The following is a 121,896-nucleotide window of genomic DNA, read 5'->3' on the forward strand; positions in this document are numbered from 1 at the left end:
TATTTCTCCTTCAAGTCTAAGTACATCTTGGTACTGCCCGGGTGAATGGAATAAGGACTTTCGTGAGCTTCCTGAAGTATCAGCTGTTTAAGTTCTCTGCTATCTGGAACGCATACCCGCTTTCCGTTCCATAAGGTTCCGTGTTCATCCTCTGTGAAACCTGCGGCTTTACCCTGTTTCATATTCTTGAGGAGTCCATGCATGTCCGGATCATTCTTCTGAGCCTCGCGGATTTGATCGAGCAAGGTAGGCTTGGCTTCTAGCGCAGCCAAAAATCCGCGACCAACTATGTTTAGGTTCAGGGCTTCCATCTGCTGATTAAGCTCGGGTGGAATGCCTCGGACGTTAAGAGTATTGCAATGGCTCTTCCGACTTAGAGCGTCGGCAACCACGTTAGCCTTACCAGGATGATAGTGAATTCCCACATCATAGTCCTTGATGAGTTCTAACCATCTCCTTTGCCGAAGATTCAGATCCGACTGGGTGAAGATGTATTTCAAGCTCTTGTGATCAGTATATATTTCACAGCGGTTCCCAATGAGATAGTGCCGCCAGATTTTTAGAGCATGAACCACCGCTGCTAACTCCAAGTCATGTGTAGGGTAGTTGCCTTCATGAGGTCGTAGCTGGCGTGAGGCATAGGCTACCACATGACCGTCCTGCATGAGCACGCACCCCAATCCTTGGCGCGAAGCATCACAATACACCATGAAGTCCTTGCGAGTATCCGGCAAGATTAACACTGGCGAGGAAACCAGCTTTTCCTTGAGAGTTTGGAACGCCTTCTCGCATTGCGGGCTCCACACAAACTTCTCTTCTTTCTTCAACAACTGTGTCATGGGTCGAGCGATTTTGGAGAAGTTCTCGATGAACCTCCGGTAGTATCCTGCCAAACCTAAGAAACTGCGAATCTGAGTGACTGTCTTAGGTTGCTTCCAATCGGTGACGGCGGTCACTGTTTCGGGGTCCACAGCAACTCCTTTAGCAGATATCACGTGCCCCAAGAATTTGACTTCGGACAACCAGAACTCACACTTGCTAAGCTTGGCATACAATTGATGTTCCCGCAACTTTCCCAACACCAGACGGAGATGGTGCTGATGGTCTTCCTCTGATTGTGAGTATATCAGAATGTCATCGATGAAAACCACAACGAACTTATCCAAGTATTCCATGAACACTTTGTTCATCAAGTTCATGAAGAAGGCAGGAGCATTGGTTAAGCCGAACGACATCACCGTGAATTCATACAGTCCATATCGCGTAGTGAATGCGGTCTTCGGAATATCTTCTTCACGAATACGTAATTGGTGATATCCGGAACGAAGATCAATCTTGGAGAATACAGTGGCACCTTTAAGCTGATCGAACAGATCATCGATCCGGGGAAGAGGGTACTTGTTTTTGATGGTGACTTCATTGAGAGCTCTGTAGTCAACGCACATCCTCTTCGTTTTGTCTTTCTTCTCCACAAAAATCACAGGAGCACCCCAAGGGGAAGTACTCGGACGTATGTACCCCTTTTCTTTCAACTCTTCCAACTGTTTCTTTACTTCGGCTAGTTCATTTGCTGCCATACGGTAGGGTCGCTTGTACAGAGGAGTGGTTCCTGGAGCAAGATCTATCCGGAACTCAATCTCTCGCTTGGGCGGCATACCAGGTAGTTCTTCCGGAAACACGTCTCCGAACTCTCTGACTATGGGGATTTCTGACAGTTCTATCTGATGAAGTTCTGAACTTCTGACAGAGGTTGGGGGTGCAAAGAAAACAACCGGTTGTTCTGGTCCTCGGTACAGAGTGACAGTGCGCCTCGCGCAATCCACTACCCCTTGGAATTGGGCCAACCAATTCATCCCAAGGATCACATCCAAGTTCTTTGTGTCTAACAGAATCAGATCCGAGGGAAAAGGAATTCCCTGAATTTCTATAGGAACGGCAGGGCTATAATACTGTGCTGTCATAACCCCTCCAGGGGTGGTGATGAGCAGAGGGTTTCTAAGCCTTTCTACCCCCAACTGATTTTTCCCCACGAATGGCACAGATATAAACGAGTGGGAAGCTCCAGAGTCGAACAAAATTGTAGCAGGGATGGAATGGACGAGGAACGTACCAACGATGACGTCTGGAGTTGTCAGCACGTCCTCGGCCGTCACGTGATTCACGCGACCCCGAATGACATCCTTGCCACCGTTGTTGGAGCGGGGAGGCGCTTGGCCTTGCTGACGCCTTGGCTTTGGGCATTTATCCGCAAAGTGCCCGGGCTCGAAGCAGTTGAAGCACAGCCGCTGCGGACCTGAAGCGTCCCTGCGGCTTTGAACGGGCTGCACAGTTGGCGTAGGAGGACGGGGCGCACGAGTCCCTTGTTGATTCTGCTGCTGCTGCGGCTGTGGGACGCGCACCACGAATTGAGGTCGGGGCGCTGGGCGAGGTGGCTGCTGCTGTTGTTGCTGCTGCGAGGAGGATCCCCCTGGATAGGGATTGGTGTAGCGGACCCTCTGGTTAGCACCCTGCTGATTGCGGAAGTTCGCCAAGCGGCGCTTGTGCGACTCCAGCTCCTTGTGCTTGGCTTCCAAGCGGATGCTCTTGTCCACCAGTCGTTGGAAGTCCGGGTAGTCCCCAGAGACTAGACGAACGGACAGCTCGGGGTCCATTCCTGCCAGGAACTTCTCTTGTTTCTCCTCATCTTCCCGCACATCCTCCGGAGCGTAACGGGCTAGATTGTTGAACTCATGCAAATACTCCATCACGGAGCGGTTGCCTTGCTTCAACTCCCGGAATTCCCTTTTCTTAAGAGCCACGACTCCAGCGGGCACATGGGTTCTCCGGAAAGCGGCGGTGAAGCGGGCCCAAGTAATCGGCTGCCCCTCTGGCTGCGCAGCCTGGAAATGGTCCCACCATAGAGATGCGGGTCCCTGCAACTGATGGGCGGCGAAGACGACTTTCTCCTCGTCACTGCACTGCACCGTGTCTAGCTTCTTCCCCACGGCATGCAACCAATCCAACGCATCTACGGGATTGTTGGAGCTAGAGAAGGTGGGTGGGCGGATGCGGAGAAACTCGGCGAGTTTGGAGTGTTGGGGAGGTGGTGGTGGAGCATTCTGTTGTGGTGGATTTTGGAGGTGGTGGAGGAAAGCATTCATCATGTTGGCTTGCTGGGCGAGGATCTGGGTGAGAATGGCGTTGGTGTCTGGTGGTGGTGGTGGAGGTGGGTTGCCTTGGGGGTTGGGGTTGCTGCCTTCGGGTTGGTTGCCTTCACCGGTGTTAACATTTCTCCTGGTCGTCACCATCTGAAAACTCCACACGGAACCAGCAAACAGAGAGAGCTGACAATTAAAACTAACCACCCACGACTACCATTATTTCTTAAATTTATCACTGCTATTAAATTGGTTCATTAAGGTTCAAGTTGCTTAGGCAAATAAAATAAGACAGGCTCCGACACAGTTATGCCACACACCGACATAACCATGCCCCACACAACTCAAGAAGACAAACGAGGAAAAACTGTCACGACCGGAAATAACCCAACGGGCTTTCCTGACGTGCGTGCATTAATCCTTGTCCCAGGAGGCAAGGTACACCAAAAGTTGATACAAATCAGAGTTTAACAAGCGGAAGCGTATATAAAATTATTACATGGGCAACGAAGGCCCAGCACACTCAAAGACAACGAAAAACAGCGGAAGACTAGGGCGAAGACCACAGGCGCTTGACGGCAGGCACGAGCTAGACACCGAAGCCTTCATCTTCAAGGAGCTCCTCTTCTGGGCTTGGGAAAATTAAGCAAGACTGAGTACAACCACCGTACTCAACAAGACACACCCACAAATGCAGAATAAATGCAAGGGAGTACAAGGGAATTATAATATAAAGGGTTAGAGTTGCAGTAAACAGCATTTAAAGACATTTAGTTGCTCAGGGCTATTTTGTAAACACGATCTTAGTACTATACAATGTTATTAATCAAGGCCGTGAACCCTCACGAACCTGCCTTAACCCAAGGCCTACGATGATTCAGACCGAACTGGCAACCCGACCTGGGTCCCAGCTCGTCCCAAGCCAACCCAGGCCAACCATTCCACATTTTAGTTGTTGAGCAAATTTTAAGAATTATAACACTGACTTGGGTACATTGCTAGGCTTGCCCATATCCGAGGGCTCGGCTATTCGAATAGATTTACTCTGATCAGAGGTGTACATCTTTACCCACAAGACACATCTTCCTCACGTGTTGCCACGTGCCACATACCACCACGGTATACGGACGGAAGACGTGACATAGTTTCCAACCCATCCTAGCCTTAGACAAGAGTACCGACCCAATCCTACCTACGGCCGGGATACCCGGGACAGGCAGGCAGAACTGAGCCCCTAGCATTGGGCACCAACCCTCCGCCGTATGACATCTCGACTACCGGGCCGCAGCTCGTGTAGCCTTCATTTGCCCTGGAGAATGTCCATCGACGCCCGACTTCATCCATCTCCAATCCGTGTACTTTTGTTTATGACTAGACTGAGCCACAAACTAAGCCTTACCCATTAGACATGTGGAAGTACGGTAGTGCTTTGCAACAGAGGCCCGAGCTTTAGTCCTTATAGTGGCCGGGGTGCTACTTCCCACAACTGGCATGCACCCAAACCCCACCGAAAACAGGTTTTAGGGGTTTTGAAAGAGGAAGAGAGGTGTGTGTCCAATTCCAACATAAGCCAACCATTCCATAGTGTCCAAATGATATGAGAATTCCCAAAGTCTAAAGTTATAAAACCACCTAATGTTGCCTAATTAATCAGCGAAGCATCTACCTAAATTCATACTAGTGGAACCATGAATAGAGTGTCCACTAGTTGAGATTTTGTTTGTCTAGGGTGAACAAGGTAATAATAATAACAATAACAATAATAATATGGTCATAACAAAGGTAAATAGGCATGGCTAAATAAAACAGTGATAACGCGGGAATTTAAATAAAGCGATAATGCAATAATTTAAATCAACATAATTTTATAAACTGGGATTCAATATGATCAAGATGATGTGTCTTGCCTTGCTCGTTTTCCCACTCGACGGCTTCGACTTCCACGAAGAGCGGATCTTCCGAAGCTGCAGCGTCTACACGACCAACGGAAAAGAAAAAGGCTTTAACACTAAATAACTCCACATAACAGCAGAAACAAAGCACAAAAATGGGTTCTTTACATCTTAAGGAAAAATTAGAGACTTGAACGGTCCAATTCCGAGTTCAAATGGCCAAGATATGGCCATTTGAAGTTTATATGCTCTTTAAATGGATATTTGCGAATTTCTTCATTTAATTTTTAATTAAAAAATCCCAATTATTGCGTCAGCCGAGGGGCGGGCGCGCGGACCGGGTCCACGGGAAGTGGGGCCCACGCGTCAGCCGCTCGGTCCACGGTGGACCGGGCGCACGCGGCTGGCGGCGGTCGGCGCCGTGGGTCCCGCGCGTCAGCCGCACCCGCGGGCGCGGGCGGCTGACGGCCGGGCCCACTTGGCAGCCGCGAGAGCGCGCCCGAGGGCGGCCTCGCCGGCGCGGCCGACGGGAGCGGCGCGCACCCGCGCCCCGATGGTCGCCGCCGGCGACCAACGGCGCGGCGGAGTGGCACCCGAGAGAGAGGAGGGAAGGGGGAAAGCGAACGGCGGTCTTCGGCTCACCCCGGGACAACGACGACGACGAGAACGGCGGCCGGAGCGGAGGAAGACGGCGGCGCGGTTCGGGATGACGATGACGACGGTGCTCCGGCGGTCGGCGGGCGAAGCGGAGGCGCGGACGGAGTCGGCAACCACTCGGCGAAGCGGACGGAGGGGTCGCCGAGTCGGAAGGAGGACCGGAGCGACGTCGGCGGCGAACCGAAGGTCGACGGCGACGGCGGAGAGAGAGGAGCACGGCGCGAGCACGAATCCGACGGCGAGAGCGAGCGGCGAGCGGCGGAAACGGAAGAGCGGAGCTCGGGGAGCAATTATATAGCAACGGGAGGGAGAGAGTGTGGCCGGAGAGAGAGGAAACGGGCGCGGAGATCTCGGCTCCATTGAATACGCCGGCGAGGTTTGCGGGATTGATTCCGAGCGAATCCAAGGGAGAGAGAGAGGGGAAAGAGGGGGAATCGGGAGAGGGGATTGCGGGGAATGATTCCCCTCTCTTTAATGCGCGCGGGGACGGCGGGATGCGGCGCAATCCGCGGCGGCGGCGGCGCTAGGGCACGGACGCGGCGGCGGGCGCGGCGGGAGGAGGGAGATGACAGGTGGGCCCCACCCGTCAGCGAGAGTGGCGGGCGGGCCCGCCTGTCAGCGGCGCGCGCGCGCGCGGGGAGCCGATGGGCCGGGGGGAGAGAGAGAGAGAGAGGGAGGGAATGGGCCGAGCCGGCCCAAGAAGGGAGGAGGAGGGGGAAAAGACTTCTTTTAGGGTTTTCTTTTTATAAAACCTTTTTAACTTTGTTTATTTCTTTTCACTTATTATTTGTGCTCTGAAATTCCTCTAAAATTTGTTTAAGCATTTTAGGCTTTTAGGAAATATACAAAAATCCTCCAAGCCTCATTTGACTTTTATCTTTGCACATTTTAATTGTTGGAGGCTTTCACATTGAATTTTACTTATTCTTTTGCACAATTTCGAGGATAGATTTTAGGGTCGATTTGGGACGCGACAAACCTACCCCCCTTAAACGGAATCTCGACCCCGAGATTCGGAAGAACTGGCGAAGAGATCGGGATGGGCTGCCTTCAGCTCGTCTTCGCGCTCCCAAGTAGCTTCTTCTTCGGCGTGGTTGCTCCACTGGACCTTGCAAAAACGGATTACTCGGTTCCTGGTCCTGCGCTCCATGGTGTCCAGGATTTTCACTGGCCTCTCCACATAGGTCAAGTCTTCGCGAACTTCAATTTGCTCTGAGTCGGCCTGCTCGGATGGCACTCGAAGACATTTCTTGAGTTGCGACACATGGAACACATCATGCACGTTACCCAAGGAGGCGGGCAACTCCAGCTGGTAAGCAACTTCTCCGCGTCGAGCAACGATACGGAAAGGACCCACATACCGAGGTGCGAGCTTCCCTTTTGTCTGAAACCTGTGCACACCTCGCAATGGCGTGACCCGAAGATACACAAAGTCATCCACTGCGAATTCCAGATCACGGCGACGGTTATCTGCATAACTTTTCTGCCGGGACTGTGCCACCTTTAAATTATCCCGAATGATTCTAACCTTAGCTTCAGCTTCTCTCAGGATATCCGTCCCGAACACTTGGCTTTCTCCAACTTGGTCCCACAATAGCGGTGTCCGGCATTTGCGCCCGTACAACGCTTCATAAGGTGCCATTTGTATGCTGGCTTGATAGCTGTTATTGTAGGAGAACTCGGCATAGGGGAGACTCTTATCCCAAGTCTTCCCGAAGTCTAGGACACATGCGCGGAGCATATCTTCTAGAATCTGATTTAGACGCTCGGTCTGTCCATCTGTCTGCGGGTGATAGGCGGTGCTGAAATTCAATCGAGTACCTAGCTCTTCTTGGAGCTTCTTCCAAAAGTGAGAGGTGAATTGGCTTCCCCTATCAGATACGATTTTCTTGGGAATACCATGGAGACTCACGATCCTAGCGAAGTAGAGCTCCGCTAGTTTATTCCCTCCATAGGTGGTCTTCACAGGAATGAATCGAGCTACCTTGGTTAATCGATCCACTATTACCCATATAGAATCATACCCACCTTGGGTTTTTGGAAGTCCGGTGATGAAATCCATCCCAATTTCATCCCATTTCCACACCGGCACTTGGAGAGGTTGGAGAAGTCCGGCCGGTCGTTGGTGTTCTGCCTTGACACGCTGGCACACATCACATAGAGCCACAAACTCTGCAATTTCCCGCTTCATGCTGACCCACCAGTATTTCTCCTTCAAGTCTAAGTACATCTTGGTACTGCCCGGGTGAATGGAATAAGGACTTTCGTGAGCTTCCTGAAGTATCAGCTGTTTAAGTTCTCTGCTATCTGGAACGCATACCCGCTTTCCGTTCCATAAGGTTCCGTGTTCATCCTCTGTGAAACCTGCGGCTTTACCCTGTTTCATATTCTTGAGGAGTCCATGCATGTCCGGATCATTCTTCTGAGCCTCGCGGATTTGATCGAGCAAGGTAGGCTTGGCTTCCAACGCAGCCAAGAATCCGCGACCAACTATGCTTAGGTTCAGGGCTTCCATCTGTTGATTAAGCTCGGGCGGAATGCTACGGACGTTAAGAGTATTGCAATGGCTCTTCCGACTTAGAGCGTCGGCAACCACGTTAGCCTTACCAGGATGATAGTGAATTCCCACATCATAATCCTTGATGAGTTCTAACCATCTCCTTTGCCGAAGGTTCAGATCTGACTGAGTGAAGATGTATTTCAAACTCTTATGATCAGTATATATTTCACAGCGGTTCCCAATGAGATAGTGCCGCCAGATTTTTAGAGCATGAACCACCGCTGCTAACTCCAAGTCATGTGTAGGGTAGTTGCCTTCATGAGGTCGTAGCTGGCGTGAGGCATAGGCTACCACATGACCGTCCTGCATGAGTACGCACCCCAATCCTTGGCGCGAAGCATCACAGTACACCATGAAATCCTTGCGAGTATCCGGCAAGATTAACACTGGCGAGGAAACCAGCTTCTCCTTGAGAGTTTGAAACGCCTTCTCGCATTGTGGGCTCCACACAAATTTCTCTTCTTTCTTCAACAACTGTGTCATGGGTCGAGCGATCTTGGAGAAGTTCTCGATAAACCTCCGGTAGTATCCTGCCAAACCCAAGAAACTGCGAATCTGAGTGACTGTCTTGGGTTGCTTCCATTCGGTGACGGCAGTCACTGTTTCGGGATCCACAGCAACTCCTTTAGCAGATATCACGTGCCCTAAGAATTTGACTTCGGACAACCAGAACTCGCACTTGCTAAGCTTGGCATACAATTGATGTTCCCGCAACTTTCCCAACACCAGACGGAGATGGTGCTGATGGTCTTCCTCTGATTGTGAGTATATCAGAATGTCATCGATGAAAACCACAACGAACTTATCCAAGTATTCCATGAACACTTTGTTCATCAAGTTCATGAAGAAGGCAGGAGCATTGGTTAAGCCGAACGACATCACCGTGAATTCATACAGTCCATATCGCGTAGTGAATGCGGTCTTCGGAATATCTTCTTCACGAATACGTAATTGGTGATATCCGGAACGAAGATCAATCTTGGAGAATACAGTGGCACCTTTAAGCTGATCGAACAGATCATCGATCCGGGGAAGAGGGTACTTGTTTTTGATGGTGACTTCATTGAGAGCTCTGTAGTCGACGCACATCCTCTTCGTTTTGTCTTTCTTCTCCACAAAAATCACAGGAGCACCCCATGGGGAAGTACTCGGACGTATGTACCCCTTTTCTTTCAACTCTTCCAACTGTTTCTTTACTTCGGCCAGTTCATTTGCTGCCATACGGTAGGGTCGCTTGTGCAGAGGAGTGGTTCCTGGAACAAGATCTATCCGGAACTCAATCTCTCGCTTGGGCGGCATACCAGGTAGTTCTTCCGGAAACACGTCTCCGAACTCTCTGACGATGGGGATTTCTGACAGTTCTATCTGATGCAGTTCTGAACTTCTGACAGAGGTTGGAGGTGCAAAGAAAACAACCGGCTGTTCCGGTCCTCGGTACAGAGTGACAGTGCGTCTCGCGCAATCCACTACTCCTTGGAATTGAGCCAACCAATTCATCCCAAGGATCACATCCAAGTTCTTTGTGTCTAGAAGAATCAGGTCCGAGGGAAAAGGAATCCCCTGAATTTCTATAGGGACGGCAGGGCTATAGTATTTTGCTGTCATAACCCCTCCAGGGGTGGTGATGAGCAGAGGGTTTCTAAGCCTTTCTACCCCCAACTGATTTTTCCCCACGAATGGCACAGATATAAACGAGTGGGAAGCTCCAGAGTCGAACAAAATAGTAGCAGGGATGGAATGAACGAGGAACGTACCAACGATGACGTCGGGAGTTGTCAGCACGTCCTCGGCCGTCACGTGATTCACACGACCACGGATGACGTCCTTGCCACCGTTGTTGGAGCGGGGAGGCGCTTGGCCTTGCTGACGCCTTGGCTTTGGGCATTTATCCGCAAAGTGCCCGGGCTCGAAACAGTTGAAGCACAGACGCTGCTGACCTTGAGCGTCCCTGCGGCCTTGAACAGGCGGCACAGCTGGCGTAGGAGGACGGGGCGCACGAGTCCCTTGCTGATTCTGCTGCTGCTGCGGCTGTGGGACGCGCACCACGAACTGAGGTCGGGGCGCTGGGCGAGGTTGCTGCTGCTGTTGTTGCTGCTGCGAGGAGGATCCCCCTGGGTAGGGATTGGTGTAGCGAACCCTCTGGTTAGCACCCTGTTGATTGCGGAAATTCGCCAAGCGGCGCTTGTGCGATTCCAGCTCCTTGTGCTTGGCTTCCAAGCGGATGCTCTTGTCCACCAGTCGTTGAAAATCCGGATAGTCCCCAGAGACTAGACGGACGGACAGCTCAGGGTCCATTCCCGCCAAGAACTTCTCCTGCTTCTCCTCATCTTCCCGCACATCCTCCGGAGCGTACCGGGCCAGATTGTTGAACTCATGCAAATACTCCATCACGGAGCGGTTGCCTTGCTTCAACTCCCGAAATTCCCTTTTCTTAAGAGCCACGACTCCAGCGGGCACATGGGTTCTCCGGAAAGCGGCGGTGAAGCGAGTCCAAGTAATCGGCTGTCCCTCTGGCTGCGTAGCCTGGAAGTGGTCCCACCATATAGATGCGGGCCCCTGCAGCTGATGGGCGGCGAAGATGACTTTCTCTTCATCACTGCACTGCACAGTGTCCAGCTTCTTCCCCACGGCATGCAACCAATCCAACGCATCCACAGGGTTGTTGGAGCTAGAGAAGGTAGGTGGGCGGATGCGGAGGAACTCGGCGAGTTTGGAGTGTTGGGGAGGTGGTGGTGGAGCATTCTGTTGTGGAGGATTTTGGAGGTGGTGGAGGAAAGCATTCATCATGTTGGCTTGTTGGGCGAGGATCTGGGTGAGAATGGCATTGGTGTCTGGTGGTGGTGGTGGAGGTGGATTGCCTTGGGGGTTGGGGTTGCTGCCTTCGGGTTGGTTGCCTTCACCGGTGTTAACATTTCTCCTGGTCGTCACCATCTGAAAACCCCACACAGAACCAGCAAACAGAGAAGGAGAGCTGACGATTAAAACTAACCACCCACGACTACTATAATTCTTGAATTTATCACTGCTATTAAATTGGTTCATTAAGGTTCAAGTTGCTTAGGCAAATAAAATAAGACAGGCTCCGACATAGTTACACCACACCCCGGCGTAACCATGCCCCACACAACTCAAAAAGACAAACGAGGAAAAACACACGCGCAAGCCTAGTAACTGCTCGTCTACCGCTGCGACGGGCCAGGACGGAAGGTGAGCAACAGCGCACCCTCCAAGCTACCAACGCCGGAGGCTTCCCCCTCCTGGGGAACCACGGGCGCAGGCTCGGCGCGAGGGGTCTCGACGAAGCAAGTCCACGCCAGGGACTGACGGACAAGCTCAGGCCTGGAGGTGCTCTTACGGGCGGTGATCTTCTGGCTGCGGCAGACGCGGCGACGCTTGGGACGGCTGTCCTCTCCCTGGGCGATCTTGAGCTGATGCAGCTGCGCCTCCAACGCGTCGAGGTCCTTCTTGAGCTGCAGATTCTCCTGTCGCAGCTCCAGGATCTTCAGGTTGTTCTCCACCATGCCACGGCGCACCATCTGATGGAAGTCGATACGAGCCGCGTCGTACGCCTCCACCATGCGTGCCAGATGCACGACGGTAGCGTCATCCTCCGAGCTGGCGTCTCGGAAGGTGGCGTAGTCGCAAGCTCCTCCGCGACGAGGGTGGTAGCGGTAGGGCGAGTGCTGCAACTCGTCCGGGTAGCGCTGGTGAAGGGTGCCGATGGCGAGGAGAGCGGCGTTCTGGCAAGCGGCGGGGAAGGAATCCCCACCCGCGGTGACTGCCAGCGAAGTCCGCTCGGGAGAGCCGGAGAGGATCACTGCAGTGACCTCCCAACCAGCGTGAGGCTCTGCATCCTCACCCTCCTGCTCCGGGAGCGGCCTGGCCTGGTAATCCACTCCATGTGGATACCCCAAGACCACGCACATGCCTCGCAGCTCCAAGACGAAGCCAGTCATGTGCAAACCACGACGGGTGACGCTGCCGGCCATCTAAAAACAAAGAAAAGAAAAGCAACATTTTCAAAGATCAGATTTTGACGATAAATGAAGCAGCAAGACAAAGAGAGAATAGCGGGTTTTCACAAATAATAAAGGATTTTTATTTTTGAAAATATAGCTAAGGCTTGGGATCTACGGCTTGTCCTAGGGTCAAGGGAGGCTCTGATACCAACTTGTCACGACCGGAAATAACCCAACGGGCTTTCCTGACGTGCGTGCATTAATCCTTGTCCCAGGAGGCAAGGTACACCAAAAGTTGATACAAATCAGAGTTTAACAAGCGGAAGCGTATATAAAATTATTACATGGGCAACGAAGGCCCAGCACACTCAAAGACAACGAAAAACAGCGGAAGACTAGGGCGAAGACCACAGGCGCTTGACGGCAGGCACGAGCTAGACACCGAAGCCTTCATCTTCAAGGAGCTCCTCTTCTGGGCTTGGGAAAATTAAGCAAGACTGAGTACAACCACCGTACTCAACAAGACACACCCACAAATGCAGAATAAATGCAAGGGAGTACAAGGGAATTATAATATAAAGGGTTAGAGTTGCAGTAAACAGCATTTAAAGACATTTAGTTGCTCAGGGCTATTTTGTAAACACGATCTTAGTACTATACAATGTTATTAATCAAGGCCGTGAACCCTCACGAACCTGCCTTAACCCAAGGCCTACGATGATTCAGACCGAACTGGCAACCCGACCTGGGTCCCAGCTCGTCCCAAGCCAACCCAGGCCAACCATTCCACATTTTAGTTGTTGAGCAAATTTTAAGAATTATAACACTGACTTGGGTACATTGCTAGGCTTGCCCATATCCGAGGGCTCGGCTATTCGAATAGATTTACTCTGATCAGAGGTGTACATCTTTACCCACAAGACACATCTTCCTCACGTGTTGCCACGTGCCACATACCACCACGGTATACGGACGGAAGACGTGACATAGTTTCCAACCCATCCTAGCCTTAGACAAGAGTACCGACCCAATCCTACCTACGGCCGGGATACCCGGGACAGGCAGGCAGAACTGAGCCCCTAGCATTGGGCACCAACCCTCCGCCGTATGACATCTCGACTACCGGGCCGCAGCTCGTGTAGCCTTCATTTGCCCTGGAGAATGTCCATCGACGCCCGACTTCATCCATCTCCAATCCGTGTACTTTTGTTTATGACTAGACTGAGCCACAAACTAAGCCTTACCCATTAGACATGTGGAAGTACGGTAGTGCTTTGCAACAGAGGCCCGAGCTTTAGTCCTTATAGTGGCCGGGGTGCTACTTCCCACAACTGGCATGCACCCAAACCCCACCGAAAACAGGTTTTAGGGGTTTTGAAAGAGGAAGAGAGGTGTGTGTCCAATTCCAACATAAGCCAACCATTCCATAGTGTCCAAATGATATGAGAATTCCCAAAGTCTAAAGTTATAAAACCACCTAATGTTGCCTAATTAATCAGCGAAGCATCTACCTAAATTCATACTAGTGGAACCATGAATAGAGTGTCCACTAGTTGAGATTTTGTTTGTCTAGGGTGAACAAGGTAATAATAATAACAATAACAATAATAATATGGTCATAACAAAGGTAAATAGGCATGGCTAAATAAAACAGTGATAACGCGGGAATTTAAATAAAGCGATAATGCAATAATTTAAATCAACATAATTTTATAAACTGGGATTCAATATGATCAAGATGATGTGTCTTGCCTTGCTCGTTTTCCCACTCGACGGCTTCGACTTCCACGAAGAGCGGATCTTCCGAAGCTGCAGCGTCTACACGACCAACGGAAAAGAAAAAGGCTTTAACACTAAATAACTCCACATAACAGCAGAAACAAAGCACAAAAATGGGTTCTTTACATCTTAAGGAAAAATTAGAGACTTGAACGGTCCAATTCCGAGTTCAAATGGCCAAGATATGGCCATTTGAAGTTTATATGCTCTTTAAATGGATATTTGCGAATTTCTTCATTTAATTTTTAATTAAAAAATCCCAATTATTGCGTCAGCCGAGGGGCGGGCGCGCGGACCGGGTCCACGGGAAGTGGGGCCCACGCGTCAGCCGCTCGGTCCACGGTGGACCGGGCGCACGCGGCTGGCGGCGGTCGGCGCCGTGGGTCCCGCGCGTCAGCCGCACCCGCGGGCGCGGGCGGCTGACGGCCGGGCCCACTTGGCAGCCGCGAGAGCGCGCCCGAGGGCGGCCTCGCCGGCGCGGCCGACGGGAGCGGCGCGCACCCGCGCCCCGATGGTCGCCGCCGGCGACCAACGGCGCGGCGGAGTGGCACCCGAGAGAGAGGAGGGAAGGGGGAAAGCGAACGGCGGTCTTCGGCTCACCCCGGGACAACGACGACGACGAGAACGGCGGCCGGAGCGGAGGAAGACGGCGGCGCGGTTCGGGATGACGATGACGACGGTGCTCCGGCGGTCGGCGGGCGAAGCGGAGGCGCGGACGGAGTCGGCAACCACTCGGCGAAGCGGACGGAGGGGTCGCCGAGTCGGAAGGAGGACCGGAGCGACGTCGGCGGCGAACCGAAGGTCGACGGCGACGGCGGAGAGAGAGGAGCACGGCGCGAGCACGAATCCGACGGCGAGAGCGAGCGGCGAGCGGCGGAAACGGAAGAGCGGAGCTCGGGGAGCAATTATATAGCAACGGGAGGGAGAGAGTGCGGCCGGAGAGAGAGGAAACGGGCGCGGAGATCTCGGCTCCATTGAATACGCCGGCGAGGTTTGCGGGATTGATTCCGAGCGAATCCAAGGGAGAGAGAGAGGGGAAAGAGGGGGAATCGGGAGAGGGGATTGCGGGGAATGATTCCCCTCTCTTTAATGCGCGCGGGGACGGCGGGATGCGGCGCAATCCGCGGCGGCGGCGGCGCTTGGGCACGGACGCGGCGGCGGGCGCGGCGGGAGGAGGGAGATGACAGGTGGGCCCCACCCGTCAGCGAGAGTGGCGGGCGGGCCCGCCTGTCAGCGGCGCGCGCGCGCGCGGGGAGCCGATGGGCCGGGGGGAGAGAGAGAGAGAGAGGGAGGGAATGGGCCGAGCCGGCCCAAGAAGGGAGGATGAGGGGGAAAAGACTTCTTTTAGGGTTTTCTTTTTATAAAACCTTTTTAACTTTGTTTATTTGTTTTCACTTATTATTTGTGCTCTGAAAATTCCTCTAAAATTTGTTTAAGCATTTTAGGCTTTTAGGAAATATACAAAAATCCTCCAAGCCTCATTTGACTTTTATCTTTGCACATTTTAATTGTTGGAGGCTTTCACATTGAATTTTACTTATTCTTTTGCACAATTTCGAGGATAGATTTTAGGGTCGATTTGGGACGCGACAAAAACACACGCGCAAGCCTACTAACTGCTCGTCTACCGCTGCGACGGGCCAGGGCGGAAGGTGAGCAACAGCGCACCCTCCGAGCTACCAACGCCGGAGGCTTCCCCCTCCTGGGGAACCACGGGCGCAGGCTCGGCACGAGGGGTCTCGACGAAGCAGGTCCACGCCAGGGACTGACGAACAAGCTCGGGCCTGGAGGTGCTCTTGCGGGCGGTGATCTTCTGGCTGCGGCAGACGCGGCGACGCTTGGGGCGGCAGATCTCTCCCTGGGCGACCTTGAGCTGATGCAGCTGCGCCTCCAACGCGTCGAGGTCCTTCTTGAGCTGCAGGTTCTCCTGACGCAGCTCCAGGATCTTCAGGTTGTTCTCCACCATGCCACGACGCACCATCTGGTGGAAGTCGATACGAGCCGCGTCGTACGCCTCCACCATGCGTGCCAGATGCACGACGATGGCGTCGTCCTCCGAGCTGGCATCCCGGAAGGTGGCGTGGTCGCTGGCCCCTCCGCGACGAGGGTGGTAGCGGTAGGGCGAGTGCTGCAACTCGTCCGGGTAGCGCTGGTGAAGGGTGCCGATGGCGAGGAGAGCGGCGTTCTGGCAAGCGGCGGGGAAGGAATCCCCACCCGCGGTGACTGCCAGCGAAGTCCGCTCGGGAGAGCCGGAGAGGATCACTGCAGTGACCTCCCAACCAGCGTGAGGCTCTGCATCCTCACCCTCCTGCTCCGGGAGCGGCCTGGCCTGGTAATCCACTCCATGTGGATACCCCAAGACCACGCACATGCCTCGCAGCTCCAAGACGAAGCCAGTCATGTCCAAACCACGACGGGTAACGCTGCCGGCCATCTACAAACAAAAACAAAAGAAAAGCAACATTTTAAAAGATCAGATTTTTGACGATAAATGAAGCAGCAAGACAAAGAGAGAATAGCGGGTTTTCACAAATAATAAAGGATTTTTATTTTTGAAAATATAGCTAAGGCTTGGGATCTACGGCTCGTCCTAGGGTCAAGGGAGGCTCTGATACCAACTTGTCACGACCGGAAATCACCCAACAGGCGTTCCTGACGTGCGTGTATTATTCCTTGTCCCAGGAGGCAAGGTACACCAAAAGTTGATACAATACAGAGTTTAACAAGCGGAAGCGTATATAAAATTATTACACGGGCAACGAAGGCCCAGCACACTCAGAGACAACGAAAAACAGCGGAAGACTAGGGCGACGACCACAGGCGCTTGACGGCAGGCACGAGCTAGACACCAAAGCCTTCATCTTCAGGGAACTCCTCATCTGGGCTTGGGAAAATTAAGCAAGACTGAGTACAACCACCGTACTCAACAAGACACACCCGCAAATGCAGAATAAATGCAAGGGAGTACAAGGGAATTATAATATAAAGGGTTAGGGTTGCAGTAAACAGCATTTAAAGACATTTAGTTGCTCAAGGCCATTTTGCAAACACGAATCTAGAACAAAGTTATTAATCAAGGCCGTGAACCCACACGAACCTGCCTTAACCCAAGGCCTATGATGATTCAGACCGAACTGGCAACCCGACCCTGGGTCCCAGCTCGTCCCAAGCCAACCCAGGCCAACCATTCCATATTTTAGTTGTTAAGCAAGTTTTAAGAATTAAAACACTAACTTGGGTACATTGCTCGGCTTGCCCATAACCGAGGGCTCGGCTATTCGAATAGATTATACTCTGATCAGAGGTGTACATCTTTACCCACAAGACACATCTTTCTCACGTGTAACCACGTGCCACATACCACCACGGTATACAGACGAAAGACGTGACATAGTTTCCAACCCATCCTAGCCTTAGACAAGAGTACCGACCCAATCCCGCCTACGGCCGGAACCCCCGGGACAGGCAGACGGAACTGAGCCCCTCGCAGCAGGGCACCAACCCTGTGCTTTTTGACATCTCGACTACCGGGCCGCAGCTCGTGTAGCCTTCATTTGCCCTGGAGAATGTCCATCGACCCCCGACTTCATCCATCTCCAATCCGTGTACTTTTGTTTATGACTAGACTGAGCCACAAACTAAGCCTTACCCACTAGACATGTGGAAGTACGGTAGTGCTTTGCAACAGAGGCCCGAAGACCGGTCCTTATACGGCCGAGGTGCTACCATCAAAACCATGCACCCCGAGCCCAGCCTAAAACCATTTTAGGGGATTTTGAATAGAGGGGGCGGTGTGAAGCCAATTCCACAATAATCCAACAATTCCATAGTGTCCAGGTGATATGAATATTTCCCAAGTCTAAAGTTATAAAACCACCTAATGTTACCTAATTAAATTGCGAAGCATCTACCTAAATTTAAACTAGGGATACCACGAGTAGAGTGTCCACTAGTCGAGGTTTTGTTTGTCTAGGGTGAACAAGGTAATAATAATAACAATAACGATAATAGTATGGTCATAACAAAGGTAAATAGGCATGGCTAAATAAAATAGTGATAACGCGGGAATTTAAATAAAGCGATAATGCAATAATTTAAATCAACATAATTTTATAAACTGGGATTCAATATGATCAAGATGATGTGTCTTGCCTTGCTCGTTTTCCCAATCGACGGCTTCGACTTCCACGAAGAGCGGATCTTCCGAAGCTGCAGCGTCTACACGACCAACGGAAAAGAAAAAGGCTTTAACACTAAATAACTCCACATAACAGCAGAAACAAAGCACAAAAATGGGTTCTTTACATCTTAAGGAAAAATTAGAGACTTGAACGGTCCAATTCCGAGTTCAAATGGCCAAGATATGGCCATTTGAAGTTTATATGCTCTTTAAATGGATATTTGCGAATTTCTTCATTTAATTTTCAATTAAAAATCCTATTTATTGCGTCAGCCGAGGGAGCGGGCGCGCGGACCGGGTCCACGGGAAGTGGGGCCCACGCGTCAGCCCCACGGTCCACGGTGGACCGGGCGCACGCGGCTGGCGGCGGTCGGCGCCGTGGGTCCCGCGCGTCAGCCGCACCCGCGGGCGCGGGCGGCTGACGGCCGGGCCCACTTGGCAGCCGCGAGGGCGCGCCCAAGGGCGGCCTCGCCGGCGCGGCCGACGGGAGTGGCGCGCCCGCGCCCCGATGGTCACCGCCGGCGACCACCGGCGCGGCGGAGCGGCGCCCGAGAGAGAGGAGGGAAGGGGGAAGGCGAACGGCGGTACTCGGCTCACCCCGGGACAACGACGACGACGAGAACGGCGGCCGGAGCGGAGGAAGGCGGCGGCGCGGGTCGGGATGACGAGGGCGACGGTGCTCCGGCAGTCGGCGGACGAAGCGGAGCGGCGGACGGGGTCGGCGGCAACACGGCGAAGCGGACGGAGGTGTCGCCGAGTCGGGAGGAGGTCCGGAGCGGCGGCGGCGGCGGAACGGAGCTCGGCGGCGACGGCGGAGAGAGAGGAGCACGGCGCGAGCACGATTCCGACGGCGAGAGCGAGCGGTGAGCGGCGGAAACGGAAGAGCGGAGCTCGGGCAACGTTTTTATAGCGTCGGGAGGGAGAGAGGGCGGCCGAGGAGGAAGGAAACCGGCCGCGGAGATCTCGGCCGCCATTGATGCGCCGGCGACGATTGCGGGCACGATTCGAACGAATCCGAGGGGGAGAGAGAGGGGAAAACGGGGGAAACGGGAGAGGGAATCACGGGGAGTGATTCCCCTCTATTTAATGCGCGCGGGGACGGCGGGATGCGGCGCAATCCGCGGCGGCGGCGGCGCTAGGGCACGGGCGCGGCGGCGGGCGCGGCGGGAGGAAGGCGATGACAGGTGGGCCCCACCCGTCAGCGAGAGTGGCGGGCGGGCCCGCCTGTCAGCGGTGCGCGCGCGCGGGGAGGCCGATGGGCCGCGGGGGAGGAGAGAGAGAGAGGGAGGGAGAAGTGGGCCGAGCCGGCCCAAGAGGGAAGGGGGGGGGAAAAAGAACTTCTTTTAGGATTTTCTTTTTTTATAAACCTTTTCCACTTTGTTTATTTCTTTTCAATTATTATTTGTGCTCTGAAAATTCCACTAAAATTTATTTACGCATTTTAGGCTTTTAGGAAATATACAAAAATCCTCCAAGCCTCATTTGACTTTTATCTTTGCACATTTTAATTGTTGGAGGCTTTCACATTGAATTTTAATTATTCTTTGCACAATTTCGAGGATAGATTTTAGAGTCGTTTTGGGACGCGACACTCCTTGAAGATGAAGGCTTTGGTGTCTAGCTCGTGCCTGCCGTCAAGCGCCTGTGGTCGTCGCCCTAGTCTTCCGCTGTTTTTCGTTGTCTTTGTGTGCTGGGCCTTCGCTGCCCGTGTAATGATTATATTTACACTTCCGCTTGTTAAACTCTGAATTGTATCAACTTTTGGTGTACCTTGCCTCCTGGGACAAGGAATAATACACGCACGTCAGGAACGCCTGTTGGGTGATTTCCGGTCGTGACAAGTTGGTATCAGAGCCTCCCTTGACCCTAGGACGAGCCGTAGATCCCAAGCCTTAGCAATATTTTCAAAAATAAAAATCTTTGATTATTTGTGAAAATTGTCTAGTCTCTCTCTGTCTTGCTGCTTCATTTATCATCAAAACCTGACCTTCAAAATGTTGCTTTTCTCTTTGTTTTTGTTTGTAGATGGCCGGCAGCGTCACCCGTCGTGGTTTGGACATGACTGGCTTCGTTTTGGAGCTGCGGGGCATGTGCGTGGTCTTGGGATATCCACATGGAGTGGACTACCAGGCCAGGCCGCTCCCGGAGCAGGAGGGTGAGGATGCAGAGCCTCACGCTGGTTGGGAGGTCACCGCAGTGATCCTCTCCGGCTCTCCCGAGCGGACTTCGCTGGCAGTCACCGCGGGTGGAGATTCCTTTCCCGCCGCTTGCCAGAACGCCGCTCTCCTCGCCATCGGCACCCTTCACCAGCGCTACCCGGACGAGTTGCAGCACTCGCCCTATCGCTACCACCCTCGTCGCGGAGAAGCCCGTGACTTCGCCACCTTCCGAGATGCTAGCTCGGAGGATGACGCTACCGTCGTGCATCTGGCACGCATGGTGGAGGCATACGACGCGGCTCGTATCGACTTCCATCAGATGGTGCGTCGTGGCATGGTGGAGAACAACATGAAGATTCTGGAGCTGCGGCAGGAGAACCTGCAGCTCAAGAAGGACCTCGACGCGTTGGAGGCGCAGCTGCACCAGCTCAAGATCGCCCAAGGAGAGGACAGCCGCCCCAAGCGCCGCCGCGTCTGCCGCAGCCAGAAGATCACCGCCCGCAAGAGCACCTCCAGACCCGAGCTTGTTCGTCAGTCCCTGGCGTGGACTTGCTTCGTCGAGACCCCTCGTGCCGAGCCCGCGCCCGTGGTTCCCCAGGAGGGGGAAGCCTCCGGCGTTGGTAGCACGGAGGATGCGCTGTTGCTCGCCTTCCGTCCTGGCCCGTCGCAGCGGTAGACGAGCAGTTAGTAGGCTTGCGCGTGTGTTTTTCCTCGTTTGTCTTTTTGAGTTGTGTGGGGCATGGTTATGCCGGTGTGTGGCATAACTATGTCGGAGCCTGTCTTATTTTATTTGCCTAAGCAACTTGAACTCTAATGAACCAATTTAATGTCAGTAATAAATTCAAGATTTATAGTAGTCGTGGGTGGTTAGTTTTAATCGTTAGCTCTCCCTGTCTGCTGGTTCTGTGTGGGGTTTTCAGATGGTGACGACCAGGAGAAATGTTAGCACCGGTGAAGGCAACCAACCCGAAGGCAGCAACCCCAACCCCCAAGGCAATCCACCTCCACCACCACCACCAGACACCAACGCCATTCTCACCCAAATCCTCGCCCAGCAGGCCAACATGATGACTGCTTTCCTCCACCACCTCCAAAATCCGCCACAGCAGAATGCTCCACCACCACCTCCACAACACTCTAAACTCGCCGAGTTCCTCCGTATCCGCCCACCTACCTTCTCTAGCTCCAACAACCCTGTGGATGCGTTGGATTGGTTGCATGCCGTGGGGAAGAAGCTGGACACTGTGCAGTGCAGTGATGAAGAGAAAGTCATCTTCGCCGCCCACCAGCTGCAAGGGCCAGCATCTCTCTGGTGGGACCACTTCCAGGCTACGCAGCCAGAGGGGCAACCTATCACTTGGGCTCGCTTTACCGCCGCTTTCCGGAGAACCCATGTGCCCGCCGGAGTCGTGGCTCTTAAGAAGAGGGAGTTCCGGGAGTTGAAGCAAGGCAACCGCTCCGTGATGGAGTATTTGCATGAGTTCAACAATCTGGCCCGTTACGCCCCGGAGGATGTGCGGGAAGATGAGGAGAAGCAGGAGAAGTTTCTGGCGGGAATGGACCCTGAGCTGTCTGTTCGTCTAGTCTCTGGGGACTACCAGGACTTCCAACGTCTGGTGGACAAGAGCATCCGCTTGGAGGCCAAGCACAAGGAGCTGGAGTCGCACAAGCGCCGCTTGGCGAACTTCCGCAATCAGCAGGGTGCTAATCAAAGGGTCCGCTACACCAATCCCTATCCAGGGGGATCCTCCTCACAGCAGCAACAACAGCAGCAGCAATCTCGCTCCGCGCCTCGACCTCAATTCGTGGTGCGCGTCCCACAGCCGCAGCAGCAGCAGAATCAACAAGGGACTCGTGCACCCCGTCCTCCTACGCCAACTGTGCAGCCCGTTCAAGGCCGCAGGGACGCTCAAGGTCAGCAGCGTCTGTGCTTCAACTGCTTCGAGCCCGGGCACTTTGCGGATAAATGCCCGAAGCCAAGGCGTCAGCAAGGCCAAGCGCCTCCCCGCTCCAACAACGGTGGGAAGGACGTCATTCGGGGTCGTGTGAACCACGTGACGGCCGAGGACGTGCTGACAACTCCGGACGTCATCGTTGGTACGTTCCTCATCCATTCCATCCCTGCTACAATTTTGTTCGACTCTGGAGCTTCCCACTCGTTTATATCTGTGCCATTCGTGGGGAAAAGTCAGTTGGGGGTAGAAAGGCTTAGAAACCCTCTGCTCATCACCACCCCTGGAGGGGTTATGACAGCAAAGTATTATAGCCCTGCCGTCCCTATAGAAATTCAGGGGATTCCTTTTTCCTCGGATCTGATTCTGCTAGATACCAAGAACTTGGATGTGATTCTTGGGATGAATTGGTTGGCTCAATTCCAAGGAGTAGTGGATTGCGCGAGACGCACTGTCACTCTGTACCGAGGGCCGGAACAACCGGTTGTTTTCTTTGCACCCCCAACCTCTGTCAGAAGTTCAGAACTGCATCAGATAGGGCTGTCAGAAATCCCCATAGTCAGAGAGTTCGGAGACGTGTTTCCGGAAGAACTACCTGGTATGCCGCCCAAGCGAGAGATTGAGTTCCGAATAGATCTTGCTCCAGGAACCACTCCTCTGCACAAGCGACCCTACCGTATGGCAGCAAATGAACTGGCCGAAGTTAAGAAACAGTTGGAAGAGTTGAAAGAAAAGGGATACATACGTCCGAGTACTTCCCCTTGGGGTGCTCCTGTGAATTTTGTGGAGAAGAAAGACAAGACGAAGAGGATGTGCGTTGACTACAGAGCTCTCAATGAGGTCACCATCAAAAACAAGTACCCTCTTCCCCGGATCGATGATTTGTTCGATCAGCTTAAAGGTGCCACTGTATTCTCCAAGATTGATCTTCGTTCCGGATATCACCAATTACGTATCCGTGAGGAAGATATTCCGAAGACCGCACTCACCACGCGATACGGGCTGTATGAATTCACGGTGATGTCGTTCGGCTTGACCAATGCTCCTGCCTTCTTCATGAACTTAATGAACAAAGTGTTCATGGAATACTTGGATAAGTTTGTTGTGGTTTTCATTGATGACATTCTGATATACTCACAGTCAGAAGAAGACCATCAGCACCATCTCCGTCTGGTGTTGGGAAAGTTGCGGGAACATCAATTGTATGCCAAGCTTAGCAAGTGTGATTTCTGGTTGTCCGAAGTCAAATTCTTGGGGCACGTGATATCTGCTAAAGGAGTTGCTGTGGACCCCGAAACAGTGACCGCCGTCACTGAATGGAAGCAACCCAAGACAGTCACTCAAATTCGCAGTTTCTTAGGTTTGGCGGGATACTACCGGAGATTTATCGAGAACTTCTCCAAAATCGCTCGACCCATGACACAGTTGTTGAAGAAAGAGGAGAAATTCGTGTGGAGCCCGCAATGCGAGAAGGCGTTCCAAACTCTCAAGGAAAAGCTGGTTTCCTCGCCAGTGTTAATCTTGCCGGATACTCGCAAGGATTTCATGGTGTATTGTGATGCTTCGCGCCAAGGATTGGGGTGCGTGCTCATGCAGGACGGTCATGTGGTAGCCTATGCCTCACGCCAACTACGACCTCATGAAGGCAACTACCCTACACATGACTTGGAGTTAGCCGCAGTGGTTCATGCTCTAAAAATCTGGCGGCACTATCTCATTGGGAATCGCTGTGAAATATATACTGATCATAAGAGTTTGAAATACATCTTCACCCAGTCAGATCTGAATCTTCGGCAAAGGAGATGGTTAGAACTCATCAAGGATTATGATGTGGGAATTCACTATCATCCCGGTAAGGCCAACGTGGTTGCCGACGCTCTAAGTCGGAAGAGCTATTGCAATACTCTTAACGTCCGTGGCATTCCACCCGAACTTAATCAACAGATGGAAGCCCTGAACCTAAGCATAGTTGGTCGTGGATTCTTGGCTGCGTTAGAAGCCAAGCCTACCTTGCTCGACCAAATCCGCGAGGCTCAGAAGAATGATCCGGACATGCATGGACTCCTCAAGAATATGAAACAGGGTAAAGCCGCTGGTTTCACAGAGGATGAACACGGAACTCTATGGAACGGAAAGCGGGTGTGCGTTCCCGATAACAGAGAACTTAAACAGCTGATACTTCAGGAAGCTCACGAAAGTCCTTATTCAATCTTCCCCGGCAGTACAAAGCTGTACTTAGATTTGAAGGAGAAATACTGGTGGGTCAGCATGAAGCGGGAAATTGCAGAGTTTGTGGCCCTATGTGATGTGTGCCAGCGTGTCAAGGCAGAACACCAGCGACCGGCCGGACTTCTCCAACCTCTCCAAGTGCCAGAATGGAAATGGGATGAAATTGGGATGGATTTCATCACTGGACTTCCAAAAACCCAAGGTGGATATGATTCTATATGGGTAATTGTGGATCGACTAACAAAGGTAGCTCGATTTATTCCTGTGAAGACCACCTATGGAGGGAACAAACTAGCGGAACTCTATTTCGCTAGGATCGTGAGTCTCCATGGCATTCCCAAGAAAATCGTATCTGATAGGGGAAGCCAATTCACCTCTCACTTCTGGAAGAAGCTCCAAGAAGAGCTGGGCACTCGATTGAATTTCAGCACCGCGTATCACCCGCAGACAGATGGACAGACCGAGCGTCTAAACCAGATCCTAGAAGATATGCTCCGCGCATGTGTACTAGATTTCGGGAAGACCTGGGATAAGAGCCTCCCCTATGCCGAGTTTTCCTACAACAACAGCTATCAAGCCAGCATACAAATGGCACCGTATGAAGCGTTGTACGGGCGCAAATGCCGGACACCGCTATTGTGGGACCAAGTTGGAGAAAGCCAAGTGTTCGGGACTGACATCCTGAGAGAAGCTGAAGCTAAAGTCAGAATCATTCGGGATAATTTAAAGGTGGCACAGTCCCGGCAGAAAAGTTATGCAGATAACCGTCGCCGTGACCTGGAATTCGCAGTGGGTGATTTTGTATATCTTCGGGTCACGCCATTGCGAGGTGTACACAGGTTTCAGACAAAAGGGAAGCTCGCACCTCGGTATGTGGGTCCTTTCCGTATCATTGCTCGACGCGGAGAAGTCGCCTACCAGCTGGAGTTGCCCGCCTCCTTGGGTAACGTGCATGATGTGTTCCATGTGTCGCAACTCAAGAAATGTCTTCGAGTGCCATCCGAGCAGGCCGACTCAGAGCAAATTGAAGTTCGCGAAGACTTGACTTACGTGGAGAGGCCAGTGAAAATCCTGGACACCATGGAGCGCAGGACCAGGAACCGAGTGATCCGTTTTTGCAAGGTCCAGTGGAGCAACCACGCCGAAGAAGAAGCTACTTGGGAGCGTGAAGACGAGCTGAAGGCAGCCCATCCCGATCTCTTCGCCAGTTCCTCCGAATCTCGGGGTCGAGATTCCGTTTAAGGGGGGTAGGTTTGTCGCGTCCCAAAACGACTCTAAAATTCATCCTCGAAATTGTGCAAAGAATAATTAAAATTCAATGTGAAAGCCTCCAACAATTAAAATGTGCAAAGATAAAAGTCAAATGAGGCTTGGAGGATTTTTGTATATTTCCTAAAAGCCTAAAATGTGTAAATAAATTTTAGTGGAATTTTCAGAGCACAAATAATAATTGAAAAGAAATAAACAAAGTTGAAATGGTTTGTAAAAAGAAAAAAACCCTAAAAGAAGTTCTTTCCCCCCCCTTTTCCTTCTTGGGCCGGCTCGGCCCAGTCTCTCCCTCTCTCTCTCTTCCCCCCCCCCTCGGCCCATCGGCCTGCCCCGCGCGCGCGCGCCGCTGACAGGCGGGCCCGCCCGCCACTCTCGCTGACGGGTGGGACCCACCTGTCATCTCCCTCCTCGCGCCACGCCCGCCGCCGCCCGTGCCCTAGCGCCGCCGCCGCCGCCGAATCCGCCGCATCCCGCCCTCTCCGCGCGCATTAAAGAGGGGGAAATCACTCCCCGTGATTCCCTCTCCCGTTTCCCCCGCTTTCCCCTCTCTCTCTCCCTCGGATTCGTTCGAATCGCGCCCGCAATCCTCGCCGGCGTCATCAATGGCGGCCGAGATCTCCGCGGCCGGTTTCCTTCTTCCCCGGCCACCCTCTCTCCCTTCCGGCGCTATAAAATCGTCCCCCGAGCTCCGCTCCTCCGTTTCCGCCGCTCGCCGCTCGCTCTCGCCGTCGGATTTGTGCTCGCGCCGTGCCCCTCTCTCTCCGCCGTCGCCGCCGAACTCCGTTCCGCCGCCGTCGCCGCTCCGGACCTCCACCTTACTCGGCGTCATCTCCATCCGCTTCGCCGTGTTGCCGCCGACTCCGTCCGCCGCTCCGCTTCGTCCGCCGACCGCCGGAGCACCGTCGTCCTCGTCGTCCCGAGCCGCGCCGCCGCCTTCCTCCGTTCCGGCCGCCGTTCTCGTCGTCGTCGTTGTCCCGGGGTGAGCCGTGGACCGCCGTTCGCTTCCCCCTTCCCTCCTCTCTCTCGTGTGCCGCTCCGCCGCGCCGGTGGTCGCCGGCGGTGACCATCGGGGCGCGGGCGCACCGCTCCCGTCGGCCGCGCCGGCGAGGCCGCCTTCGGGCGCGCCCTCGCGGCTGCCAAGTGGGCCCGGCTGTCAGCCGCCCGCGCCCGCGGGTGCGGCTGACGCGTGGGACCCACGGCGCCGACCGCCGCCAGCCGCGCGCTCCCGGTCCACCGTGGACCGAGAGGCTGACGCGTGGGCCCCACTTCCCGTGGACCCGGTCCGCGCGCCCGCCCCCTCGGCTGACGCAATAAATGGAATTTTTAATTAAAATTTAAATGAAGAAATTCGCAAATATCCATTTAAAGAGCATATAAACTTCAAATGGCCATATCTTGGCCATTTGAACTCGGAATTGGACCGTTCAAGTCTCTAATTTTTCCTTAAGAAGTCAAGAACCCATTTTTGTGCTTTGTTTCTGCTGTTATGTGGAGTTATTTAGTGTTTAAGCCTTTTCTTTTCCGTTGGTCGTGTAGACGCTGCAGCTTCGGAAGATCCGCTCTTCGTCGAAGTCGAAGCCGACGTTTGGGAAGACGAGCAAGGCAAGACACATCATCTTGATCATATTGGATCCCAGTTTATAAAATTATGTTGATTTAAATTATTGCATTATCGCTTTGTTTAAATTCCCGCGTTATCACTGTTTTATTTAGCCATGCCTATTTACCTTTGTTATGACCATATTATTATTGTTATTGTTATTATTACTACCTTGTTCACCCTAGACAAACAAAACCTCAACTAGTGGGCACTCTACTCATGACACCACTAGTTTAACTTTAGGTAGATGCTTCGCAATTTAACTAGGTAACATTAGGTGGTTTTACAACTTTAGACTTGGGAAATATTCATATCACCTGGACACTCTGGAATTGTTGGTTAATTGTGGAATTGGCTTCACACCGCTCCTTCTATTCAAAATTCCCCAAAATGGTTTTAGGCTGGGCTCGGGGTGCATGGTTTTGATGGTAGCACCTCGGCCATATAAGGACCGGTCTTCGGGCCTCTGTTGCAAAGCACTACCGTACTTCCACATGTCTAGTGGGTAAGGCTTAGTTTGTGGCTCAGTCTAGTCATAAACAAAAGTACACGGATTGGAGATGGATGAAGTCGGGGGTCGATGGACATTCTCCAGGGCAAATGAAGGCTACACGAGCTGCGGCCCGGTAGTCGAGATGTCAAATGGCAGAGGGTTGGTGCCCTGCTGCTAGGGGCTCAGTCCTGCCTGCCTGTCCCGGGGGTTCCGGCCGTAGGCGGGATTGGGTCGGTACTCTTGTCTATGGCTAGGATGGGTTGGAAACTATGTCACGTCTTTCGTCTGTATACCGTGGTGGTATGTGGCACGTGGTTGCACGTGAGGAAGATGTGTCTTGTGGGTAAAGATGTACACCTCTGATCAGAGTATAATCTATTCGAATAGCCGCGCCCTCGGTTATGGGCAAGCCGAGCAATGTACCCAAGTTAGTGTTTTAATTCTTAAAACTTGCTTAAACAACTAAAATGTGGAATGGTTGGCCTGGGTTGGCTTGGGACGAGCTGGGACCCAGGGTCGGGTTGCCAGTTCGGTCCGGATCATCGTAGGCCTTGGGTTAAGGCAGGTTCGTGTGGGTTCACGGCCTTGATTAATAACGTTGTATAGTTCTAGATTCGTGTTTACCAAATAGCTTTGAGCAACTAAATGTCTTTAAATGCTGTTTACTGCAACCCTAACCCCTTATATTATAATTCCCTTTGTACTCCCTTGCATTTATTCTGCATTTGTGGGTGTGTCTTGTTGAGTACGGTGGTTGTACTCAGTCTTGCTCAATTTTTCCCAAGCACAGAAGAGGAGCTCCTTGAAGATGAAGGCTTTGGTGTCTAGCTCGTGCCTGCCGTCAAGCGCCTGTGGTCGTCGCCCTAGTCTTCCGCTGTTTTTCGTTGTCTTTGTGTGCTGGGCCTTCGCTGCCCGTGTAATGATTATATTTACGCTTCCGCTTGTTAAACTCTGAATTGTATCAACTTTTGGTGTACCTTGCCTCCTGGGACAAGGAATAATACACGCACGTCAGGAACGCCTGTTGGGTGATTTCCGGTCGTGACATCAATCCTGCCTACCTGTCCCGGGGGTTCCGGCCGTAGGCGGGGTTAGGTCGGTACTCTTGTCTATGGCTATGATGGGTTGGAAACTATGTCACGTCTTCCGTCCGTATACCGTGGTGGTATGTGGCACGTGGTTACACGTGAGAAAGATGTGTCTTGTGGGTAAAGATGTACACCTCTGATCAGAGTATAACCTATTCGAATAGCCGTGCCCTCGGTTATGGGCAAGCCTAGCAATGTACCCAAGTTAGTGTTTTAATTCTTAAAACCTGCTTAACAACTAAAATGTGGAATGGTTGGCTTGGGACGAGCTGGGACTCAGGGTCGGGTTGCCAGTTCGGTCTAAATCATCGTCGGCCTTGGGTTAAGGCAGGTTCGTGTGGGTTCACGGCCTTGATTAATAATATTGTATAGCTCTAGGACCGTGTTTACAAAGTAGCTTTGCGCAACTAAGTGACTTTTAATGCTGTTTACTGCAAACCCTAACCCCCTATATTATGGCTCCCTTGTACTCCCTTGCATTTATTCTGCACTTGTGGGTGTGTCGTGTTGAGTACGGTGGTTGTACTCAGTCTTGCTCAATTTTTCTCAAACCCAGAAGAGGAGTTCCTAGAAGATGAAGGCTTTGGTGTCTAGCTCGTGCCTGCCGTCAAGCGCCTGTGGTCGTCGCCCTAGTCTTCCGCTGTTTCCCGTTTGTCTTTGTGTGTGCTGGGCCTTTGCCGCCCATGTAATAAATTAATTATTTACGCTTCCGCTTGATAAACTCTGAAATGTATCAACTTTTGGTGTACCTTGCCTCCTGGGACAAGGAATAATACACGCACTAAGGAACGCCCGTTGGGGTATTTCCGGTCGTGACATTCACCCTTATCTTTTTCTAGCTCGGTGATCTTGGCAGCTTATACTGCAATACATCCCAGCGGTTGGTCGAACACGGATGACAGTTTGGAATAAGTTATTCAGGAATAGGGGTTACCTTTAGATGAACCACTCAGCTCGAAATTGGAATCTTGAAGCTCGGCAATCCAGTCCCTGAGATCATGTTCAGTCTTCCTGGCAAGCTCCCTGGTTTCGTGGAGTTGGGCTCTGGTCCCTGCTTCCAGGGTTCCAAGATGTGGGACCAGTTTTTCAAGGGTTGCAGTCTTTGCTTCATTCCTAAGATGAATTCTCAGCATTACAAGTTTATTCAGTTCACAGGACTGACCAACAGGATGAGTCAAGCTATAAGCAGAAGACGTACATTTACAAGACGAGTGGCTTGATTAAGTGTCTTTGTGAGTAGAGACACTTCTTCGTCTTCTTTCTGCTTATTTATTACAATTTCTTGCGGCTGCATTTCGTCATCTCACCATTTGACTAAGATGGGTGGGCAAGAGTCTTCAGCTGATCGTATCCGAAGAATTTCTTCTTCGTCGCCAATTATTGGGCCTATGCATTTACGAAAAGAGTGATAAAGCGATTGAAGAGAACTTTTTCAATATAAATGGATTCAGAGGCTCAGTTACCTGTTATAACCTTCGGAGGAGGGCGAGCTGTCCCTTGTATTTTGTCAAAAGTACTGACCTTTGGACCAGCATTGGTGTTGTTAAAGGGAGGGATGCTCGTTTGTTCCTCTGTTTCCGGGATGTCTTTATTTGGTTCAACCTCCAGCTGGTCTCCAATCGGGGGCTTTTGGTGAGCGTCAGTTTCAGCTTCTGCCGACTGATTTCCAGTCAGGGGCTTGTTCCCAGCTTCTACATTAACGGTCGCCGACTGACTGCCAGTTGAGCGGTTTTCTTCAGTCGGCTCGGATTCCCTGGCAGCCGCAGAACCAGTCTCCTTGTCGGTCGACTCAGGGTCTTTTCCAGCTGGATCGATGTCTGATGGTTTCCTGAGGATTCGAGATGTGTTATATTGATGATGCATGTCAAGACAACACAGGAGAAATGACAAGCTGATTCATACCTGGTCGATTTTCTGATTTTTGGTATTGGACGACTGGATGTTTTCTTCTTCGGGTTAGCCTGTCTTGGCTGTTTTCCAATCACCTCTTTGCTGCCAGCTTTCCCAACATTGTCACCTTTGTCACGCCCGGAAATTCACTAGTAATTTCCGAACTTATTTGTGCATAAAATTCTCGTCCAGGAATCAGCCAAGGTACACAAACTGACAATTTAATATACAGATTCATCAAATTAACTAAAACGATAAATACTTACTTAAGAGGCACTTAGTCCTCACCATGAAGAAAACTGCAGCGGAAAATAAAATCTAGCGAAGCTCCGGCTCCACTCCCACAGGCAGCTCAACTGGGGTATAAGCCAAACGTCTTCTCCTTCTGGATCCTTTTTCTTCAACTGAGGTTGATTGATTATTGCAAGAATGAGCATATGACATACTCAACAAGCCACACAGCAAATATGCAAGTGCACAAGGATACCAAATGATGGCATAATATAGGCTCATTTGCAAAAGCAGCATTTAGCAAAGAGTTAAGAGTAGTAAAACAGTAGAGTAATTAATCAGAAATTTTAATCAACACTGAACAGCACACCCATGCTGCACAGGCCCAACCATCCTGAACAACCATACCCGGCTGTACAGATCTAACTCCAAACCAGGAGCTAAACAAATTATTACCAGTTATAGCATCAATAATTATTGTGAGAGGTGTGAGACTAATCACGAAAAATATTGCTCAACCCGCCCATAACCGCGGGCACGGCTATTCGAATAGTTTTACTGTGGCCAGAGGTGTACCACTGTACCCACAAGACACAGCCTCAACATCATGTCTACCATGCGTCGCGATACTGGAAAGTACCCGAATAGAGGCTGTGACAATACCCTCCGCACAACACAACTCACCACAGTGCACCATTCCTGGATCATAATCACCCCCTTATAAAACAAGGCATGGACTCCCCAGCGACCCCCGTGGGCTTATCTCCGCCACTTCTCAGTCTGGTGCTCTGCAATGAACCATGCTATACAAAAGGTAAAGCCGTTGCCCACGCTGGCTTGTGGTTGGCACGGTTAATGTTTCACAACAGTAGCTCGCGAACCGGTCCTTAATTGCCATGAGCACGACTCTCAAAACCATGTGCTCACAACCCACCATTAATCATATTTTAATTACCAATTAATTATCATAACACGATTAACCATCGTGAGCTACCATTAAATATAACCATAAATAATAATGTAGTACATATGATTCATCCCATTAGTGAGCTAATGTTTCTAAGCATGGCTAAGCAATTATATCTAACATCTAGTTGAACTAATATATATAAAGCTCAACTAGTCAAATTATAATATCCCAAGGTATCAAGGAATAGAGTAATCAATGCAAACAGGCCATAACAAAGGAATAGGTTCACACCACCCGGTGACATTCGAAAATAAATGCACAGTTGAAATAAATAGAGAATTTAAATATAGGATCAACATGCTCAAAGGATTGTGTTTAAGATCTGTGTGACTTGCCTTGCAATAATCGGTCTTCAATTAATCTTCTTGATTACTTCCGACGCACTCACGAACCTTCGCAACGACGGAAACGACAAGCTAACACGCCAAAACAAGGAAAAAGACTAATAAAAACTAAATAAACAGTACATATAAAGTAAACAAACATGTAGATCATGATTTTAGATGAATTTAGAGACTTGAACGGCCTCATTCCGATTTCATATGAATTTATTATGAATTTTACAAGATTAAATCTAATTAAAGCCCATTTAAAAAGAATTAAATAAATTTAATTCAATTTATGGATAATTTTAATATGTAGATATTTATTTTATATAATTTTTGTAACTTGAACCACATTAAACTGAGTTACAATGAATTAGTTATGAATTTTTAAAGATTAAATCGGATTAAAATACTTATATGGATTTTAATTGAATTATGACGCAATAATGAATTATTTTTGAAAAGGAAAAGAGGTTTATTGCGTCAGCGGCTAGGGTTTGCGGTGAACCGGGTGCACGGCGACGGCTCACGGAAATGAACGGCCGAGATCGATCCATCCAAAACGGACGGCCGAGATCGATCGGTTCACGACGGGTCTACGGGGACAGCGACGATGACGTCAGCGACGACGTCAGCGATGACGTCAGCACCGGCGGCGGCTCGGCAACGCATGCTCGCCGGCGAACAACGGCTCGACGACGCGAACGGAGGGCACCAACGGGTAGAGGGCGACGCGGCGAACTCACCGGTGACCAAAACAACGGCGGAAAAGCAACGGACGGCGCCGGCGACGAGGAAGAAACGGCGACGGTCTTCGGGTCGACGACGACGGCGGTGCTCCGGCGGTCTTCGGCGGCGGCGAAGCGGTGGACGGGGACGGCGACGACCTCGCGAACCCGATGGTGGCGACGGCGACCGACGACGGCTGCTGCAACGGCGGCGCGGCGCGGCTGAACCGACGGCAACAACGGCGACGGCTAGGGCTACGCGGAGGCGGCGCTAGACGCGACGGCGGGCTAAGGCAAAGGTGGCGGCAGATAGAGGAGAGCTCGGGGGTCCTTTTAAAGGGGCAAGGAGGCGGCGGCGAAGGCCCACGGCGACCAGCGACGCGAAGGAAAGGTTAGGGTTAGAGGAGAGAGATGAATCCGAATCCAACTCAAATCCACCGGTTTCCAAAGAAAATTAGCCGATGTTTCCAAAAGAGAAAAAGAAGAGGAGATCTCAAGGATCATTTGCCCTCAATCAATTTGACCGGAAATAGAGAGGGGCGACGGAATTTGGAAGGGCAGCGGCGGTGGCTCGGGCGCGACTCGGCTAGGGTTCGGCCGGGCGACGGCGCGAGGTTGTCGACGGGTCCGACAGGTGGGCCCCACCTGTCAGCGGCACCGAGAGAGAGAAGGAAGCGACGGCGGGTTGGGCCGACTGGGCCGGGGAGGGAGAGAGAAAGAGAGAGGTTTTGGGCCGACTTTCGGCCCAAAGCCAAAAGAGACTTTTAAAAACCTTTTTCAATTTAAATTATTCATGAAATGCAATTCCATTTATTAAAAATACTTCCTTAGCTCAAATAAATCCCAGAAAAATCTAGGAATTATAGAATTAAGCAAAGTATTTAACAAAATTTTATCTAGCCCAATTTAATATTGAGATTTAGCAAATTAAAATTAGATCTTCTCTTTTAAGCTTTTAAGATCATTTCTAATTATTCCTTTTAAACAACAATTTATAATTTAAGGATTTTTTAAACAAGGAAAAGCTCTTAACAATTATAATTAGATCATTATTGATCAAATAATTACTGAACTGTTCTTTGTATCATTTAGGAATTGAGCTCTGAAAAATCCGAGAAAATTTCAGAGAGTTGACTTAATCATGGAGAATTTAATAAAAATTAAATCCATCCATGCTTTATATTTAGGAAATTTTATTTCCCACATTTAACTTCACTTGTAAATTAAAGATCATTTAATATAAATTCTATTATTAATTTATTAAATAATTTATAAATCCTGAAACAAAAATCAGGATGTGACAGCTGCCAGCTTTCCCAACATTGTCACCTTTGTCGTCACTCAGAACTAATTTCCTTTTCCAAGAGCCCGATTGGTTAGTTGGCTTTGAGATGCTTGGCTGAGCAGCAGACTGGATTTTTGGCCCGCCACTGGCCTGACCAGCTTGTCGGCGGGGCGAGCGGCGTTGAGCGCTTGGAGGATCAGATTTCATCAAAGAAAATTCCTATGCATTATTATTGAAGTTTTTGACCAACATTACAAAAGACAAAATGATGTCATAAGGAAGGCCGAAATATTTGATACATACCGGTGGAGGAGGGTTGAAAGCGTTATATGGCACCACTGGCAGTAGTTGTGAATAGCTAACCACAATACCGTTTGAGAAGATTTTGTACATCCTCTCCTTCATAATCTTGAACTCAAGAGACTCTGGATCTTCACGGTTGGGGTCATTCTTACCATCGAACTCGAAGGCAGTGCGGGATCTCTCTTTAATAGGTGTCACGACCGGAAATAACCCAACGGGCATTCCTTACGTGCGTGCATTAATCCTTGTCCCAGGAGGCAAGGTACACCAAAAGTTGATACAATTCAGAGTTTAACAAGCGGAAGCGTAAATAGATTTATTACACGGTGTCACGACCGGAAATCACCCAACAGGCGTTCCTGACGTGCGTGTATTATTCCTTGTCCCAGGAGGCAAGGTACACCAAAAGTTGATACAATTCAGAGTTTAACAAGCGGAAGCGTAAATAAAATTATTACATGGGCGACGAAGGCCCAGCACACTCAGAGACAACGAAAAACAGCGGAAGACTAGGGCGACGACCACAGGCGCTTGACGGCAGGCACGAGCTAGACACCAAAGCCTTCATCTTCAAGGAACTCCCCATCTGGGCTTGGGAAAATTAAGCAAGACTGAGTACAACCACCGTACTCAACAAGACACACCCACGAATGCAGAATAAATGCAAGGGAGTACAAGGGAATTATAACATAAGGGGTTAGAGTTGCAGTAAACAGCATTTAAAGACTTTTAGTTGCCCAAAGCTATTTTGTAAACACGATCTTAGAACTACACAATATTATTAATCAAGGCCGTGAACCCACACGAACCTGCCTTAACCCAAGGCCTACGATGATTCGGACCGAACTGGCAACCCGACCCTGGGTTCCAGCTCGTCCCAAGCCAACCCAGGCCAACCATTCCATATTTTAGTTGTTGAGCAAATTTTAAGAATTATAACACTGACTTGGGTACATTGCTAGGCTTGCCCATATCCGAGGGCTCGGCTATTCGAATAGATTTACTCTGATCAGAGGTGTACATCTTTACCCACAAGACACATCTTCCTCACGTGTAACCACGTGCCACATACCACCACGGTATACGGACGGAAGACGTGACATAGTTTCCAACCCATCCTAGCCTTAGACAAGAGTACCGACCCAATTCCGCCTACGGCCGGAACCCCCGGGACAGGCAGACGGAACTGAGCCCCTCGCAGCAGGGCACCAACCCTGTGCTTTATGACATCTCGACTACCGGGCCGCAGCTCGTGTAGCCTTCATTTGCCCTGGAGCATGTCCATCGACCCCCGACTTCATCCATCTCCAATCCGTGTACTTTTGTTTATGACTAGACTGAGCCACAAACTAAGCCTTACCCATTAGACATGTGGAAGTACGGTAGTGCTTTGCAACAGAGGCCCGAGCTTTAGTCCTTATAGTGGCCGGGGTGCTACTTCCCACAACTGGCATGCACCCAAACCCCACCGAAAACAGGTTTTAGGGGTTTTGAAAGAGGAAGAGAGGTGTGTGTCCAATTCCAACATAAGCCAACCATTCCATAGTGTCCAAATGACATGAGAATTCCCAAAGTCTAAAGTTGTAAAACCTCCTAATGTTACCTAATTAAATTGCGAAGCATCTACCTAGAATTAAACTAGTGGTGTCATGAGTAGAGTGTCCACTAGTTGGGGTTTTGTTTGATCTAGGGTGAACAAGGTAATAATAATAACAATAACAATAATAATATGGTCATAACCAAAGGTAAATAGGCATGGCTAAATAAAACAATGATAACGCGGGAATTTAAATAAAGCGATAATGCAATAATTTAAATCAACATAATTTTATAAACTGGGATTCAATATGATCAAGATGATGTGTCTTGCCTTGCTCGTTTTCCCAATCGACGGCTTCGACTTCCACGAAGAGCGGATCTTCCGAAGCTGCGGCGTCTACACGACCAACGGAAAAGAAAAAGGCATTAACACTAAATAACTCCACATAACAGCAGAAACAAAGCACAAAAATGGGTTCTTTGCATCTTAAGGGAAAATTAGAGACTTGAACGGTCCAATTCCGAGTTCAAATGGCCAAGATATGGCCATTTGAAGTTTATATGCTCTTTAAATGGATATTTGCGAATTTCTTCATTTAATTTTCAATTAAAAATCCTATTTATTGCGTCAGCCGAGGGGCGGGCGCGCGGACCGGGTCCACGGGGTGGGGGGCCCACGCGTCAGCCGCTCGGTCCAAGGTGGACCGGGCGCACGCGGCTGGCGGCGGTCGGCGCCGTGGGTCCCGCGCGTCAGCCGCACCCGCGGGCGCGGGCGGCTGACGGCCGGGCCCACTTGGCAGCCGCGAGGGCGCGCCCGAAGGCGGCCTCGCCGGCGCGGCCGACGGGAGCGGCGCGCACCCGCGCCCCGATGGTCGCCGCCGGCGACCAACGGCGCGGCGGAGTGGCACCCGAGAGAGAGGAGGGAAGGGGGAAGGCGAACGGCGGTCTTCGGCTCACCCCGGGACAACGACGACGACGGGAACGGCGGCCGAAGTGGAAGAAGACGGCGGCGCGGTTCGGGAAGACGATGACGACGGTGCTCCGGCGGTCGGCGGGCGAAGTGGAGGCGCGGACGGAGTCGGCAACCACTCGGCGAAGCCGAAGGAGGGGTCGCCGAGTCGGAAGGAGGACCGGAGCGGCGGCGGCGGCGGAACGGAGCTCGGCGGCGACGGCGGAGAGAAGGTGCTACGGCGCGAGCACGAAATCGACGGCGAGAGCGAGCGGCGAGCGGCGGAAACGAAAGAGCGGAGCTCGGGGAGGGTTTAAATAGCGCCGGGGGAAGGAAAGAGCGGCCGGAGAGAGAGGAATTGCGCGCGGAAGATTCGGCTCCATTGATTGCGCCGGCGACGATTACGGGCTTGATTCGAACGAATCCGAGGGAGAGAGAGAGGGGAAAGAGGGGGGAACGGGGGAGGGGAACGCGGGGATTAATTTCCCCCTCTTGATTGCACGCGGGGCGGACGGGAGCGGCGGGATTCGCGGCGGCGGCGGCGCTATGGCACGGGCGCTGGCGGCGGGCGCGGCGAGAGGAGGGAGATGACAGGTGGGTCCCACCCGTCAGCGAGAGTGGCGGGCGGGCCCGCCTGTCAGCGGCGCGCGCGCGCGCGGGGAGCCGATGGGCCGCGGGAGAAGAGAGAGAGAGAGGGAGGGAATGGGCCGAGCCGGCCCAAGAGGGAAAGGGGGGGGGGAAAAGAACTTCTTTTAGGATTTTTCTTTTTATAAAACCTTTTCAACTTTGTTTATTTCTTTTCAATTATTATTTGTGCTCTGAAAATTCCACTAAAATTTATTTAAGCATTTTAGGCTTTTAGGAAATATACAAAAATCCTCCAAGCCTCATTTGACTTTTATCTTTGCACATTTTAATTGTTGGAGGCTTTCACAATAAATTTTTAATTATTCTTTTGCACAATTTTGAGGATGAATTTTAGAGTCGATTTGGGACGCGACACACGGGCAGCGAAGGCCCAGCACACAAAGACAAACAGGAAACAGCGGAAGACTAGGGCGACGACCACAGGCGCTTGACGGCAGGCACGAGCTAGACACCAAAGCCTTCATCTTCAAGGAACTCCTCTTCTGGGGTTGGGAAAAATTGAGCAAGACTGAGTACAACCACCGTACTCAACAAGACACACCCGCAAGTGCAGAATAAATGCAAGGGAGTACAAAGGGATTATAATATAGAGGGTTAGGGTTGCAGTAAACAGCATTTAAAGACATTTAGTTGCTCAAAGCCATTTTATAAACACGATTCTAGAACTATACAATTTTATTAATCAAGGCCGTGAACCCACACGAACCTGCCTTAACCCAAGGCCTATGATGATTCAGACCGCAGCTCGTGTAGCCTTCATTTGCCCTGGAGAATGTCCATCGACCCCCGACTTCATCCATCTCCAATCCGTGTACTTTTGTTTATGACTAGACTGAGCCACAAACTAAGCCTTACCCACTAGACATGTGGAAGTACGGTAGTGCTTTGCAACAGAGGCCCGAAGACCGGTCCTTATACGGCCGAGGTGCTACCATCAAAACCATGCACCCCTAGCCCAGCCCAAAACCATTTTGGGGACTTTTGAATAGAGGGAGCGGTGTGAAGCCAATTCCACAATAACCAAACCATTCCAGAGTATCCAGGTGATATGAATATTTCCCAAAGTCTATAGTTGTAAAACCACCTAATGTTACCTAATTAAATTGCGAAGCATCTACCTACAATTATACTAGTGGTACTATGAGTAGAGTGTCCACTAGTTGAGGTTTTGTTTGTCTAGGGTGAACAAGGTAATAATAATAACAATAACAATAATGATACGGTCATAACAAAGGTAAATAGGCATGGCTAAATAAAACAGTGATAACGCGGGAATTTAAATAAAGCGATAATGCAATAATTTAAATCAACATAATTTTATAAACTGGGATTCAATATGATCAAGATGATGTGTCTTGCCTTGCTCGCTTTCCCAAACGTCGGCTTCAACTTCCACGAAGAGCGGATCCTCCGAAGCTGCAGCGTCTACACGACCAACGGAAAAGAAAAGGCTATTACTCTAATAAACTCCACATAACAGCAGAAACAAAGCACAAAAATGGGTTCTTTACTTCTTAAGGAAAAATTAGAGACTTGAACGGTCCAATTCCGAGTTCAAATGGCCAAGATATGGCCATTTGAAGTTTATATGCTCTTTAAATGGATATTTACGAATTTCTTCATTTAAATTTTTATTAAAAAATCGGATTATTGCGTCAGCCTAGGGAGGGAGCGCGCGGACCGGGTCCACGGGAGTGGGGCCCACGCGTCAGCCTCTCGGTCCTTGGTGGACCGGGAGCACGCGGCTGGAGGCGGCCGGCGCCGTGGGTCCCGCGCGTCAGCCGCACCCGCGGGCGCGGGCGGCTGACGGCCGGGCCCACCTGGCAGCCGCGGGGCGCGCCCGAAGGCGGCCTCGCCGGCACGGCCGACGGGAGCGGCGCGCCCGCGCCCCGATGGTCACCGCCGGCGACCACCGGCGCGGCGGAGCGGCGCCCGAGAGAGCGGAGAGGAGAGGGAAGCGAAAGGGCGGTCCTCGGCTCACCCCGGGACTACAACGACGACGGAAACGGCGGCCGAAGCGGAGGAAGGCGGCGGCGCGGTTCGGGACGGCGAGGACGACGGCGTTCCGGCGGTCGGCGGGCGAAGCGGAGGAGCGGACGGGGTCGGCGACGACGCGGCGAAGCCGATGGAGGTGGCGCCGAGTCGGGAGGAAGTCCGGGGCGACGACGGCGGCGAAACGGAGCTCGGCGGCGACGGCGGAGAGAAGGTGCGACGGCGCGGGCTCGATTCCGACGGGGAGGAGAGGCGGCGAGCGGTGGAAACGGAGGGGCGGAGCTCGGGGAGGGATTAAATAGCGCCGAGAGGGGGAGAGCGCGGCCGGAGAGGGAGGAATCGGCCGCGGAGATCTCGGCCGCCATTGATGACGCCGGCGAGGATTGCGGGCGCGATTTCGGACGAATCCGAGGGAGAGAGAGAGGGAAAAACGGGGGAAACGGGAGAGGGAATCACGGGGAGTGATTTCCCCCTCTTTATTGCGCGCGGGGACGGCGGGATGCGGCGGATTCGGCGGCGGCGGCGGCGCTAGGGCACGGGCGCGGCGGCGGGCGCGGCGCGAGGAGGGAGATGACAGGTGGGTCCCACCCGTCAGCGAGAGTGGCGGGCGGGCCCGCCTGTCAGCGGCGCGCGCGCGCGGGGGAGGCCGATGGGCCGCGGGGAGAGGAGAGAGGGGGAGGGAATTGGGCCGAGCCGGCCCAAGAAGGAAAAGGGGGGAAAGAAGACTTCTTTTAGGGTTTTTTCTTTTTATAAAACCATTTCAACTTTGTTTATTTCTTTTCCATTATTATTTGTGCTCTGAAAATTCCACTAAAATTTATTTACACATTTTAGGCTTTTAGGAAATATACAAAAATCCTCCAAGCCTCATTTGACTTTTATCTTTGCACATTTTAATTGTTGGAGGCTTTCACATGAATTTTAATTATTCTTTGCACAATTTCGAGGATGAATTTTAGAGTCGTTTTGGGACGCGACAATAGGTGCCAGCCGGCTCTTGATAAAGTGTCGAGTGATTTGTTCCCCTTGTAGACCTTGCTCTTTGAGTTTCAACATGCGTTCCAACAAGATAAGCGCTTGAGAAGCCTCGTCTCCCATTGGAAGCGAATTCTAGGTGTCTTGATATGCTGGAGGAAGGCAGGAGTACTCGGGAAGTGATGGTTCAGGATTCTGTACATAGAACCAGTTTGCATGCCAGCCCTTGTTTGATGTTTTGAAAGGCATGTAGAAATATTTTTGGCTCAGGGTTCCCCTTAAGTGAAAATCGGCTCCCCCAACAACGCACGGCTTGCTCTTGTTTGGTTGAGGCTTCACGAAGAAAATGCGGCGGAATAAAGCAAAATGCGGCCTAATTCCCAGAAAAGCCTCGCAGGCATGGATAAAGTTGGCAATATGAACTATGGAATTGGGATTTAGATGATGCAAGCTGATTCCATAGAATTCCAGAATCCCCCTAAAGAACTTCGAAGTTGGAAGAGAAAAACCACCATAGAAGAAGTGGGAGAATACAATGACCTCGTGTGTGTCAGGGGTCGGGAATGCTTCGCCGATGATCTCTTTCGCCGGAAGAACGCCGTGCGCCACCATTTCCTTCAAGTTTTCTTCCGTGACATCGGAAGGAGCCCATTGACTCTCAAAGCATTCTCTCTCCTCCGCCATGGATGCAAGATGGATGATGAAATCTAGCGTGAGTGTGGTAGTGATTGGAGAGGGATCGATGCGGTAGTTGTGTGGAAGATCTTCGCAAAAACACTAGGCTTTGGGAAGGTGGATTGGTGCGGATTTGCAAACCCTAGTTTTCGCCGGTGCAGTTCTTGTACTGTAGCACAGAATGGGGAAAGTGGCGGAGGTCTCGGCAGGGAAGACGAAGCGACGCTCGTTCCGTGTTTTTTGTTAGGGTATCGGGAGGTACTAATGGGCCTAGGCCTGCACAGTGCTTTCAGCCCAACTTCACTATTAGCATGGCTGGTTATGTTCCCTAGGGATTTAAGCATATATTTTTGCCCTTGGTAAAAATTGCTCACAACAGGACAGCCCAATGCTGTTAAAATCCTTTTTGATGCAGCTAGATAATTCTTTGGAATTACTACAATGCGAAATAAAAAGGTGCCCGGCAGAAAAGTGTAATGCTAATTTTGTTGACCTTTTTAGGTTGCAAAGCTGCTTGGGTTTTATAGAGATGGTTAATTTCAGATGGCTATTCTCTCAACATGTTATATGCTTATTTTGATATTGACATAAGTCACAGTTTAGGCTATTTTGACTTGTCATTTGTCATTCTTTATAAAACAGTTGATGAATCTTTTAAGAGTTTTTTGCTCGGATTCTTGTCATATATGTTGATTTATAGATCTTTGGAGTGCTTTTCATTTGGATCTCTTTATGCCTTTTTGGGCGTATTATGGCTAAAGCAGTCGGTTGGATATTTTATCAAGTGCTGCATGAGCTTAAGTATATAATCCCTAAAGTGATCCGGTTATAAAATCTCTCGGATGGATGTTTAATGTACCTTGACTATATGTTTAGTTTTTATTCAACTAATCACATAGTCGGAGGGCTACACCTAATTAGGTGCATCTAGTCGATGCACCTGATTTTTTATTTTTAGCCCTTCACAGTCTTTGATTTTAGTACTCGGGAGACCAAGGCAGGAGAAGTTGAAGCACTCGGATTATCGTTTTGGATTACGAGAAAAGACTATTTCGTCGACTGTAAAGGTCTCAGGGGCTACTGTGGAGATTATGGATACCCCATACACACGGCATGTATATCCGACTGGGTATGGGGGTACCATGTATAGATAGAATATCTTTAAAGGGTTTCGGGTTAAATTCCTAAACTTGTATATCAAGTAAGCACCCGGGATTTTAGTCGGTTATGATTCTATCTTATCTATAACTGCATATTCCGTTAGGAATATGGGCTGTACTTTGTAATACGGACTCCTTCCCCTATATAAGGAGAGGTCCGGGTGCCTCTTGGGGCACGATTTTTTCTCTTAGATCATACGATCAATAATATACTCCGCAGATCAATCCCCGGACAAGAAGGGTATTACTTCTTATTAAGAAGGCCTGAACCTGTATAAAATTTCTTGTCTCTAAACACATCCACTTTTTCAGCTTGATAGCCACCCCTTTTAGTATTGCCGAAATATTTGTTTCGACACCGAGCGGCGGCGTGAAGATGGGAAAAGTGGTGGACAGCTTCAGGGAGAGAGTTTGAGAAAGGAAGAAACGAGAGAGCGAGAGTGCTTATCCCGTCTGTTTTTTTTTTCTTTTTCCCACCCTGTCTTTCCTGTCTCTTCTTTTACCTGCCTGCTTTGCGTCTTTTTTTTTTTGCCTGTTTTATTACTACTTCCTCTGTTCAAATATTTTTAAAAATTTATTATATTTGTAGTTTTCATCGTTAAGTTGTATAATACTTACACGTTAATATTTTTTTTAATTTTTTAAATACAAATTTACGATGGTAAAAAAAAGTTCCGCGAGACACGATATATTAGAATATGTGCTCTATCTATCATTTATGGATCACATGACATGTCCCAACACAAGTACACATACGATTTTGAAAGCGATATCACACACTTGCCACACAAGAGTTGAGAGACACTAGCGATGGAGCTGTCGTGGGCCTGTGACTCACTTCACGCATAGGATAGGATAATTATTACTGAGACGTGCACAAGATGGACTACAAAGTTCTTGGCGTCAATCAAAACGGTCGCCTCAATGGTACGGCGCGACATCCAGGTCAGGTGCATCATGCATGCCATGTCGCATATGACACTGAGCCACCTTGCCCAGTTGAGGAACCTCATAGCGGTGAGCGACACGTTAGGGAAAAGTAGCGAGGTAGACCGGCAAGGTGGCACCACGGCCAAAACTGGACGGGTGGAGTCCACCCGAGGCACGGACAACAAAAACCATAATTTTTTAGTGTCCTATAACAAATTTTGTCTTTAAATACTTTTTTTGGTTAATCATATAAATTATCGTCTATTTCCTCTTACGTGAAAATGATCCAGAAATTCACCATTTTGTTTCCTCCCATGCTACAATCATAACACTAACATGTCAGGGGCATCATTCATATCATGCTACAATCATAACACTATCATGTCAGGGGCATCATTCATATCATACACGTCAAGAGTGGAATAATTGTCCAAAATAAAAATAACTATTGTGATTATTATACAAGCCACATATGCTTATTGTCACACTATGTGTTTTGGAAAAATCGTTGAGATCAACTTTATCCGCCCAAACATTACCCGTGCAACGCACGGCCATTTTACTAGCAAAATTCCCGTGCTTTGCTATGGTGTATTGAACTAAAAAATATTTGTTTTTAAGCGAAGTTATTTTCACACTGTTTTGATACTTTTGCTCGCTAGAAAAAGTCTCAAATGATAGATCATAATAAATTATTATTCAATAGTGCGTTGCAACGGGAAAAATTAATGTTATTAACTTAGTAAAGTAATAAAAAAAGAAACATCCGCGTTAGCTCTTATAGTCTAAAAATTCTCATATTAATATTATTTAATTTTAGTCTAAATTTAAATTCTATATCATGACAAATAAATAATTACATTTTTAGTCGAAAAATAAATCCATATCATGAGAAAAATCTAGCCAAATTTTTAGTTCATTCAATTTAGTTGGAATTAAATTAATAAGCAGTAATAAACAATTAAAATGGTACTAATGCTATTTCTGAAAATAGAAAGATGCTTATTATTGAGAGAGAAAACACTAATTTTATCCCGGCCTAAACTTGCAGGCCCATTTGGAGGCCCAATAGTGCGGCGGCTCAATGCGAGAGAAGCTGAAGCCATCCGATCGAATGGACGGTCCAGATTGATCCCAACCTATATAAATATCTGCAGCCAAAACCCTAACCCTAAATTTCATTTCCTCCCCACCCCCGATACCCTCTCGATTGATCGAAAAGCGACGGTGGCGCCCCATCTCACCTCCCTCTCCCTCTCGCAGTGGCGGTGGGTTGGCGGCGGACGCATGCGGACCCGAGGATGGTGGCGGCGTCGACGGCAAGTGCGGGCGGATCCGGCGGCGGCGGCTCCCTCCGCCCCCTCTCGCCTCCCTCCCGCGGCAGATCCGGCGGCGGTGGCAGTGTCGGCGGCTAGATCCGTCGGTGGTGGCGGTAACCGCGGGCAGATCTGGCTACTATATTTCCCTCTGTCATTTGAGACTTTTTCTAGCGAGCAAAAGTACCAAAGTAGTGTAAAAATAACTTCAGTTAAAAACAAATATTTTTAGTTTTAATACACCGTACAAAACACGAGCATTTTACTAGTAAGATTAAGATATATAGAAGTGATGTGAAAGAGTCGAAATTTCAGGACTCACTTGCAAAGATTGAGGATGAAGACTTGGCCCTCCTCTCTCCATCTCTCTCGACTCCGGCGAGGCGGCGACACCTCCCCAGTCCCCAACACTCGAGTATTGCGGTTAATAAAAATTATCACCCCATTCCGGATTGGTTTCATGCTCTTTTGCAGATCACATTCACAGGAACACATAATGGAAAGAAGCAAGATGGTATGCATATTGACTAATTCAGCACTTGCATATCTAAAGATCCATCTTATAGAAGTAAGACGGTATTACACGCTTAATAACAAGTCCACTGGGCATTTCAACTACCCCGGCAAGTAAGCACCAACAAAATAAACTCGATAATAATTCAAATAACATGATCTTACATCCATCCATGTAATTAAAGCTGAAGCAGCAACAGCATGGAGTACTATGCCTCATGGCATAAAAAATGAGTCTGGCAGTTAAATCAGCACAATATGTGCCAAGAAATCAAAAGGGGAAAAAGAAATACTAACAAGGACCCCAAGGCCCCAACAAAAGACAAACTTGCCATGAAAATAATGAGAAAAGAATAGCTGAATATAGCCGTTTTCTACTACCATGTAAAGCAGAGGAAAAGAGTCCAAAGCATCTGTAAATCAAATCTAAAAGGACTTATAAAATCACTCTATGTGACGGTTTGCACAATTTAAATAAACACGAAGGGTAAAGCTAGTACCAATTCTAAGTAACATTCGGACGATAAGCACATCAACATAATGGCAAGCAAGCACAGCTGAGAAAAGATGCATGGGGCATGACATATATAAGACAGTATGATTTAGTAACCGTTAAGTAACAGATGTTTTCTTGAGTGAACCAAAATCAACAAGCAACCACATATAGGTTGACAGCTGATGACAAATTAGAGGTTGTTTCAACATTTGTGTTCATCATCTGATTTCATAACGGTGGCGGCAACAATATAAAACCTAAAGAGTCAGCTTGCAAAACAGCAAGACGGCACGAAGAATACGATCCCTACCCTACCAAGTAAGCAGCAGCCTGGCAAAATGAAGTCTGCTCCAGCATCACGAGCCGTCCACTGTTGTCAAGCAAAATAAACTAGAAGTTAGAAGGATGGCAATTTCATGCTAGCTGCTTTTATTCCTCAGAGCAATTTAAATGGCACAACTAGCAGTACAATACTAATTAACAACAAATCAGTAAGTATAGGTCACACCAATTGAAGCTAAATTAATCATCTCATCTACAGAAGCTTATTCCTCAGAGTATCTTAAATGGCACAACTAGCAATATAGTTATAATAATTAACAAACAAATGAGAAAGTATGGGTCACACCAGTTGAAGCTAAATTAATCATCTATCCTTATTCTTCAGAGTATCTTAAATGGCAGTGTGGCACAACTAGCAGTATATTTATAACAATTAACAACAAATCAGTAAAGCATGGATCACAGCAGTTGAAGCTAAATAAATCATCATCTCATCGACAGACTGCAGAAGCTTATAGCGGTAGAATTACCTGACCTCATCATCTCATCGACAGACTGCAGAAGCTTATAGCGGTAGAATTACCTGACAAAGATGTCACTACGGTAATGACGACCTCCTCCTCTTGGTTGCAATTGGGCGTCCCTGTGTCTTGGCTGGAACAGACTCAGCAGCAATAGGGCGAAGAGACAGATTCTGAAGGTCTTTGGAAAGATCCAAACCCAAAGGAGGAACAATGTCATCAGGGCAGGATGAGAGGGTCAAGGACGAGAGGAGCTTCTTGCTGTGCATGTTAAGGCTGACCATGTACAGCTCTGCATCGGCATCGTTGAGCATGAAACTAAGGACACCATCTTCCTGAGGGTTCAGGACAGGGCTAATTGGTATGGCCTTGGGCAACCTCGCCTTGTCGAAGCCCTCCAGCTCCCACAGATCTGCCACCATGAGTTGTGCATCTTTCAGCCACTCCCCGGTTGCGAGGGTCAGTGTCCACATCGTTATCGCACGATCGCCGGTGTGCGCAGAGCTGGATCCGCCGTCACTGATGCAGACGAACTTGATAGAGTCACCGCCGCCGTCGACACAGCTCATTGTGCGGCATAGCTGGAGGTCACCCCTCATGGCGAAACTGATGTTAAGATGGCACTCTACAGGCAGCGGGATGTAGCGGAATTGCACGGCATCATCATTGCGGCCGGAGAGAGCGTCGTCGCACCTACAGAAGAGGACGCCCTTTGCGAGGTCGGCCCAGAACGCGTGGCCTCCGAACGAGAACACCTTGTCACCGTGGAAGGAACGCGGCATCTGTGATGGGAAGATGGCGTCCTTGAATTGCCATGGCGTGATGCCCCCCCTGGAACTTGAGGATGATGATGGCCGCGGTGGGCACAGGCAGAGAACATCCCGGTAGACGTCTCCCCCCGCTTCCATGTCAAACCGCAAGTCCTTAGCCACGATGGCCAGCGAGTAGCTGCTGCGCAGCGCGTAGCCACCGGCGGCGGCGGTGCGCAGGGGGAGAGGCCGCATGCTGCAGTAGGTGAGGCAGGACTCGGGCAGGCCCGGGATCATGGAGAGCGACTTGCCGACGACGTCGTAGACGAGGTAGCAGCTGCAGCCATCCCGGAAGCACGAGGTGAGGGCGATGAGGCCGTCGCCTGCCGCCTCGACGTAGGTGAGCGGCGCCGGTGACGCGTCGGGCAAGTTGGGGATGGGCGGGACGGCGGCGCCGGGGGGGAAGCTGGCCGGCGGCGGCCTGGGCACGGCGGCGGCGGCGGAGAGGCGGATGGAGAGCTCGGAGAGACCCGGGGGCTCCGCGAGGCGCGCCAGGAGCAGCATGCCCTTCACCCTAGCGGCGTTCCTGGGGTAGCGTTTGTCACCGGGGTGGCACCCGTACGACTTCCAGTCCGCGCACTCCATGGCCGCCCACTCCGACTCCTCCTCGACGGCTTCCTCCTCCGATCGAACGATGCGATCCAGAAGAACATAGGAAGGTAGTACAGTTCTTCCCATGGCAGCCATGGAAGGCGGAGGGGATCGGAGTTTAGGTTAAGGATTGGGGGAGGAGGCGGAGGGGATTTTTCTTTTCTTTTCTTTTCTTTTTTTCTCTTTTTGATTCGAAGGCTCCGGGGATATGACTTCTTCTGAGCGAACGATACTCGCGTGTTGTAGGTATAGATGGCCAAAACAGGCGCGGGGCCGATGACCCGGCCCACAGTACGGGGTTTCGGCTCGGCTCGACTGGTGTCAAGCCTGTGCTGATCCGTCTGACCGTTGAGTTGTGTCTGGGCCTCTGCCTACGTAAGGTGGGTCGGCCCGGCACGATACGGTTCAACGATCAGGAGGCAAAACAGTTGAGGATACAAAGTAGACTTATTTCAACCATATAAAATACTACAACCCAAAGAAGGAGCACGATGGACTATCTTATCTTCTGGTCAGCCCGAGTCTTATTAGGTCGTGCCTAGACCGTTGATGCAGCCTATGGGCAGGCACGACCCAACACGGTGTGTAGGTTGGGCCGTGCCGGCCCGACTGATCTTGGGCTCAAGCCTAGTCGTGCCCGGGCCGGGCCAAGCTAGGACAGGTGGGCCATTTGGCCATCTATAGTTTGGGGCTTGGAAGAGAAAGATAACATAGATTCGTTAGTTGCATGGCGACTCGGATCGTGGCTTCATCCAACGTCTGATGTCTAGCACCAACAAACACAACGGGAGAATGACCCCGGGACTCGGTGCACTATGCTTTTAATATGGACTATGGCTTATTTCTTAATATCATATTTTTTATGCAACATTGTGGATGACTAATAGTTTCATGTCAAGAAGATGGGGGTGGGAATCTCCTGGCCTGCTGCTGCTGCATCATGATATACGATCACCCGTGAACCAGAGACGCACTGCATCTGCTCACTAAAAGAGGTGTTTCGTCACTCCATCGTGTTTTCCTTGTGGAGATAAAGAGACGATACGGGTGTGGGTGGAGATGGGCCGAAAGCAACATTTTAAGTCTAATAAGCAAAAGCTAGATGGATAAATGTCATATGAATGAAATTGAATGGATTGGGTGAATAGACGAAATCAAACGATACAATAAGTGTAATTCTCAAAAGTATAATTTATACTGTAAGAACCTAATCTTAGAAATATTATAAGAACTAGCAAAAATGCCCATGCGTTACAACGGGTGAAAAAATTCTAATAATAATATACGTTTTTCATGCATAATCATGTTAATGACAATGTTTGTATTTTGATGAGCGGCTTGTTTTTTTATAAACAGTGTTTTTCTTCTTGCGCGATTTTCTCAAACTATTTTTCAGAAATGGCGCATTTCTTTCTAATAGTTTTTTCCTAGCATGTTTTTTTTCTTTTTTTAATGACGATGAAAACCATATTTTTCTCCCCTTTTTTTTGCTTTTATTTTCTCGTGTGTTTTTTGCATGTTTTTTCTAACAATCATTTTCTCGCGCGCTTTTTTCTTGTCTTTTTGTTAAATGTTCTTTTTTGCTTTTTTTTTCAATACATGACAATATGTGACGAAATAATAGCCGTGTAGTAGATGGCAAAAAATCGATGGATTCTATCTGACTCAAGCGTCCATCAATTTAGTGTTTTTTCTGACAGTTTTTTCAGAGCGATTTGTTTTTAATAGATGGTGCTTTTTTTTCTTGCGCGGTTTTTTCAAACTATTTTTTTAGAAATGGCGCGCTTTTTTACAGCTTTTTCCTCGCATGTTTTTTTTAAAAAAAAAATTTTACCGGCGATGGAAATAATTATTCTCGCGCGTTTTTTTGTTTTATGGAAGATGTAAAACCTTTTTAGCGTGTTTTTTTGCGCTTTTTTCTAACTTTTTTCTCACGCGTTTTTTGAACAGTTTTTATTTTCTCATGCATTTTCTATTTTTAGATTAGATTAGAGATAGAGAAGAGATATATACTGATTAGAAATCGGACTTTGTTTCGCCCTTTCCATTTTTTTTCTCACGTGCATTTTTTATTTTATACAAACCAGCTTCTTATTTTTTACGAACCATTTTTTTCGCCACTTCTTTAAGGGAATCGGACAGACTTTTTTAGATGTTTTTTTTGGATTTTTTTCGCCTTTAAAGGAATCACTTTTTTTCTCTTTTTTCTTTTTTAAAGGAATTAGATCTAGCGTTTTTTTTTCACCACTTTTTTTTGCCTTTTATAGTAATCGATTTTTTTCCATTCGGATCTACGCTTTTTTTTCACTTAGGGAAACAGACTTTTGTTGTTATTGTTTTTCTTTTTTTGTGCGGCTTTTATTTTTCTTTTTATGCACCTTTCTGCCTTTGTTCTCTCACTTTTATCATTTTTTTAACAAAAACAACCTCAAGAACCTTATTGCAAAGATTATAGGGACTCAAATGTAAATATAAAAATTACAGGGACTCGAATGCAAAAGTACAAATCCAAAAATTAAAATTATATAAAAATGGAATGCTCTCGACCTGTAGATTCCATTTTTGCAAATAAATCTTCAATCCGGCACATCAATTTTTTTTACCAAGATGTATAGGATATCATGATATAGATTGAAACGTGCCTGGGATCTCGGACTCAAACCGAGAGGAATAGTGCCTTTTTTTTTCTTTTTAAGGGGGAATCGGATATAGAGTCGGACTTTTTTTTAATGAGAGGAATATGAGTCAGGCCAGAGGAATAGGAGTCGGACCTTTTTTTATTATTATTTTTTCTCTATTTTTGAGTCGGACTTTTTTTTTATTTTTTCGCTATTTTTTGATGGGCGAAGGAAGCATCTCTTATTTTGGGATCTCGGACTTAAACCGAGAGGAATGGTGCCTTTTATTTTTTCTTTTTAAGGGGGAATCGGATATAGAGTCGGACTTTTTTTTTATGAGAGGAATAGGAGTCGGACCTTTTTTTATTATTTTTTCGCTATCTTTGAGTCGGACCTTTTTTTTAATTTTTTCGTTATTTTTTTTGACGGACGAAGGAAGCATCTCTTATTTTTTTTAAAAGTATATATAAGTAGAGATAGAGATTAATTCAACTAAAGTAAAAAAATCCCCAATTTCAAATAGACCGAAATGCATGTGTCATGAATTGTTCGCATCTTTTGTGTTCTATCTAGATTCAAATGAACATTTGTAAATTTTCCGCTGGAGTAGTTTTTACATTTTAAACGAGTGTTATTCGAACAACAGTTTTTATGGCAATTTTGCAATTGCAATGGCGATTCAAAAAAAACGGCAAATTACAATTACCCCAAATCATATACTCCTACCGTAATTAACCAACATAGAAAGGGGAATTAAATCAAAAGAGCCTTCGCGCTGCAGCCCGCGACGCCTCCGCCTCCGTCTCCGTCGCCACCACCGCCTCCGCCTCCAAAACCCTAACCCTAGCTCGCCGCCTTCGCGCGAGCTCTCCTCCATGGAGAACCCCAGGCCACAGGCTCCTGCGGGGACCCCTCCCATGGCTCCCCTCCCCGTGCCCCCGCCCATCGCCCCCATCCCTGCCCCGCCTCCGCGAGCCCCAGCACCCGCCCCGGCCGCCGCCGCCGCCGTCGCCTCGACCTCCGCGGCGGGAGGAGGCGGCGGGGGCGGCGGTGAGGCTGACTACGAGGTCTCCGATGACCACCGCGCCGCGCGGGAGCGCCACGAGCGCGCGGTGCAGGAGCTGCTCCAGCGCCGCCGCGCCTTCGCCATGGCCGTGCCCACCAACGACTCCGCCGTGCGGGCGCGCCTCCGCCGCCTCGGCGAGCCCGTCACGCTCTTCGGCGAGCGCGAGATGGAGCGCCGGGACCGCCTCCGCGCTCTCATGGTCCGCCTCGAGGCCGACGGCCACCTCGACCGCCTCCTCCGCGCGCAGGAGGAGGAGCAGGGCGCCGCGGGCGCCGAAGAGGAGGAGGAGCAGATCCAGTACCCCTTCTTCACCGAGGGCACGCAGGAGCTTCTCAAGGCGCGCGTCGACATCGCGCAGTACTCGCTGCCCCGAGCCAAGGCCAGGATAGAGCGGGCCAAGCGCTGCCATGACGACCCCGACGAGGACCCTGAGGCAGAGGCCAACCTTGTCGTTAAGCAGGCGGAGGATTTCGTGCTTGAGTGCAGCGAGATTGGAGATGACCGCCCCCTCACCGGCTGCTCCTTCTCTCGAGATTTTTCAATGCTCGCTACAAGGTACGGCCACTTAATCAAACGGAATAGCGTAGGGTTTTATCTTTGTATGTCTTAAAATAGTGGAATGATTTGCTCGCCGAAGTGTTGCAATCGTCTTATTAGGTCAATTGTTAATATGGGTTTGGTAACTTGCTTAACTTGTCCCAGTTTAGCATATCAATTGAGTAAAAGCTGTTCTAAGTTTGGGATTGGCAATGACTGAAAACACTCTGAATTGCTGCTATATATGGCAGATGGCCGTGTTTCTTCACATTTACACTGCTGCTGCATAGAACCATGCTGTTCTGCTTCAGCATTTCTGTCATGATTGCTTTGCGTTGAACCAGGTGCAGCTAGCACTCGTTCAAAATTGCAATCACAATAGTTCATCATGGCGTGATATCGGCTGGATGAATCAACAAATTTTTTTATGGCTGTATGATTTATAGAACTAGCTAGCGGCTCATGTTTGGGCAGCTAGAATTTCCTTCCATTGAGCAGATGGAGGATGGTATCATGCTTATCGGCTAGCACTATTTTGAGCAGGCTGGTCTTCACATTTGCAGGATTGCCTGTAACAGAACTATTGCGGTGTTCCAAAATACACTAGGTGGGTGGCATGGTAGCATCTGGCTCCTTCTCGCATACAGGGTATCTTCACAATAGTGGAGTATCCCTGATGATTTTCAATTGTGATGCTAATTGAATTTCATAGGAGTTCATATACACATTGTTTTTGGAAGGGAAGTTCATGCACGCTTAGGCTGCATTTGCTTCAACATTTCATCAGATTGGCCAATTTCCTAACCTGAAAAGACACTCGATTAGATCATGATTAATTAAGTATTACCTATTATAAACTTGAAAATAGATTTATTTGAATTTTTAAATAAACTTCTATATAGAAAGTTTCTTTCAAAAATCACACCGTTTAGCGGCTTGGGAAGCGTGCCCGCGTTAATCTGGTGCTAGTAGCTGAAAAGAACATAGCCTTAGTAATTTTGGTAAACTAATTGTTGATGTCATGTTGTTGGATACCTTTTTCCTTAATCTTGAGCCTCAATTAGCTTATGTTCTCTTGTTCTTGGCCTTAACTTATGTTTTCTTGTTCTTGCTTCCTTGTCAGTAAATAATGACTTTATTTCTGTGTTTTTTAGTTCATGGAGTGGGATGATCAAAGTGTGGAGTATGCCACAAGTAACTAAAATTGCAACTCTGAAAGGTCACACAGAACGTGCAACTGATGTTGCGTTTTCACCAGTTGACGACTGCTTAGCAACAGCTTCAGCTGATAAAACTGCCAAACTATGGAAGACCGATGGGTCACTCTTATTGTCCTTTGATGGTCACCTCGATCGGCTTGCTCGCCTTGCTTTTCATCCATCTGGAGGGTACCTTGCTACAGCTAGCTTTGACAAAACCTGGAGATTGTGGGACGTTAGCACTGGAAAGGAACTTCTACTCCAAGAAGGGCACAGCAGAAGTGTCTATGGAGTTAGCTTTCACCCAGATGGTTCTTTAGCTGCATCTTGTGGTCTTGATGCGTATGCTCGAGTTTGGGATTTAAGATCAGGAAGATTGTGGGGCACACTCATGGGACATGTGAAGCCTGTAAGTTCATAGCATCAATTTTCCAATCTTTTTCTAAAGTACTGTACCATTCATTTCAAGCTGTTACGGCTCTTTATTGCTTGGTTTGTGGTTACATTTATTTAGTTGTGGACATGCTATTGCTTTTTTATATTGTAACATGATTTTACTTTCTTTTCAGGTCTTAGGAGTGAGCTTCTCCCCTAATGGTTATCTGGTTGCAACTGGAAGTGAAGACAATTTCTGTCGAATATGGGATTTGAGGACTAAAAGAATGTTATATTCTATACCAGCACATAAGAGTCTTATCTCACATGTCAAGTTTGAACCCCAGGAAGGCTATTATTTGGCAACTTCGTCCTATGACACCAAAGCAGCAGTATGCCTAATAATAATGCGCCATTTATTTTATTTCTTTTATTGTCTCATTTCTGATATTCTTCCTTCCTTTTGCAGCTGTGGTCAGCTCGTGATTACAAACCAATCAAGAGTTTGGTGGCCCATGAGTCAAAGGTTACTAGTTTGGATATTAGTGGAGGTAACCACTTGCTTAAGTGCCTTTTATCTTTGCTGTATGTGAAATTATATTTGGATATCCTTTTCTTGTGAGAATTGAGATCAATAGTTTTAGCCCTTTTTATCTGTCCATTCCTCATATCAAGTTGGACATCCACCATTTGGTTATGCTAAAACAAATTCCCATGTATAGTGCACTTGGATTTTCTTAGCCAATATCAACACTCTCATCTCTGAACTAACTGCAGTTGTTAGAGCAGTGATGCTGCTAAAAACGGTTCAAACCAAACCTATTTGTCTGTATTACTTTTAGAACCTTATAGATCTATGCTATTCTATGGTGCACTTTCATCGTATAAAATTGCATATCATGCATTTCCCACCATTTGTTTGTTTGTCCTTAATGGCATACCCATCTTGTTTCTTTAATCCTTTGTTGAAAATGGTATCTGCCAGTTGTACGTTCTGATTGTTCTTTCCATCTCTATTCTCCCTCAACTTGTTTCTTGCAAAATGTATCAGCTTTTGATCCTTATTCCTAACAGATGCCCTAGTAAACTCTAGGGATCGGTACATTAGGTGGCGTTGTTGTCTCATTCTTCATTTTCCTTTTCAAGATTGTGCCGTATTATCATGCCATCCACTTGCCACAAGATTCAAACATGTCATATCTGAATTTCTAATTGGTGGTTTGTGTAAATCTTGTGCAGATGGACAGCAGATTGTGACTGTGTCACATGATAGAACGATCAAGATTTGGTCCTGCAGAAGCAGGGCACAAGATAATGCCATGGAGCTGGACTGAGGCACTGAATTAACTTGTTAGAAGTTGTCAGCATCTACATGAAGCCATCTTGTAGTTGTAGCACCTCATAGCCCTTAGCCTGTGAAATGTTTCATATGTAACTCTTCTACTTGACGTTGTAGAAAATTTACGATCGAACGGCTTAGGGGCGATTACCCCTGTCCTGGGTTTGCATCCCTGGTTTTGAAGTTACAATGGCATGGATCTAATTAACCCTAGTTTTTTTTTATGCCAGTATTGCTTCACATCAGGACGTAGGTTATACATTCCCACACTTGTGGAATCAATCCTTGGAATTGCAACAGGCTAGATGCATTTACGTTCTAATCAAGATAATAATCTCACAAGGTCTTTACGTTAACCACTCTTAACAATTCCGACTAGCAATACTCAACTAGTCATGTATGGTCAAGCAATATAATTCTGATAATATATTTTGGATGGATGTGACTAGATTTATTATACTAGTTATGTAACATCCATCCAAAATCTCTTATATTGTGTTCATCATCTGATTTCATAACGGTGGCGGCAGCAATATAAAACCTAAAGAGTCAGCTTGCAAAACAGCAAGACGGCACGAAGAATACGATCCCTACCCTACCAAGTAAGCAGCAGCCTGGCAAAATGAAGTCTGCTCCAGCATCACGAGCCGTCCACTGTTGTCAAGCAAAATAAACTAGAAGTTAGAAGGATGGCAATTTCATGCTAGCTGCTTTTATTCCTCAGAGCAATTTAAATGGCACAACTAGCAGTACAATACTAATTAACAACAAATCAGTAAGTATAGGTCACACCAATTGAAGCTAAATTAATCATCTCATCTACAGAAGCTTATTCCTCAGAGTATCTTAAATGGCACAACTAGCAATATAGTTATAATAATTAACAAACAAATGAGAGTATGGGTCACACCAGTTGAAGCTAAATTAATCATCTATCCTTATTCTTCAGAGTATCTTAAATGGCAGTGTGGCACAACTAGCAGTATATTTATAACAATTAACAACAAATCAGTAAAGCATGGATCACAGCAGTTGAAGCTAAATAAATCATCATCTCATCGACAGACTGCAGAAGCTTATAGCGGTAGAATTACCTGACCTCATCATCTCATCGACAGACTGCAGAAGCTTATAGCGGTAGAATTACCTGACAAAGATGTCACTACGGTAATGACGACCTCCTCCTCTTGGTTGCAATTGGGCGTCCCTGTGTCTTGGCTGGAACAGACTCAGCAGCAATAGGGCGAAGAGACAGATTCTGAAGGTCTTTGGAAAGATCCAAACCCAAAGGAGGAACAATGTCATCAGGGCAGGATGAGAGGGTCAAGGACGAGAGGAGCTTCTTGCTGTGCATGTTAAGGCTGACCATGTACAGCTCTGCATCGGCATCGTTGAGCATGAAACTAAGGACACCATCTTCCTGAGGGTTCAGGACAGGGCTAATTGGTATGGCCTTGGGCAACCTCGCCTTGTCGAAGCCCTCCAGCTCCCACAGATCTGCCACCATGAGTTGTGCATCTTTCAGCCACTCCCCGGTTGCGAGGGTCAGTGTCCACATCGTTATCGCACGATCGCCGGTGTGCGCAGAGCTGGATCCGCCGTCACTGATGCAGACGAACTTGATAGAGTCACCGCAGCCGTCGACACAGCTCATTGTGCGGCATAGCTGGAGGTCACCCCTCATGGCGAAACTGATTTTAAGATGGCACTCTACAGGCAGCGGGATGTAGCGGAATTGCACGGCATCATCATTGCGGCCGGAGAGAGCATCGTCGCACCTACAGAAGAGGACGCCCTTTGCGAGGTCGGCCCAGAACGCGTGGCCTCCGAACGAGAACACCTTGTCACCGTGGAAGGAACCCGGCATCTGTGATGGGAAGATGGCGTCCTTGAATTGCCATGGCGTGATGCCCCCCCTGGAACTTGAGGATGATGATGGCCGCGGTGGGCACAGGCAGAGAACATCCCGGTAGACGTCTCGCCCCGCTTCCATGTCAAACCGCATGTCCTTAGCCACGATGGCCAGCGAGTAGCTGCTGCGCAGCGCGTAGCCACCGGCGGCGGCGGTGCGCAGGGGGAGAGGCCGCATGCTGCAGTAGGTGAGGCAGGACTCGGGCAGGCCCGGGATCATGGAGAGCGACTTGCCGACGACGTCGTAGACGAGGTAGCAGCTGCAGCCATCCCGGAAGCACGAGGTGAGGGCGATGAGGCCGTCGCCTGCCGCCTCGACGTAGGTGAGCGGCGGGTCGTCGTACGGTGACGCGTCGGGCAAGTTGGGGATGGGCGGGACGGCGGCGCCGGGGGGGAAGCTGGCCGGCGGCGGCCTGGGCACGGCGGCGGCGGCGGAGAGGCGGATGGAGAGCTCGGAGAGACCCGGGGGCTCCGCGAGGCGCGCCAGGAGCAGCATGCCCTTCACCCTAGCGGCGTTCCTGGGGTAGCGTTCGTCACCGGGGTGGCACCCGTACGACTTCCAGTCCGCGCACTCCATGGCCGCCCACTCCGACTCCTCCTCGACGGCTTCCTCCTCCGATCGAACGATGCGATCCAGAAGAACATAGGAAGGTAGTACAGTTCTTCCCATGGCAGCCATGGAAGGCGGAGGGGATCGGAGTTTAGGTTAAGGATTGGGGGAGGAGGCGGAGGGGATTTTTCTTTTCTTTTCTTTTCTTTTTTTCTCTTTTTGATTCGAAGGCTCCGGGGATATGACTTCTTCTGAGCGAACGATACTCGCGTGTTGTAGGTATAGATGGCCAAAACAGGCGCGGGGCCGATGACCCGGCCCACAGTACGGGGTTTCGGCTCGGCTCGACTGGTGTCAAGCCTGTGCTGATCCGTCTGACCGTTGAGTTGTGTCTGGGCCTCTGCCTACGTAAGGTGGGTCGGCCCGGCACGATACGGTTCAACGATCAGGAGGCAAAACAGTTGAGGATACAAAGTAGACTTATTTCAACCATATAAAATACTACAACCCAAAGAAGGAGCACGATGGACTATCTTATCTTCTGGTCAGCCCGAGTCTTATTAGGTCGTGCCTAGACCGTTGATGCAGCCTATGGGCAGGCACGACCCAACACGGTGTGTAGGTTGGGCCGTGCCGGCCCGACTGATCTTGGGCTCAAGCCTAGTCGTGCCCGGGCCGGGCCAAGCTAGGACAGGTGGGCCATTTGGCCATCTATAGTTTGGGGCTTGGAAGAGAAAGATAACATAGATTCGTTAGTTGCATGGCGACTCGGATCGTGGCTTCATCCAACGTCTGATGTCTAGCACCAACAAACACAACGGGAGAATGACCCCGGGACTCGGTGCACTATGCTTTTAATATGGACTATGGCTTATTTCTTAATATCATATTTTTTATGCAACATTGTGGATGACTAATAGTTTCATGTCAAGAAGATGGGGGTGGGAATCTCCTGGCCTGCTGCTGCTGCATCATGATATACGATCACCCGTGAACCAGAGACGCACTGCATCTGCTCACTAAAAGAGGTGTTTCGTCACTCCATCGTGTTTTCCTTGTGGAGATAAAGAGACGATACGGGTGTGGGTGGAGATGGGCCGAAAGCAACATTTTAAGTCTAATAAGCAAAAGCTAGATGGATAAATGTCATATGAATGAAATTGAATGGATTGGGTGAATAGACGAAATCAAACGATACAATAAGTGTAATTCTCAAAAGTATAATTTATACTGTAAGAACCTAATCTTAGAAATATTATAAGAACTAGCAAAAATGCCCATGCGTTACAACGGGTGAAAAAATTCTAATAATAATATACGTTTTTCATGCATAATCATGTTAATGACAATGTTTGTATTTTGATGAGCGGCTTGTTTTTTTATAAACAGTGTTTTTCTTCTTGCGCGATTTTCTCAAACTATTTTTCAGAAATGGCGCATTTCTTTCTAATAGTTTTTTCCTAGCATGTTTTTTTTCTTTTTTTAATGACGATGAAAACCATATTTTTCTCCCCTTTTTTTTGCTTTTATTTTCTCGTGTGTTTTTTGCATGTTTTTTCTAACAATCATTTTCTCGCGCGCTTTTTTCTTGTCTTTTTGTTAAATGTTCTTTTTTGCTTTTTTTTTCAATACATGACAATATGTGACGAAATAATAGCCGTGTAGTAGATGGCAAAAAATCGATGGATTCTATCTGACTCAAGCGTCCATCAATTTAGTGTTTTTTCTGACAGTTTTTTCAGAGCGATTTGTTTTTAATAGATGGTGCTTTTTTTTCTTGCGCGGTTTTTTCAAACTATTTTTTTAGAAATGGCGCGCTTTTTTACAGCTTTTTCCTCGCATGTTTTTTTTAAAAAAAAAATTTTACCGGCGATGGAAATAATTATTCTCGCGCGTTTTTTTGTTTTATGGAAGATGTAAAACCTTTTTAGCGTGTTTTTTTGCGCTTTTTTCTAACTTTTTTCTCACGCGTTTTTTGAACAGTTTTTATTTTCTCATGCATTTTCTATTTTTAGATTAGATTAGAGATAGAGAAGAGATATATACTGATTAGAAATCGGACTTTGTTTCGCCCTTTCCATTTTTTTTCTCACGTGCATTTTTTATTTTATACAAACCAGCTTCTTATTTTTTACGAACCATTTTTTTCGCCACTTCTTTAAGGGAATCGGACAGACTTTTTTAGATGTTTTTTTTGGATTTTTTTCGCCTTTAAAGGAATCACTTTTTTTCTCTTTTTTCTTTTTTAAAGGAATTAGATCTAGCGTTTTTTTTTCACCACTTTTTTTTGCCTTTTATAGTAATCGATTTTTTTCCATTCGGATCTACGCTTTTTTTTCACTTAGGGAAACAGACTTTTGTTGTTATTGTTTTTCTTTTTTTGTGCGGCTTTTATTTTTCTTTTTATGCACCTTTCTGCCTTTGTTCTCTCACTTTTATCATTTTTTTAACAAAAACAACCTCAAGAACCTTATTGCAAAGATTATAGGGACTCAAATGTAAATATAAAAATTACAGGGACTCGAATGCAAAAGTACAAATCCAAAAATTAAAATTATATAAAAATGGAATGCTCTCGACCTGTAGATTCCATTTTTGCAAATAAATCTTCAATCCGGCACATCAATTTTTTTTACCAAGATGTATAGGATATCATGATATAGATTGAAACGTGCCTGGGATCTCGGACTCAAACCGAGAGGAATAGTGCCTTTTTTTTTCTTTTTAAGGGGGAATCGGATATAGAGTCGGACTTTTTTTTAATGAGAGGAATATGAGTCAGGCCAGAGGAATAGGAGTCGGACCTTTTTTTATTATTATTTTTTCTCTATTTTTGAGTCGGACTTTTTTTTTATTTTTTCGCTATTTTTTGATGGGCGAAGGAAGCATCTCTTATTTTGGGATCTCGGACTTAAACCGAGAGGAATGGTGCCTTTTATTTTTTCTTTTTAAGGGGGAATCGGATATAGAGTCGGACTTTTTTTTTATGAGAGGAATAGGAGTCGGACCTTTTTTTATTATTTTTTCGCTATCTTTGAGTCGGACCTTTTTTTTAATTTTTTCGTTATTTTTTTTGACGGACGAAGGAAGCATCTCTTATTTTTTTTAAAAGTATATATAAGTAGAGATAGAGATTAATTCAACTAAAGTAAAAAAATCCCCAATTTCAAATAGACCGAAATGCATGTGTCATGAATTGTTCGCATCTTTTGTGTTCTATCTAGATTCAAATGAACATTTGTAAATTTTCCGCTGGAGTAGTTTTTACATTTTAAACGAGTGTTATTCGAACAACAGTTTTTATGGCAATTTTGCAATTGCAATGGCGATTCAAAAAAAACGGCAAATTACAATTACCCCAAATCATATACTCCTACCGTAATTAACCAACATAGAAAGGGGAATTAAATCAAAAGAGCCTTCGCGCTGCAGCCCGCGACGCCTCCGCCTCCGTCTCCGTCGCCACCACCGCCTCCGCCTCCAAAACCCTAACCCTAGCTCGCCGCCTTCGCGCGAGCTCTCCTCCATGGAGAACCCCAGGCCACAGGCTCCTGCGGGGACCCCTCCCATGGCTCCCCTCCCCGTGCCCCCGCCCATCGCCCCCATCCCTGCCCCGCCTCCGCGAGCCCCAGCACCCGCCCCGGCCGCCGCCGCCGCCGTCGCCTCGACCTCCGCGGCGGGAGGAGGCGGCGGGGGCGGCGGTGAGGCTGACTACGAGGTCTCCGATGACCACCGCGCCGCGCGGGAGCGCCACGAGCGCGCGGTGCAGGAGCTGCTCCAGCGCCGCCGCGCCTTCGCCATGGCCGTGCCCACCAACGACTCCGCCGTGCGGGCGCGCCTCCGCCGCCTCGGCGAGCCCGTCACGCTCTTCGGCGAGCGCGAGATGGAGCGCCGGGACCGCCTCCGCGCTCTCATGGTCCGCCTCGAGGCCGACGGCCACCTCGACCGCCTCCTCCGCGCGCAGGAGGAGGAGCAGGGCGCCGCGGGCGCCGAAGAGGAGGAGGAGCAGATCCAGTACCCCTTCTTCACCGAGGGCACGCAGGAGCTTCTCAAGGCGCGCGTCGACATCGCGCAGTACTCGCTGCCCCGAGCCAAGGCCAGGATAGAGCGGGCCAAGCGCTGCCATGACGACCCCGACGAGGACCCTGAGGCAGAGGCCAACCTTGTCGTTAAGCAGGCGGAGGATTTCGTGCTTGAGTGCAGCGAGATTGGAGATGACCGCCCCCTCACCGGCTGCTCCTTCTCTCGAGATTTTTCAATGCTCGCTACAAGGTACGGCCACTTAATCAAACGGAATAGCGTAGGGTTTTATCTTTGTATGTCTTAAAATAGTGGAATGATTTGCTCGCCGAAGTGTTGCAATCGTCTTATTAGGTCAATTGTTAATATGGGTTTGGTAACTTGCTTAACTTGTCCCAGTTTAGCATATCAATTGAGTAAAAGCTGTTCTAAGTTTGGGATTGGCAATGACTGAAAACACTCTGAATTGCTGCTATATATGGCAGATGGCCGTGTTTCTTCACATTTACACTGCTGCTGCATAGAACCATGCTGTTCTGCTTCAGCATTTCTGTCATGATTGCTTTGCGTTGAACCAGGTGCAGCTAGCACTCGTTCAAAATTGCAATCACAATAGTTCATCATGGCGTGATATCGGCTGGATGAATCAACAAATTTTTTTATGGCTGTATGATTTATAGAACTAGCTAGCGGCTCATGTTTGGGCAGCTAGAATTTCCTTCCATTGAGCAGATGGAGGATGGTATCATGCTTATCGGCTAGCACTATTTTGAGCAGGCTGGTCTTCACATTTGCAGGATTGCCTGTAACAGAACTATTGCGGTGTTCCAAAATACACTAGGTGGGTGGCATGGTAGCATCTGGCTCCTTCTCGCATACAGGGTATCTTCACAATAGTGGAGTATCCCTGATGATTTTCAATTGTGATGCTAATTGAATTTCATAGGAGTTCATATACACATTGTTTTTGGAAGGGAAGTTCATGCACGCTTAGGCTGCATTTGCTTCAACATTTCATCAGATTGGCCAATTTCCTAACCTGAAAAGACACTCGATTAGATCATGATTAATTAAGTATTACCTATTATAAACTTGAAAATAGATTTATTTGAATTTTTAAATAAACTTCTATATAGAAAGTTTCTTTCAAAAATCACACCGTTTAGCGGCTTGGGAAGCGTGCCCGCGTTAATCTGGTGCTAGTAGCTGAAAAGAACATAGCCTTAGTAATTTTGGTAAACTAATTGTTGATGTCATGTTGTTGGATACCTTTTTCCTTAATCTTGAGCCTCAATTAGCTTATGTTCTCTTGTTCTTGGCCTTAACTTATGTTTTCTTGTTCTTGCTTCCTTGTCAGTAAATAATGACTTTATTTCTGTGTTTTTTAGTTCATGGAGTGGGATGATCAAAGTGTGGAGTATGCCACAAGTAACTAAAATTGCAACTCTGAAAGGTCACACAGAACGTGCAACTGATGTTGCGTTTTCACCAGTTGACGACTGCTTAGCAACAGCTTCAGCTGATAAAACTGCCAAACTATGGAAGACCGATGGGTCACTCTTATTGTCCTTTGATGGTCACCTCGATCGGCTTGCTCGCCTTGCTTTTCATCCATCTGGAGGGTACCTTGCTACAGCTAGCTTTGACAAAACCTGGAGATTGTGGGACGTTAGCACTGGAAAGGAACTTCTACTCCAAGAAGGGCACAGCAGAAGTGTCTATGGAGTTAGCTTTCACCCAGATGGTTCTTTAGCTGCATCTTGTGGTCTTGATGCGTATGCTCGAGTTTGGGATTTAAGATCAGGAAGATTGTGGGGCACACTCATGGGACATGTGAAGCCTGTAAGTTCATAGCATCAATTTTCCAATCTTTTTCTAAAGTACTGTACCATTCATTTCAAGCTGTTACGGCTCTTTATTGCTTGGTTTGTGGTTACATTTATTTAGTTGTGGACATGCTATTGCTTTTTTATATTGTAACATGATTTTACTTTCTTTTCAGGTCTTAGGAGTGAGCTTCTCCCCTAATGGTTATCTGGTTGCAACTGGAAGTGAAGACAATTTCTGTCGAATATGGGATTTGAGGACTAAAAGAATGTTATATTCTATACCAGCACATAAGAGTCTTATCTCACATGTCAAGTTTGAACCCCAGGAAGGCTATTATTTGGCAACTTCGTCCTATGACACCAAAGCAGCAGTATGCCTAATAATAATGCGCCATTTATTTTATTTCTTTTATTGTCTCATTTCTGATATTCTTCCTTCCTTTTGCAGCTGTGGTCAGCTCGTGATTACAAACCAATCAAGAGTTTGGTGGCCCATGAGTCAAAGGTTACTAGTTTGGATATTAGTGGAGGTAACCACTTGCTTAAGTGCCTTTTATCTTTGCTGTATGTGAAATTATATTTGGATATCCTTTTCTTGTGAGAATTGAGATCAATAGTTTTAGCCCTTTTTATCTGTCCATTCCTCATATCAAGTTGGACATCCACCATTTGGTTATGCTAAAACAAATTCCCATGTATAGTGCACTTGGATTTTCTTAGCCAATATCAACACTCTCATCTCTGAACTAACTGCAGTTGTTAGAGCAGTGATGCTGCTAAAAACGGTTCAAACCAAACCTATTTGTCTGTATTACTTTTAGAACCTTATAGATCTATGCTATTCTATGGTGCACTTTCATCGTATAAAATTGCATATCATGCATTTCCCACCATTTGTTTGTTTGTCCTTAATGGCATACCCATCTTGTTTCTTTAATCCTTTGTTGAAAATGGTATCTGCCAGTTGTACGTTCTGATTGTTCTTTCCATCTCTATTCTCCCTCAACTTGTTTCTTGCAAAATGTATCAGCTTTTGATCCTTATTCCTAACAGATGCCCTAGTAAACTCTAGGGATCGGTACATTAGGTGGCGTTGTTGTCTCATTCTTCATTTTCCTTTTCAAGATTGTGCCGTATTATCATGCCATCCACTTGCCACAAGATTCAAACATGTCATATCTGAATTTCTAATTGGTGGTTTGTGTAAATCTTGTGCAGATGGACAGCAGATTGTGACTGTGTCACATGATAGAACGATCAAGATTTGGTCCTGCAGAAGCAGGGCACAAGATAATGCCATGGAGCTGGACTGAGGCACTGAATTAACTTGTTAGAAGTTGTCAGCATCTACATGAAGCCATCTTGTAGTTGTAGCACCTCATAGCCCTTAGCCTGTGAAATGTTTCATATGTAACTCTTCTACTTGACGTTGTAGAAAATTTACGATCGAACGGCTTAGGGGCGATTACCCCTGTCCTGGGTTTGCATCCCTGGTTTTGAAGTTACAATGGCATGGATCTAATTAACCCTAGTTTTTTTTTTATGCCAGTATTGCTTCACATCAGGACGTAGGTTATACATTCCCACACTTGTGGAATCAATCCTTGGAATTGCAACAGGCTAGATGCATTTACGTTCTAATCAAGATAATAATCTCACAAGGTCTTTACGTTAACCACTCTTAACAATTCCGACTAGCAATACTCAACTAGTCATGTATGGTCAAGCAATATAATTCTGATAATATATTTTGGATGGATGTGACTAGATTTATTATACTAGTTATGTAACATCCATCCAAAATCTCTTATATTATGGGACAGAGAGAGTATATCTTAATACGAATCTAAAATCCTTTATATTATAGAATGGAGGGGGTATATCTTTGGACGAAATATGAATTTATCTTTTTTTTAGATAATGGATTATATTAAACCTGACCTCTACACGAAATATGAATCTATCTAGGTATAGGTATTGTCGTGTTGGAGCAAAATCGTCGCCCACTGCTGGGCAAAGCTTCCGTAAAAACTGCATCAGATGAGATTAACATAAGATGACAGAGCCGTGGATGTCGGTCTCCAAGTCGGACTCGGGACGGAGTTTTTTTTTTTTTAATACGCAAAAGGATTGCGTACGGGACGGGGTTAATTCGAAATCCTAATCCGACTCCGATGCGATTACCCCTGCCTCAAACCTTCCCCCACCCGCCTCCGCCTATATTAGGTTCGCGAGTCGTCGTCATCGTCATCATCACCTCTCTAATTCACATCAAAAGCTCTGGAGCCATCATGGCAAACGTCTACGATTCTCAAGCGCTTGGCCCACACAAGCTGGTCTTCTTCTCCGAGATCGTGGCCTCGCCGCCGTCATCCGCCGCGCCGGCCGTCACGCTCCGGCTGCTTGTCCTGATGGCCTACCGCTCGTCGTACGGTGACGACGACGACGACGACGGCGGCGGCGACGTGGACACGATGGAGGACGTTTCCTGCCGCGTGCCGCTCCGCGACCTGACGATGGCGCGTGGCGGCGACGGCGACGATGTTGGCGCTGTGCGGGCGGCGGCGGCGGAGCGGGCGTTCGGGGAGCTGGTGGCCGGCCTCGAGCACCCGACGCTGCGCCCGGAGGTCGAGACGGAGGTCCCCAGGGCGGCGGCGCGCGTCCTGGCGCGGTGCGAGGGCCGCGCGGAGGAGGAGGTCGCCGAGCTCGAGATCCGCATGCACGTCGTGCTCATCGCGCACGACGCGCCGCGGGAGGAGGGTGACGGCGAGGACGACGAGAGCGGCAGCGACATGGATTTCAGCGACGTGTGCGGCAGAAGGGGCGACTGGGGCGACGGCGACGACGCCGACGCCTTCCTCAGCGACGACGATGACGACGAGGGGGCGCAGTTCGCGGCGCGCCCGTACGGCGGCGCCATGCTGCGGGAGGGCGGGCCGAGCGACGGCACGCTGCTGCTGTCGGGGTTCGCGACGCGCTCCGACGGGCCGGAGCTCGACGACCAGCTCGAGCTGACGCCGCGGGACATCCGCCGCCTGGTGCGCATGGCGCTGAAGGGCAAGAACGTGGAGCGCGACGAGGCCTACCAGCGGGCGCTCGACGGCGGCACGCCTGTGTCGCCGGAATCGCTCGCCGCGATGCTCGACCAGGCGCTGCAGTCCGTGCGCCAGCAGCCGCCGCAGCAGCAGCAGAACTGCCAGAACACGACGCGAGACGGCGGCGTGGTTCGCCGGATGCACACGGGATTCTGACGCCGATCGATCGATCGATCCACCGCCCGGGATGAGGCGCGAGCGATGCGACGCCAACTAGTTTTGGTTTTGAATGTTACTGTCCCAATTTTTTGGGGGTCAGGCTGAGTCAATCTACTATTGTATTGCGAGAGCTCTGATTTCGTCAGATCTACTATATTTGAGTTGGTTGTAGGAATTTCAGTTGGTTGTAAGCAAATACGCAAGCCTTGTTCAGGTTCAATAATTCAAATCTATGTCAAGCGCTTCCAAACATTGTTCATTACGAATATTGACCATGCTTGCAATGCATTTTCAAGACCACAAATTCAAATATTTTGTATAATGAAGCAAGGGAAGGTTATTTAGTGCTAAAGATTCGATGTGTAAATGTAAGCCATACTCAATCAATTGACCCAATTCATTTACACATGCAAAACTTTGATCAAACTTTTCTTTCTTTAAAAAAATGGAAATCGATTAGACATAGCACATCGATAATTTATTGAACATGAGAGGTTGGATGTAGAGCACACAGTCACCACACTGCTGCTTTTAGGAAGCAGATAAAAGGAAATCATTGCTTAAAGTAGACAAGTGAAACAACAATGTAGTTGATAAAAATGATATCTGTACCTCATCAATTACGAGTTTGCAAGCTACTTATATTTCATATGCTATGGCATGAAAAGAGGTTCAGGTCCGAGATATACAAATTACGCAGACAAAATGGCCATGTCGAGTGTTCGTCGTGAAAAAACTTTGAAACCAGGAAACTAGCAGTTTAAATACAGTAATCTAATACAAAGAACAACAAATACAATTCACACCAGCTCCTGTGAAACAACGCCGCATCCAAACCTACAATAGCTCATGAACTGATCAATTTGGAAGGAACAATGATCCTTCAATTTTGTATCACTTGAGAAGAGACTCCATGGCTTCGAAGAAGAGAGCCACCATCTCCTTGTTTGGAGTTTTGACCGCACACTTCACGCCAGGAACACCGACTGCAGCAGTAAGCTCTATCAGGAAGGGGATTCCACGCGGAATCTTTGCAGACATGTACAGAACATCCTTGTTTGAGTTTTTCCTCTTGGCGATAAAGAACACATTTGATGCTGCAAGGTGCTCAACGGTCGCATCTATGCTGCTGACGACAGAAGAGGGGAACTCTTTCGAAAATTCGTTGTCATCAGGTAAAGATTTCCAGGCCTGCAAGAGAATCATGAGATTTGTTCAGAAACTCTAAACAATCCGGGGCAATCCAAGAAACAGAAATTCATTGAGTTAATTAAATTGACTACTGTTGTGAATAATGCAATATAATACATGTTAGCGTTTTTACCTCAAGAAAACTTGTTCGTTCCATTTTGCCATCTTCACCAAAGAAGGCATGCATAGGGATTTTGTCATTGAAGTACCACACAGGTTGCTGATTATTCTTCACCGCAACCTGCAGCAGTGAGCTTGGCGCTCCAGGAGAGAGATTCTGGAATGCCACCATAGGTAGCAGCGTCCTGGCCGAGGTCCCAGGTTGCAGTGGAGAGACCTTATTCATAGAATAACACCACGTTCAGTACATGTAATTGAATTTCAAAAAGAATGTTTTATACTTATAATATATAGCTGGTACCTGAAGTGCACCACCGGCTGCAAGGCCAAAGGTATTTTTGTTAAACTGAATCATGAATCCATCTAGCACAGTTTGAGTGCCATTATCAAAAGATATATCATAGAATATTTGGCCATCACGCCGCACTAGTTGTGCGCTGATCTGCAGTCCTTGGCCAGTGGTTGATGGCAACAAAACAGGTAGTGGAGGGCTGCAAAAGGGAAGAACAAGAAAAGATGATATGATCAAAAACCTGTCCTAGTCATACAAAATGATTAAATGAATATGCCACGAGACACCTTAGCAAAAACCACAAAAATATACTAACCCTGAAGGTGCTGTTGGTTCATCAACAGGAACAATGGAGTTATCCATACCCATCAAATCACCAAGGAGGTCTGGCATTGGAGCAGGAGCAGCTGGTGCTGCTGGCTGCTTCACTGGAACATTAGAAGAAGTGCCAGCACTAGAGGAAGGTGATGCCCCATCAACACCCTGAGATGGTGACTCCGAATATCCTGTTTCAGCTGTATCAGCAAACTCCTCATCATCAGCCCTAGGAGCTGTTTTAACGCGGCTAACAAATGCTTCTGGAGGCTTGTGATAAACTGATGAAAGGGTAGAAATATTGGCTAGCAGATCATCTAGGAGAGAAGAATCAAGCTGGTTGGAATCATCGCTGATCACAGGTTTCTCTGCCAAAACTACATCTTTAGCTGCCTGCAGGACGCCAAACATATATAAATGGTAAGAGTGCTATTTAACCAAGCATTGAATAAGGGTAAGGGTGAGGGGTTATGATATGATACCTCAGGATCAGTAGAAAGAAGTCGCCAGTATATATAAGCTCGGTCGCGCAAATCAGGATTGTCTGTTTCAACTGTTGCATTATTGAGAACAGCCTACATGATAAAGTTATTGCAAATTAGACAGTGAACAGATTCTTTGTTACAATAAACAAATAAAGAACTAATGGCAGGCTAATCATGCTTATTGGAAGAAGAAACTGTTCATTGCATAAATTGATCAATCAGTTCAAAACATGTGTCTAAATTATTCCTTTTCATCAACACACAACCGTGAGTCTAACCACTATTTTTTAGGCAAATCCACACCAAGACAAAAATCATTCCGCGCTCGGCAACCTCTAAGCATTACCACGTGCACAAACATACAAATAACCAGATGAGAATTGCAACCTGTATCATCTGTTGAGGCCCCTCAGTTGGCTTTTTAAGGAACAACTTAACAGTTGCCGTTAGTAACTGCAATTGAACTAATGCTGGTTCTTCTGGGAATGTTTCCAAGAAGCTCTCAAGAAGTTCGTCAGCATTGTCAATCCTTTCAGCATATTCTCCAATAATCCAAATCATTGATGCCTGGAGAAAAATAAACATGTAATTGCACAAAAATGCAATAGATTACCTAGACAGTTTTCATAGAATAATACCTTAGCCTCTGGTTCATCTAAGGTGTCTAGGCTTTCACAGAGTGTTGCGATGATCGACTCATACCTGCATTTTGGCAAGAAAACAGTTAGTTTTATAGATGCAATTCTTGAGCAAAAACAATAAAAAAATTGAAGAGTTCCTTTGTTACATAATATAGAACATTGATCTGTCATGCCACAGTACTCACGTATTAGGGTAGCGCCTGAAGATGTCCTTAATAACAATTATAGCCTCCTGCACAACATAATTAACCTTTATCTTAATCAGCTCAAGCAAAACACTGATACACCTTTCAGCAGCTCTCTCCAACTTAATTGCACATCTTCCAATAGCACGAACAGCTTTGCGGACAAAGTCAACATCCACCTCTGTGGCATACTCTTTGAATTCCAATAGAACCTATAGAAGGAGCTCTGTTAGCTTCTTGAACAAAATTTACAGAAAAGAAACCATCTGCTCCACAAGGAGTAAGACATTCAACATGGTTGGCAAGTTAATCCAATTTTTGAAACTGATATAATAATTGTTTAGCCTTTCTTCCAACAATACAAAAGCACTTCTGGTAGACATGAGACCATACAAAAGCAGAAAAACATTTAGTTAAGGAAATCTTTCACTGCAACTAACATGCGCTGGACACAATAATAATATAAAACAGCAGATTTTTTACCTGATCTATGTTTCTGTCAGAGGCAAGCTTTATCATAATCTCCAGCTTTTCCATCTTAACATATATTGGGTCATTATACTTGCAAAAGAAGACCTGTTGCAAGAACAGCCTGTTGGGTCAGTAACACATTTGCGTTACTGGAAATGAGTGGCTCAGATGAGGAAGAAAATATATCACCTTAATTTCATGTGCAAGTATAGTAGGCCTTTTCTGAACAATCAGATTAATGTTCCTTAACGCTACATACTGAATCTCAGGTTCTGCTGACAAAAGCGTAACAAGAGGGGGTGCCATTTTCTTACAGAGATTACGGACAACATCTGTGCTAGTAATGAGCTCCATTTGTAAAAGGATTATCTACACACAGGAAAAAGTATAGCATCAACAAAAGTTTCCATCTGGTGTAAAAGGAGATAGACAACACTACAATAGGTAAAGCATCACGTGAATGGAAAAGAACACATTTAAATAAAAAACAAACAGTAAATGCTGCTGATGATTTCGCCATGCATTAATTCCTTAATTTGTTTGCTCCTCAGAAAAAAAAATAAATCCATTCTGCTACCTATGTACTGAGGACTTCACAATACCAATAATAATCTAAAAAAGCCTTACAGGTACGTATTCAAATACTCAATACTATGATGATATTACGATATATGGTTACCACATAGAAACTGTACAGACTGCACAAAAACCTGTCTAAAACAACTGTCTTTTCTAATGCAAGCGAATCAGGTAATAATTTACCTTTACAGCAGAGAGAACAACAGCACAATTTGCATGTTGCAGACGGGGTGTAACCCGTTCCACTATATTTTCTGCTTCCCTGGCATCTGCTGCTTTGTACCTTGACAGAGAATCCAAAATAAAAACCTGGCCCCATCTGCAAATACACCAAATATGTTAAGTGGACTGAATTTTTAATATCCAGATAGGTTCAAAACTCAATACATCAAAAGTTGCATCGTACTCTGTGCATTCATTCAGAGCAGTCAGAAGCTTTGACAGCGTATGACTGGTGATTTCAAAGATTGGACGAGTACTGCTGTCCTGAATCTCTGCAAGCGCAGCAACAGCATTGGCAACTACCATAGGATTATTGTCAGATATTAAGTCTTTAAGGGCCTCTAGGAATCCTCTGTCCTCAACTAGCTCAGCATTTATATCATAAAGCTTAGCAACACAAATAGCTGCAGTCTTCCGTACATACGGATCATCATCCTGTGTGCAATTCAAGAGCCAAATATAGACTTAGATAGAAGAGGTCAACTTGACTGAAAAGTTCTAGAAACAACAAAAAGAAAAAAAACCTTGAGGCATCTTTGAAGAGGATCACAGAGATACTCTGTGATTTTGTCCACACGGATGCAACCCATTGTCCTCACAGCTAAAGCACGAATCAGTGGATTTGGATCTTGTGAATCCTGCAAAAGTTTCATTTCATGAATCATCTTATTAGTTTCTATGAAAAGGTCATGTTTTAACGTACCATATCAGCATTTTTTTTCCGCATAACAGTTTGTTGCAAGTATGGCTATAGTTTATTACCTTAACAAATGTGTTTACAGCAAGTATGGCAAGGTCAGGTTGACTTTTGGCATAGTTAATCAGATATAAATATACTAGTTTCTTCAGCTCCAAGTTCTCAGTCTGCATGCAGTTCACAACGTCGGTAAACAAAGATGAAACATCTTTTCCAACAGTCATAGCAGCGATAACTTTCTTGACAGCATCTTTTCTCTTATCCTGCAGAACATATTTCCAACAATAAATCAGATATCGGAAATTGCAAAAGGCAACTTACTTGCTGAATGTCAAAATAAACAAGAACTTGGTGTGAAAACTTTAGAACCATAATTTTGTTCCTGTATGCAAGTACAATATTTTTTTGGTATCACTGTAAATGTACTGAATTACTGAACACATGATCCGATTTGTCCTGCTACAGACGGATCAGGATCCTCTACAGTCGACTGCATCGTGCCTTTGTCACTGACATGTAGGCCTGGAGATCAATGGGCCCACATGTCAGTGACAAAGGCACAGTGCAGTGACTGCAGAGGATCTCAATCCACTACTGACTACATACCACACTTCCTCTCTCGACTAATATCATAATGAAGCATAAGTGTGTGCTTTTGTAATTAGCACAATCATGCAGAAATGATTTATCCCAAATAGCAATATGTTTATTTATCTCCCTGGTTTGTAGCAGTGATCTAGTGGATACGTTTCATCTTTCATTTTTTAGCAAACAATATGCATTTCAAACATACATGCGAAATGTGCATTTCAATGTTAATACTGTTCTGTGCACAATCATTCACACACAGAATATGAATGAAGGATAAAGCCCATGCAAATGTTTCGACAGCAAGATGTGTAAGTTCCACAACATTCTTGTTTTCAGTGTTAATATAAGTATTGGCAACTAAAAGCATGTAATTATATTCCCTAGTGACGTATGAGGTAAACATATGCGCATTGGGGCAATCCTTCTGTCTTATGAAGGTCCAGCTTGTTCATCTGACTACGCATTAAACAATCAAAGCCATTCAGATCAACTCCTTCCAGTAGAAGCTACGAAATGGATCAGGGAATTCAGTCCATTCACGGTTTCATCTGCCGCTGCAAGCAACGACAGGCAGCCCAATCCAGCGGCATAACTTGCAAACCACAATTCATTCTTCGGCCAGGCCACGCCACCGAAATCTGAGCCCTCCGAACCCCGCGACAAAACCAACAGAAAACCCGCAGATCTACGAGCGATCGCCGCGCCCAGCCCAGATCTGGATCCGGAACGAACCGACCCCCCACAGGCACGGGGAAAGCAAGCTACGGAGACCGGAGAGACGGGGGAGGGGGTGCGTTGGTTGACCTTGTACTGGGAGTTGAGCTCCTCCTTGAGCTCGGGGATCTCCCCCTTCTTGGTGGTGGAGAAGTACTTGGAGTCGTGCCCGCTCATCTCGCCCCGGCGAGCCTAGCCTGCCTCGCCCGCCGGCCGCGCGCCCTCCGGCTTGCGGTGGTTGCTCGGCGATCTCCGCGCGCGCGCGCGGCGGCGGCGGTGGGTGGCGGGGCGGGAGGCGGGAGGCGTGGGCGTGGGCGCGCGCGCGATGGGGTCGCACTTGGTCGGCGAGGAGGAGGAGGGGTTGAGGAGGAAGAGATTTGAGAGATCAGGGAGGGGGCGAGGACGACGACGACGGACGGTGGAGATCTGATCGACTGCTGCTAGCGTTCGTTGCAACTGGCAAGGCTGAGGGGGGAGAATTTTCGCGTACGCAAAAGTAGAAAAATATTTAGTAGCACATGATTAAAAATTATAGGTGTAGTAGTAACTATTATGAATTTGAAAAATGAATTTATAAAATTTTTGAAAACAACTTATATATAGAATTTTTTTTTGAAAAAATACATCATGTAACAGTTTGAAAAACGTGCTAACGAAAAATGAGAAAATTGAAGTTTGGAGTTGAAGGAAAGAACATGGCTTTATATGGAGGAGAGAGAATTTAAAAAAAATAAATAGGGTTGGCTCTCAATCTCTCATGCAATAGCTTGCTATTCACATATTTTTTTAAAAATAAAACATTAAATGCATACGTGAGAGGTAGAGAGAGGATAAGAGAAATAGAGATAACTTTATAGCTCATCTCTTATATATGTTAACTCTAATATGAGTTAAAAACTTGTAGATAGCTCCATTATTAAACTTGCTCTAAGATGAAAATGGCGATGGCGGTAATAAATGTGTGGCGCGTGTTTCTCACGTCGTTCCCACTCCCTATCATCCCTCCCATTTTCTATTTTTTCTATTACCACTCCCCGTTCTTATCACCCCCTTTCTCATTCCTCTATTTTACCGATCACATTCTCCATTTTTTTCTCATCTCTCTCCCTTCTCTGGTTTTAGGGCCCCTTTGAATTTTATAATGAAAAAAATGAATGAATAAAAAAACACAGGATCCTGATAGGAATTCAATCGTAAAACATAGAATTGTAAAATGCAGAACAAACACAAGAATAACCATTTGATTGGACCGTAGAGAAAACACAATAATCAAATGAGAAAGATATGTTCAAAGGAATTTTCCAAAAGGTTGGAGCTCTTGCTAGGTTTTCTCCAAAATCTTTATAGAGTTGTTCATTTCTTAGGAATTTCAAATGCTATGATAAAATTTAATCATTTATCTCAAAGGTCTTCGTAGGAAATTGGCCAGACCCAATTGCCAAGGAGATGGATCGAGTGCAGTCACAACCTTGTAGGTGTCACCTCCGCCATCGTCCAAAGGATTTGGCCCATGCGTAGGGGCCGGGCCGAGTAGTAGCACCACTAGTCTAGCGCAAGCTCTCTGGTGGACAAGCGACCTCTCCAACATCAACATTAAGCGCAAGGTGATCGCACATCAGTGGCCCCACTAATTTGAGGACGAAGCTGCTAACTCTAGTGATTGTTCAGAATAGAAGGATAAGCAAGGTAGAAAAGACAAGAGAGATGTCCCTATCAACCATGAGTCGACGAGGAGCCGGTATTGATGGTGCCATAGAGGTCAAGTGCACGAGGAGCACGATGTTTCAGGGCATAAACACGAACAGAAGGCCATGAAGGACTAAGGTAGGAGGAGATAGAGATAATATGTAGTTCTAAGACAAGTGAAAAACCGGAAGAGATTAAAGCAAGAAGAAGAAATCAAAATCCTTTCTTGTGGATGAACGACTCTGGAATACTAGTAGCCAATGCAGAGGATCTGAATCCAACAAATATTATTTGTTCAGAACTTCAGATATTAGGTAGTAAATCAAATGCACCATGAAAATATAAATGTATTTTCATTGTACCGTAAAATTGGAAAAAGGAATCGTTATCAATGTAAAAGTTGTATGCATGGTAATTTGAAATCTCATAGTTTTACTCAACTAAAGGAGCAATTTTGGGCAACTCAGAGATGAGCTGGCTTTAGCCCAAACAATCTTGCCAAACGAAACTGGGCCTCAAAGAGCACACCAAACGCTACAGTTGGGCCCGCCTCTGATGTTATCCACCACATGCGCAGCGCATCACTTTTCCTTCTCCTGCCTACACATCGATCGGCCCATTTATTGTTCTTCATAACTAGATGGTGGCCCGCGCAGATTGCGCGGCTAGTATCATTATATTATCTCTTATATAATAGCATATATGTTTTCTCAACGTATTATTTAAATATATATTAAAATAACAATATAATTTTAAATTTTGTACTAACTTTACGAAACTACTAATGTCTAATATTCATATTGTATTTTATATACATGTTAGTTACTAATTATTTTTAATATCAAATTTTAGTTATTTGTAAATTATATTTCTACATGGACTGTAGACTCGTCTTTCAATATTTCCTTTTTTTTAATTTTGAATTTTCGTTATCTGTATTTTCTATATAGACTCTAGGCTCTTCTTCCGATATTATTTATTTTTATTATTTCTAATTGTATTTCTATGTAGACTCTAAACTCATCTTTCAATATTCTTTAATTTTTAATTTAATATTCTTTAATTTTTAATTTTGAATTTTAGTTACTTCTAAATTGTATTCCTGTATTGACTTTAGATTCTTCTTCCCATATTTTTTTAAATTTCGAATTTTAGTTAGTTATTTTTATATGAACTCTAAACTCTACTTTAATTTTATTATGTTTTTTCCGAATTTTAGTTAATTTTAAATTCCTATATGGACTCTATACTCTATTTATAATATTACTTATTTTTAATTCCGAATTTATATTATTTCTTAGTTGTATTTCTATATGGACTCTATGCTCTACTTCTAATATTTCTTATTTTTAATTTCGAATTTATATCATTTCTTAATTGTATTTCTATATGGACACTATACTCTACTTCAAATATTCCTTATTTTTAATTTCGAATTTCTAGTATTTCTTAATTATATTTCTATATGGACTCTATACTCTACTTCTAATATTCCTTATTTTTAATTTCGAATTTCGATTATTTCTTAATTGTATTTCTATATGGACTCTGTACTCTACTTCTAATATTCCTTATTTTTAATTTCGAATTTCGATTATTTCTTAATTGTATTTCTATATGGACTCTATACTCTACTTCTAATATTCCTTATTTTTAATTCTGAATTTCTATTGTTTCTTAATTGTATTTCTATATGGACTCTAGTCTCCTCTTCTAATATTACTTATTTTTTAATTCCGAATTTTAACTATTTATAAATTGTATTTCTATATGGACTCTGTTTTTCTTTTTCTCCGATTAATGTAAGAATTTCTAGACCGTGAGAGCGAACGTGGATGCTCCTTTTTCTATTCCTTTAATAAGTTAATAGATACCCTCACTTTTTGCTCTCTCTCAACTAAAAGAATAAAAAAAAAGTAAAAAGAACATACTAAGCAGTGTTTTAAATCGCCGGCTAAAGCATTTAGCGACTGATTTTCTCAAACAGTTCATAATGGGCTAAAAGAGACTATAATAGATAAATTGTATACGAGAGCAAATAACTATAGAGGGAAATAGCGGTAGCTATAGCCGGAGATTTGAAAACATTTATTTTTTGTTGCTGATCTGTTCATGGCTTGCACCTGGCACTACTGGCAGGTTGCTCCACTGCAGCTCGCTCACTGTATATAGCTAGGTAGGGCGTGTATTAGGGCCAATTGGCCAAATGGTCTGAACAGTGAGCGTACACACACTACATGTGTTACTGTAACAAAGACTGTAGAGCTGCCCTATCGTTTACCTGTGCAGGCGTCTTCTCTCTCGCATAGTTGCATGGCACCGACCTAACCAGCCAACCAACCAGCTGGCCGTGCAGTGCACAGAGCCACAGACTTATTAACAGCAAACATGCCAGTGCCAGATTTCAGGGATTCAGAAGAACTGAAGCCCCCGGCCCTGAAATCGAACAGTGCTACTGCGTGATTGCAACTGATACAGGCCGATCAGGATCCTGTGCTGTGCAGTTGTTATTAAATGCAAATTAAGCAGTTATATGTGCATCATATGATCTAGAACGGAAAGGATACACAGTGATTACTGTAGCGAAATATTATAGCAGAGGTATATTTGGTACTTAAACAGTCATCTAGAGCCGTTGAATTAAAAAACGAATGGTTAAGATTGTGTGCAGTTGCCATTGTACAGTTACAATATCAACTGCATTTGATTTCAATCCGATCCACACATATGTTCACGAGGAATCGTGCTCCTCTAACGTAAAGTCAAAAGAACACGGGTCATTAATGTGTGGGCTCAACCTTTGTGGATCCCACATATCAGTGACAATGTACCTCTGATTTTATGTTAGAAGACTCATCCATTCATGAGTGTCCTACAGAGAAACGAGTGAGGCAGAGACAGGCAGCCATGTGATGTTATTTCCCTGTGCATACCCTGTGGTTGGGGAACATAACGGCCACGCCGCTGCATATCATGCATTGCCATCGATCGATTGATCGACGTGAGTGGCCCTCTCAGGCTCTCACCGCATCCAAAATTCAGCCTTTTTCTTTTCCTGAATTCTTGTGGCTTTTATCAGCGACACCAGTGTTATATTATTGGCTTTGCTCCTCTGCATCAAACATGATTCACCTACATAAATCCAGTAAAACTTACTCGTCTCTTTGCATCCTACATTAGAGGGACTATCTACTGTTTAGACACTTATAAAACAACCAAAATTTCGATGGACCAGATAGGAGAGGATATAAAGCTTTAAGAACATCGGATCCGGATCCTCTGCAGTAATACGGAGGTGCATTGTTCATGTGAGGAGCATAATAAATCAGTGCACTGTAGTAGATTTACTATAGCGCATAAACTGTTTCCTCTGATCTTGATTGGATGGTCTTCATTTCTCCTAATGTCAAATGCAAAGGATCCTGATTCCTCGACATCATACAGCAGGAAGTGTTTTTACATATACATTCCCTTTGCTGTCTTGTGGTTCTGAATCCAATCATTCAGTAATTAAGGAATACACGTGTTGCTTTTTTTTTTTCAAATAGGCTAAAGTTTAGCCCCTCTGTCCCACACACCCCCGAATTAACCTGCAAAATTAAAGTCGTGTCCAATCTTAAGCTTCAGGCCTTCAATTCTGACAGCCAACGAAGGACACGATGGCTCAAACGGACGAAGTACTATTTGACTCTTTGTCTCTATTTCTCTCTCTCCTCTCCAGATCCTGATTGTACTAACGCCGTTTTAGTGCTCCATCTGGCTAAATTACCAGTTGAAGTAGTAAGCAGTTAGTAGCTCCTGCTCCCACCGAAAAGAAAAATTAAAGGCAAAAGCAACGTAGTGTACAGGGATATGGTCTTTTTGTTGAGACGCCAAAGGAAATTTGTGGCATCCACTTCTGACTATATTCCATCGCAGACTGACATACTAGTAATAATCTTGGTTTAATTTGTTGATCTTAAAGATATCCAAACGTAGATTATTAATGACAAAACTCATTCCATAACTCCTAGGCTATTTTGCGAGACGAATTTAACGAGGTATAGTAATCCACGGTTGGCGGATGTTTACTGTAGCATCACTGTAGCAAATCATGGATTAATATACCTCGTTAGATTCGTCTCGCAAAATAGCCCAGGGGTTATGGAATAAGTTTTATCAGTAATCTACGTTTAATACTCCTAAATAGCAAGATTTTGGAGGGCTATTTAATAACCCGAAGGATCCAAACAGGGCCTATGGTTCCCTGTCATTCCGCTTACAAGCCACTGTTAAAATTTAATTTTGAAGCTGATTTGGAGGTTTTTTCAACGTGCTTTATTTTCAACATGAACTCTTAAACCGTTAAGAACACATTATAGAAGTTCTATCCATAAATTATTTTTGTCGCTGATAAGCTAACATATGCCAAACGATGTGATAGATCAAGGGCACAATGAGAAGACAAGATCCGGATATTTGCTCAAGTAAATTAATCAAGTTTGTTTCTAAAGATCCATGCAGTCTGCCGAGGAATTTGAACCCTAGGTCGGTCTTAACCAAGAGATTAACTCTCACATCGAGTGAGCTGCAGCTAAGCTGCCTACGTATAGTAGTAGCTCCCTAATTACATTATTCAGACAATCATTGTGAAGGTACATGCAATCCTTGGGAGTTTGTCCAAGCAGACTGTAACAGAAAGTGCACAATAAGGAGGATAATATATAAGCATGGTATTAACAATCAGTAATACACAGGCCTATGACTCAAAGGCTGTGTAATTACCTCAACATTTTAGTACTAAGATCACTAGCCCAAGCATGGTAGTAGTATTATTACTCATGCTTGCTTGCAGGGTGTGCAGACGCACAGTAAAAAAACTGTGGCTGGTTAAGATCTCAATACAAGCTTAACCATTTGTAAAAACACTTCTTCCAGCTTAATTAGCTCCCAAGTCAACCCAAGTTTTCCCATGGATCTTGGAGCCAATCCAACTTAAAAAACCAGACCGATTTCTATTCTATCCACTTCGATTGATTCCATGCCCTGGCTGAATTTCACATTTTGGCTGGCAATGCATATGCATATGCAGAATCTTTGGCAGGGAGCCTGCAAAAAGTCTTGGTCCCTTCGACTCCTGTACACATGCAAACAACTCATCTCTGCAGAAAAAAAAACACTGCAACATGTTCCTGGGGATGTTTGTGTGAGATGAGATATGTGATCCATATCATGCAGATGCAGGTCATAAACATGTGCAGGGCACAGTGACTGAAGACTGAAGTATTACTGATCTGATTGAATTCTACTGCAGTAGTGAAAGGGATAAGTGAGTAAAGCCTGTCTTTGCTTTCTGAAGAAGCTGATGATTCATCTGGCCACCCAACAGTAATTAGTATTTACTCCTATACTTACCAATGATCTGGCATTACATTAAGTGGCAGTAATGTATTGTTTATCAGTAGGTTACCATCTGAGTGATGAGTGCAACAATTGTTACAGCTTAACCTTGACAAAAGTGCAAAAAGGGTAAGCTCATATGACCACCCCTAAATGGCCTACTAGCAGTACACTACACAGAGCTGCAGCAATGCAAGATCAAAGCAGGACATAACATATATTCACCTAACACTGTCCACATTATGCAATTCCACTGTTTACTTTACTTCCTCTTGCTCTGCATAATCCAAGATCTACAGTTGAGCTTATGGAAGGTTAATTGAATTGATTGTGGCAGCATCACTAGCATGGCATCTCAGAGAGTGAGAGGTAGTAGTAGTAGTAGTAGCATTTTTCCTTTTCTGAATGTTAAGATGGCTTTAATAATTGTTCAGATATCTAGGCTTTGTGTGCATGAAAGGCTGGCAATGGTCTAATGGTCTCCTCTTCTTCTCCTCTCCTCTCATCAGTGGAGGAGCATGGCCTGCCCACATGGTTGCTGGCATTATTGCCTTGCCTTTCTTTCCATGCAATGCAAGATGCAACCAATGGTGGATTGGATCTGAAGGTCCAACCTTTGTCCTGTGGAAAACAGGTCAAATGGTACTATTTCTTGCCATCAATTGAGCAAAGTGCCCCCCTTTAGGGTTCATCACAGATTCCTGACCGTCCAGGAGGCCATCCTCCCCTCTTTTGTGGATAAAGAGTAATAATCACCCACGTAGCCAACACCTTTTTGCGATGATCCAACATCGCGACCGTCTGATCGTAAATCGAAGTCACGATTAAATACACGGACGAATAAAAGGCATATTCGATGGTTTGCCACCCAGCCCACCCTTTACATTGCTACCATCACCACCGCATGACAATGTCATGTATGATCCTTTAAGTCAATAACATGTGGACCATATCATCCTTTAAGAGTGGCAAACCATCGAATCCCCGTGAAACACAACGGTGTCTATAATTTATAAAAATATATAATTTCGATGGGCCCTTTTAAAAAGTAGGAATTTCCTCTTATTTTTTAAACTTTTTTTTCTGAAGACTGATCAAATGTGATAATGTTTTATGTGACATTCCCTGTTGTGTGTTTGATCACAGTCACAAGATGCACTTGGTAGTGCAATGACAAAGAGTGTGTGGTTTCAACTTTAAGATTTTATGTTTAATTTCTAACACGCTCGTAATTTCTTTTTAAAAGATGTTTGGACTGGAGAGATGTCACTTCCTCCAAATCTCTCTCTCTCTCTCTCTCTCAGTCACAGGCACTAGTGTTAAGCTTAAGCAGAGAGACATGTGGTTGGGAGGTCCACTGCTGATGGGTGTCCTTAAGCAAGTGTTGTTTTTCGGCTTTTGGGGGTCTTTGATCGGATCTTCAATTCTTCATTCAGACAGCGCTCAGCTGTGGCGGCAGTGCAGTGCGCCCACAAAAACGACTTTCATTCATGCGTTGCTGCGGCTGCTGCGGACCAGCCTGCCTTGCCTGATCCCCCTTTTAATTTCGTTTTTTGTTTACTTCTCAAGTGGCCACCATCCCGTTCCGTTTGTTGTTTTCTAGTACCAATGTACCACACGCTGCAGGCTGCATCAACGGGCTGAAAAAAAAAGTGCATCTTTTAGCCCTTGGTTTCTGTAAAATATCACCTAATTTTTGGTTTCTTTGTGTATACAATGTAAAAGGAATACACACATCACACATGTACTTTGATAGTACTCCCCTGTCTCATAATCTAAAAGATTTTAGAGGGATGTGACATTTTCTAGTACTATTTCCTTCAACATCACATATATTATGGGACAGAGGGAGTATTATCTTTTCTCACTGTCAACAACTCAGTTTAGCGGCAAGCTCACATGTTAAGTAGGAGTACTTAAGTTGAGAGGGGTCTTGAGGTAATCAGACATGGCAGAGGAAGCAGGGCGTTTCACACCTTGCCAAATCTGAAGGTCTCTTTGCAAATGTACATCTTGTACTCCGTATAAATTGAGAGAGAGAGAGAGAGCGCTCTTGATTCATGTCATCATGTGGGGTTCTCTCTGAGATGGTGAGGCATGACCTGCTGGCTTTCCACTGGAAATTGGTTCTTCCTCCCTCATATGGCAGGCAGAGCATGATCTGCCTTACATGAGCCTCCTGTCTGTGTCATCACCACCTCCTCCACAAGCAGCTGCTGAAAGTGAGAGAGTTCTTGGATCACTCAGAGCTAGCATCCCTACCATTACTCTGCAAGGTACTCTCATCTTGGATCACTTGATTTTCAGTTCATCTTTTGGGTCTCGTGGTTGATTCATTCGATATTGTTTTCACTTTCCTCTTCAGTCTTCTTCCTTCTTTCGTTGGTGCAGTCATTTCAGAGTAAATTCAGATGCGACGCATGTAGCTGTCTAGTAGTGTTATGGTTGGTTCTTTGTTCAGTTGCCATGAGATGATTCAGATAGAAACCCGTCACACTCTGAACATTACAGCTTATAGCTGCGGTTTGTCGCATCAAAACTAGGCATTCCGGTTGGTGTTTTTCGCTTGATTTGTACTACTATTTGGAATTTTAGCAGGTGACACAAGAAAGCACCCAGCTAATCACTCACTTGGCTTTAGCCTCTAAATGGCTCCCACTGCGTGATTAAAAACTGTTAAAACTTCAGATTACTGACAAATGCAACGGCAAATCATCAACCGAATCCAATGCAGCAGCAGTCCTGCTCTGAATTTTATTTTTTCCGCTTCTTGATTTCTTCGTTTTGCTCGGACACTGTGACCGTCACCACTGACGAACAGTAGCTTGTGCTGGCAGCAAAGTGCCCTCGTCCTGCCGAAGCTTTAGTCAACATTTCCTTGGATCTTACGATTGAGACATGCCAGCTACTACTCCCAATTCTTGTTTTTCATTTCTATTATTTCATCTGCATTTCTGGTAATGACGATGCGTTTCTTGCTTCAGATTTTGCTCGGTTCAGACACTGACGAGGTGTAGTAAGGCTAGTTAGTAGCTAAGCTTGCACGAAGCTTAGCTGCGACATGGAGAGGAAGAGGAGGGGATGGCTCGAGCGCATCAAGAGGCTCTTCGTCTCCGAGCCGAAGCAGAAGCCCAAGCCGGACAAGGTTTGCACCGATTCATTCTTGCCACAAATTTTGCCGAAATTTTTGCGAGAATTCGTTTGATTGATTGATGAGTTGAGCTGACGAGGAGGTGGTGTTGTTGATTGATTTATTGATCAGAAGGTGAAGAGCAAGAGGTGGATGTTCGCGGGCAAGCTCAAGACGCAGCACTCGTTCGCGCTGCCGGCGCCGGCGCCGGCGGTGGAGGAGGAGCAGATCAGGCAGGCGGAGGACGAGCAGAGCAAGCACGCGATGGCGGTCGCGCTCGCCACCGCGGCGGCCGCAGAGGCCGCCGTCGCCGCCGCGCACGCCGCCGCCGAGGTGGTCCGCCTCACCGGGAAGACGGCCGCATTGGCTCCGGCGCCGGCGACGACGACGACGCCGACGCCGTACGGCCACGAACACGCCGCCCTTATGATCCAATCCGTCTACCGTGGATACCTCGTAAGTAAAACAAACAACTAAAATTTTTTGCTTCAAACCTTCAAAATTTATAGCCCCCATTTTCAATGGATTTCGTAGCGATTTGATAATTCGTCCAATTTTCAGTGAATTTGATGTCGCTCACCAAAAATGTCTTCGTATCAATACATTTTCTGTTGCTTTAATCCTTTTTTTTTTCTTTTTGTTTTTTTACAGGCGAGGAGGGCGTTGCGAGCGTTGAAGGGGTTGGTGCGGCTGCAGGCGCTGATCCGGGGGCAGGCGGTGCGGCGGCAGACGGCGGCGACGCTGCGCGGCCTCGAGTCGCTCATGAAGATCCAGGCGCGGCAGCGCGCCAGGGCCTCATCCGCCGCCGCCGCCGGCGGCGACCACAACGCCGCTAATTCGCCGGCGCCCGACGGCATGGACGCGCTGCTCCGGCGAGGCCGGGAGCTGTACTACGCCGCCGCCGCCGCCGTCCACGTAAGTAACACTAGTAGTAAAAGAACACTCTCACCAGCTAGCTGCTATAGCTAGGTAGTAGGAACGTGCGAATGATTTGCTGGGCACATGCGCGGCATGTGGTGCGGGGTGGCGGCACGGCAGACGGCGACCCGGCCGCGTCACGTCGGTGTCGTGCGCGGCCATCGCCAGGACACATGCACATGCATATGCCCCGATTCTTTCGTTGCTTCTGTTCTTGCGCCCAATGTAGCACTGTCCAGTGTAGCACTGTAGTAGTAGTACTACTCACAACATTTTGCTTTGCACCATCAGCTGCTGTTTCTGCTGTAATCTGGCTCTTCTTTTCCTATACTTGTCTGTCCATCGATCCATGCCTGCAAGTGCCAATGCTCATAGTAACAGTAAAAAGAAGAGGGAAAAGAGAGAGAGAGAGAGAGAGAGAGAGAGCTTGGCATATTTCGGTGGGCGAGCCAGTGAATGGATTTCATTTTACTGAAGAATCTGAAGGGCGATTGGTGGTTGTTGTTGTTGTGCAGGAACAGCAGCTGAGCAAGGGGTGGGACAGCAGCACACTGTCGAAGGAGGAGATGAGCGCCATGAGCCGGAGCAGGGAGGAGGCCGCCCTCAAGCGCGTCCGCGCGCTCCAGTACGCCTCGCTCCACCAGAGCGTACGTCACCTCACCTCCCCCATGACGTCACGTCCCCCAGCCACTGACAGCGCGGGGCCCCCGCGATCCGGCTGTCTGGGCCCACTCGTCGGTGACTGATCGAGAGCTGTTAATTTTTGGCGCAGGAGAAGGTCGGGGTCAGGAGGCAGCCGATGAGCCGGGAGGAGATGGAGACGCTGAACCAGCGGTGGAGCTGGCTGGAGGAATGGGTCGGGTCGCAGCCGCCGTTCGATAAGGACATCCCCGTCGCGCACCAATCTCCAAGCAGGGACGCCGCCGGCGCCGCCATGAACGACGACGAACGCCCGCCGCCGCCGCCGGTGCTCCGGTCCAGGTCCAGGGCCGACAGGCTCGCCTGCGTCGGCGGCGACGACGACGACGCCGACAGGCAGCTCGGGTACTCGGCGAGGCGGTCATTCACCCGCGCCGGGAGGCGCACGCCGGCGAGGGACGACGACGGCGGCGGCGCGGCGGCGTTCCCGGGGTACATGGCGTCGACGGCGTCGGCCAAGGCCAAGTTCCGGTCCATGAGCACGCCCAAGGAGCGCTCCGGCGCCGGCGCGGCGGACGCCTACTCGGAGCAGTGCTTCCCGTTCGCCGACCGCCTCCTGTCGCCGATCCCCTCCATGTCGCCGATCCCGTCCATCGCCAGCGACATCGTCTTCGCGAGGTCCAGCCGGCCGGCGGCGGCGCAGCGGTCGCCGCGGGTGAAGGGGCCCATGACGCCGACGAGGTCCCGGTCCCGGAGGTCGCCGGGACGCCACAGCTTCGGCTCCGAGGCCGCGCTGCACCAGCTGCAGATGGAGCAGTACACCCCTATCCGGTGAAGAGAATTAGCATCATCAAGCATGTAATTTGCAACGAACGATAAAGCAAAAAAAAAAAAATCCTGCTTTTTTTTTCTGTGACTGTTCATCCTCTTCAACTGGAACTCTGGAAGGCTTCCCAGACTCAGACTGAGCTGTGAGACAACAAAAGATGGATCTGAAACACGGCACAGAAGATCGGACGACACGAAATCGTACTACGGGTTACCACAATTCATTCATACGAGTTTATACTCCACAATTGTAGCTAATGTTCCGGTAACCGTTTCTTGATGAGTAACATTGATCTCAAGGTGATTTATGCACGAACACATTCAAATATGAGCTCACACAATGTAAACAAGGTTCAATACTGGTTTGAGAGTATTCGGTATCAGGCCAAAAAAAGAACAACAGCTGATCCCAGTTTAACTTAAAAATGAGCAACAATTGGAGCAGTAAACTACTACTGGTGGACCTTTCACGGCGGGCGGAAGCATCGAAGTATCGTTTCAAGGGAGCTATAAGCCTGGGATCATGTATCCAGCTACAAGGCCCTGATTCAAAATTGTGGAGGCAAATGAGTATTGACTCAACATTAGCCACAGGATATAAGGTGTAGAAATTGCTTTGTAACGAATGAAAGCATACAAGTATTGCTTTTTTTTTTTCATTGCAAGAAAGGAGTGAAACTCACATAAAAGCACTTTCATTCATCATGACTTGATCATGTGGAATTCTATCATCTCTTCTTCCACAGGATGCGTCTCTCCCACTATGATAAGGCAGTGAAGGGGTGGGCCGAAATCGACATCTAGTAGTTTCTTCATAGGTCCAGCGACGATCTTCTGATCATCACTTCCAAGGCGAGCAACACCTATGCATAGTGAATCTGCGCCATATGCTGGAAACAAGTGATTTTTAAGTGCTAATCTAGAAGTAAAACCTACTGGCCTATGAAAAGTAGAACATGTAAGCAACGTCCAAAAATCTAGCTATAGTTACCCTGCAGGGCATAATGAAATCCCTTTTTAGATTGGTACATTAAACTTAGATAGGCAGACTAACAGCTGTTTTTCAAGAGCATTTTAACTTGGGAAATTAATTCAGAGATTCCATGAGAATACCAGATCCCCCACGCAGTTCCTCCACCTCCAAAAGCTGACTTATTGCGGTGTTTACAGACATGAACCTTGGTGGTTCATACACTTTCTTTCCCCTGAAAGAAATAAAAATAAAATATAATGGCAAAAGATAGATATATCCTAAATGGCAACATAAAAATTCAACAGATGAATCTGCTTGTGCCGCACAGAATATTGATCAATTCTTTGAAGAAAGAACATAGCAATGAAGCATCTCTAGCACATAGCTAATTCTAAGAAGAAATTGTAGTTCTGCACTGCACACTACTGACACTAGACAGGAAATCATGCAATTTACCTGCATAAAGACTCAAGCGTTGGTTCCTTAACACGAATATCTGCATTGGATAATCAAACCACAGTTTTTCTTTAATAAGGAACAGTCAAGCAAGCCCGCTTGCAGTAACAGGGAAAAAGTGAAAGTAGCACAAGATTAATCTTGAAAAGAAAGTACTAAACCATAAAGATTATCAAGCGTCAATAAATTTAGGCTAGACGTATGAAGTGTTGCATGTACAAAATTACACCTGACAAGTTCATTTGACAGTTCAGGATCAGCTGTTGATATCAATAAATTACAGGAAATAGTGGTTACCTGTCAATCCAGGGTCTGTCATATAAATTAAAAGTTTACTTTGGTTATTACATTTTGAATATCAATTGTATTTGCCAATATAAGAACCAAGATCCATAACCATGATTGTAATTTGTAAGGAAGTGTTAACCGTAAAAGAAGTCAGCCACTAGCAGCCATTCAAGTTCAATTGCCTCTCTCCTTAAGAATGCCGAGCTTTGACTACACTGAAATAAATGATCAAGCAAGCATGACAAACCTAGTAAGCAAAGTGTGTGCAGTCCAAGCCGTCGATTGTTCTGAATCTTCTCATAGAAACTGTCCGGCCTCCATGTCTCCGTGAAGAAAGGTATAGAGATGGTCTCCCCGTAGCGGTAAAGTTGCAATCCGCAAACTCCAACTGCATTCATGACGGACGCATTGTGGATCACCTTCACTTCCACCCCCATGTTCTTGGCGCGAACCACCAGATCAGTGTGTGTAGTTGCGCTGCAATTTGTCATTCAAACAGGACATAAACCGAAAAGCTGTCGCACAAGAGCAAAGGTTTACAGTACCCAGAAGGCTCTCAGAGAGCAAACCATTACCCGAAGGGGTCGCCGACGACGAGGAAGGCGACGTCCGCGTCGGCGGCCTCGCGGAGCATCTGGTCGGCGCGCTCCTCCACCATCTCGCGGTCCGCCACCGTGATCTCCTTCCCATACATCTTCTCCTGCGCAAGAAAACAGTGGGGCGATGGCGCGTGAGCGGGAACAGGCATTTGGTCGAACAGGTGGCGGGCATGGAGGGTGAGGGGGAGGGGGAGGGGGGGGGGGGAACGCACGAGGTTGGAGAGCGCGGAGGGGTCGAGGCCGAGGGAAAGGAGGGAGGTGTAGGCCTCCATGTAGACCTTGGCGCAGCGGCGGACGGCGTCGAGCCCCCGCACGGTGATGTCGCGCTCGTCGCCGAGGCCGAGCCCCACGATGTACAGCATCCCGGTGCTTCTCTTTTTTTGCTCTCGGCGCGTTGGCGGCGGAGGATGGGTTTGGGCGGGTGGGAGGAAGTGGGAACCTTTGGGGGGTTTCGGGGTTTCTGTCTCTTCCCTCTCCCGTAGACCGTAGTGGTGAGGGCATGTTTTTTAAGGATTTAACTTTAAAAATTTACTCTGAATTTCGCAAAGCCCAATTTAATTTCTCTAGTTTATTTTATAAGAATATTTCAACATGCTTCACTCTTACCATTTATTTTGGTGGAGCTGAAGCCATTTGGCTGTACTCCAGATTACGAAAAAGTGGAGCTAGACTTGAAGTTGTGCCAAACTGGTCCATCTTCGTGGAACCTCCAGCTTTAGATGTTAATTAAGGCTTAGAAATTAACATGTTAGAATGAAAGGAATAAAAATCTAACGTTGTAATAGTTTTACATTAAAAAGTATAATTTCTATAAGAAAATTATTTTTCAACATTAGGATCGCTAAGATAACTTTTCTTTTAACCTATGCCTACTTGTTAGCTTTATAATATTTAGTTCAGTTTTTTTTTCCCATAAATCCTCCCGTTAGAACCGACCAGAAGTTACCCAAAAATTGAAAAAAAATACAACTCTAAGAACAAAATGATGTACTCCATCCGTCCCATAAAAAAATAAATCTAAATCATAGCTATTTTTATGGGATGGAGGGAGTATTTGCTTGACCCTTTAGAAGTGAATGCCAATTACACCTCTCTCCATCTGCAACTTTTAGCTATATGTCTGGAAAAGAATATATCCGATACATAGCCAAAAAGTTATTACTTCATTTTACTACCTACCTTTGCCCGTAAAAGATTTTACTTTTGACTATGCACCTAATACCTGCCCAATATACACCTAATACTTGCCCAAATGCATGGCTAGAAATGAAATCCTTTTGGGACAGTGGTAGTACCAAATCTAATTACCACCAATGCGGTCTTGGGATTAGAATTGCTAAAATCTCATTACATGATGATATGAATTGTACACTACTAGTTAACTACAATGGACTAAACTACCTCAATGGAATTCCACTAAAGTACACTATACATGAACAAAATACATCACGATGAGGGTGAGCTAATGCCATTAATTTCATTGAACAGCTCTGAACAGCTCCTTCCATTTCTCTGGGTCGCTCCCAGGTCCTTCGCCCTGAAGTGATAATTGACACTTCAGTCAAAAGATAAATAATTTAGTTTGAACGTAACTAGACAGCTTTTGTATATTTAGTTTTCAACGTAACCAAAGGCCATTTTTCAAAAAGAACACACACACACACACGCACGAGGAAATATCAAACACCAGGCATAAATACCTTCACCGAGTTGATCTCGTATATTTGTCCTTCTGTGAATTCAATATCCAAAGCTTGGATACAGGCTTCTGCCACCACCAGTCTGCTTGCTTCTCCCACAAGCTTGTCACCTAATAGGGGTAGTGATGAAGAGTTGCAAGAATAAGATAGCTTAACAGAAATCCATTAATAACAACTAGTATAAGTTACCTTCGCCCATGACAACTGCCCGTCTTTCTCCAGCAGTAGCTTGAAGAAGTGTGTTAAGGTCATAAGAAGTGTAGGGTCCATCGGTTAATCTCCCAGGCCTGCAATGCAGCTAGTATTGGGTCATAAAAATGTATCCGTTGTGAGCCATGAAAAGGATTTATGTGCACAATACCTTATGATGGTGAAAGGTATGCCTGAGTTCTGGACAAAGTCCTCTGCCATCTTCTTGTACTTAAGCACACCAAACAGATTCATGATACTGAAAAATGCATAGCATGAGTGAAGGTTAAAATTGTGACGCAATAGAAGTTGAGGAAGCAGACACTAGACTTAATGAACTAAAATTCAAGATTAAGATGGGTTTTGGAAGCATAAGCATGCAAATCTTATACAGCAAGTACATTGTCTCACAGTAAACCATTGCTAAATTAAACTCATAAGTATATTGAGGATATAAATTCTTCATTAAACTCTAGTAAAATTTCAGGATAGCTCATGGAATGCATGCAACTTTAGACTTTGGAGACTAGTATGACTGACAGGAAGTTCAACTGTAAGATACCAAAGTTTTTCGTTGAAATTCTGCAGTATACCTCCATGGTAGTTCATTGTATTTTGTAACGCCGATGGATGACACCAGAACCAGTCTCTTGATTGTCCGTGGCATGGCGCTCACCAGATTACGGGTGCCATCCCAATCTAGAAAGGGAAAATGGTGTGTGTTCAGAAAAAAAAAAACACAACAAGACATAGGCACATAGCTGATGTTGCTAGCTCATTATGCGTGACAAAGATAGACCAGGTTATATCAGTTATAACTTATAAGAAATATCATTAACATCAATGCACAGGGAATGAATTTAACTGTAGTGTGCATGATCATGATCAACAAAAGGTACATATTAAACTCTGTCAATGGGAATGCCAAGATCTGGAAATATCATAAGCAGCTTATTAGCACTCCGCGACTGCCACAGTTGAATTCTTAGTTTGTCCATAGGGGATTGAAAGACTTTACCCAAGGATCATCCATCCCCCAAGATCAACCATCACTGTTCCATTTACGTACGTAGAACAAACAAATAGATGGTTTCAACAAGAACTGAAGAACTTTACTCAGTACGTACCAACACGTTCAGGAGTGTTATCCCCATCCCAGCGCTTTGAAGGGAATGCTGTAGTTCCAGTAGTGCAGATGACATGCGTAACTCCCTGTGAAAAGAGATCCCTATATTTTGCTTTATTCAATCATGCATAAATAGAAAGCCCATAACGCTCTACCATTTCAGCTTCAAAACAATAAAACACAAGAAAATGAACCTCAAATATTTCTGGATCCAATTCTGCAGCATTTCTCGTGTCAGCCTTGTAAGCCTTCCATGAAGTAACAATTTACATGAGCAAAATTTACACAGAAGGAAATAGAATGTTCAAGCTCTCTGGATGTAAGATCACCTGAAATACGCTCTCATCTTGCTCGCCGAATAGGGTCACTGCCTTTGCAGGATCTCTTAGCAACAACCTTGTCTTGATGTTCCTGCTCAGTAAAGATGCCACCACCAACTGCCCTGCAAGGATCTTGTGGAGATTATGGGTATCCCATATCTACACGGCGATGGTATTCGAACTGGGTACCGGATACTTAATGTAGATAGAATATCTTATCTGTATCTCGGGTTTGTTTCTTAACTTGTGTATCAAGGAAACACCCTGAGACTTAGTCGGTTACGACTGTATTTTACCTCTATCTTCATATTCCGTTAGGAATATAGATTATCTTTTGTAATCCGGACTCCTTCCAGTATATAAGGGGGGTCCGGGCGCCTCTAGGGGCATATGCTGATTTTTCCCGAATCATACAATCAATAATACACTCGGCGGATTCATCCCCGGACAGGAGTAGGGTATTACTTCTTTTATAAGAAGGCCTGAACCTGTATAAATCCTTTGTCTCCAAACCCATACACTTTCCGAGCTTGATAGCCACCCCCTTTTATTATTGCCGAAATCTAGTTTCGACAGATCTGCTCAATCAATATCTAGACAACTGCAGAACATATATTTATCACTTAAAATGCAGAGCAAATGTACGCTTAACTAAAAGAATTACCAGCATGATGAGCTTGACATAATCAGATAATGGCATAGTAAAATGCTACGAAATATTTTGTGAAAAAAAAAATATACTCACACAGTAGTGACACTCCAATGGAGAGAAGGTGACACTGAAGCTATGGAGAGAAGGGCTAGAGATGTGGGTCTCCTTACCTACGCCGCCGGTCCCGCCGACGACGAGAACTAGCTTGGACGAGGCGTCGGCCGCCGCCTCCGCGCCGGCCTCACCCGACCCCTCCGTCCGCTGCTGCTGCTCCTGCTGCCGCACGGCCTGCGGCTCCTCCGCCACCGCCGCGAGCCGCCATCTGCAGCGACCCGCCGCGGCGCGCGCGGAGGATGTGGGCACCACCACCGAGCAGCAGCGCCGCGGGGCCGCTCTACCGCCGTAGGCCAGGCGCGGGGAGAGCGCGAGAGGGTTGAGGCAGGCCATCGCCATCGCCATCGCGGGCTCCCGGTCCTCGGGTGTTCGACGCGGGGGGTGCGCGTTGCGCGGCGAGGTTGGGGGGAGATATTGGTGGCGAGGCGAGGCGAGGCGGGCCGAGCGACGCGACGCGACACGACGCGGCGGCGGACACTTGGCGGCAGCCGGGCCAGGCGGCAGGCGGGGGGTGGGGGGGCGTGTGGTCCGCGAACTGCGGCGCGGCTCAGCCACAGCACGCCGCCCCCGGCGTCGCCGCCGATCCTGCAATGACGCCGCATCCGACGTCCGGTTCTTCTTCCACGTAGTGTTAGCTCTCACCGTAGATTTGAATAAGCACGATCGGGGAACAATTTTCTCGTGCCAAACTACTACTATATGGTATTAACGTAAAATGATATAGTATTAACGTATTATTGATTGAGTTTTAATTATTACAAACTTTAAAAATATATTAATATGATATTTTAAAGCAACTTTCATATAGAAAATTTTCGTACGAAACGTACCATTTAGCGGTTTGAAAAACGTGTCACAAAAATTTTTATCTTCATCCAACTCTTGAAGAAATGAACGGGACCAGAATATACGCTCTAGCTCGCAGCCCACTTACCACCCTCTAAGTGGCATATGGCTCACTAAGTAGAGGACCCGTGTGATCATAATCCGGGATGACACAGGAGACAACCAATTGAGCGACGCAGCCACCCCCGCACCTCTGCCCCTTGCCACCACCGGAGCAACCCGTCAGCAAGCCACGTGGTTGCAAGGAAGATGATGCCGAACTCTTTTCCTCCTCGAGAACGTCGCGTTAATATGGGCTCTGAAGCAACCGGGAAGAAGGAGGTGGCACTGTCCATATCTAGCCCTTTTCACGGATCTGGCGAGGTGAAGGTTAGCGCACGGCATGGTGGAGAAGGGTGGGGGTACTAGGCGGCATGGCAGAGGGTGGCGAGAAGTGGACTCGGAGGTGGCAGCGGGAGCTGCCAAATCCAGCGGCCTCCAGCATAGCTCCCTCTAGCTTCCCCCGACGAGGTAGCTCTCGGTGATGACAAATGACGGTGGTGAGGGAGAAGCACATGGTGATGGCCTCTAGTGACGGTGTGTGTGGAGGAGCAGCTGTTACTAGGTGTGGCAGTGGTTGCTCCTCTTCCCGGAGGTTGCTGCTGGGAGTGGCTACAGCACTACCGACACCACTCGCGTGGCAACAGCGGGAGGTCATGTGTGGCCAATGCAGGTGACAACAGGGAGGCTGACGAATGCTGGAGGTTGACTCTAACGATGATAGGAAGACCAGCAACACGGGAGGTTGACACGGGCAACGGCGAGGATGCATGCATGACTAGCGGCGAGAGGCTAGTGATGGCATGTGTGTCATGTTAGCATGTGGAGGCATGCGGAGGATGGTCGACGGGAGGTGTCGGTGGCGCTTATGATGGGTGACTGGTGGTGGTGCAATGGAGCGGTAGCAGTAGATCGACAGGGGACAGGAGGTGGGTGAAAGCCTAGCCCAGTCTTGTCGGGTCAGCAACGACACGGTTTAGGCGTCGTATTCACTCTTGGGGGAGTTGTCGAGATGTCCATCTTCTTTCCTAGTGAAAACCTTATCTTAGATCTCCTTGAAACTATCGACGGGGGGATACCCGCCGACCGTATTCTAAGGGTATTGAGGTATGTTGATACGACATCAAGCTCACAGGAAACAAAGATTATACTGGTTTAGGCCCCCTCGTAAGGTAATAGCCTTAATCCATTTTATATGGGATTATGAAAAAAAACCATAGAGTACAATAGAGAACAATAGAATCCTGAGATTACTGACGAGATCCCTATCGAGAACAACTAGATGAGATCTATCGGCGAGTTGGCTTCAAGTCCTCTGGATTGCTCCTACTATGGTGGGTGTATTGCACTAAGATGTGATGATCTGTACCCTCGGGGGGCCTACATTTATACCACAGATCACCTTAATATCCAAGTAGAACTCGGAGACAACAGACCTCACACAGTATGAAAAAATCCTTATGTTCTCCGAATAGGACTCTGACCCCTTCAATTTGTAGAGATTATTTCCTGAGAAGCCCACCGACTTCCTTAACCCAAAAGTAACCTTTTCGTATACTTGAAGGTATACCGTATCCGTATATCTCTCGACTCCAAGTATAGAAGGTATGCCTTATTCATAACCCTGACAGAGACCACGAGGGACAATAGTGTCGCTCTTCTCTATGGAGACGTCATCTAGGAGGCCCCCTTTTGCCAAAACTGGTCCTAGACAGTCTATGCGAAGCCGCTGGATGGCAGCCGATCGGTGGGTCTATCCGAGGGAGAGGGATCTTTCTTCTCTCTTGCCCTCTCCTTCTATATCCTTTTCGTCCGGACAACATCTAGAAGGCTAGGGGCTCGTCTATTAGGGTTTGATTTTGAACGGTTTGGCTGTAGCTCCTTTTTTGTCTAGCAACGGCTGGTCTGGTGCTAACTCTTTTCTTGATTTTATGTAGATGTTGTCGATGTGTGGTGGTGGTTGTCAGGGTTACGGGTAAGGTATACTCTCTACCCTTCGATATACGTCACATATCGATATGGTATGCTTGCGCGTATACGGACGTTTTCGGCATAAGTTAAGGAATTCCATTATGGAGTCCACAGATGTAAGGAGTCCTACTCGGATAGAACTGGGTCGTCATTGTATCGTGTCGGGTCCGATGTCTCCGAGTCCTACTTGGAGACCAGTTGACCTGCGGTATAAAAGGGACCCTCCGGGAGGACCTAAGGCATCGAATCTTACCACCAACACATCCACCACAGCCTACGAAGCCGGAGCTTACAGGAGCCAAGTCGCCGGGAGATCTAGTCAAATCAACTCGACTACGATCTCGTCGGTATCATCGAGTTCCACTATTCTCTTTGTAATCTGTGGTTTTCACCATATAATCCCATATCAACTGGATTAGGGCTATTACCTATCAAGGGGCCTGAACCAGTATAATCTTTGTTTTCTGCCTGCTCGATGTCGTATTACGTAGATCCTCGTACCAGCGTACCCCAATACCCTCTATATCCGGTCTACGGGTATCCCCCGTCGACAGTGGTGCGCCAGGTAGGGGGACTTAGTGCTCAAGGTTCTACTACTATGACATCCAGCTTCGTCGACAATAGCGTCAATACCAACCTCAACCAAAGAGTTCCTACTTCAACAATACTGGTGTGGACTCAAGTCGGCGAAATCGTCTTTCCGGTTTACACCACAGTGCCGATCTCAGCTAGTCCGCCAATGACCGGAAACGAGAACGCAGTGGCTACAACCCGGGGCGACTCCATGTCGAAGGATCCTCCTGCCGAAGCGGAGATCGGAACATCGACAACATCCGAGTTCGAGATCCTAGTGCGGCTAAGCCTTGTCTTTTCGACAGGAATCATGAGCCGACGAGGATTACTTCCGAGGTGACAAGGTCCTGGTGTCCTATCCACAAAACCAGAAAACACACCTTGCAAGCCTGCTGGGTTTTCCTCAACGTCCATGCTGAAATTCGTGCCTGCAAAGAGCATGGAATTCAGCGTACCTCTCCAACTCGTGATGTCTATTGTCCTATTCACAAGACAAAGAATCACAACCTCTCGAGCTGCAAGGTCTTTCTCAGCGCCATGAAGACGCCACCTCCTAAGGTCCAGCAGTCACGCGTTCCCTTCAGGGATGAGGACAAGGAACAAGGAGCGACGCCGATTTCAGATCGATTTGTTGGAGTAATCGACATCGATCCCCACGAACCATCAGTCTTGCACCTGCTCGAAGACTATGGTTCATCGACAACGAGTATGCCGCGTGAGGTATTGGCTATCGACGATGTCGGCACGTCAGCATGCACCAATGCGGAAGCGGAGAATCAAGTGATTACACCGGCCCAGCACATTAGAGCCGTCAACGCAATACTGAGGGAAACTCCCTACGACCCCGTTCTGAACGACGATCTCGCACGATGGACAAAGCGGTTATGGGAATCAGTGACCAACCTCAGCAACGCGTTCGAAGAGGCCGCCACTGCAGCGCACCCGAAACAGCCACCAACTGGCGATGCTAATGGTGAAAACCCTGAACAGCGGGAATCGCCTCATCGAGCCACCCCTCCACCTCGCGGCACCGGTGATCTCCGCGATCACCTGAATGGCCGCCGAGAGGCGCGACGCACACGAGTCGACGAGAACCGTTCCTGACATCGCGTCTCTTCACGGCGTCACGATAACGAAGAACGAGGAGGCCGTTCGAGCGAAGACCGAGACTGAGATAACCGCCACAACCGCCGCGATCACGACGATCGCGAGCGGCGGGTGCTGGGCGATTCTGGTCGAGGACGTTGCCATAATGACGACGATGATGGAGATCAGCGCCGAGACAACAACGAGAGACGACGACAGAGTTCTCGAGAACCTGGCCGACGTCCTCGTAATCGCACGCCGGAACCAAGCGATCCATCGTCATTGTCGTCATCTTCCTCATCCTCATCATCAGATAGACATCCGCGAAGGACGTACGATCGCCGACAACCCACCGCCCCCAGCGCTGGGTGTAGAGCTTTCGGTCGTTCACTTCAAGATGTCCGATGGCCTGAAAGGTTCCAACCAGGAGCAATAGAGAAATACGATGGGAGCACCGACCTAGAAGAATTCCTTCAGGTCTACTCCACGGTACTCTACGCTGCCGGAGCGGACGACAACGCATTGGCGAATTACTTGCCAACTGCATTGAAAGGCTCTGCACGTTCATGGCTGATGCATCTCCCCCTTACTCGATTTCTTTGTGGGCAGACCTGTGGCAGCAGTTCGTTGCCAACTTCCAAGGAACGTACAAGCGCCACGCGATCGAAGACGACCTACATGCGTTGACACAGAACCCGGGTGAATCCTTGAGGGATTATGTTTGGCGCTTTAACGAGTGCAGAAATACAATCCCTGAAATCACCGACGCTTCTGTAATTCGCGCTTTCAAGTCCGGTGTCAGAGATCGCTATACTACTTAGGAGTTGGCAACGAGGCGCGTCATGACTACTCGGAGATTATTCGAAATTGTCGATCGATGCGCTCATGCGGACGACGCACTGAGACGCAAGAACGACAAACCGAAGACCGGAGGAGAGAAGAAACCAGCAAAGGACGCACCCGAGTCAAGCAAGAAGAAAAATCGCAAGAGTGGGAAAAGGAAAGCTCAAGCGGAAGTTCTCGCAGCAGAATACGCGGACCCTCCCAAGCGCCCAGACCCACAAGGCAGCGACGCGAAGAAAATATGGTGCCCTATACACAAGTCAGATAGACACTCTCTAGAAGATTGCCTCGTCTTCAATAAGTCGCTCGTAAAACATATGGTATTTGAAAAAGGCAAGCGAATACGTGTGGTCGAGAAGGACGCTGAGGCGGTTACTCAGGAATCAGACTCAGCATATCCAGACTCCGATCTCCATGTCTCGCACATCTTCGGAGGTTCCACGACATACTCCTCAGAGCGAGAATACAAGAAGGTGAAACGTGAAGTTTGTTCGATGTGGCAGGGGGCTGCGCCCAAGATGAAGTGATCCGAACAGAAGATAGTATTCTCAGAAGAGGAACACCCCAATACTGCCATCATCCTAGGGCAATATCTGATCGTGGTCGAACCCACTATTCGGAATATCAAGGTCACGCGAGTTCTGATCGACGACGGCAGCTCAATCAACCTTTTCTTCGCCAGCGCTTTGGACGCGATGGGGATCCCACGAAGAGAGTTGACACCCACCAATCAACCCTTCCATGGAATCACTCCTCAGTCATCGTCTAAACCATTGGGCAAAATTACGTTGCCTGTGACTTTCGGCCAAGCAAATAACTTCCGAACGGAACAGATCACCTTTGATGTCGCTGAATTCGATACAGCATAAAATGCCATCATTGGGAGAACTGCACTCGCGAAGTTCATGGCCGCATCTCACTACGCGTATCAAGTGCTCAAGATACCGGGACCGAAGGGAACATTCACTATTTAAGGGAATGCTAAGCTGGCAGTGCAATGCGACAAGCGGAGCCTTGACATGCTCGAGCACACACCCAGCCCACTCGCCACAGCTGAGCCACCCAAGAAAGTGAGCAAAACAAACAAGACGCCGAAATGGACGGCGCAATCAAGATCGTTCCACTCTCCAGTGCCAACCCCAACAAGACCGTCAAGATCGGGGCATCACTAGGCGAGAAATAGGAACTCGCGCTCATCACCTTCCTCCGCGACAATGCTGACGTGTTCGCTTGGCAGCCGTCCGACATGCCCGGGGTACCCAGGGAGGTGATTGAGCACAAACTCATGGTGCGACCCGATGCCAAGCCAGTAAAACAAAAACTGCAGAGATTTGCACCAGATCGAAAACAAGCCATACGAGAAGAACTCGACAAACTTCTCAAAGCCGGTTTCATCAGAGAGGTACTCTATCTAGAGTGGCTAACCAACCTAGTCATGGTGCGGAAGGCCAACGGGAAATGGAGAATGTGTGTCGATTTCACCGACCTCAACAAGGCGTGTCCCAAGGATCACTTCCCTCTTCCTCGAATAGACCAACTGGTGGACTCAACAGCCGGTTGTGAGTTGTTGAGCTTTCTCGACGCTTACTCCGGTTACTACCAAATCAGCATGGCGAAAGAGGACGAGGAGAAGACAACATTCATCACGCCGTTCGGGGTATTCTGCTACGTTAAGATGCCGTTCGGACTAATAACCGCAGGAAACACTTTCCAGCGCACGGTCCAAGGTGCACTTAGCGACCAGCTCGGAAATAATGTCGAAGCCTACATCGATAACATTGTTGTCAAGACCAAGACAAGTGACTCATTGATTGACGATCTGCGGGAAACGTTCGACAACCTCCAACGATATCGCCTCATGCTCAATCCAGAGAAGTGCACGTTCGGAGTACCATCGGGCAAGCTACTCGGCTTCCTCGTCTCTGGCAGAGGAATAGAAGCAAATCCCGAGAAGATCAAGGCAATCGAGAACATGAAGTCGCCTACAAGACTCAAGGAAGTACAGAAGCTAATCGGATGCATGGCGGCACTAAGCAGGTTCGTCGCTAGGATGGGAGAGCGAGGACAACCTTTCTTCGCTCTGCTAAAAAAGCAAGACAAATTCGTATGGACACAGGAAGTCGAAGAGGCATTCATTGCACTCAAGCGCTACCTATCAAATCCACCTGTACTTGTTGCCCCCAACCTAATAAAGAATTATTTCTCTATATTTCCGCCACGCCATATTCCGTTAGCACTGTCATTGTTGTCGAGAGAGAGAAGGTGCAACGACCAGTCTATTACATCTCGGAGGCCATGCTCCCCACCGAGCTACGACATCAAAGTAAACGAGTACATAAGTATTCCGATGAGGATCAGGAGGAGCAACGATACGACGATGTGAATCTACTCGAGGAACATCGCGAACGAGTTGCCGTTCGAGCAGCCAGCTACCAACAGGCCCTTCGCTGTTACCACAAGAAGCGCATCCGAGCATGCACGCTTTCGATCGGTGACTACGTCCTCCGACGGGTTCAAAGCCAAGCAGGGCGCAACAAGCTCTCACCCAAATGGGAAGGACCGTACACGATCACACAAGTTCTGCGGCCAGGCGCATTCAAAATCGCAGACGGCAATGGTCGCGAGTTGGCAAATTCCTGGAACATTGATCAATTACGTAAATTCTATGTATAAGTCAATAGTATCCATACTTGTAAGACATCTTACAGCCTCAATAAAGCCTATTTTTCAGGTACAGACTACGATCAAAGTGTTCCTTCCCAATGATCCCTTACCCAAATGACACATAGTGTTGAAACCTATCCTCATGTCCCTTTACGTCGTCTTGACAAGGCCTCCGAGGAACCTAAGGGAACTTCGGCTGGGGACGCCCAGAGCCGATAAGGCCTTGTCGGATCCTGTAGAGACGAAAGACCATGTAAGATCTAGTCGTGTAAGAGTTCTCGCCGTGCGTATTAACCAAGCCGTGTAATCAGAAATAAATTTTCCAACTTCATGGCTGGGGGCTAGGATCAGTGCTTGTTCAACCGAGGCAGGTCAAAGGTCCAAGAGCCTTATCTTCCGAGAAGAATTCTCCGATGACAAGGCTGGGGGCTAGGGAGAGTGTATAACTCAAACGACTGATCGAAGTCGCGAACTGGGAAGACACTCATACACGCTACATCCAGAGTAAGAAAGCTTAGTTAGATAGATTTCTTTTCTATTTCACAAGTACTTCTTACAATTCCATAAAAATCCAAAATTATATTACACTTTTCCCCTAAGACATTTGTCACAGGACACGAAGACTACCAGGAAGGCCAACGCCAGTCCATAGATTGGAAGACCTTTTCCGCCAGTGGCGCCATCGACTTCGCCAGGCCATCTATCTCCGTAGGAGTTCTCCAAAAACGAGAAAACCCTTCGTGGAGGAACTCGAGGTGCAGCTACGGACGATGATCTCGTATACAAGCCAATACATGCCCCCCGGCATATCGGCTCGACCGACGACACTCCTGCTTCAGGGCCTCGTCGATACGCTGGCTGATGCCCTCGAGCTGGGCGCAGGCCCCATTCAGCCACGAGATGTATCCAGCCGCCGATTCCTCGGGATCCCCACGGGGTACTCGGAGCTCTTTACAGACTCTTAACATGGAGGTACAACAACTCTTCAGATACGAGTTGAACCACACCTCGCGACCACAGAGCGTCTCCACGGCCTGATCCTTCCTCATTTCCAACATAGTCCTCTCGAGTTCCGCGACCTCAAACTTCGTCCTCCAATACTGGATGCGACGATCCTGGTCAGCAAGCGCACTCTCGAGGTCTGCTCAGTACGGAAACGACTAAGTTAGACTGCTCTTCTCTCCCGAGAATACAGCAAATCAAGTCGATCCAGACGGAAGAATAAAGGAGATGAAAACAAAGATAACCAACCTAAGGGAGTCGTTGCCATGCTCATTCCCACAGGCGAATTTTGAGCTACATCGCCCTCCGGCATGTGTGGCTCAGACGCAAGTAACGGAACGACCACTGGCAGCTCAGGCTGCCCGCGCTGCTGGACATCCTCGACATCAACATCTCTACAAACGACAACAAAGTACTCAAGATCAAAATGCTAAAGAAAGCTAAGGCGCTGACTGCACACACACAGGTGGTTGGAACCAACGAAAGTTTTACAAAGCATGACTAAAGAGTACAAGAGAGTCAAAATCCTACTCTTCAACAAGTGGGAGAATAGACTCCCCCAGATCGCCGACTTCTTCCATCACATCCTTGCACGCGTCGCTAGCCGCCCCCTGATCCAAGATCTTCCGCAGATCGAGTTTTGGGTGCGCCAGTCTCACACATGCAAGGACGTGGCACGCCCCGGTATAGATCCCGTTGGACGTCTCCTCTCCGATCCTGGCCGCATGCTTGGAGGGGATCTCCTCCATTGCCGCCGCCAGCTCCGCAAGAGAAGACGTCAGCGAGAACTCATCGGGATTCGCCGGGATGGTAAACTTGATACCGCACTCCCCGGCGAGCTGGTGCAGTCCAGTATAGGTGACCCGCAACGAGCCACGGATTTCCGACAAGTTGTTCTCGAGCTCCGACATACGGTGCTCGAGTCCCTGCCGTTGTCGCTCATTGCCGGCCACCAGTTCCCCCATCTTCTGGAGGTCCTCGCGAACCTCCGCCAAATCGTGCGCCAGCCGGTCGGCGCGCTCATTCGCCGACAACGCCGCCGCCGTCCTCGCCTCCGCAATCTCGCGGCCAATGTCGCGAGCACTAGCCTCGAGGAGGCGCCCCATCTCAACCTGGAGCTCCTCCCAGGTGAGAATGGCAGCCGGCAGACCCCGACCAGCCGCAAGATCGCTAGTTGGGCCGCTAGGTGTCGCCTCGCGGCTCCTGGGCGCGACCACGAAATCCGTCGAGGTCCCTCTAGACCCGTCTTGCGCCGCCTTCGCCCATGCCGCCCTGCGAAAATCCGCAACTGAAACAGGCTGCAACAGTTTGACGAAGAGACAAGACCTCAAAGTCATCCACTTACTTCTCGCCAAGCGTCACTAGCCTCTGCCGTCGTGGAGGTGGGGGAGACGCGTCCGAGGCCTGGAGTACAACCGATATGATGTGAGGTGGAAGTTTTCCGACTACGCGATCAAAGGGCAGGAGAACTTACCGAGGGGGTGGGCGTCTTCCGACGGTGTCCGACCACAGAGGAGAATTTCCTCCCCTTTTTCGGAGCGTTGCCGCCACTCGTTGTGGCAGCGGCGGCAGCAGTGTCAGACGCCTCCTTGGCGACTTTCTCCTTCAGCGACACCGCCACCTGATGGTCCACGAGCAGCCCGATGATATCAGTCAAAGGGAGAGCCTACGCTTCATGAAGTCATAATGTGATCTTGGAAGAAAAATGCGAAAAGACCGCTGAGTACACTTACATTGATGGCAGCGTCGCGCTCGGCTGCCTCTTTCTCGCAAAGGGGGACGGGGACGTTGCTCGCCGTTGTCGGGCCACTGATCATCAGTTGGCTGACGCGGCGCTCCACGGTGGCGCTGTCCAAGCCTGTAGATCGAGACCAGAATCCGATAAGTTGGGAAGGACACACGCATAAGGGAGTCAATTTAACTAAAAAGGAAAATACCCCGAGGAGAAACCCGGGTTGCGTTCTCTGGCCCAGAATAATCAAAGGCTGGATGGGCTCGAGCCTAAAGCGGCTGGATCCGCCTACCGATGAAGTCGGCAGCGACTTCAAACCCCGACAACCCCTGTTCTCGGAGGTCGTCAACGATATCGATGAAAGATTGGAGGGATGGGGTCTAGGTGGGTTTGGTGGCCCAAGATGGAATCTTGTCTGGTTGCTCCTCAGGAACAACGAAGACTGGATCCGAATCCTCTATCTGAAGATAGAACCACCTCCCCCGCCATTTGCTGCGTGATGAGGGGCACTGGAAGGGGATGTATCGCGACTTCAGGCCATCCCGAAGTCGGAAACCAACACACCCGGACACCTTTTTAGGTTCCATCCAGCGTAACTCATAGTAAAAGTGGAAGAGGTCAAGAAACGACTCTACCAAAATGTAGGCCTTACAAAGATGCGTAAAAATACTCGGGAAGGCGATGGAGTTGGGGTTCAAATGGAGCAAGGAAAGACCATAGAAATTCAAGACCAAAAGGAGAAATTCAGAAGGCGGAGGAAAAAAACCGCAGAGAATAAAGTCCTCGATCGCAACCATGCGACCCAGGACAGGCTGGGGTTCAGTACCTCCTACTTCCCTCTCCGCGGTCCCGCGACCGGGAAGGGCGCCATCCTCCTGCAGTTTCTTCAGTGATGCGTTGGTGGAGGTAGACTTGTCGAGATCCATTGCCACCGGAGATTGCCGGAAAAAGGACCGAGATGAGCTAGCTAGGGTTTTTGCGGGAGCGAAGAGGACGAGGAACGCTTGGAAACTGGAGAGTTTTTTTTCAACAGGCGGACTTCAAATTGGATACTTCCGACGGTGCGAATTCCAAGGAAAGGAGAGAGATGGCTGCCGGAAATTTATGGGTCCGTTACGCGCAGCAGTTTTTCAGACTTCAATTTAAATTCACTCATGACCGTTGAGCTTCACCCGACGTTGTCGATCACTCCTCGTCTCTCGGTCCTCACATCGAGAACGACGACAACTTCGACATCAGAAGTCGCGATCGGTCTCACGAGTTCATTTAAGCAGAAGTCGGGGGCTACTGTCAGGGTTACGGGTAAGGTATACCCTCTACCCTTCGATATACGTCACATATAGATATGGTATGCTTGCGCGTATACGGACGTTTTCGGCATAAGTTAAGGAATTCCATTATGGAGTCCACAGATGTAAGGAGTCCTACTCGGATAGAACTGGGTCGTCATTGTATCGTGTCGGGTCCAATGTCTCCGAGTCCTACTTGGAGACCAGTTGACCTGCGGTATAAAAGGGACCCCCCGGAAGGACCTAAGGCATCGAATCTTACCGCCAACACATCCACCACAGCCTACGAAGCCGGAGCTTACAGGAGCCAAGTCGCCGGGAGATCTAGTCGAATCAACTCGACTATGATCTCGTCGGTATCATCGAGTTCCACTATTCTCTTTGTAATCTGTGGTTTTCACCATATAATCCCATATCAACTGGATTAGGGTTATTACCTATCAAGGGGCCTGAACCAGTATAATCTTTGTTTTCTGCCTGCTCGATGTCGTATTACGTAGATCCTCGTACCAGCGTACCCCAATACCCTCTATATCCGATCTACGGTTATCCCCCGTCGACAATGATGATTTGTTTTTCTGTTTTTTTTTTCTGGCTACTATCTTTCAGGGTTCATGCAAACATCATATTGTCTTTGTGCTGTTCGTTTCAAAATATAACACGAGAGGCAACACGCATTAGAGCATGTATAACAGGAGGCTCTTAGTTTTGTTTTGTTATACGAGATCACGATGAAAATTTATCCTGGCTCATATGCTTTCAACTCAGGTCCCGTCCCATACATACTCCATGGTGCACTGGAGCTTGGTCTACACTTGCATAGTACAAGCATGTGGATTTAACCGTGACGAATGGATAGGTGGAATCCACTCGTAGCACCCTATCATCAAACGCGTATAGCATGAAGCAATTTAACAAGTTTTAGAATCTAAATCTTATTTAAATAATATGAAGACCTAGATGATATAATCACATAAGTTTAGAGACCGACTGTGCACTTTACTTAATACTTTTTAGTGTCATATATTCCAATAAGTATAAGACATGAGGTATATTGTTAGCAAAAGTATGCATTAACGGATTTAGCAAACCGTGGGTGATTTTGGGAAAATGAATTTAATGTGACGCATGCATGTGTATGTACTGATGTATTAACTATTTATAATGATGTAAATAACAACAAAAATGTTTATATACAATTATAATTCAGATTAAGATGTCAAACTATATGTTGATGGGTTCATTAACCTGCTGTGGATATTAATCGGTCCAAACTAGACACATTCTACATATATATCAAATAACCAGTTAACTAGTTGTAACACATTTAGTGATACAACGAAGTAACTTTCGTTCATCGTTAAGAATATTGATTTCACATCATTCTCTTGCTATGTAGATTTGTGCCAAACAACAAACAACTTGCTTCTAGTCTGTAAAGGTAATGAAAAAAATTAGCTAGCATCATATAAGTAAAGAAATAATAATATTTTAAATGAAGTTTGAACTCACTATACTGACCTTTGGTAGGTATACTCTTTCATCCATCCATGCGCACAAATTATAAATTAATTATTTCTCGGTTTTGATGACCCTTGGCAATTATATTCCTTCATCCATCCATGAGCACAAATTATAAATTATGAGTTTGTTAGTTTTGGTGGAATTCCAAAACCAAGTTTAGTTGTTGTGAGTTAAACAATTGGGAATATTATTTAACAGCATATATTGTGATACACATCCCACCATGGATTTTGGCAATCTATAAAAGCTTTTGTTGTGTTTATTTGATTGTGTGATAAATATCTATGCAAACTTGTTTTGGATGGATTGCAGTACGACATAATCTGCACTTTTCAGTTGGCCTCTAATATCAGCGTGACCATCAAAAACACTCTCATAACTTAATTAGGAGAAGAACATCTCTCCACCCTCAAACTCTGAAAAAACGAGAGCGCGATATGATTGCTATTTATAATATCAAATCCCTGGATACACCAATCAAAACAGCCTCCTCACATTGACTTTATGAACAGCCTGTCAACCTGGATAAATCTGCATTGTTTAACATGAGCTAATGCGATTCACATTTCCTAGTTTGACATGGAGCCAACACGGTTTATGCATTCTCAGGTGAGAAAGAAAAACGAAAAACAACCGGCTACTAGGGTCTGTTTGGTTCACTCCCTCACTTTAGCAAACTTTGCCACATTTTTTAAGATATATGTTTGTTTCACTTCCAAACTTGTGACATGCCACAGTTTTTTAATTCAAAGGCCCACATGTCATACAACCATTTTTTAGCCAAACCATGTCTAAGTTGTGGCCATCAATTTATAAGCCACATATTTGGCTAGGTTTGGCAAGAAAGTTTGGCAATGTTTGGGAGGGAACCAAACAACCCCTAGTCTTGCATGGTAGGCATAATACGCATGGAAGTCTATATACAGTTAGGCACCAGCAATAGAACTTTTTTTTTTCATCTAATCAGTGCATATATTATATTAAACAAAAGAAAAGATGATTATAACCCGACTATTACAAGAAAGAGGCATATAAGAGATACCGAAACAAAACAAATAAATGAACTCTAAATCTTAAAACGTTTGTAAGAGACGTGAGCAGACAGGCAAAACCACATAATGTACATGCATGCAAAAAGTATATGAATGAGCATGAACAAATAAATTAAGCCACTCGGTTGTCTGCCCGTTCTCAAGAATCCGAACATATACAAAATACATATAAGTGTAATATGATTGGATCTCCAAATGTGTCTACTCCAAGATGCCGGATTTCATTTATAGGCACATTTGAAAAGAAATTATGGAAAAATGTGTACAAGCTAGTATATGAATGAGCATGAACAGTAAATTAAGCCACTCGGTTGTCTACCAGTTCTAAAGAACCCGAAGATATACAAAATATATACAAGTGTAATATGATTGGATCTCTAAATATGTCTACTCCAAGATGCCGCATTTCATTTATAAGCACATTTGAAAAGAAATTATGGGAAAATGTGTACAAGCTAGTATAGTGAGAGAAGAATCGATGCAACAAAGAAAAATTACCCCACCTCTAGAATATGAGTCCTTTCTCAAATCAATCTTTTATTAAACTAAATCATTCCTCTTAACATAGACATGTCTATAGGATACTTTATATTCGTTCACTGCCTTACCTAAGCTACCTCAATATATTTAAATGGAGTGGACATCAGTTAAGCAGATCAGATTAATCCATACCATGTTTAAATTGAAATCCTAATTTATGAATCCTCTATCTAACACTCCACCCTGTAAAATAGGTTAGACCAATATTTTAACATTGTTACGTATATCACCTCACCATTGCTTATCTCGAATTGTTTATAATTAATTATACTCGCTTCATCTCGATTTGTTCCTAATTCATTCCTCCTTGTTATAAGGAATAAATGACATCATGATAATATCTTCAAACTAAGCATATAGTAAGTACTATTTATCATATGCAACATTTATATGAGGCAAGATTCTATGTGAGGTAGAGCTCATATTGCTTCACGCGTTCTCATGCGAAACTATAACAAATAATAATAATAAAAATGGTGGCTGTTATGAACTTATGATATCCTAGCATTGCAGGTATGGTACGCATGAGGTCCATCTATCCATGCCGGTGTTCTGGCGCCCCGGTCAGGATGAAACTACTGGCGATAGGTAGTTATAACATGGACCGTAGATTAATCCATTGGGGTTTGCAGAACAATGAGAATCAGTTAACCAGTTCTCAACAATCGCTTACGATTCAGCAAAGATATATATACAAAAAAAAAAAGCAAATGCTTATCAATTGTATCATCATGTATATATGTTGCTGGGAGTTCTTGGTAGCATCGCAATCACGCTAAGCAGACCATGTGTTGATGAAAACAGTTTCATGTTTCATCGCATCTCTACAAGTCACGGAAGATCCAAAGAACATGTTCTTTCTTACTGGTTTGGTTTCTTCTTCACAAAATAAGAGAGGGATTACATCGGAAAAAAAATTGAATGAAGTATGAAACCCAAAGTACAACAAAGACTCGGTTTCTATTTCTTCTTCCCAGCCTTGCCCTCCTTTCTTCTGACGATCTCATCGGCATACCGGATGCCCTTCCCCTTGTATGGTTCAGGCGGCCTCCACTTCTTTATGGAAGCAGCGAATTGACCGATCTCGCTCTTGTCGTAGCCACTCACAATGATCCTGGTGTTCTCTTCCACCTTAACTTTCAGGCCTTCTGGAACAGCCATCCGAACCGGGTGCGAAAATCCCAGGTTCATCACAAGATCTTTACCCTCCACCGCTGCACGGTATCCAACCCCAACTAGCTGAAGCTTCTTATCAAACCCCTTTGACACACCTACGATGATGTTGTCAGTCAGGGTCCTGCATTGAATATTTGCAGCAGAGTCCTTAGAGGAATAGGCATAGAGAAAGGCACATCAAGATCATAAATTCATAATTTCTTATCGGCATATCACACCTTTCATCACTCGATCCCATAAAAAATGTACTGAGTACGCCTTAACCAAGCTGGGTATTCTCCCAATTCAGATTATATGTTGCTAAACATTCTTATCTACTGGAATTTCTTTTCAACCCTCAAGGTTTATTCAATTATGTTTGATGCATACCGGTTAAGTGTATAGCTTACTTTTCTAAGATCCAGAACAAAGCAAGATCATCACCAATATTGATTACACGAACACGAGGTCAGAGAACAGCAAACATTAAAGGAAAAAGCTGCATATTGCAATGTAGAGTTCACATCCTTGAAGGAGCTACTGGGAGTATAGGGCCGCGGTTATCTATCCCGATGTCAAAACATGTTGAGATGCAAACATGCAACTTATTTAAGGCACTGGTAATATGACAATCAAAATACACATGGCCCATGTGAATTCTATGCTCATGGTGCTCTCCACTGCAAGAAGCAATGGCTCATATATGATGCTTTGTGACAAACGCTGACAGATCTTAAGTAGCTGACTTCTGAAATACCAGGAAAAATATATAGAACACAAACAAAAAGATACACCAGGAAAATATATGGAACACAAACAGTAAGATACACCAGGAAAATGTATGGAACACAAACAATAAAATAGTACAGTACATTATGAACAGTGAACCAGAGGAAAATGAAAGCAAAATTGTCTTACCTGAAAAGGCCATGCATCTGGTTTGCCCTTTTGGTCTCCACAGTCTTGGAAACTCTCAGCTTACCAGATTCTTCTTTCACCACTTTTACTTCACCTGGATAGTTTAGTGATAATTCTCCTAATGGACCCTTAGCCTTAATAAACTGCTCCTCTAACGTGAGGGTCACATTTGATGGCACTTCGATCGGCTTCTTTCCTATTCTAGATTCTTTGCACTCCACTGTTGTTCTGACAAAACCAACTCTGCCAGCAGGGATAACACGAAGACGAATCCCTTGTGTCTTTCCAGCAAAGCCAGTCCTTGAATTGCTGATTTAATTCCGACAAATAAACACTCAATCAAAACTTTCATATTAAATTGCAAATAAATAATTGCCCTTTACAACAAAAACCAATGCATTATTTTAGTTTGACAGATTAGTAAAACATTATAATTCAAATCCATGAAGTAGTTACTAGCTAGAAAGATAGGATTCAAAGACCAAATGAGAAACCTACAATTTCTCCTGCCTGAACTTGTATCAACATAGCTCTTTGTTTGGTGTTCAGTTTATGAGTGATAGCATAATGCCATAATGAACTAATTAATTTAAAAAGTTTTTTGGCAAGTTAAATCTTTCAGTTAATAGCACTTCGGAGCTGATTTTCTGAAACAAATCTAGACCCTCGGTATTGGCCCGTTAACATGGCCATGATGTTTTTGAAGAATAATGCTAGCAAGTAAAATTTCATGGTTAATCATTACCACACCACTGATGTTAAGTTATAAGGTTTCAGATATTGAAAGGGTATTTGCATACTTTTCCAGGTTCTCAACTAGTGATCAAAGCAAGAAAAAAAAAGGGGTATTATATCCAAAGTGCTGCCGCATTGCACTAACTGATTGGAAAATTTTCCGAACCCTCAACCAAACACATCCAAAACTGCAATCCTTCAGCTACAAAATGACCAAGCCCCTGACCTGTCTGTGACTCGTGTATCACTGCAAATTGCAGGCGCGGGGAGACTCAACTTACTGCACTCAATCGAAACTCTCCTAGGAATTAAATACGGCCTATTGGCATACTCCTAAAGCCAATTGCATCCAAATCATTGAATTAAGGATGATGGGCACCATCTCCAAATCCCCCATTTCTTGGCGGAGCAACAAGAAAGCAACTAATGCCGGTTCTTGGCAGCGCAAAAAAAAAAAACTGAAGCAGCATCGACGGGGTGGAGGAGGCAGGATGAGGAGGAGGAGGAGGAGGAGGGGGAGTTACCAAGGGAGGTGGAGGGAAGGGGAGAGGGACGCCATGGACGCGCTCGTAGACGCAGCCGCAGGAGGAGGAGGAGGAGACGCTGCCTCCGGTCACTCGCAGTGTATCTCCCTGCTGCGCGGCGTTTGCTCCCCGCATTATCCACAACGATGGAAGGGAGGAAGGTGGCGAAGAAGCCGTCACGGACTCATGGGCTTCAGGCCCGATACAACACGGGCTTGGTGGCCCATGGGCCACACGATAAAACTACAGTTAATTTGAAAAAAAAAAAAGTTCTAAAAACTGGGTGAATAGCTCACTGTCAAGTGTGACTCGAGAGATACTATACCATATATATGTAGTCATTTATTTATTTATTTTTACCAATTCCACTGTAGGAGAGGTCTCCAGTTAAAAATGTTATTAAGAGAAGAAATAATTATAGGGTTTCAAGCCAAGAAGTTATAATAGTTTGTTTTTACTTTTGAATATATGTTTTTAAAAATAATAACAATATAAGCCATGCTTTTAAGTACACGTAATGATAAAATAAATCATAACAAAATAAACAATAATCACGTGATAGCAGTCCAAAATTCAATGGAGTCAATAGGTATTGCATCATACGCATGGTGTGTAGTGACAGTAATGTCAGGCATGTTCGTGATGGTTTAATGCGACACACATCCCGAATTTCTATGAATTTACATACATGAATTTTCTAAAAGAGCATTTTAAACCTAATTTTTTCAGCTTTTATCATAATAGAATACTTCATTACTATAATTTGCGTCGATTGGATTAATCCCCGTAGAAAAATCTTATAAAGTTATTATTTATATGTTCTAAAGCATTGCGTTTTCTTTATAACAGGCTATTATAATTACGAGAAACTTGTATGTACGACCAAACAGTCATAATTTATTCAAATTTACAACAACAGTGTTGTGTCAACAGGGGAGTACACGCTACCATCTCGCACATGTTCCATTCCCATCCATTGCGCTTAATAATGTTTCAACTAATCGAGCCACCCATCACCTGCAAGTTGCTACTACACTACAGCTGTTTTCTTGACCACTCTTGAATAATAATCAGAGGCCATTATTCCTAAACCACGATTAATATCACTGTCAAATACTACTCCTCGCCGTCGTCATCGTTAACTCCGATTCACAAAAATACATAGCTCACCCAACTCTCCCTCCCCTTCCTCTCGCCGGAGTCGCCGCGGCCCTAGCCATCGACCGGCGGCGGCGGCGGCGGCGGTAGCCGTGGGATGGACGAATTCGGCGGCGGATCCGTCGGGCCGTTCTCCAAGAAGCCGAGGCACCTGTCCCGGTCGCTGACGTACCACCACCACCACCACCCCTACCAGGGCCAGGGGCGCTCGCCGTCGTTCAACGCGCGGCGCCAGCATCATCCGCAGCAGCAGGACCACGCGGTGGTGCTGTACACGACGTCGCTCCGCGGGGTGCGCCGCACGTTCGCGGACTGCGCCGCGGTGCGCGCCGTGCTGCGCGGGCTCCGGGTGGCGGTGGACGAGCGGGACGTGTCCATGGACGCCTCGCTGCGGCGGGAGCTCCAGTCGCTGCTCGCGGCGCGGGGCCGCCCCTTCTCCCTCCCGCAGCTCCTCGTCGGGGCCCGCCTCGTGGGGGGAGCCGACGAGGTGCGGCAGCTGCACGAGGCCGGCGAGCTGCGCCGCCTCCTCGAGGGCGCCGCCGGGCAGGACCCGGCCTTCGTCTGCGGCGGCTGCGGGGGCGTCCGGTTCGTGCCATGCCCCGCCTGCGACGGATCCCGCAAGGTGTTTGTCCAGGAGGAAGGATGCGCCCGCCGCTGCGGCGACTGCAACGAGAACGGATTGGTACGCTGCCCCAATTGCTGCTCTTGATCGCTTAGCTTTGTGCAACAATAAATCTTCCATGTTAATATAAGGATTATAGCTTATAGGTAATAGTAGTAGATAGAGGCAAGAAGGGATGAACACTTCTTGATTTCTTGGCCTATGGATTGTATGTGATTATGACCAATTTGGGTGCTTAGTGTTCGGCGTTTGGGGATTATAGTGTATGGATTTGAGCCTATATGGGTTTGTATGTATCAAATGTAACAAATATTCTGCAGTGCGTAGTCCTGCTGGTTTGATCAATGTAAATAGTTGGGTTTGGTATATTCAGAATACAGTTCATGTCTCCTACTAGTTTGTCTTTTAACTTCAAGGATGATAGATAGATAGCTGCTTCAAAGCAATATAATGCGAGCTGATTTAACACATTTTTAGCTCCTAGTTAATATTAAAACATTTTTTTTGGCAAGAAGTGATATGCGATTCAATAGCTTCATTCTAACTAAGCCGTTGTATAATCATATGGTAGTGTTATCCCCTTTTCCCCTTCTTCTAAGATGGTAGCATTGTTGTTTGCAAATGCGCAGTTCACGGAACATTGTATCTTCAGCAATACCAGTTCAGTTCCTCCAGTTGTTTGATGGAAACTTCATGTAGTGGCATTCAGCCAGTTTTGACAATGCTAATCCTTTGACCATGCAACATCTGTCTCCACTCGACAAGCTTTGTGCGAAGGCATAGATGAGGTATCATTCAAGATAACTAGAACAGTAGAGATTGTACATGTGTCTATCCGATTTCTAGTGTGTACAAAACCTAATAGGATTTAAACCTAACGAAATTAGTGTACAATGAACCATACTTATTGTTTCTCTCATCAAATATGATGTACATGATTCACGACTGTAATTAGCAGGCTATTGCAACGCTGACATATGAATCACGATGATGCATGTGAGCCCAAATTGGCGTCACTTGTGTGATTTTAGCGTTTGTTTTGGTTTGTTGCTAAAACAAACTCTACCAAAGCCAATCCAAATATTGCCCAAAACAGCCTCTATTAACAAAATTTGGTTATTCTAGAAACTTCCTCTTGCAAAAATGGGGCAAAGAAAAAAAAATCAAAAACACTTATTGAGTTAACAATACCAAATTTTGGTAGAGTTGATCTGGGCATCAAAGCAAACTACTCCCTTAACCCTTACTTCCATGAGCAAATTTTGTGAAATCCTTCAGATAAGGTGCCACGTCCACGACACAGTAGTACGACGGGTGCAGAGGTGCAGACAATTGAAGGGAAGGCAGTAACGTACGGGCACAACATTATTGCTCCTATAGCGTACAAACAGTACTACTCCGGACATGATGCAGATCAAATTATTGATTCTAGCGCTTCAACTCTTGTTTTTTCTTTAAGAAAAAAAATCAGCACTTCATTTTATCTTCTACTAATATTTACTCTGGGTGCTCAACCCCGATTTAATCTTGCACACCAAGTTGAAACTTTATTCGGAAAAAGCTTACAAAATCATTCTGGTATTCACCCTCCAATTCAAAAGCAGCATTTAAGATAAAAGGAAATGGTACATGCTACATGACATTTCACCATGATTTGTTACAGCATATCCGATTCTTAAGAACTTTCAGATCATGCCTTAACATAGCTAGAAATATGCTGAAAGAATGAACAAACAAGCTAGAGATATGCTGAAAGAATGAACAAAGAAGCTAGAAATATGCTGGAAACATGAAAAAGAGTTCAACACATTCATCTCATGAATTGCCATTAGATTTCCCTATACCACAGAATGGCAACTCAACAAGCAGTTCAAGGCAAAGAGAAGTTTGCCAGGAATTCTACAATAGTGCCACTCTGGTCTACATGACTGTCATCTAGTCATCCACAGGCACCAATCTAACAGAAGATGGTAGCTAAAACAAGCTAATAACATTACAAGTCTTCATTTTAGAGTCACTGCCTATGAATGGCTATAATTCTCGCACTGTGATGATACATAGGTTCATGCAAGGGTTAAGAACGATGAACAGATCATTTCACATTTTATTTTCACTGTTCCTTCCAAATTCTCCCAGTGACCCGCAATTTGAGCTCCTTCCTTTCTCCACCAGAGAAGAACAAGGCCATGTTCCGTTGGATGATAAGCCCATCATAGCTATCCCGGACCTTCCGATGGCTGTCTCTGATGCTCCGGGGAACCCCTTGCCAGATCATTTTGCGGCCAGTGCCTCCTACCTCCAGGCTGTAGCTGTAGTTCTTTGCTTCCAAGTCATCACCCATGAACCTCAGGAAGGCGATGTACACAGGTGCCATCCCCAGCTGAAATGCTTCGAAATGTAGGCAGAAGTACTGGCCAAAGCAGCTGAAAACCTAGATGGAAGCATTATAGTTACTTAGTCCATTTTGTTCAATGGAAAAGAACAGATTAGAAGGAAATTCTTAATTTTATATTGCACTTAGAAAGCAGCAAGAAAAGGTTGCAGATCAAGAGCCCTGTCCAAATGCTATTATTGTGCTGTAAAGCAGACAAAGTTTTTTTTTTTTTTTTTGGAAATGGAAGCAGATGGATATTCTGATGCATAGTTTCTTCATAGGTGAGAGATTATTTTAGACCAATAACTATGCTGCATGATCAGCATCCTCAGTTGACATGAAAAGTACAGAGTGCAATCATACTGTACAAGTGAACCAATGTTTATTTTTACAGAAAGGCTCATAAAACTCAGTACAGAAATATGGACTATCTTAGCAGACAAGTGAACCAATCTTTGCATAAGTAAACATCAGTGATATACTTCACAATAACTAACATGGTGGAGTTAACGAGGGGATACCGTAAGCATCCAGGTGGCATTCTCAACTTCATGAGGATTCGACTTGACATAGCGATGGTTGAAGGTGCAGCCATTATGCATGTCAACCTTGTGGTCATCTTTCAAGTGATTCACCAAGTATGGAATGTCACCAGCAACTGTGCATTCAGATCCAGCATATGGACAGCTATAAGGCCTATATTGGCACTGTGACTCATGCTTCAGCTTGCAGTAGTAAGGATAAATGCCTACACACCCGAAGTTCTGGTACTTGCATGGAAGTTCAAGCGACGCAGCCACCTTCTCGAGAGCAAGACATCTAATATTACCCAGTTCATGCCTACAAGTTGGACAGCGATTGTGAACCCTTGGTTTGCATCCAGAGCACAATGTATGACCATTAGAGCACTGCATTAGCAGAAAAAGAGTTGGGGTTACAACTTACAACATAGTACAACAATGTGCATATTGTACATACTATCTTAGCTAACTTCTTTTTTGGTGCTTAAATACATGGGTAACAATTTGGTAGTGGAACAGAACATATGTGAAAAAGCAGCTCAGAACGACCGTTTTAAACCAGGAAATCATCTAGATAAGTTCAAATAGATCAGGCCAGACTACAAATATGATAGCAGGATTCAAGATAGTAAAAGCAATGCAATTAAATGAAACACGCATTTTGTTTCCCAAGTGACTTCCATACAAGAAAATATCCTTTTTAAGTGCAAAAAAGATTCAATAAGTGGTATATGTGCACCTGATGAATGGGAGGATACATTGCGCTCAGGCAGACTGGACATTCAAGCAGTTCACGCACACTGCTAGAAACTACCACATTTGGTTTTGGTGAATGCGGAACAGGATCACCAGCAAGTTCGGTAACATCCAGCACCTCAGTCTTTGGAGGATCAATTACCTCAGAACCGGAGTCATCAATATAAGTAACTGAGGCCATAAATACACTAGATATTGTAAGGGGTCCTGCTAGGAAAGAGAACTATCTGTGTTATTAGTGAGTCAAAATAAATGACAAATTCAATGCTTAAATACTTCCTTTTAAAAAACCAATTCAACACTTCCTATTAACACTATTATTAACAAAAAAAATCATTGCCTCATCAAAAGTATAGCCATATGCCCATATCCATACAGTCTCATAGTATGATTGGACACTGTTGAAGTGTTTAAGGGCTTTGAAGGAGATAGGGCCATAAAGGAGCAGAAATCAAGAAAGCACATGGATAGGGCCTCACATGTGCATCGGAAGTTTTGACCAGCCAGGTCTTCATACTGCATATTGTCCTATGCAACAGATATGTCATGAATGTCTATAGTGCTTGTGATGTTTTGTATATGCTTTGTATTAAGAAAATTTAGCATACCTGTTATAAGAAAAGTGTAAATTTTGAGAAAGAGATTGGTGTGTGAACTGCATTTTTCTTTCATTTGTGGATTTTATTAAAAGGTTTATATTTGTGGAAATTTGTAGTTCGTGCATTTACATCAATTAATGCTTCACTTTTTCTTTATAACCGTGGCTTCTTTTGACGAAGAAAAAGGTGGCATTTATTAAAATGTAACATAGAAAACCTTGCCAATAAACCCTAGTGCCTGCAAGTACTGTTTACAGTACCTTACTGCGGATAAAACAGAATTTCTATTTGGCACAAATCAGCTTTACTAATAACAAATCCACCTACAGTTTTTAAAGGGAAAAAATTAAGAAAAATGCAGGAGAAGTACTCCCTAACGATTAACAAAACACTAGTACTACTTTACAACCAAGATTTCATACTGAACTTTGAAATGAGACCCGTGAGCACAATCTAGCAAGTACTCTACCAACCAATTATATATACTCCCTGGATCAACACATCATCAGCTGAGCATGTGAGCTCGCAAATTCGCAGTACAAATCCGAGCTAACACAATGACGGCACATCACCATTAGGCACACCATCTCTAGCTTTCCATTCATTAGTAGCCCCATTGTGCAAAAAGGAACATTCGTGGAGTAAGAAAAAGTCAAGAACCCCCAGCTCAACCAATCGAAGTTCAAAAACTTACTCGGTCAAAGCACACGGCTGACGGGAGAGAGGGAGGGAGAGAGAGACCGGCCTGTTTGAATTCAGCCATGAGGCAAGCGCATCCCGGCAACGAGAAGCCGCATCAGATCAAGAACCCTAACAAATTAACAAAGACTCGGCGCAAACCAACCCACCAAGAACGCCCCCCAAAACCCCTCCTCCGCCCTCCGGCCGCCGCATTCGAACCATTTCCGGCAGAGTCAAACCCCGTGGACTCGAACCGGACACCCGCAAAGAAGGAAAAAAAAAACAATCTCTGTGCCAAATAAAGAACAGCCTTGGCAAAAAAAAAAAAAATCACAGAGCAGACCAACGAGAGAGAGAAAGAGAGAGATCGGCGGGATGTACCTCGGGGGTGGCGCGAACAAGGGAGGAGGGGGGAGCGAGACCGGCTCCGGCGGGCTCCGGTCTCGCTCGCTGCTCGCTCCCGGCCGGCGGCTACCGGCGGAGGAGGGATGAGGGGGGAGGAGAAGGAGAAGCAGAAGAAGCCGTGATGAGAGAGAGAATTCGAATTAAAAGCTTCTCTCTCTCTCTTCTCGCGTTTTTTGTTTTGTTTTGTTGAGGAGGAGTATATGTATATCTGACTAGTCTGCTGGTTTTTGTCCCGTGAAAGTTGCTAACCTTTTCTCTCTCTTTCTTCCTCGTGGCGTTTGCGCGGGCCCACCCGTTCCCCACCTCTAGGGATTCGGCCTTTCTTTAATTAATTTAATGAACTGAGTACTGAAATTAATTAACCGAAGTGGTTAACACACCATTTCGGGCTTGTTCACTTTGCTACCATTTTTAACCTTATCAAGTTTTGGCATTACCAAATTTTAGCTAAGTTGTCAAAATTTTGGCAAGGTTGCCAAAATTTGGCAAGATTTCATAATTACTTGCTAAAATTTGGCAATAAACTTAAGGTAGTTAAAATTTTTGGTAACTTTATCTAAAAATAGTATGGATGAAAATAACATCAAAGTGAACATTATTACGTATTGAGAAAAGTATCACATACCATAATTAATTAATTACTTAACTGCAGACTTAGTATACCGTAACCAGATACAGGTGCTGGGCCTTGGGCCGGCCCATGTCAAGGAGGGGTGTGCTGTGTTCGGAAAGGAACTGATTTGAGCTCCTCATGTCTTGCTCCCGAAAATAATGTATCCCCTCAAAGTCTCAAACCGCAAAATTAGGTGTAACACCTCCTTCCCTCATCTCTGAAAACTGATGGAAACCAACTCCTTCAAGCCTTATTCGGTTACACCCGGATTTAATCCGGACTGGAATGACAAGTATAATAAAAAATTTATAATAGATACAATGAGAGACCGGAATTTATTCCGGGCCGGAAACCAATTTACATGATAGGGACAACAAAACATTCGAATTAGTTCAACACCTCTTAACCAGTGGATTGATTCCCGGTCTCTTATTATCCCTATCATAAGTAAATTTGTTCCTGACCCAGAATAAATCCCGGTCTCTTATTGTATATACATAAATTTTTTACTATACTTGTTATTCCCGGCTCGGATTGAATCCGGACATAACTGAACAAGGCCTCAACGGTTTGGGAGGCGGTTTCCGCTAATGTGACAGGTTGACCAAGTTAACTAGCTAAGTCGGTAGGTAGGACCACGGGCGCCGCGCACGCGAGACGCCGTAGTCATCGACGCCGATGCCGACGAGCCGCGTCCCTGACGACTGGCGATCGAGGGGCGCGGTTGGCATAGAAAAGTTGCAGGAGCAGAGCTGGGAGGACGGCCCCACCTAATTCAGGAGATCGACGTAGTTGGGCTTCCACTCACAATTCGAGGCCGATCGACGACGAGGCCGCCGGCCCGCGACGTCGCTGGTGACCGTCGTGTCGATCGTTGCGGAGAGCCAAATTAAAGCGGACCGTGCGGCGCGTTGTCGTCAGCTCTAGGCTCTAGCTAGCTAGTGACTGACAGCACTGGGGGTGTTGTACTTAATTTACTGGTGTGCATGCACTTGATCGTTGTTATGCCTCGTATTTGTAGTGTAAAAATGAGCTGATCCATTGGATGGCTACAGTAATGGGGGCTCTTAGCTAGCGCGTACGCGCCGCTAGCGCGGGGCTGTTTGGCACAGCTACAACTCCAGCTCCACCCCTCCGGGAGCTGGAGCTCAGCCAAACAGTCTCAGCTCCACCAAAACTGGGAGTGGAGTTGGGTGGAGCTCTCTCACAAAATAAACTAGAGTTGTGGAGCTGGGTTTAGGCAGCTCCACAACTCCACTTCAGACCCAACTCCTGGAGCTAAATTTAGGAGTTGGAGCTGTACCAAACATGCCAACACTAATGATAGTAATTAGGTAAGATTCTGAAGATATTTTTGGATATTTTTTTACTAACAGATTGAAAATTTTTTAAGTTAGATTTGAAAACTTTCGATTTAAGTTTCAAATTTTAAAGTCAAATTTTGAAAACTTTCAACTCAGATTTGAAAACTTTCAACTCGAGATTCGAAAACTTTTAACTTGAGAATCGATATTCGAAATCTTTCTAAGTCCAGATTTGAAAAATTTGAAAACTTTCGACTCGAGATTCGAAAAATTTCAAAACTTTCAACTTACGATTTGAAAATTTTTAACTCAAGATTTGAAAGCTTTCAACTCCAAATTTAAAATGTTTAAGTTAAGATTTAAAAGCTTTCAACACAAAACATTTGAAAAATACGTGTTGTTGGAAGATTAAGAAAAAATCATGGAAAAATATTTAAAAAGTAATCGAAAAAAGAAAAGGAGAAAAATCACAGAAAAAAGAAAGCGAAAAAAGAAAGAGAAGAAACGGCGATAGCAAACTGCGAAAAAAAAAGAAGAAACGCGCGCGTGCTGGGCCATGTGGGCCGGAAGTGTGCACCGGCAATGCGAGCGCTCAAGTTAGCATTCTCGACAGTAATGACACTCTACTTTTCGAGGTTGGAACGACGAGTCAACGAAATCCTAATCGCAAAGAGCCGTCCTTTCCTTCGAATCCTAACCCCAAAGAAGGTGATATTAGCTAGGATGACATGTGGATCCTACATGTAACTCATATAGTCAACCACGATCAACTTGTCACGTCAACAGAAGCCAACTCCCAAACCGCCAAAAAAGTTTTTGGAGATGGCGGTGAGAGAGGCGATTCAATAAGAAGCAAACAATGAGAAAAGCAAGATATGTTTATTTCGTCCGAAAACTGAGCACGGTCCTGATATCTTATTAATACATGACTAAATAAGTATTAACTATTATAAACTCATCGATGAATTAGTTTTTGTTACGAGAGTAGAGAAGGATAAGATTGTCTCTGTCTATATCACAGACGGGAACGCACCACTCTCAGTGGATTAGTTCCTCGAGGGAAAGCCTGGTAGTAGTTACCATTCGTCAATTCAATCAAAGCAAGGGAAACTGTCATTGCGGATTAGAATCAAAAGGGATCTCTCTCTTAAACCAAGGCATACTCTACTGGCTTTCCCTTTGCCAGGATTTCTTTTACGAGCGCTAGAGGGACGAGCTAGATACCTTTTCTATATGACGAGAGCTAGAGAATAGAAATATCATACTTTTTGTGTTGGATCATCCGAATTTGGAAGTGGATGCATACATGTACCTCCAGTGGCATTTTCCTTGACAATTTCCCTCTTCCTCCTCAAAGCAGTTATATAATTACCACTACCATATTCTATAGAATACGATTTGTTTTTCTCGCCGATCTTCAGAGGGCGTATGCGTGTGAACGCTTGGTTCAAGCTCTTCACATAGACATGATCTTGGAAGACTCGTTTTAGACCGAAGCGATTCTTTGAACCGAGTTCTTTCTCTTTCTTGCGAATGCTGATGCGTTTCATGAGTGGGGGGGCTAAGCGCAGTTCTTTGAATCAAAGGTTTTATGAAATCAAAATCGATTCTTTTTTAGATATCTGGATAGATGGATGGATCTATCTTGATATTCAGATATCTTTTGCAATCAGCCCCAAATCCTTGATTTGGCCAGGAAACAAAGCACTGCTTTGAGCCCAGGAAGCGAAGGGAATGAGCTCGGCTGCTTCTCCTCCACACTTCTTTATTTCTCCGTGCCCCTTCCGCATGCGCTTCGCGCGCCATTGGCGCTTTGCTCTCCTCTTATTTCTTCATTGGAGGGTTCGGATGGACTTCGCCGTTCTTTCCCAACGAAAATGGAAAGGGCTGTATCACATCGAGATGTCGATTCGTTTTCCGCCCCAAATGAGATGGGGAATTAGTCACCTCTGTCCCTTCATCTTTATGAAAGGAATCAAGGGGTTATTTTTCCTTTACGGCAATAAGAGCTGACTCCCTTGCTTGTAGTTTTTGATCGATGGAGTGTATTTAACATATTTAAGAGTGGTTAGGAGAGAGAATCAATGTT

The 121,896-nt window shown here is 46.8% G+C and overlaps 12 protein-coding genes across 17 annotated transcripts; 5 read left to right on the top strand and 7 right to left on the bottom strand.

Annotated features, from left to right (window-relative positions):
- Positions 1-45,942: 45,942 nt before the first annotated feature.
- LOC4332860 (uncharacterized) lies at positions 45,943-48,303 on the bottom strand. 2 transcript variants are annotated; one of them, XR_003241550.2, is made up of 2 exons: positions 46,693-48,303; positions 45,943-46,250 (listed from the first exon to the last, which is right to left on the bottom strand). XR_003241550.2 is itself a non-coding variant. In XM_015775403.3 (2 exons), exon 1 carries the CDS (start codon positions 48,177-48,179, stop codon positions 46,761-46,763), a length of 1,419 nt encoding a protein of 472 aa, XP_015630889.1. In that variant the 5' UTR covers positions 48,180-48,303; the 3' UTR covers positions 45,943-46,250; positions 46,746-46,760. The 2 variants fall into 2 exon arrangements, 1 of the variants encoding a protein (XP_015630889.1); XM_015775403.3 differs by having other exon boundaries at positions 46,746-48,303.
- A 3,140-nt stretch (positions 48,304-51,443) lies between these two features.
- On the top strand, positions 51,444-55,430 carry LOC107275966 (U4/U6 small nuclear ribonucleoprotein PRP4-like protein). Its single transcript, XM_015775401.3, has 5 exons — positions 51,444-52,322; positions 53,459-53,912; positions 54,073-54,270; positions 54,348-54,429; positions 55,118-55,430. Exons 1-5 carry the CDS (start codon positions 51,577-51,579, stop codon positions 55,210-55,212), a joined length of 1,575 nt encoding a protein of 524 aa, XP_015630887.1. The 5' UTR covers positions 51,444-51,576; the 3' UTR covers positions 55,213-55,430.
- A 72-nt stretch (positions 55,431-55,502) lies between these two features.
- LOC4332862 (uncharacterized) lies at positions 55,503-57,931 on the bottom strand. 2 transcript variants are annotated; one of them, XR_001544566.3, is made up of 2 exons: positions 56,312-57,931; positions 55,503-55,871 (listed from the first exon to the last, which is right to left on the bottom strand). XR_001544566.3 is itself a non-coding variant. In XM_015775402.3 (2 exons), the coding sequence occupies exon 1, from the start codon at positions 57,805-57,807 to the stop codon at positions 56,380-56,382; it is 1,428 nt and encodes a 475-aa protein (XP_015630888.1). In that variant the 5' UTR covers positions 57,808-57,931; the 3' UTR covers positions 55,503-55,871; positions 56,365-56,379. The 2 variants fall into 2 exon arrangements, 1 of the variants encoding a protein (XP_015630888.1); XM_015775402.3 differs by having other exon boundaries at positions 56,365-57,931.
- Positions 57,932-61,071: 3,140 nt separating this feature from the next.
- Positions 61,072-65,058, top strand: LOC4332861 (U4/U6 small nuclear ribonucleoprotein PRP4-like protein). Its single transcript, XM_015777795.3, has 5 exons — positions 61,072-61,950; positions 63,087-63,540; positions 63,701-63,898; positions 63,976-64,057; positions 64,746-65,058. Exons 1-5 carry the CDS (start codon positions 61,205-61,207, stop codon positions 64,838-64,840), a joined length of 1,575 nt encoding a protein of 524 aa, XP_015633281.1. The 5' UTR covers positions 61,072-61,204; the 3' UTR covers positions 64,841-65,058.
- Positions 65,059-65,532: 474 nt separating this feature from the next.
- On the top strand, positions 65,533-67,043 carry LOC4332863 (uncharacterized). The gene has a single exon (XM_015774636.3). The coding sequence runs from the start codon at positions 65,702-65,704 to the stop codon at positions 66,776-66,778; it is 1,077 nt and encodes a 358-aa protein (XP_015630122.1). The 5' UTR covers positions 65,533-65,701; the 3' UTR covers positions 66,779-67,043.
- Positions 67,044-67,401: 358 nt separating this feature from the next.
- On the bottom strand, positions 67,402-73,751 carry LOC4332864 (beta-adaptin-like protein C). The gene is made up of 15 exons (XM_015776332.2): positions 73,375-73,751; positions 72,045-72,242; positions 71,807-71,920; positions 71,467-71,717; positions 71,244-71,379; positions 70,671-70,850; positions 70,494-70,586; positions 70,011-70,222; positions 69,823-69,886; positions 69,572-69,751; positions 69,182-69,274; positions 68,701-69,092; positions 68,394-68,583; positions 68,106-68,309; positions 67,402-67,972 (listed from the first exon to the last, which is right to left on the bottom strand). Exons 1-15 carry the CDS (start codon positions 73,459-73,461, stop codon positions 67,676-67,678), a joined length of 2,691 nt encoding a protein of 896 aa, XP_015631818.1. The 5' UTR covers positions 73,462-73,751; the 3' UTR covers positions 67,402-67,675.
- Positions 73,752-82,404: 8,653 nt separating this feature from the next.
- Positions 82,405-86,407, top strand: LOC4332865 (protein IQ-DOMAIN 3). Of its 2 annotated transcripts, none has more exons than XM_015772696.3 (6): positions 82,405-82,625; positions 83,334-83,494; positions 83,612-83,935; positions 84,131-84,394; positions 84,913-85,044; positions 85,170-86,407. In XM_015772696.3, the coding sequence occupies exons 2-6, from the start codon at positions 83,411-83,413 to the stop codon at positions 85,869-85,871; spliced, it is 1,506 nt and encodes a 501-aa protein (XP_015628182.1). In that variant the 5' UTR covers positions 82,405-82,625; positions 83,334-83,410; the 3' UTR covers positions 85,872-86,407. The 2 variants fall into 2 exon arrangements, with proteins under 2 accessions (XP_015628182.1, XP_015628183.1); XM_015772697.3 differs by having other exon boundaries at positions 83,615-83,935.
- Positions 86,169-88,603, bottom strand: LOC4332866 (probable diphthine methyl ester synthase). The gene is made up of 7 exons (XM_015772698.3): positions 88,393-88,603; positions 88,157-88,281; positions 87,829-88,058; positions 87,294-87,333; positions 86,978-87,069; positions 86,548-86,754; positions 86,169-86,407 (listed from the first exon to the last, which is right to left on the bottom strand). The coding sequence occupies exons 1-6, from the start codon at positions 88,540-88,542 to the stop codon at positions 86,567-86,569; spliced, it is 825 nt and encodes a 274-aa protein (XP_015628184.1). The 5' UTR covers positions 88,543-88,603; the 3' UTR covers positions 86,169-86,407; positions 86,548-86,566.
- Positions 88,604-89,469: 866 nt separating this feature from the next.
- Positions 89,470-92,904, bottom strand: LOC4332867 (uncharacterized protein At5g02240). Its single transcript, XM_015773306.3, has 9 exons — positions 92,338-92,904; positions 91,525-91,637; positions 91,390-91,443; positions 91,197-91,281; positions 90,663-90,768; positions 90,242-90,328; positions 90,070-90,167; positions 89,881-89,990; positions 89,470-89,717 (listed from the first exon to the last, which is right to left on the bottom strand). The coding sequence occupies exons 1-9, from the start codon at positions 92,624-92,626 to the stop codon at positions 89,658-89,660; spliced, it is 1,002 nt and encodes a 333-aa protein (XP_015628792.1). The 5' UTR covers positions 92,627-92,904; the 3' UTR covers positions 89,470-89,657.
- A 15,329-nt stretch (positions 92,905-108,233) lies between these two features.
- On the bottom strand, positions 108,234-110,916 carry LOC4332868 (large ribosomal subunit protein uL6c). Its single transcript, XM_015773223.3, has 3 exons — positions 110,775-110,916; positions 109,516-109,824; positions 108,234-108,739 (listed from the first exon to the last, which is right to left on the bottom strand). Exons 1-3 carry the CDS (start codon positions 110,807-110,809, stop codon positions 108,403-108,405), a joined length of 681 nt encoding a protein of 226 aa, XP_015628709.1. The 5' UTR covers positions 110,810-110,916; the 3' UTR covers positions 108,234-108,402.
- Positions 110,917-111,914: 998 nt separating this feature from the next.
- LOC9270430 (uncharacterized protein At3g28850) lies at positions 111,915-112,947 on the top strand. Its single transcript, XM_015773499.3, has one exon. It carries the CDS (start codon positions 112,030-112,032, stop codon positions 112,639-112,641), a length of 612 nt encoding a protein of 203 aa, XP_015628985.1. The 5' UTR covers positions 111,915-112,029; the 3' UTR covers positions 112,642-112,947.
- Positions 112,948-114,369: 1,422 nt separating this feature from the next.
- On the bottom strand, positions 114,370-118,090 carry LOC9266295 (E3 ubiquitin-protein ligase DIS1-like). 3 transcript variants are annotated; one of them, XM_015772587.3, is made up of 4 exons: positions 117,867-118,090; positions 116,189-116,412; positions 115,450-115,836; positions 114,370-114,985 (listed from the first exon to the last, which is right to left on the bottom strand). In XM_015772587.3, the coding sequence occupies exons 2-4, from the start codon at positions 116,384-116,386 to the stop codon at positions 114,665-114,667; spliced, it is 906 nt and encodes a 301-aa protein (XP_015628073.1). In that variant the 5' UTR covers positions 116,387-116,412; positions 117,867-118,090; the 3' UTR covers positions 114,370-114,664. The 3 variants fall into 3 exon arrangements, with proteins under 3 accessions (XP_015628073.1, XP_015628074.1, XP_066164334.1); XM_015772588.3 differs by having other exon boundaries at positions 116,189-116,415; XM_066308237.1 differs by having other exon boundaries at positions 116,189-116,428.
- Between the last annotated feature and the right edge of the window lie 3,806 nt (positions 118,091-121,896).

This window comes from Oryza sativa, chromosome 3 (assembly GCF_034140825.1).
Source record: "Oryza sativa Japonica Group chromosome 3, ASM3414082v1".
NCBI lineage: Eukaryota > Viridiplantae > Streptophyta > Magnoliopsida > Poales > Poaceae > Oryza > Oryza sativa.

Excerpts from the sequence above, each read along its gene's own strand:
- LOC4332860 (XM_015775403.3), bottom strand. The coding sequence starts at position 48,179 with ATGGCTGCCATGGGAAGAACTGTACTACCTTCCTATGTTCTTCTGGAT.
- LOC107275966 (XM_015775401.3), top strand. The coding sequence starts at position 51,577 with ATGGAGAACCCCAGGCCACAGGCTCCTGCGGGGACCCCTCCCATGGCT. Across the intron at positions 54,271-54,347 it reads CCTATGACACCAAAGCAGCA|CTGTGGTCAGCTCGTGATTA; the intron begins GTATGCCTAATA and ends TTCCTTTTGCAG. Across the intron at positions 54,430-55,117 it reads TAGTTTGGATATTAGTGGAG|ATGGACAGCAGATTGTGACT; the intron begins GTAACCACTTGC and ends AATCTTGTGCAG.
- LOC4332862 (XM_015775402.3), bottom strand. The coding sequence starts at position 57,807 with ATGGCTGCCATGGGAAGAACTGTACTACCTTCCTATGTTCTTCTGGAT.
- LOC4332861 (XM_015777795.3), top strand. The coding sequence starts at position 61,205 with ATGGAGAACCCCAGGCCACAGGCTCCTGCGGGGACCCCTCCCATGGCT. Across the intron at positions 61,951-63,086 it reads TTTTCAATGCTCGCTACAAG|TTCATGGAGTGGGATGATCA; the intron begins GTACGGCCACTT and ends TGTGTTTTTTAG. Across the intron at positions 64,058-64,745 it reads TAGTTTGGATATTAGTGGAG|ATGGACAGCAGATTGTGACT; the intron begins GTAACCACTTGC and ends AATCTTGTGCAG.
- LOC4332863 (XM_015774636.3), top strand. The coding sequence starts at position 65,702 with ATGCGATTACCCCTGCCTCAAACCTTCCCCCACCCGCCTCCGCCTATA.
- LOC4332864 (XM_015776332.2), bottom strand. The coding sequence starts at position 73,461 with ATGAGCGGGCACGACTCCAAGTACTTCTCCACCACCAAGAAGGGGGAG. Across the intron at positions 72,243-73,374 it reads AGCTCAACTCCCAGTACAAG|GATAAGAGAAAAGATGCTGT; the intron begins GTCAACCAACGC and ends TATGTTCTGCAG. Across the intron at positions 67,973-68,105 it reads AACGAACAAGTTTTCTTGAG|GCCTGGAAATCTTTACCTGA; the intron begins GTAAAAACGCTA and ends ATTCTCTTGCAG.
- LOC4332865 (XM_015772696.3), top strand. The coding sequence starts at position 83,411 with ATGGAGAGGAAGAGGAGGGGATGGCTCGAGCGCATCAAGAGGCTCTTC. Across the intron at positions 83,936-84,130 it reads CCGTCTACCGTGGATACCTC|GCGAGGAGGGCGTTGCGAGC; the intron begins GTAAGTAAAACA and ends GTTTTTTTACAG. Across the intron at positions 84,395-84,912 it reads CCGCCGCCGCCGCCGTCCAC|GAACAGCAGCTGAGCAAGGG; the intron begins GTAAGTAACACT and ends GTTGTTGTGCAG.
- LOC4332866 (XM_015772698.3), bottom strand. The coding sequence starts at position 88,542 with ATGCTGTACATCGTGGGGCTCGGCCTCGGCGACGAGCGCGACATCACC. Across the intron at positions 88,282-88,392 it reads CCTCCGCGCTCTCCAACCTC|GAGAAGATGTATGGGAAGGA; the intron begins GTGCGTTCCCCC and ends TTTCTTGCGCAG. Across the intron at positions 88,059-88,156 it reads GTCGTCGGCGACCCCTTCGG|CGCAACTACACACACTGATC; the intron begins GTAATGGTTTGC and ends GACAAATTGCAG.
- LOC4332867 (XM_015773306.3), bottom strand. The coding sequence starts at position 92,626 with ATGGCGATGGCGATGGCCTGCCTCAACCCTCTCGCGCTCTCCCCGCGC. Across the intron at positions 91,638-92,337 it reads CGGCGGGACCGGCGGCGTAG|GGCAGTTGGTGGTGGCATCT; the intron begins GTAAGGAGACCC and ends AGATCCTTGCAG. Across the intron at positions 90,329-90,662 it reads TACAATGAACTACCATGGAG|TATCATGAATCTGTTTGGTG; the intron begins GTATACTGCAGA and ends TGCATTTTTCAG.
- LOC4332868 (XM_015773223.3), bottom strand. The coding sequence starts at position 110,809 with ATGGCGTCCCTCTCCCCTTCCCTCCACCTCCCTTG. Across the intron at positions 109,825-110,774 it reads CCTTCCCTCCACCTCCCTTG|CAATTCAAGGACTGGCTTTG; the intron begins GTAACTCCCCCT and ends GAATTAAATCAG. Across the intron at positions 108,740-109,515 it reads CAGATGCATGGCCTTTTCAG|GACCCTGACTGACAACATCA; the intron begins GTAAGACAATTT and ends TATTCAATGCAG.
- LOC9270430 (XM_015773499.3), top strand. The coding sequence starts at position 112,030 with ATGGACGAATTCGGCGGCGGATCCGTCGGGCCGTTCTCCAAGAAGCCG.
- LOC9266295 (XM_015772587.3), bottom strand. The coding sequence starts at position 116,386 with ATGGCCTCAGTTACTTATATTGATGACTCCGGTTCTGAGGTAATTGAT. Across the intron at positions 115,837-116,188 it reads TGTATCCTCCCATTCATCAG|TGCTCTAATGGTCATACATT; the intron begins GTGCACATATAC and ends CTGCTAATGCAG. Across the intron at positions 114,986-115,449 it reads ATGCCACCTGGATGCTTACG|GTTTTCAGCTGCTTTGGCCA; the intron begins GTATCCCCTCGT and ends GCTTCCATCTAG.